Source organism: Haliaeetus leucocephalus, unplaced genomic scaffold (genome assembly GCF_000737465.1).
Source record: "Haliaeetus leucocephalus isolate CR32 unplaced genomic scaffold, Haliaeetus_leucocephalus-4.0 Scaffold251, whole genome shotgun sequence".
NCBI lineage: Eukaryota > Metazoa > Chordata > Aves > Accipitriformes > Accipitridae > Haliaeetus > Haliaeetus leucocephalus.
Genome location: NW_010972687.1, coordinates 5,685,864 through 5,830,042, shown reverse-complemented (window position 1 = coordinate 5,830,042; position 144,179 = coordinate 5,685,864). Strand labels below are relative to the sequence as shown.

The following is a 144,179-nucleotide window of genomic DNA, read 5'->3' as shown; positions in this document are numbered from 1 at the left end:
AGGTACAAATCGCCTGTTACTTTTCATCCATCTTGGTCTGTGTGGTTTGGAGTTTTGGTGAAGTGTTTGGCAGTCAGAGCACAGCAGTAGTTGGTGAAAAATTAAACAGGGGTAATACAAATGTTTAGCTGGACTGAGCAGTAGTGGAGTTCAGGTTTACTGGTTTACAATATGGGTTTGAAAATGCCTGAATAGGGGCTGCAGTGACACACGGTCATAGTCAGGGCTGCTCCTGGGAGATGGGCTGGCTGATGCTGTCCGGTGCCTCAAGGAAATAAGAGATGCTTTCCATGACTTTTTGTGGTCACAGTGGGACCACTCATCCCCAAATGTCTATTTATAGTGTTCCTATGGGGCACACAGAGAGGTGTATATCTGGATTTTAAAAAGCTTCTGTTGGGAGAGAAGCTGTAATGGAAATTGTTGAATTTGCAGCACTTTATGAGTTCTGCAAGAATGACTACAAAATTCCCAGATCTGGGATAGAAACTCTAATGCTCTTGCCTTTGTACATGTAGATGCATTCATGTGGGAACATCATCCCTGAGATTCCTAAGCAGCATTTAGTTCCTCAGGTGACTGTGTGGGATGGAGTGTCTTGCACTGAACTGGAGCTTCTCTGCTGCGGAGCTCATGAATGAGAATGTGCTTTGCTATGTGTAGTGTGGAAAAAAGAATTCTCATTCATATTTATTGTCTGTCTCCTGGGCCTCTCCTGCTTTGCAGAGAGAGGAGATGGAGCTTGCATTGATCACAGGATAGCTGTAACGCTTCCCAGGTTTGCAGGGTCACTGTGTCTCTCCAAAGTGCTCTGGAGAGAAGTAGCCATCCAGGCTGTCTCTACATTGTTCCTACTCCAGAGCTAGAGCGGATTGATTGACAAATGTCTTTTTCTGCTGGGTGGCTTGGACATTGTGTTCCAGAGGGATGTTAAGTATTAAGCTTTCCTGTGTCTTGTGATTCTCACAAGCAGAGCTATGACCCTGTGCATGGCAGTGTTACTGCCGGACCTCAGGTACTCCTGGTCTTCTGAAGCATTATGTTTTTCTATATTGTTTACAAGATAACCATTCAGGAGTACAAATAGAGAACACAGCACAGGAAGCATTCCGAATTTCCAAAAATTACACCATATGCCTTTCAGAGGCTTATAATTTTGCGAAGGCAGAATCATGTTTCTTTCAGAGCCCATTGGTCTTCAGTGCTAGTGTTGTCACAGATTTTCAGTGTACGTTTTTCTGCTTTCTTGCAAAATGGACTGATAATTTTCCTCCATGCTAGTAATTTATTTTTCTCTACCATATTACCATTTTATTTTTGCAGGATTTGCCATTTTTAAATGATAAATATGTGTCTTACAAGTTTGGGTACTTTCATTAAGAATGTCTGCTATTTCATTTCTGTAATTTAAAAAAACCACACCAAACAACCAAAACTCAGATGCTTCAGTTGTCTTAGTATATCTAATGAATGCAAGGAGCGTAGAGCCAACATGCAAATGGCAGCTTGACACAGCGAATGGAACATGTAGTGTGCATTTCCATGGGTGGTGATAGCAGTGTTTACTGTGTTATCACAGTAACATCTCAGAGCCTAAGGTATGAATAAGGACCCCATCTTGCTATGCAAACTCAACGTAAGGTACACTTGCTAGTCATGTCTGAGGACACGGACACCCAGTGGAATAGTATGTTATATAAATAAAACAGCTTGCTGCCATGTAGATGAGAAGTCATACTTGAATCTGCATGTGCTCTTGGTTCATTGCAACCAGGAGTGAAAGCATAGCAGTCTGAAGCTTTTTTGCCAATACATTTTAATATGTTGCGGTTGGACAGTGTTCACCAAGGCAGGCAATAATCTATTAAATCTTCAAATGCAGCTGAGTTATAGTCTGTGCCCACATTCTTCAAATAAGACTGTTGCCTAGGTGGGCACAGGCAGACAAAGAAACAACAGTGGGCAGCATGATGTAGTGGTCCCTGCACACTGTCATATTTGCCAAGAAAAGAGGGGTTTAGAAGGTTATAATGGAGTGTATTTTGTGGTCCCTCCATCCTGACAGAAGGGCTGACTTGGAAGGAAATGTAGAGTTGCTTGTTTTGGAAGTTTAAGAAGTGGGCTGTGGGAGCTGAGAAGGGTGGGTGGTTGGTATCCTCTCTCACTCAGCTGGAGGGAGACGAGGAGGCATGATGGGATGGGGTCCTGATAGGCAGGGGTGAATTACAACTGGGAACAGAGAGATGAAGAGTAGCAGGTGGAGATGACACAATCGCTGGAGGGATGCACAAAGGGATATGCTGAAGCAGTAGACCAGGGAAAACATCTTTGCATCATTATTTGGAAAGATACCAGTGGAGCAAAATGGCATTGGCAGGCCAGAGGATATGATATTGGGATAATCATAAAGCATAATCATAAAATGATGGTAATGAAATAATGTGTTGTTTTATTATAGCCTTGTCTACTTAGGGGTTAGGAGGAGTAATGATTATTTGTGATAAGAATATGATTTTTGGAGACAAAATAGGTGTGTGTTAGGAGAAGAGCAGCGTTGTCATACTTCAAAATTAACCGAGCAAGTAAGAGCTTCTTAAAAGCCTTCTTCGACAGGCCATGGGCTGCAAAGCTGGTTGCACTATGTACTAGGTGTGCTTCCAAGAAGGTAATAAATGTCTGGACACCTAGCAGTAGAACCCCATTTTCAATTAATAACTGATATTTTAATACTTCTTTGTTTTGAATTTGGCATGGAGAATCCTGAATGACATGCTAGTACCCAGTTGTGTGCTGGCAGGGTCACAGTCTTCTGGATGAAACCATCTAGATTTAGACTTGCCCTGTTTTGGGATTGTCCCTAATGTTATCTACAGACTTGAAAGGCGAGTCTCAACTCTGCTGACCTCTTCAAAATTGCTGTACTTTTATTCAACAGATTATGTGCACTCTGACCTTGGGTGGTATGATTTTCAGTACAATAAGCATCCTTTAATGCTTCAAAGAATATTACACTCCTTAACAATAAAAAACAGCTGGCATCTCTAACATGAAGTTTTTAATGTGAAAAACTCAGAGGTTTTAACATTGCAGGGGGTAAAAGGTAACATTGCAGTAGAGTAGAAGTACTGGTGAGCTGCTTATTGTCTTCTGGTGTAGTTTGCTCTTTGGAGAAGAAAGTTGAGGCACTAGGGAAAGTGAAAATCCATTTAGAAAAAATAATGTAAATGTTTCTGTTGATTAGTATCAGGTATTTGACTAGATTAAATTGAATTAGACTAGATTAGTTTACTAAACTAGAATAGTTAAAATTAGACAGGCTTTTGGCATGAGGCAACCAGCTTAAATGTTAGTGCTGAAAGACTGCAATGTAGGGAATGTCTGTTAGAAAATTAATAAGTTAAAGAATTTAAATACTTTTTAATGAACATTTTTCACAGTTGGCTTTTAAAGGATTGTTTAATGTGATTAAGGATTGTGTGGTGAAGAATGCCAAAATACTCTGACTGTTCTCAATTCCTGACCAAAAATGTGAAGGGAAACCGGTTGCTTATTCCATTATTCATGGACTACTCAGAGATATTAAGCGTAAGGTTTAATATGGCACACCTGAATTATGGAAGTGCTTTTCTTATTTGCACAGATTTCCCCTTAACTTTATTGGATAATCAGAAGTGAATGCAAGTGTACATAGTGCTATCCTTACTGCTGATGCCAGAGATGTAGGAGTGGGAAAAGCAAATACATATACCTTCCATTACATCTAAATTTTAAGTACTTAAAATGGTTTTTTCATCAATTATAACTAGGCTATATGACAGATTACATATTTGTTAACTGCAAAAAATGCATTGAACTAATGCCTTTGAATATGAAGGGACAGAATTTGGGGTACTTTAAAAGGCATTAGTGCCAGTTATGTTAGCATGTAACTAACTGGATGGATCCATGCTTGTTCAACTCCTGGCAGAATGGATTTGGAGGGAAGTTAGAAGTTATGTGTACTGCTTTACAGCTCATTTATCTTACTGTGGGAATAGGGTTATAATTTACATCAGCTTTAGGCAAAACTGTACCATGAATAATACATAAAGCTTACACAATTTTTAAAAATTTATATTAAGGTGTGTACAACTTCTATTTGTTTAACCAGTTAGTGACATCAGTTAGAAACAGATCTTTAATGCAAAACGTCATGCAGGAAATGGCTCAGTTTTCAAGTGTAAAGCACTTCAAAAACTCAGGTTGGGAAACAAAGAAGTTTGTCTACAGAAATTTTATTTTCGAGAAACGGTTAGCTCTTTTTCAAAAAATCCTCCATTGTGCATTAAGGTGAGTGAAACCAACTGAGTGGTCCCAATGCAGTCAGTGGAATCAATACAGCTGAGGATATGTGGAAGGTACATGTGTTATACATGAGTCACCTTTATTTCCTGAATCAATGCTTGCAATCTGGAACTGCACATGCATAGTACATAAAACCAGTTGCTCTGAAATACATGTGCTTTCTTATAATTTTGTTATGCTTACATTGACCAGGGTAATTTTCTTGCAGGCATGACTTCATCTTGTTTTTTAAATATACTGTAAGCAGTTTCCCAGCTTGCTCTGTTGAAGTTAATAGAGAAGAGGAAGGGTTTGGAATATTATATCCAGCTCTGCTGGTATAGGCGTACTGACAGTCTTGGATTTGGGGCAAGAACATGTTACAGCTATTACCTTCAGTACTGTTTTTCCAAGAGACTGAGGATACACTACCAAAATCACATGAACATCACAATCAGCTTTGAAAGTTAATTTTATGTAACAGTTCTGAGGTTTTGTCAGACCAAATAAATAATTTGTATGAGGCTGTGTAGTTCTCATGAAGACAGTGTTTTGCAAGCACTCAGAATGCTGAGGTTGTTTGCTTTATGTACTACAATAAAGTTGATTTTATGCCTGATGCAAAGAGTAAATGAACTGGAGTTTGCTGTGGTGATATTGTTAGGTCTATCCATGATTTTTGGGTTGCAATCAAGGAAAAAGGAAAAGTTACAAACAATCCTATTGTCATAAGAAGCCACTAATCCATGTTCTGCTTCATTTTTTCTGCATAATATGTTAAGTATTAGATAATGTAATACCTAGTGGAATCTAAAATTTGACATGTTTAATGGAACCAAATAAAAAAAACTTTCCAAAATGACAAACTTTTATAAAGTTGACTTCTTTGTAATAGTATTTCTTTATCCATTATTTACAGCAATAGCTTTTCCTTGAACAATCATACAGATTGTTCAACTCAGTGACTTGTACAAGCTTCAGAAACTGATGAGGAGAACTGAAGAAAGAAGGCTTTTTTCCTCTTTAGCACTGTGAATGAATTGATAACAAAAAGATACAAGTTCAGAAACATACATGAAAGTAGTACTGTATACAGTCCGTATCTCCAAATGTACATATTGCTTTCCTTTTTTTGGTAAATTTTTCTTACATCTAAAACACTTAAGTCACTTGCTGGATTCTCTTCCAATCCATAGTTTAATTTTAAATAGTAGACATTTATTTTATTTACTTTTCAGTTGAATTCTAGTGCCCATCCCATTAGAAAAGGACAGAAAAGGACTGAACTCATGCTTGGCAATACTTAATTGCTTAAATAATTATGTGTGTGTACTGAATACAATGGCATAGTTATGTTGGATAACATTTTCAAGGATTATCAACTAAAGACAATTAATTTAAAGAAAAAGGTTCAAATATTAAAATGGAATTATTTATTTTGCATGTCAGTAGTTTCCTGGTTGCTATTGTAAATCCAGCATACTTGTGCAGCGGTTTTCAATGCCCACAATGGTTGCAGTGCTAGTTTGGCTTCAGGTTTTACTGGCAAAAATAAGCAAGAAAAAATCCTGACTAGTTTGGAGCTGAAGATCCTTACCTGCTGCTGTAAAGTGTGCCTGACGAGGCATTTTTCTAAACGTTTCCACCTTTGCAGTTTATCTTGTGAGCTGAATTCTGCCTCTAAATGCAAACTTCTGTTTGTCACTGATTGCGCAGCATGGAGTAAGTCAGGGCTGCGAACTGCTGGGCTCATGTACTGACTGTGCCGCTGTGTTGCTTTCTGTTCCTGGGCAGTCCCACTGCTGGTCTGTAAAACAAAGTGAATTATCAATTTAAAGGGAATTTACAAGGCTCTTTGTTGTTTCTTAAAATCATTGTGCTTAGGAGAAGACAAATATAAAGGTCTCAAATATTCACATTTACTGAAATAGATTTTTTCAGTGTAGGTAATTTTTCTTTGCAGAAGGGTCACAAATGTGTCAGTCCTAACTTTGTATTATTTCCTTTTTATCACACCAAAGTGATGTTTGAAAGCATTTTGCAGGAAAGAGACAGCATTAGGTTGAGAACTCCTTACAGCAATAAATAATGTTCTGGGAATAGGACATTAGTGTTTCTGGAGATACAAGTCTTACTCTGCTTATGAACTACCTGGTAAGAATCAAGCCCATTAAGGATATGAATTCTTATAATTATTTTAAGAGCAGATACCTAGCTTCTGACATTTTCAGTCACATAAGCCTGATTTATCCTGCATGAAACAGCTATGTAAAGTGTATTATTTAGGTGGGAGGCTGTAAACACACATATTTCAATTGAAGAGAGGGAAATTTGGGGGCATGCAATCTGTCGTGAAACATAATTTATAGGAGGGATTATTATGAAGTGTTTTCTGACTCCCGCTGAGTGCTTCACTGAATGCTACATAATAATACTAAAGATTGAATTACTGTTCACAGAGGATGTCCTTGTGTCAGCAAAGGTTTTTAGGTAAATAGGAATGAGTGCATTTTCTTAGTTAGCTGTAAAAACATGTATTTATTTGTTTATTTGTGCATTTATTTGTTTTTAATATAGTTTATTTATCTATCTATCTATCTATTTATTTATTTATTTTAAGGAAGGCATATGTGCCTGAGAGGAGAAAAGCAGAAGCAGCATCTGCATCACTTGTGGAGAATTTTTTATTTTGAATGGAACTCACCTTACATTGGGGAAGAAATCCTTCATCAAGCAGTGTTACACTGCATTACCCACATCCTAGGTGTATGGCAGTTCTGCGCTGAGGTCTCCCTCAGCCATATGTGGGAAGGACCTGTATTTTACTGTAATTTTTTTTTATGTTTAAGCTTGCTTTTTTTTTTTAAATACGTGCTTTTAGTTAATTTAGGGGTAGTGTATTCAGATTGTCCTGAAAATCCCTGAAGACTAGAAGCTGATATCATCATCATCATCATCATCATAAATTTTCAGCTCATTTGACTCCAGAACCAGCTGGTAGTTTAAAAAGGAAACCTTCCCTGCCAATTATCTTTTGATGTGTGCCTCGGGTCTCAGACATTTGACGTCTCTGGTCTTGAATTGGTTGTCTCTATCTGTGGTATTGCTGGGCAGTGTTTCAGAGAGTATTTTCATCTCTTTATGCGCACCCACACGCCCGCTCTTTACATGGAAGTCTTGCCTGCTGGGATGGGAGGCAGGACCCAGCTTCTGCCGGGGCTGAAGTTTTTAGTGGTGTAGTGTTAAGAATAGGAGCCTTGGCATTGCTGCAAGCGCTGCGCATGTCCCTTTGTGCCCCAGCACAGTGCGGTGTCTCAAAGCTGCTGTTTGGGAGATGCTGCTGTTTAGACAGCCAGTAAGCAGGCAACTCTTCTGCTTGCACAGCCCTCTGCAGGTGCAGGCGAGAAGGGGGATGAGGAGTAGCATCTGCTGGAAGGGTGACAGTGGTGGCCTCTGGCTGTGCCACCCCTTGGCGGCCTCTGCTATGGCTGCTTTGTTGCCTTGAGGCAGGGGAGGGTGCTTCGTCTTGGGGAAGGATGGGGTTGATTAGGAATGGTGCTGAGGGGTTATGTGGGATAGGGATAATTGGCTGCACACCTGTAGTAGGCAGTGGGGGTGTCCATGGGGGGAGGTTCGTTTGTGGTTGAGGCTCCCATATCTTGCTGGGTATAGGTCCATGAGGTGAGCAGCTGGGACCCCAAGGACTTGCTTTGTTGCTGCCGCACATGCAAAGAACAAGGACAAGATGATATTTTTTTTGTGTAGAAACCTTTGAGCTGTCTCTGACTCCTTCCTCTTTATGTGTTTCCTTATCAGCTTCATTGTATTGACTCTTTGGGACTACAAAATGCTGTGCATAAAGATTTTAGTCCCATTTATGCCATTTCTGACATTTCAAGCTGGCAGCAGTCCAGCTACAAAGTATAAACTTAATGTATTTCCATTCTGGTCACAATAGTGTGTCTCAAGGTGTAGTGGTAGCTTGAACATTAAGAGCTGTTTACATTTTTATTGTATATCTTGCAAGTTTTTCCACTCCAGTGTCAGTACTGTGTCTGGGGGATATATTTAGAGTATAAATGGGTCTTTACAAATGGGACAGTCCCATTGGTTTAAGCCGTACTGAATGCTTGAAACTTAACATGGTACAGGTGAAATTCAGCAAGTCTAAACTGGGCGTTTACCTCTTTGCTTTGTGGATAATTCTTGGGCCAGATCTTACTGAGTCTTGTTATATTAATCTCAGTTCTCTAATTTATTCCTAACTTGTATCATTTAGTAATCCAGAGGCATTTGCTTCTAAGCTTTTCCATTTTTTGGATACTCTCAGTTGTTGGTCTTTTTTAATTGCATGCTGAATATATCTTCACAAAAGGCAAAATATTCCTTTTCATGTAATATTGCAAGATCTGTATATTCCATTACAGTCAGTCTGTGGATAAAGAATCAAATCTTCCAGAATGCTTCCTGGGATGCCTTGGTTTGTGGTTGTTCAGAGTTTGATTTGTTCGGTTTAGGTTTTTGTTTTTTTTTCCCTTTTGCCTATGATTTAGTTTCAGAGTGCCTCAGAGACTTTGAATACCTTTGTAGCCTTAAACATGATTGAGCCTAATAGTCTAGCTTCTGTGTTTCTGAAAATCAGCAAATGAATAGGTAAATAGTATTCCACAGTATAATGAAATTAACTGAGCAAATCTGTTGTGGTTTCTTTCATTAACAGATTTTTACTGTTTGCCATCAGAAATTGAAGGGATCTTCAGTATTCACAGTTACAGTATATTGAGAGACCAGAGGGAAGCTAGAGTGGCTTTTTTCTGTTGGCCCAGCTGTGGGTGAATGAAATATTTAACTGCTTCTCTAGAACCAAGCTCAAAAGCTTGTTTCATTCTTCTGTGAGAGCATTTTATTTGTAGCATGCACTATTTGTTAATTAAGATAGAACTTGAATAAATTATCAAAATGCTGATTTTGCTGTGCTTAAAGCTGTGCTATTTTTGAAGGTCAGGTTTAATAATCTGTTTTGACTGATGTTTCTGATTAAAAAAAAATCTTATTTAAATATTTATATATTTGCTTTTATTTAAAATTTAACAAGAGCCTCCCTCTTTTCTGTGATCTGTATTAGAGAGGAATGATCAGGACTCCAGGTATACATTTATTATGAGGAGAAAATGTGTCTGAACAAAAGGCTGAATGGTGGTTTATATTTAACCACCTCTGATGTTAATTTTGGTGGAGTTAGTTTACTCTGTAACAGGTTTTTTCACTGGTAGCTGACAAGCCTCTGTTCTTTCAATTTACGGGATTTATATAGGCTCTTATAGAAACTGTTTGACCTCTGGATTTTTGAAGTTTGAAAACTTTCTTTGGAACATACTTTCTTCTGTGATGCAGCTATGACAAAACACTAAGTTGCAACTGCTGCATGATAACAGTGGCCTTTCTGTATTGGATACTATACTAATAGTTTATCATTATATAAGTGTGTGTGTATGTGTGTGTGTATAGTATCGGTTTATTATTATGATTATTGATCTATGTGTACCAGGAGAGGTTCCAGATACATGGAGCAGGTGAAGTAGAAATGTAGAGCTATTGGGTGCCAAGTTTGATATGCGCTGTGGATTTCGCACAGCTTGTGGAGCTTAGGTCAGAATATCTAATAGTAATGTTATTTCTTTCTTCCTTCTTGCTTATCTGATTTAAATAATGTGGTCCATGCTTACATAATCCTGGTTCTATATGAAATGTAAATACATTATTACGTAGTCTACTGAGAATCTCCTGCGGACAGTTCTGTAACCTGTGCTACTTTATTCTTCCCTTACCACGTCTGCTAAATGGTGCCTGTGGTGAGGATTTTCACTTAAATCTGTGTTTCTTGTATTCTACATTGCCCTTCAGCACATCCCTCTCCACAGCACCTGCTTTTCAAAGGAGTTGCATGGGGTGACATAATACCTGACTCAGTTGCAGAGACTAATGACATGTCTGGCTCAGTTTCAGAGCCTGGTATGATCCTGACTTTCCTTTTTGCAATTGCAAATATGTCTTCTCTCAGTTGCTGCTGCCTCATTCAGCATGTTATTGTGGCTTTTCAAGTTGGAGCCACTGATTGCACAATCTATCACTAGCTGGGCTTTTTTAACCTGTCCCACTCTTGCTCTTCTTCCAACCCATCTCTCCTCCTCCCTGCGTACAAACTCATTTGTAAAGCTTAGATGTTCTTCCCTAAAAAACTGAAGACATTATTTATTTTGATGCAAGTACTCCCAATAGATGATTGGTAGAGAGATGACAAGGTTTCTTTCATGAGGGCTAGATGCAGCACCTGAACTTCTTGCAAGGACCAACTTCCCAAACAAGCTACATTCACAGGCTTTTAGTGAAAATTTTGTGCCCTTTTGATGATCTGTAATTATTTTATGAATTACACTCATTTGGTCATTGAGAGGTTTACTCCATGAATATCATAGTTAACAAAAGGCTACATAATTAATTTGAGTCTACTGAAAGTAGACCTTGATTAATTCACTGTCCATGAGGTCAGGCATCAGGGAGTAGTTGCCCTGTGCTGACTCTAGCTCTGCAACGCCAAAAGGCATTGCGTGTTTTCAAGCAATTGGGAACCGGAGCAGCATGTTGCAGCTACTTCCTAAAGCCCTGGGAGAGCAGAGGAAGGATTTCCTGCCAGAATGTAAGAGGCATTGCATATCTGGGCCATTCGTGGAGCCTTGACAAAGTACAGAGCTGGCTGTGGACCAGAATCTGCCATTTAAAATCATTTTATGCCTGGTTTAACGTGTTAGAAGCCCATAAGCATTAGCAACTAGTAAGCAAATAGAATTGTTCAACATCAGCCACTGCTTTCAAAACACTGAAGAATTAATTTGAAAAAAACTCAAAATATATGTAGGTTCTTGTGCGTATAGCAGGTTTAGTTTTGTGTTTGCACTGCTTGGCAGATGCAGCTGTCATTTTACAACGTATTACAGCATTATAGTTAAAAAATTAACTACAGTATACTCTTGCTGCCAGTCACCTTCACTTCTCTTTTATTTCCTCCTTTATTTTTTCTGCTTCCTTTGTAGTGCCCTCTTTTAGTAATTCGTAATGATGCTTACTGATAAATCTTATTTGGAGGAGATGGAAATAAAAGGGGAAGATGACTGAGGTAAAACAAGAAAAGTAAGAAATTAAGGAGACTGGAGAATATACTGCTGTGGTCAGAGACTGGATTTAAAAAAAATTAACTACTTTTAAAGCTTTAAAGAAGCATAGCAGGTGGTCAGTTGCAATTCTTTATTGTTTTCCTCTTTAGCGTCTTTCAACTTATTCAGGATCATAAGGGTCACAATTAAGTCTGCTAGCTAAAAATAGTTTTACAAACATGCAAATTCCATGGTAAACCTGAGTGAATTAATGGGTTTTTTTTTTTTTTTTTTTTTTCTTTACAGAAGTGTGGAGGACAGCATATTTCAGCCTTGGGCTTAATAGCACCAATACAATTTCCTGGTGCTTTGACCCAGGACTGGGTTTGGGGTTAGGCTGAATTTCTCACTCTCCCAAACTCAGATGAGGTCTCTTCCCATTTCCTAATTGTTTGTCATAAATTTGGATATATTGACATATATGAATATATTAATACTACTGCTTTTGTTATCTTTCATTTCTGCCACTTGTACGCATGCATGCACACACATGCATGTTCATGTATGTACAAATTTATTTTTAAAAGTAGGTACAACTTCATCAGGGATGGGATAAATCTGATCTTCATAATGAGATGTATCCTAGATGAGCAAATAGAGAATTAGGATCTTCCGTTCTTGGGAAACAGTCTGATTCAGGTAAATGTGGACTTTCCCTAGGTCTTGTGAGTTTTCAGTGAATGGCCTCATGTGATGAGATGTCAGGATCTTCTGTCTGTTTTTGACAGAGAGTAAGTGTGTTAGTAACACTTTTCTCAAAGCTTCATATTTGATGAATTGACATTTTTAAAGGAAACTTAGTCTGTACAACTTACTTTGTCTGTGCAATTAAGAAAGAAATGGACCAGCTTTTTTTTACTAGAGAACTGTACATTTAAACAATTTCCTAAATTTACATGGCATGTTCATAAAGTTCAGATAGATAATATGGAAATTATCTTAGTGAGTTTGGATTTTTTATAATTATCTTTTTTAAATAGCTGGACTGTTGAGGTTTTCCATTCCCCTGTTGCATAGTAGGTGCTTTGTACACTATGAATTTTATTGTATGAACAGTTATGAGAGGACAGCATTTGTGGCATTTTCTGCATTTAATCATAGAATCATTTAGGTTGGAAAAGACCTTTAAGTTCATCAAGTCCAACTGTTAACCTAGCACTGCAAAGTCCACCACGAAACCATGTCCCTATGCACCACATCTACACGTCTTTTAAATACCTCCAGGGATGGTGACTCAACCACTTCTCTGGGCAGCCTGTTCCAATGCCTGACAGCCCTTTCAGTGAAGAAATTTTTCCTAATATCCAATCTAAAATAATGTTTTAGTGTTGGTTAGATGACTTGTATGAAGTTTCTTGTTTCCTGTTCTCGATAAGAAAAAAACCCTATCATTCCGGCATCATTTCCTACTGCTCTTTTTAATCAGTTGTCTGTTGGCAATATTGCCCTCTGTGCCACCTGAAGCCATCGAGTGTAGGATTTGAAAGGGACACATTGATGCTCATTTGCTAATGTGCAAGAGCTGCATTCTCCTTGGGATGGATTTTTCTTGCTTCACCTGTTCAGTTTCAGTTATCTGTTAGCATAGGTGTCAAAATGTACTACAGACGGTGTAGTCAGTTAGCTCTGAAGAATTTTGGTGATGTTCTTCAAAGGCTTTGGGGTCTATGCAAGCTGTAAGAGAGTGTACACCTGCCTGGGATGATACATAGTTGCAAAAATTCTATTGTCTTGCTGCTTCATGGGCAGAGCTAGAAAGTCTTATAACTGTTGTTAATCTTTTGAATGGGCTGTGGCCTTATAGACAAGTCATCTGTCTGAACAAGCAGGGGCTTGCAACTGAGACTACCAGCTCATCCTACTGTGCTTGGTGCATGCAACTTCCACTACCTTTTAGGATAAGTTCTTACAAAATGGTGAGTTATCTCTTGTTTTCTGTAAGTGGTTTCATGAAAGGGTGGGATTGGTGCAATTTATTGTACTATTTTCTTGTGTGGTCTCTTGAGTTGAAACGTATGTTAGGACCAGGGGGGAAAGGTCAATGGTTTTGAAATACATCAGTCCTCCGCTCTTTTTTGAAGAGGTAATTCACTTAGCTTCATGCATACCTGTTCCTCTCTGTGTGATCTGATCTACTACAGTAGTACATAAGTGAAAGTTGCATCTGCAAGTGGGGTGAGCTGTGAAAATGCCTGGCTGCGATTCACCTGCTACCTTCAGGGCAATTTTCAGAAGCCCATTTTCCCAGAGTCAATCTGACTCCTCTCTCATGTGAATGGGGCCTCTCTTTGTCATAGTGGGGAGCAGGGGATGATGGAAAGAGCCACTGGGGAGGGCAGATCTGCTGTCATGCAGGTCAAGTGTCTGTATTAGTCAGCCTCTCTCTTTAACAAAAACATAAAATAGAGCATATGGGGAACCATAGACATGACCAGCTGAACTGTGGCCAAGTTGCATGTTAGCAAAAGACAGCATCTGCTGTGTAATTCTTGTCAAAGGATAACACTAATCTCATTGAATCATTATTTCTCAAGAGATAATTTTCTCCTTTTGCTTAGCTCAATAGGCATGGCTAATAGTGTTTGCTAGGCAAGATATGTACTGCTAAGATTGACTGAAAGGCCTTGGTGTGGTGACCAGTTAAATCTGTGGAGAAGATGGTACCAGTTAACTATGGAGTCGTAACACAGCGATGCATACACTCGCTATTCAGGGCTTTTTAAATGAGGTACTGTAGCCCTAAAGAAAATTGAATTGAGTGATTTATCATGAAATGTGAGAAGCGGAAGGAAATAATTTGAATATTGAATGTCAGTTAAACCTGTGTTATAAAGATAAAGAAACCTGATAAAAACTAAAATGACAAGATGAAGTGTGTTTTGCTTTTCCAGTTGCAAACTCCACCTCACACTTAAAGTTTATATACTGCAAAAATGTTACACCGTTTAGTTCAGTATTTGCTGGTACTTGAATCTTCTTAGGCAGATGAGCAGTATAGCTAATTTTAAGCCAGTGGTAGAAACTTGGATTTGATCCAAGCAGTCCTTTGATTTCTGCCAGAAGAGTCCCATTCAAAGTTGCTGGGGTATCTTTACCTGGCACTGCATTGTGCTACTTCAACGTCTGCCAAATGTTGAGTCCCTTGCTGCTACTGCTAATGTAGCATGTGCTTTCCCTTCTGTGCATCTAAGAGAAGGAGAAGCTGCAGCTGCTAACAGGAGATGTTAGCAAAACCCGATTTCATTATCTTCCTTCTTAGCTCCAGTAATTTCCCTTTATACCTCCTCTTGACTGGAGAGACAGGAAATGTTGCTGATAAACTATCATGGTCTCAAGTGGCTATTGCATATTTTCTGAGAAATGGCATTGCACTTGTGACTTCCAGTGTTCCTAAAAGCAGCTGAGAAGATCTGTGAGAAGAATTCAATAATCAAAACATCAGAAAATAACTTATAAACACACTGGAAAATGCTCTTATTTCAAAATTGGTCAGTATGACTGCTACCTCATTTTTTGCCTTTGTAATTTCAACGTACATCTAGCTGATATTATTATCTGCATACAGTGAGTGGAGATTAACACTGCATTGTCATTTGAAAGCTGTGATTATAAGCTTCCAGCTGGAATGCACATTTGCTTTAGTTCCATTAATTCTACAAGTACAGCCTCATGAAATAATGTTGAGGGTAGGAGGAAAAGAAAATAGAATTGAAAATAAGAAATCTTATGTTGTTAAGTCCATTGGCTAACAGATATTTCTAAGACTAATTGTCAACCTAGTATTCCAGGAAACTATTAAAATTCTTAGGAATTACAGGGGTTCCAGGTTAGTTTCTGTACTTAGAATCCTTAAGTCCATGCTGAAGATAAAAATGCTGACACCAAACAGCCCTGGGTAGGAAGCCTTACATTCTTAGTTTGTATTTTGTTTAGTCAGTTTACAGGCCACGCTCTCCGTAACTTCAGTTAGAGCTTTACCTCCAATTCTTTCCTTAGAAGTGGTCACTGCACTGATGCTTACCAGAGGTCCAAACAGCTGAGCATTTTTTAGAGACTATGAGAGACATGTATTGAGGAGGGTGGGGTTGCAAGGTAAAATCAACTGTCATGACACTTTAGGTGTTTATGCCAAAGTAAGAGCCAAAGAGAGACTTGCCTTTCCAGGTGGTCGCGCTTGATTCCTGAGAGAGAAAATTGCAGGAAGACAGCTAAGATTTCTGAATGCCCTGTATCAGGGCTTCCTAATCTCGTGGGTAGTCTTGAGAATGGTCAATTTGCTGCTTTTCTGTGGAAGAAACATAAGTAAAGATGAATTTGAGTGCTGAGTAGGGTGATTGTCCCAAAAGTCTTTTATAAAGTGGTAATTTAATAGATGATCAGACTCTAAAATACTGTTGCTGCTAGGGAGTTTTTCTTCTTTGTAACTCTAATATATTACACTCAAATGTATATAATGCTGTTAGTCTTGTATTTCAAACCATTTTCCACTTTCTTTGATTGCTCTGCCATATTTAGTAACATGCCACCAAAGAGGGCTCAAGATGTGACAGAGTGAGAGTGTGTCTGTGTCTGTGTGCATCTGTGTCTGTGTGTGGTGGGGGGGAGGAGGAGCAGATACAATTTTAAAGCTGGAAACAATTTCCAGACAGAGGCCTCTCTGTTGACATCAAAGAAAGGAAAATTTATACTATCGTAGCTGGATTGAGCTCCTGGTCTGTCTGGTTTATTGGAGATTCTGATGGTTCAGCCCTGTGAGGAGAAGCTGTCCTAAGTCAAGTGGATGCCAGACCATCTCTTTTGAAGCCGTCCAAGGAATCCTGTTCAAGAGCATTCAGTGTATGGCTGGCAGCATCGGTGGTGCAGCGAAGGCATGCCTCCTGAGGAGCTGCTTCTGCAGGCAGGCACAGTCTCCATTTCTGGGAGCAGTTATGGTCCCTGCACAGCCAGATGACAAGCTGACATGCAGATGATGCACAACAAGTAGAAAATTCTCCATGAACATGCAATGTTCCCATAGCTGCAGAAGGCCAGCACAGCTTGAGGGATCCCATGAAGATCGTCTGCCATAGGGTCTAACTGGGAACAAGACTTTTGTCTGTTCTTGGCCCACTAAGAAAAGCATTCTCTAGCAAGAAGTAGGTTCTCTTAAGAAAAAAAACTCGCAAAAGTATTTTTTGTAGTGGACAATGCTAGGGTGGGGTAAAAAGGGAAGGGAGGAGTAACGACAGACCAGACCAAATGACAATGTTTTATGATATCGGCATGTTCCTAGATCCAATGATAGATATCTAAAGCGACTCTAAAGGTGGGCTTCTAATCCAAGTCTATCCAGGATAATAAATTTCAAATAATAAGCATTAGCTGTTAGGATCAGATTTGTAAAATTTGGAAGCTCACAATACAATAAGAAAACGTGTCTGCATTTATTGCCCTTGTCCTGTCTGACTGCAAGTGGACTGTTGAGCTTCTAAGTATCAGCCTCTATACCTAATAACCATTGAGAAATACTGCTTACAATGACTTGTGGAAACTTGAATGCATACCTACATGCACCTTTTGTGGATGACTCTCAGACCTGCCATGTGAAGCTGTGGTATCTACATTGCTTTTAATGCTGAAAGGTCAGACAAGGGAGATGCACAGAGCCATCCAGCCTCTTGGCTTTGATCTGATTGCAGGTTCAGCAAGTATGGAGCTGAGGTCCTCTTCTGAAAAATACCTTAACAAGGCACTTCCTACAAATGTCAGCTCTCACCTAATAATGATGGTTTAATGAAGTGGCTAGGCTTGTCTTAGGGCAATTTCTGTCTCTAGCACATATGGTATCCCTCAGAAGCATCCTCACAGGAAGTCACTGCATTCCTGTGGTAGATGGCTTTGCAAATAATTGGGGTGTTAGAGTAAACAAAAGTCCTGGATTACTGAACAGGATCGCTTCAGACACAGTAGGGACATTTATGTGTTAGTGTAACTTCTTGAATGAAAAGGAAATGTCACCTATTTTGTCTGTTCAGACATTGTCTTTACTGTCTCATAATTAATTTTAGCCTTCTCCACTTGTTACTTGGCTGTGTGTAACTCTACTAAGCAGTTTGTTGAGGACAATATCCTGCATAACAGTCTTTGCAGAAGTAATGTAGTGGGTCTCTTCACTATTAGTAAAGAGAAAATCCATCTAGTTTTGCACAGGGGTTCCTCTTTTGAGCTTTTCTGGTCATGCTATATGCTAAACAAATACAATGTTCCCTGAATAAAGCTCTGCAGCAAAGACCCAACTACTTTAAGCTGCTGGGAGGCTTAAATAGTCCTAAGAGCAAAGCTGTCTTTGTGGTATTATTTTATTAAAGCGTGGATCTTTACCTGAGCTGGTGATACTTGTTTTTCTCAGGTAAATGCTTTTGAGGGCCAAGTAGAGAAAGTTTCCAAAGGCTTTAAATGTAGAAATGTGAGTGCAGCAATGAAATTGAAGCTGAGCTGTGAGCAGTTGTATTTCCCCTGTGTTTTAAGTTTGTACTCAGCTGTTTGATCATGGATGATTCCGACTCCATATATTTTACCCTAAGGATCTCAACTTCCAAGGACGAGATCCCTCTGTTTAATGATTTGAGGACACTGTGATGTCTGTTAATACTGATACCATGGCAATAATGAGTGGAACTGGTGAGATTTTTACTGTTAGCTTTGTTGTGTATCCTGTAACTGCTGTTCTTAGGAAATCAAGTGAAATACTTAACTTCTAGTTGCTTCCATTAGAAAGGAAGGGGGGGGGAAGGAAAAATAAACATAAATGATGTTGATTGTGAAAATGGATGTAGTGGTATCATCATATACTGCTTGCCCTTGAAAGTGCAGTACAGAAGGAATATTTAGTGTACTGCACATTCTGTTTTTCTGTAATCATATTAGTAGCGATATTTAGTAAATAATTGCTGGAGATGCTGCATATGAAGTCCTTTTAATATGGTAGATATCATTCATCCTGTAATCAAAATTAGCATGTGTTTTGGATGTACTGTGTGTTAACCTGTAACAGTGTCTCAAAATCTAAGAAGCTTCATGCTAGTATTTTTTTCCAGAAATCACCATTGACAGAAGCAAAGTTCTGTCTTTAAATAGATACTCATTTTTCTCTTTTCATAGCTAGACCTCATCCAGTATTTTGAAAACTATTTTTAGCGTTTGTAGGAGGAGTGTGCTACAATCATTCATCCTTTTGCCTCTGTCAGTTGTTAAATGTGCAAGTCAGGGGAACTCTGAATGCGACCGTGCTTCTCAGAGGATTGTTTATGCCTTAGGGTTTGTATACATGTGGGCTTCATCACATGTTTGCAAGGGATAAATATTTCCTGCGTTGATATTTACAAAGAGCTTTTTTGCATATAGTCATTTGTGACAGCTCCTGAGAATGTAAGTGGGAAGTTGGGGGGAGAAGATATGCCTCTTCGGCCTAATTATATTTCAAGTTTCTGTTTTGATGTATTTTTAATCTTGTTATTGGTTGATGTGGATTAGTGGTTTTGAGGCAGTATATCTCTTCAAAGACATTTCACAGGTTGACTCAGAAGTTGAACAGCTGTTTGCAGTGAGTTGCTGCTGGTGCACAGGAATTGGTTCAGGCATGTTAAACTTCTCAGAAAGAGATGTACTGATCAATATAGACAAAGTAGGCAACTAAACATAAAATACTGTCTTATAAAACACAATTGTGCCTTAAAGTGAAACTCAGGATTTAGTAACTTGTTTAAGAATTCTCGTTTGCCAAATATAGTAGTTTGAAAATGAACTATAAACTTGCTGCTGTGGAATCTGGAGTAGCTTTTAAGCCAAAAACCTACTGAAAAATACAGTAGAAACTGGAAATTAAATGGAGGGCAACAACTGGGATCTTATTAGTTTAGTGGTAGTCAGCTTCAGTCAACAGGGATGTACTTAATGTGGAGGATCTTCTGGCAGCAAAATTGTAATTGCATTCTGCAAAGGATGAAACTTTTTTTTTATAAACAGTTTTATATAGTTAGTTTTTAAGGAAATAGATAAAATTTTCATTAAGATCTTATTTTTAGAGTTGAACAGTAGCCTCAGTGTCAGTCTTATTAACTCATTTCATAAGTATGATGTTACTGAGATGATGAATTACCGCATCCAGGACTTTCCAATTAAAGGCTGTCCGACTTGTGCAGTTTTGACCTGGACTGATAGATTACACAGCAAAGAAGCAGATTTGCAGCTGCGCTCACTTTCATTTTACAGGGTGATTTGAGGACAGTAAGCAGTACACCATCTTGAACTAAAACCATAAAATATAAAAGAAATTGAAGCAAGAAATAACTGAGCTAATTCAGTGAGACATTTCTGTAGTTTATGTAGCTTTTACCTTGGTGGTAAAGGTAGATACCATGGATACTTGTGTTGCTGCAGGACATGAATATTTAGTCATTTTTTGATTTACAGCACTTCACAGTAGCAGCTTTTCTGTGCAAGGATTCATTCTGTTTCTCATGCTTTCTTTTTAATTGATAGCAAATCTGAAACTGCCTGCTATGTATGGTATTAATTATACACCTGTAATTTATTAACCCATTATATGATTGGATTAATCATTTCACCGTTATTCCCTGTGTTTTATTCTGCTTTTCTGTAGGTGTTGTTACCTACATAACATCTGAAATGTGAAATGTGCTAGAATTAGTGCACACCATGCTCTCAGCCTCTGATGGCTGGGATGGGGTTGTCTGCCTTCCTTGCAGATTTAATGCAACATCTAGTTTTGCACAGGGGTTCCTAAAAACTGTGAACAATTTACTTCAGACTCTTCTTTGGATAACATTTTGGACAAACTTTATTCCTGAAGTCCTTCTTTTCAGCCTGTGTTCTGATTTAAATGCTTTTCTTTTCTTGTCAAGGCCACAGAAATTGGGAAACTGCAATGAGCAAATAGGGAAGATGGTGCAGCTACAGCAGAGGCCTGAAGAGCTCAGGTTTTATCTGCCTCTTCTGCTGATTTCTTCCTTGTGTTCCCACAAATCTTGCAGCCTTTTTCTTCCTTAAAAGCAAAACAAAACAAAACCCAGAAAAACCCAACAGTGTCATGGTTTAACCCCAGCCAGCAACTAAGCACCACGCAGCTGCTCACTCACTCCCCCACCACCCAGTGGGATGGGGGAGAAAATCGATAAAAGAAACAAAACCCGTGGGTTGAGATAAGAACGGTTTAATAGAACAGAAAAGAAGAAACTAATAATGATAATGATAACACTAATGAAATGACAACAGCAATAATAAAAGGATTGGAATGTCCAAAGGATGCGCCGTGCAATTGCTCACCACCCGCCAACCGACACCCAGTCAGTCCCCCAGCAGCGATTCCCAGCCAAACTCCCCCCAGTTCCTATACTGGATGTGACGTCCCATGGTATGGAATACACTGTTGGTCAGTTTGGGTCAGGTGCCCTGGCTGTGTCCTGTGCCAGCTTCTTGTGCCCCTCCAGCTTTCTCGCTGGCTGGGCATGAGGAGCTGAAAAATCCTTGACTTTAGTCTAAACACTACTGAGCAACAACTGAAAACATCAGTGTTATCAACATTCTTCGCATACTGAACTCAAAATATAACACAGTACCAGCTACTAGGAAGACAATTAACTCTATCCCAGCTGAAACTAGGACAAACAGTAAGAAGTCATCTGATTGCAAGGAATCATCAAAACATAAATCTGGTATTTCACAAATGTTTTGTCCCTTATGCCATTAGATGTAGTTTACCTGGAAAAAATACTATGTTGTGTTTTCAAAGAAGGGAAGAGGAAGCCAACAAAGAAATAATTCCTTTATTGAAACCTTCAGTGTAGTGAGCTTACATTTTCATACCAGCTATTTACTATGCATTTTTGAACTTGCACCTTACTTCCTGTAGAAGTCTGCATACAACCACTTATCTTCTCTAGAGTGTATAAACCCTTGTTTAGGAGTAGAAAGAGGTAGTGTATATTTTTAATAGATAGTGATGCAATCCATCACAGTACTGCTGACTGAGAGAGATTAGCTTTAATCCTGTATATTTTACTTCTACATGCATTTCTCTCTTATCTTACTTGTATGTGTTACAAATAGGTGTACTTCCAACTGTATTCAGAATTTGGGGTTGGCGGCAGAAAAATAAGTATGAAGAGGTTGACAGCAATGGGTCTACAGCTAAAGAAAGTACCTGAGAGACACTTCTAATAAACCTTTAAGCAGTTGCCTGATTTTAAAGCATACCAATGCCTTGCTTAGAACTGGCATAGGTGAGATAGGTGAGTATCTTTCTCCCTCCAGTTTTGCACAAAAGCATAAATGGTTTGCATTTTCTCCAACAGTTGATCAAAAGGAAAATGTGCAAGTAGCAAAAGCCAAAGTTGTGGCTGTGCCACCTTGTCTTTGCTTCTGTTTTACACTTGTTTCTACCCATCTCTCACAAAAATTGATGTGGCTGCTCTTCTGTAGTAACCATCTTACAGATTTGGAATGGCTAAGTTTCTTATCTCCCTTCAGAAATTTTGATGGCTAGAACAATAGATTTGCAAATAAATGTAAAAATTTTAAAGAGCTATTTACAGACACTAGTGGATATGATTTTTTTTCTGAGAGAAAGGCAGGTAATTTAGACCCATTTTACAGGAGAGCAAAGACTCAGATCTTCAGAGATTTGTCCAGATTCACACAGACAGGGTAAGTGTCGGACTACAGAAGTTTTCTTTGGTAGTGGGAAGCTCAGACCCCAGTATTCCCATATGGTGAGAGAGACCCATATGGTTCAAAGACTCGAACAGACAGTAACATTTCTGGTGCAGCTTTTGGTAAGGTTTACACAGGTCTACTTGCAAGTGAAGTGAAAATGGATAAATTTCTTCAGCAGCAGTATCTTTGTATGTGCACCTTTTTCCTAAATTGGTAACATGACCATGCAGATCCTATCCACAGTGACACAAATCTGTAAGTGGTGTCCTGCAGTAGTGACTGCTTAGAAAATAATATCAGGGAATCTTCCATTTTTGGGAGTCTTGAAGCCTCTGGAATGGTTACATTAAGTTTTCAATGAGATTATTCTGGTGAACTTTAGATCTGTAAAAGTAGCACACCTGGGTTTTTGATATTTTGAGAAATTTTTACTTCTCAAAATGAAGTTTCTAGCTGCTACCAGGTGAAAGGAAAGTGAATTCCTTGCATGTCCCTTGTTTTCTTCCTCACGTGGGGCTGCACACCCCAGTTCTACCCCATGCTTCACACTAACTCCCACTGGAGTAATTGTAGAAGTGTGCACTTTTGCAAAATGTACAATAATCCTACTTTTGAAAGTAGTCTTTAAATTCCATAGTAGTGTTCTTTGAAAAAAGACTATTTGTGTGGAGTGAAAGCTAAATATTTTTAAATCTGTAGAGCATTCTCTGAGTTCTGATATACTGATGTCACAATGATATCACTGAACTTACCCTCATTAGGCACCAATATTTGTTTACTACAGGTTTTTTTAAGATAAATTTTAGGAATGCAATTAGTTTGCCTTTTTATATCAACATTTATACTAGTTTTCTTTGTGCTAAGGTCCTGTGTTAGTTAGTTATAAGAAGTTATCTTTTATTTTAAAAGAACCCGCAAAACTTGCATCAGTTTTGAAATTTACGTTTATCTGGAACAAAGTTGTTTATCTCCATGAATTGAATGGCATCTCTGTAGTACAGGGTCACAGGGGTTAACTTCTTGTGCTTACACATGAAAATTGGTATGCAAGTGGGAAGTTGAATGAATGGTGGGAGGCTTTTATCCCTTCTGCCCAAAACATTTTGGCAGAGCTTGTATGAGAGCAACAGGACACATGCCTCTATCGTCCTGTTGAAGAACAGTGGGCTTCTGTTGTATTCCTGTCAAATGCAACCTCTGTGGTATTTTTAACAGGGAGTAGATTCCTAGTTCATGCATGTTTCTGAAGAAAAATGACATGTAGATTAATAAAAGTCGCAGGCTGATGCTACATCACATATTTGCTAGCCAGGCTGGTGGGGAAACAGGTAGGATTGTCAGCTGGGGACACAAACTGGCATTTATGCAAAGTGCTATTCTGTTGGGGCTTCTTTTAAATAGTCTGAACAGCCATGGGGCACTGAGCTGGTAAGGTCCAAAGCTGGTATGGAGAAGGATGAGACTGAGGAAGTGAGCAGCAATTACAAAACTACACTGCCAAGCAGCAAATACTTGTCTGTGTTGGCATCCTATTGGAAACGTTTGTGTAGTTCACTGGGAACTGGTTTGTAGTGGCAACTGAAGAGGAGGAGGAAGGATTTATGAGTAAAGAGAGGATCTCTGCTAATTCACTTACATTAAGTTTAGCAAAGTGCCTCAGAGGGGAAAGAAACCCCAAAACCCAAAGCATTGTGGGTATGGTTTTCAAAACTGAAGAGTCCCAAATTCTCAGGGCATAAATGCACAGGGGTGAGTTGCCTGCAAAGTGCTGAACTTTCCTTCACCAGGGGCAAGTGAAATTCTCAATCATCTCAGCTTCTTAAACTCAGTTTCTCAAACTGTCTCAATCTGTTTCTTAAACTAGCCTCAAAGTGTCTGGTTTCCTGGCTGAAATAGGAAGCATGGTGCTACTTTCTATCACAAAGATGCCTCAAGAGAGATGGATCTGTTAATACTTAACTGGAAGTGTTATGTGATGGGGGCTTGTATTATGCTCTAAACTGAAGGATTACAGGACTTTCTGCATACATTTTTGCAATATTGCGATATATGGCCAATCTGGTAATGAAGTGGAGACCTTGGTTAACCTGGCTTCTGCAGCTCTGATGCATACAGATCTTGCAAAGGGATGCTGTCATACAGATTCTTTTTACCTGGGAAATTCATGGTTCTCGGTCTGCTGAAACTGAAGGCATATGCTGAACTCTTCATCTCTAAGGAAACCACTTTTATGTTTAAGAGGTGTGTATCAATGGTGTATATAAGGGCTGTTTCAACCATTTACTCTTCTCACATTCAATTTTTTAGTACTTGTCCATTCATATTATATCTCCATGTACTAAGTAATAATTTAAAAAAAGATAAACCTGTTTTCTGTGATGTTTTATTTCTAGTTATGTTTCTACTAGAGACTTATTCCATCAGCAGCAATGACTTCACCTTCTTACTTGTAAATCTGTGAGCTGTAGGACAGATTGATGGGAATCTAGTGCACGACTGGTAATTACAAAACCCTTTATTTTTATTTTTTGTTGCAGAAAATACTAAATCTCTCTGGACAGAAAAGCTTAGTATGGTGAATATACAAGTAGAGAGGAGGAGGGAACGTGGGGAGGGAGGAATACTCCCCCTCAGACAACCTTTGAGTTTCTCTGATGAACCAGAAGGGTGTTTAATTCAGGGTTTTTTTTTTCCTCTCTTGTTCATCTTACTTCCTTAAGGGAGCAGGCACTGAGAACTTTTTCCCCTTTCATTTTCTGTTGCTTTAGGCTTTCACTCCATTCCCATGGTGACTGCAATTTTCTGACAACTGGCCCAGAGCACAGTAAGCCATGATGGTATTTTCATCATATTCTGTACTGTATTGCTGCTGATACAGTGCTTACCACGGGGCTAAAAAGCCTGATGTAGAGACAAACTGACTGGAGAAAAATTACCTGTGTACCCAAGAGACAGTTCTTTTATGGCTAGGTTAGGCAACCAAGTCAACCTGGTAATACGTAGTTCTCCCCTCTTGAGTGAAATATTTCCTTACATGCCTGTAATGTTGCACAAGTCTGAGTTTCTAGAAGTCTGTGGCCTTTTTCTAGACAGTAGAAGAAACTTAGTTCAGATGAAGTAATGAAGATTTAAGTTGTGACTCAAGCCTTCCAGACTGTTTAAATGTTTTATGGTCTGAATATTTTAAACTGCTGGCTGTTTGTGAGGCTAATTTTTGTAGGTATTTTCAGAAGACAATGTTTTGCTTTACAAAAAGATGGAAAATAAATTGAGGATATCAGCTAATGTATAGACTTGTTGTAGCCCCTGTGTCTTAACCAGAACTAAAGGAAGAGAGTGGTAAGAAACTTGGTAGTGTATGTAGTTGTAGTACTACAAATAAGTCAAAACTAACCAGTGTATGAGCATGTGTATGTGCATCTGTGCAAGTAATGGTTTATGGCCATGTATCCTGCTTTCAGATAGAGGTACTTTTGTTAGCTCTAGAGGCAGAAGCTTGTATTTTTTTAACAGGAGACCCCAGCTGGCTATGATCCATGCTGTGCCTGCTGTGCTGAATGACCATTGGGTGCAGAATAGGTGACTGCTTGGAGCTTTGGGCAGAAGGTGATCTGCTTATTTATTGTATCCATTTATTTTGCACCACAAAAGCATGTTTTTGATGTTCATTCTATCCAGCTGCCCCTGCCCAGATCTCAACATGGGGCTTTTGTGCTGCCAACCCACCAGCACAGTGCAGGCACGGAGACTGTGGAGCAGCTCCTGGCTTGCTGTAGGGAGCTGAGCCTCATCCTGCACCTGGGCCAGGCTCCACTGGTCCCTGGGAAGAGAGCCTGAAGCACAATAGCATGTTGTCGTAGGCCTCCTTTAGGTGAAGCTTTATTACTCCTGTGCCTGCTAATGGAGAAATACAGAGTAGGAGGGAGAATGTTTGATGTTGCTCCTGCTTTCCCCAAGATTTTTGCATCTTGCTGCTTTCCTAGGTGTCAGAGCCCATTTTTAACTTGGCTTTAGGCGTGCACTGACCAAGAGGTATCACCATGTGAGACCAAAAGCAGCCAGGCTTAAAAGCTAAGAGGGGATTTGTTTAGGTAAATATAAAACCAAAATATAGAGAATAGCATGTGGCATGAAGTGTGATCATACAAGTTGTCAGCACTTTTCAATGCTAATAATCAGGTTTTTGGCTCTAATCCATTTCTTACTGAAATAACTTCCAACTGACTTCAAATACAGTTGGACTGAACAATTTGAGAAATCATTCTAAACCTCCCATATGCTTCTAGCGTATTATGTAGGAAAGGTCAGGTTTTTGATTTGAAACTGATGATCACTGAAGAGCCTATTGCCTGTGGGATTCCCAAGCAGATTCTTCAGGAATGGGTATTTATATTTTGTAGAGCCCTTCTGAAGCCAGTAGCATCTCCTGTTGGCTTCAGCATCTACTCCTCAAGGTAGCTTTGGAAATTCAGGACCTAGTGGTGTGCACTGGATTGAATGCTAGGTTTAATTTAACCCTTCTTTGGATGAGGGTGGAAAAGAAGAGATCAGGAAGGAAGTATTTTTTGTTGCTCTAAGAAAATTGCTCCTGAGAAAGAAAATTGCCCTTTCTTTCAGAAGGTAAATAAAAGCTCTGCACTGTTGATCACTGTGACAACTGAATGATAAAGGGAAGAGTCATGATGAACTTCCTTTCTAGTACCCCCGATAATTCATTTTGCTTTTTAAAGTTCACTTTCAATATGTATTCAATATGAGGTTTTTAAAATTGGAAAAATACCTATGATTACTTTTGCTTGTATAGTTTAGCATCATATTCTTTATTGAATATGGTTCTTTATTGAATATGATGCATATTATTTATTACAAAAGTTTCATTGATAGCTTCCCTTCAGTACCAATGTGATCTATAAAAATGGTCAGAACTGTCAGTACATATGAAAGGAACAAGAATTTCCAATCTGCTTTTGTAAACATATGCTGTAATTGGATATCCCTGGGTTTTTGTAAGTACAAGTGCTGTCAAGTCATCAGTGTTCAGTGCCAGTGTTCAGTAACAATACAGAGTGAAAATGTGGAAAGGGGCCATGCTGGCAGCAGTGCTGTCTGTTACAAGTTTTACCTAAAACAGCAGAGAAGATCTTACTGTTACAGCTCAGTGAACATGGGAAGAATGTGCTTGATGTTAGTAGCAGGCTCAATTCTCTTGCCTGTCCATAATGGTCACTCCTGCTATGAAAAGAGATCTTTTAAAATAGATCATGATCCAAGTAAAATTCTGGTGTTCACAGTATACTTGTGTGTTTTTTTATTTGATTGGTGATTGGTTTTAGTTTTAATTTTCCTGGCACCTTTTTCATATCAAGACCCAATTTTTGTTGGATTTTGTTGGGGTTTTTTTTGTTGCTTGTTTTTTTAAAGGTACTTACAAGCACCAAGTCTCCAGTGAAAGAAATGGGCATCTGCTCTTGAGATCAGAGTGAGGTCTGTAATTGCCATGAGCCGTGGAGGAGATGTTGTTCCACCTTGGCTCTTTGTGCAATGACACGCAGAGGAGAATTGAGGAAGAAATGGTGGTAAGTGGATCACTGAACTGCATGAAGCCATGGGGCAATTCCTGTTTGAGGCAGTGCACGGGAGGCATGGCTGCAGTAGTGCCCAGAATGTTACTTTGAACTGGAAAAGCGTTTCATTTCCTCATTTACTGCATAAATCATACATGTAAAACCCATTTGCTTCATCTTTGTGTACCAGCTGAAAAGATGACTCTAAATACTGGATTTTCCATTGGATGATTCCAAATGCTGGATTTTCTGTTTCCATTATTTTATTTAAATGGCTTTAAGCAACAATTGTTCAATAAATACTCAGTGATATATTAGTTAATTTTATTAAAGTGCTGACTACAAAAAGATTTTTTCCCTTTTAAATTTTTTTTTTAAAAAAAGAAGATCAATATCAAGTTCCTGTAGGTTGAGATTTTTGGAATGTGCACTTTCTCATTTGAAGTGTCTTTGGTAGCATTAGGTGTTCTAAAACATAAAGGGGAAAGACTGGCATTTCCTGGAAAGAAAGATCAAAGAGCATAAGGATTGTGCAAAATAGAGCTCAGTTGTATTACTCAGTTTCCTAGGGAATTTCAAAGAAAAGTAGCCCTGCTACTTTTAAAATAGTTAAGATTTACACAACTTACTTATTGGTCAGCTTACTTTTGAAGTAATGAACATAAAAGCAAAACTAATTAATTAGCTTTTTCATCTCTAGAAAACTTTAAAATTAATCATAATTAATGAAATTAATACACAGATGACTTTGGTTTACATGAAAGGAGAGTGAAGAACCGAGGCTACAACCTTCTGCTTCATTGCATAATTTACTCAATCCATTTGCCTTGAAGATGTTGTTCCTCTTGTTCTGCTGGTTCAAGTTCATACCTTCGCTGAACAATGCTCTGGTGTAATTTCCCATGACTGCACCAATTGATACTGGGAACAAACCTACTTATTCTATCTTCCTTTTGGAAATATAGTAAACTTTTCAGAGGCTCCTGCTGCAAGCAGGTTGAAGGGATCCAGCAATCTTGAGTCAGAAGCTGTTTCATCCTTGGTAGTTCCCACATGTATCTTGGGATGCTATGAAGGCTGCACCTTCACGCTTGTGCATTGTAACACTCTACTTAGTCACTGGTTAGCTGCTGGTAAAAAGCTGTATGCATTTGCCCTGTCTCTTTCAAGTGGATGCTTCTGGGCTATTGCTGAGTCTTGTGACTGCTGACAGTTTTCTGGTTTTCCCTGCCCTACACAGAGGACATGAAAGTGGACAGGGTAATCTAGGCCCACATCTTCTCTTCTGCAAATCTGTGGCTGGCCCTCCTTATACTTTTTCCTGAGAACACGATGCATGCATCTGATATTACCATGCATGTATTTCAGACCTTCAGAAATCTGTGTGATGTGCAGTGCTGCATGTTGCAATGTTAACACATTGAAAACAGAAAAAATTTGTCAAGGGTAAAGAAAATAGGTAAGCATGTTAATCCAAAGGCAAACACAAGAAAGGGTGACCCTGGCTTGCTCATGTTACATATACCTTGAATTTTATTGAGACCAAGACAAGAGGATTAAGCGATGAACCCTTTATTCCACTTTAGGAGTTGTGTACAAGTTTGAGCTCCATACATGAGCATGAAGAGGTCCTTTTGTGATGTGTGAATAGCAGCTTGCATTGTAGGCTGAGATGCTAGCCTGAGACTGCAAAATGCTGCGTGGTGTGTGCTTCTTTTTCTTTTTCTTTTTCCCTCCTCCTAGCTGTTAACTTATTCAGCCTCCATCAACTGTGAATTTAGTGAGGCATTTGATCCTTGCAGAATTAAGCTCTGAATTTTTAAAAATAAACAATTTTTAAAAAAAAAGATTTTTGAAAAAAAAGATTTTCAGAGTGAGGTCCAGGATGCATAATAAACAAATTAAAAATACAGTCTTTTGCAGGAGGGATCCCCTAAAATCAGCTTTTGAGCTACTATTTTCAAAATGCAATTTGAAAGTATATTGAACTATATTATTTACTCAGAAGGGTTTAATAAACTTCTCAAAATTCTTCTCACACACATGTTTTTGAACTCAATGAAAAATTTGTCATGGTAGCCTGAAAGTTTGTGTTGCTAGCCCAGAAGCTGGCGTTGCTGAGGTGGTAACAGTATGTTGTTTTATGCTGATTCTGCTGCCACTCTCACTGTTATGTACTTTAGGCATGGAATACCCTGAACTGAGTTAGTATTGAATGTTTGAGGGTTATCCTTGCTTTCCACCATCCCACTAGTAAAGCTGTTGTAGAACCAGCCTCAATAAACTCTGTCAAGACAAAGCTGAGTCTTTTGCTGTATGCATCCCATAGTGCCATTGTAATCTTTCCCTCCTCCATTATCTGGGATGGTTCTGCTTTCCTCTGCCCTGTATAATAGTGTCCTAGCAGTGGAGTCATCTGCTGTCCTGGGCTGTAACCCAAATGACTCGCTGGGGGATACAAATGTTGTCCCTGTTTCCTTTATGTGATCTTTAGGATATGTTGGACTGTGACTAATGGTGAGAATAAGACCTTGGATCTTCTGTGATCTTCTCTGAGAAGCCAGTATAGGCAAGAAAGTTTGCAGTTTGCCTTTTTATTTGGTCTGTGGCACTTTGGGTGGGGGTGGGTTTAGGCTTTTTCTTAGCTTAGGACGCATGTAGGAAAGAGTTAGTGTACTTCCATAGTTATGTTTCTGAGGGGAGATATGCTCTGGCACTCTGCTGCTCTTGGCCATTTTATTCTCTTTATGAGTAAATAAATTTGCTCTTGGAAAGAAAAGAAATATGTAACTTTATTACTGTTCTTGTAAGTAGACAAATTTCCTGGTCCACCCTTAATGCAGCTCCTTTCCGGAGGAGTTAGGTTATATAATACCTATGTTTTTTTGCATCACCAGGAGAAAATATTAACGTCTCTTATTAAGATGAAAAGTTAATAAGAATCTACCCTCTGCAGTAGGGCTGATTCATTGTTCAGGCTAGTCTGGAGCAAGACTGTCTTCCTGACTGAAATACTGGCATTAAGTGGATGGAGCGGATGGATGATTAGATTATCAAGCTACATAATACAACTAAGCCCCCAGATGTTTTTCTTGCTGTATTTTAGGGTGTTCAATGCTAGAAGAATGTAACAGAAAAGGGTTTGGAAGTTCATTGTTCCTCACTATACCAAAACAGGCATCAAAACACGAGGAAGTGGAATACAGCTTTTTTTGCACATGAAGAAAGAAATTGAGGAAAGCAAGCAGTGAGGCAGAAAACAGTCAAAACATTATTCATTAAATCTAGGTAATTTGTCACTAAACTTTTTTATTACCAATCACTAACATGTACGAAATGGAAAAGATTATCAGGTGTTTATCATAGATTATCAGAATAAAGGTAATTTATATACTTGGTGTAGCATTCAGACAGGAGATATTTTTCTGTGTTGTCTTGCTGCTGCAGTTGAAAGCCATGTTGATATTCACAGCAAAACAGTTTTTTTGGAGTTTATATTTTATTGTTCGAACCCATTAAGTCATCTCAATAAAATGTGGTGTACTTATTCCTAGATCAGATGTAATGCTGCTATAAATGTATTCATTTTTTCATTTAAAATTTAAAATCTGTGATGCAAATGACCTTTAGATGTTTACTTTTTCACAGTCTAGGCAGAAGAGTATTGCATTAGGAAAGCTGAAACATTGTCCTTGACATAGATTAATATCTCTGTGTTCAGGAGGAAAGCTGAGTTGAGTCTAATTTATGTAGTCCTGGCAGGATGCTGTTGAAGGCTAAATGTTTATTGATACTGTTTTTGTTGCACTAGTTCATTTGCTGTGTGTCATACAGCATATTTGCTATTCTTTGCAATACTGCCAATAGTAAGCATATGAAAATCACCTCCAAAATTGCAAGATTGGCTTATAAGAAAAGCAAACTGTATTTACACAACACAGTTTGCCTCTTTTTTTTCACTTTCTGGTGTTTTGAGGGGGTGGGTGGGTTTTCTTTAGCTTAGGGCACATGTTTTCCTTGTTACTTTTTTTAAGATCATCCGGAGATTCTTGTCCAGTTTTATGGCAGCTGAAGCTTTCAGAAATAGATCAAATATCACAACAATTCTAATGCAATAATGGGAGCTGTCATCCTCAGTCCCCTAGTATCACCCCTAACACTGGGTGATGTGCAACAGGAGGTAGATGTTGCTGTAGAGAAGGGTAGGATGGCTGCTACATGATTGTGCAGTTGAGAGGTTGATACCTGCTCCTGTTGTACCACTTGTTTTGGAATATCATGATTTTTCTGTTGGTGATCAGAGAAAGAACCTGAAAAAAGTATGTGAATTTTTAAGTTAAGCTGTCAGAGTCTTTTTTCAGTGTACAATGTAGTTACCCGATAATATTTTTGAAAGTAGAAAAATCTTTATTTTAGCTTTCTGGTAATTTCAAAGCTTTCTGGCAGAGTCCATAGTTCAGAGCAGCAGATGAGGGAGGGTGAAGTAAACTGGGGAATGTTCTAATTAAAACAGAGAAGAGTCTGAAGTGGCCATACAGGCTCTAAAGTGGGTGGAATTGTCACCTGCTGTAGGAGGGATCTGTTTTCTGTGTCTGTTTCTTTCTTAGCTGAGCTTTTTTTAGGGAACTTGACAAATATAAAATTCAGAGGAAGCTTTCAGTGCGTGGCTCTGAGGGTTTCCCTTGTTTCTGCCAGGAGGAAGGAGCCATGCTTATTTTCCCCCCTGATGTATGGTAACATTAGAAAGTTGTGCCACAGTGAGGCAGGAGCCGTGACTGTCACACAGCTGGGGCTGACATCTGGTCCCCTGTGATTTCAGGGGCAGGAGCGTGCAATTTCATCCCAGGGCAAGCTGCCTGCCTGCCTTCTGTTTCACTAATCTGTCACGAATTCATTGGAAATGGGTGGGTTTGGTGCCAATACAAAAGGGATATCCATACCCTGTATTCCTTCCTTGGTGGTAGCTCTGCATCAGCTATTGGAGGGCAGGGGCAGTAGGCATCAGTGCAGGAAAATTGCTACGCTTTGGGAGCTTAAGTGCAACTGTGCATATTGTTGCTTGAGGTCTGTGGCGTATGTGCAGCCTGCACGAGTCAGTGCAGAGGTGCTTTTGGGGTGGGGAGAGTGCCCAAAATGCATGGGGACAAGATCTGTACTTGAGCAAGGGGCTGAAAACCCACTGGAGTCAGGAGAGCTGCTCTCACATCAAATAATGGCTTTGTGCCACAATTATAAGAAACTGCAAGCCTGTAACTCTCACCTAAAATGATGTATACAGCAAGTTCACTGCTTTCAGCATAAATTAGGCAGCTGAACTGACTACCATATGGAATTTTCCTAATGTTAGAATGCTTTGTTGTTCATTTCATACTTTTTGGAGAAAGGATACCCTAACTTCACAGCTGTTCAAAATATCAGAAGCTGTTGGGATGGTGAAGTTTTAAATTATTTTAAAGGATGATCCTGAAAAAACAAGGTAGATCTTTTAAATAGATTCTTGTGTATGTATATTGTAAGACTGTAGTTTGGTTGGTCTGTAAAAAGTTTCACCCAATAGGGTACTTCAAGTTGACTGTTCAGAGCTGTCCCCCCTGTTTTAGGGACTTAGTAAAATAAGAATGAGACTATATTTTAAAACTTTTTGCAAAAAGCTGTGCTTAAAACTTTGGAATGTATTCTGGTTTGTGGGAAAGTGGATATTATTAAATATGACACCATACATATATTTAAAAATAACAGGTTTTGAATGCTTTCAAATAGATCATGAGTTCTTCATTAAATCCATTTGATCAAAGGAGATTGTTCTAGATAGACAGCTCTTTTTTTTTTTTTAGTATTTTTATTTTAGTAACAGTTTTCGTAGTGAATTATGGTGCTCCATGGTGCTATGCTGACAGTTTAACTGAAGCATGATTTTTTCCAAGTTTGTTTTGTAAAGCTTGTAATGCAGTAGAATAAACCAGCAACAGAATCTGCAGATTTTCAACCTCTTTTTTTTTAAGCTTTAAATCAAGATTGACTGCCTCGGCTGAAGACATGCTGTAGAAAAAATGTAATTATTGAGCTTGACAAAAGATAAAGCTGGCTAGTATGAGACATAAATTGGATAAAATTGTATTCCAAATTATACAGACAGCCAAATGATCTAAAGGCCTTCTCTAATTTTAGAATCTTTTAGTCCTTTATCTTGACATCTTTCTTATATATTTATATATAAAGTGTGTATGTTTATGTGTCTGTATAGACACATATGCATAAAAAAAGTCTGGTGTGTGTATGTGTGAGAGGTATTGAAGATGCATTATAAGCTAGAAAAGGAAGAACGTTTTGTGAGCTGAATACATGATGACAGTCAGCATTTTTGACCTATCGGCCATTGCTATTATAGGTTCTTAAATTAATATTTAAAGACTAATTAATATGTGCTGCTCTCCAAGATGGCTATGTGTGAGTATGTACTGCAGGGACTCAGTGGGGTCACTTTTTAAATAGGTAGTCATATGTAGAAATAAATATTGGCATTTAATTATTGCAACGCCTTTCAACCACACTGTGAAGTTGTGTCCTTCAGTAGTTCCTTGCTTTCTCACAGTTGTGCCCTGCTAACCACTTATGCCTGCTTTCATGCCTTTCCTGTAACTCGGTGTACCTTACAGTCAAATGCTCAGAGCTTGCAAGCTGGTGTTCATCTACTTCTGGGTTTCTGTTTTCTGTTGAGAGAAGGTGGCAAAGACAAAGCTTCAGAGCATACTGGCTGTTGGGTGTCTCGATGTGCTCTTCCCATCCACATGGTCTGAGGCTGGCCACCCGCTGTTGCGTGGCAAAGAGGAAGATGGACAGGACTGGGGAGGGTTAGAGAAGACCAGGTGGTGGGACAGGGCAGCACAAGAGTGGGGTGTCACTCCTGCACTAAGGTTTAAATGCCTTGGAAAAAAGGGGATCTTCCACCTTATCTAGAAGAATATATCCTGGTTTACTGGGTCTTACATATCTTTGATATGGTTATGCTTAATTCTGGTACTTTCTCAGCTGATCTGGGAGCCCAGTCCTTTCCCTAAGGCTCTTTGGAGAACACGTGAAGATGGGTGGGTTTGGGTTACTGACAGAAGTGCACTTGGTGGTGAAGTCTTCCCCTGCTTCTCTGCCTTCCTTTTGCTTTTTGCTCAAGGTTGTACTTAGGGCACACAGTTAGGGATGGTTGCTGCATCCCACAGGAAGGGTGCAAGGGCACTGAAATGTCTGCTTGCTCTCTGGCCAATTCCCATGCTGGCTTGTTTCTCACTTTATTTCCCAAAAGTCCTTTTTGCTTTGCTGTGTTAGGCAGAAAGAGAAATCCAAAAAGTTGTCTTGTGCTGTAAAACAAAGGCACCTTTTCCTCTTTGGTGTCATCTGCTCATTTATGTAACTTCTTCAGTTTTGAAAAAAAGAATCATTAAATAATTGCATCCTGAGGTTTTGCAGTCAGTTTTGGCACAGCAGGTATGAAGCTGTCAGAGCTTTGCTTGTTATAATCTGCATGTCAGCCTTGTGCTGGCTCTAGCTCTTTCTTAAGAGACTGTTTAAGAGATTTTTTTTTTTTTTTTTTTTTTTTTTACATAAGCCTGTAGCAGCCATAGATGATCTGAGTGAAGAGAAAGGAAAATGTAGCCTTAGTCTACTCCCAATTACAGGAGGTTCAGCACAGATCTGTCAAGACTCAGAGGGGAGAAGAAGAAACCTTACTTAACTTTTTATTTTGAGATAATATTCAAGGCTGTTCACTACTTTGTCAAGTTCCTCAGTTTTCATCCTGATGTTTGCTGTGGTTCTGCTTTTACTCTAAATGTGACAGGAAGGTAAAGAGAGAACTTTATGATGCAACTGGTGACCTAGGAACCAGCTGTACAATATATTTATGAATGTTACTGTATGTTATAATTTTTGACAGGTCTTCCCCCACTCCCTTAACCACCTGTGTGAGAACAGGACTTCATTTCCAAAAATTTGCTTAAATACCTGCAAACAAAGCACTTTTACATTTATTTTTTTTAATGTTCCATGTTAGAATTTGACTTCTTTGAAGAAACTTGGTTGGGAGAACTATGTACTGCTTAACTGCATACAGAATGTAGTTTTCAGTGTATAGCTTTCTTATCCACCACTACAAATAGTAAAATGAATACAGGTGATCTTGTTCAGTATCTTCCTCTGGTCTTTCCTTGTTTTAATGAGTTTTGTGTTCAATTGCAATAGGCAATGTGGGTAGCTGAGGGAAACTGGCTAGCATGCGTAAATATCCTCCACATCATACGCAAGAAACTGAGTGACTTTACAATGCTTTTCTTAAATGCCAGCTGCTGTGGAACATAGCAGACCTCTCCCAGTGCTTAAACATACATTCTGAAGTTTTGGGGTTTTTTTTTTGTTTTGTTTTGTTTTTCTTCAGTTTCAGCAGAGAGCTAAAAATGTTACAAATACCAAAGGCAGCAAATTGAGTCCTCAACAGACATATACAGTGTTTCTGTGAGGTCAGGGTTTGAACTGGGAAAAGTGACTTGTCATTTAGTATCTAGTTCAGGGCTTTGCTTTCCAGTTACTAGATAGAAGAAATGTTTGCAGTGCCCTAGGACTTAATTTGGGGGTGAGGATCTTAAGACCGACATGAGAGTAACTATTGCTGAGAAGAATCAAGCGTGATGAGTTCCCAACTTAGTCAAAAAGGATGCATTTTAATAGCGTGTCGATATGTTCCATGACTCAAAGATGTAGAAAACAGACCAATTACGGAAACAGTAAAAAGCTGGGTCAGTTTGCCTTTGACCTCTGCTAAGTGTGTGGGAACAGGTCAGAAAGATGAAAATGAATCTGGCAGAGTAAAGGAAAAAAGTGGACTCTAGTAAGGGAGAAACAATTAATTTATTATGGACCTGTAAAATGTATTGCTTTATTATCTTCTTTTTTGCACCCGTGGTTAATGGAACAAGCCTGTGGAACCCTCAGTTTGGATTGTTGCAAGCCATTATTTAAAATGTGTTGTGTCTTTTGTGGTGATATTTGAAAGAAATTCAGAATTTTTGTTTTAAATCTGCAGTATATTTAATTGTTCTTAAAATAGTAAAAAAACCCCCCAACTTTCCATGGTTGTAATTTTGTGAGGTGATGATTACAAATGCAAGGGGAGTTCTGGCTGTGCTATCAAATGGAGGTCTTATTTTAGGTAGTGCTAATGAGGCAGTTCGTGTGGCTTTCAAGGACTGAATGACCTCCAGAAAGAGAGAAAGAAAGAAAGAAAAAAATCAATCCAGCTCCTCCTTATACAAAAATTTGCAAACTGGGAACTTTTTTCTGGCATAGAGAGAGAAGCTTGTATAACACAGAGAATGAGTTCCTCCTCTGATGCCATTAGCTGTTTTTTATTAAATACCATTGGGGTGCATTGGTGTAGGCACTATGTCCAAAGAATGCTTCTGGAGGACTCTTTTCTCCAGTGTTTTCAATCTACCATAAATTTGCTTTTCTGAAGATTGGATGTCTAATCTCACAAATTCAATGTTGTTTGTTTTCCTTCACAACAAGCATTTAATAGCTGGGATTATTACCAGGTGGGGAAAAGTATTGATAAAAGGTTCTTTTCTGTGTAATTATTTCTGACAGGAAAATATATTTATGCATGTGTGTCTATAAAGCACTAGCTGAGCACTTTGGAAATAGTTTTTAATGGTAAAATTATTCTTTCAGTTCTCCCAAGGAAAGTAAAGGAATAAAACACTTTGTCAAGTTGGAAATGACCCAATATGATCCTTTAAGTTACAAAATTTCTCCAGTTGAAACACATGGGAAAAGTGAGAGAGCATAATGCAATATTACTAAAGACTGAATAGTTTTCTCAGAAAGGAGTTACCTACCTTGGGCAGGTGAGCAAGATAAGTATTTGAAAGAAAATTGCGTTGATGGATTCTAAGTTAGTAAAAGGTGGGAGAGCTTTTTGTGCAACCTCACCCTCTTGTAATCCATAAAAACCTTTCTGGATATCCTCAGAAAGTATTATGACAAGTGTCCTCTGAGCCATTAATGATATGATTATACAGTATGACTATCGGACAGTTCAAGTGCATAGCATGGTGAGGATTCCTGTTAGCCAAAAGTTTTTGTTTAGGCCCTATTCATATCAGATTAGTGTATGACTTACACTTTCAGCTGGTTCACTGGGAGCTGTTGACTTCTTCACTGTAGTTGAGTGTCTTGTCTGTCAGGAGACATTATCTGTGATTTGCAGCACTTGTAGATATTCAGCATGCTTCACAGTTGGTACTGCCAGACCACTGACTACACAGCTGGGCTTGTGATTCTGGAGTAATCCACATAACGATGGATCAAATTTACATTATATCTAGTCATATATTCTGTTCTTTATGTAAGCTCTTAGCCTCCCACATCACTCTAATAGCCTTTCAAATGGGCATTAATTCAGCAGTTAGGAAATCTCTTCCTTTAGGGATTATGTTCCATGATCTTCCTTTCCTTTCTCCTTCCCTCCCACCCAGTGCATGCACATCCCATGTCATGCTTGCAAACATTCATGCTGTATTTCCCCATGAGAGGAGAGGAGCATGAGGCTAACCCCAAGCTGGGGGGGCAAGGTAGACCAGCTGAGGTGCCATTACCAGTGCTTACAGGGACACCATATGCCCTATGGCAACAGCAGCTCCCCTGCTCTGCTAATCTCTTCTTCCAACTCGCCCTTCTCTGCTGTGGTCATACTTTCCCACTTGGTGTGGAAACAATGGTGTGGCTGTTCCTGCATGACCCTCACCATGGTTGGGGTTCCATACATTCTGCTAAGGCCTGAAATGTAGCTGTGAAGGGGCATTCGTGCCCCTCATCAGTTGATTGTTTTTCTGTGAGCAGCTTAACTAAGCTGTGTCACACCATTCTGAATCTGTCTTCTGCCTATGCTCAGGGAAGTTTCTTGTTTGGCTAGAAGTATTTTTGGCTGCTTTTCTTTTTTAAAGTACTTCTTTTTGTGTAAAAAGGGCACACTGCTCTGTATCTGTTAGAGAAGGTATAGTTAGAGAACGGTACTTGGAGCAGAATATGGGGGAGGTCTCATTTTCCAAGAAGATTCAGTATTGCACGGGGCCAAGAAAGGATTGTTGACCACCATGTGTACTGGGGGACATTAGGTAATTTTGTCAAAATCTTGATTTGGCTTTTAGATTGTTTTGTAGGTAGGGACTGAGAACATATTCTTGAAATCTCTCATCTGCTTTTCTAGATGTGTTATGATGGTGTGTTCTAGCTGTATATTCCAAATTAGTTTTGATGTCAAGGATGCAAGAGAGAAAGAGTAGTTAGCTTTGCTGAATGATGCTTGGTATTGAATAAAATGATAGATTTGTTGACAGAAGCACTCAGTTCCTTTTAAGAAATCAATAGTGCTTCAGATGGCATCACGAATGTTGCGCTAATGGAAGCTGTTACCAGAAGTGAGCAGTTAATGCTGCAAGCCTTCTGTGTGGCCATCACTTCAGGGACATAAAACCTAAATGGCCAAGTGTTGCCCATGTGCAGAGGGACAGAAAATGATGATGAGGCCTCTAATGAATGTTGCATTTGTGGTTTCTTCAGTGCTTGCCTGCCTGGCTGGCGGTGACTTTTGAGAACTGAACCATGTGCACTATAAATATTTCTTTTATTCATTTATAATTTACTCATGGGCCAGAGTAATTTACTTGCAGAATAGCACTGAGGTTGAGAGCTGATTGTGTGAAAGCTGTTATCTGTGTTCACTCCTGCTTTCCAGGTTTTACTGTGTAGTAGAATACAATTTTCATTTTCCATACAATTTTGTATTTATGATAGTTTCCATTGCATGAGACTGGACTTGTGTAATTTTTCCGTGGTACAATTATTTCTGTTTCACCTTCATCTTTTATGATTTGACCACTATCATCCTACAATAACTTCTAATTCAAGAGAGGGCAAAAATATGCTGTCATATGGACAAAACTGTCCATCTGTTGCAAATGAATAGTGCAAAACTAAAGAAAAGTAAGTAAGCTCGAATAACCCTCTTCATTTCCCAACCAAGGTAGCACACAAGAGGAATCATCTTTGACAAATATATTTCTGATCTCAGTGCAACAGATATTTCTGGGTAAATTTTCAATGCTGTGTACATTTAGCCATGCAGTTTCATTTAAGATTAATAGAGCTTCCACAGCTGCATTCACACATACAGCCTTGGAATTGCTCTCCACTTTTCTTTTCTTTTCAGGATAGACATTATTCTCCTTTTTTCTTTGCAATATATTTGTGTATTTGTTGCCCAAATGAAACAGTAGGAAGAGGATGGTTTGTGTTTTTGTGATTTTCTTTTTCTTTTCTTTTTTTTTGGTCTTTTTTTCTTTCTTTTTTTTTTTTTTTTTTTTTTTTTTTTTAATTTAGTTCTATTCATTAATATATAGCACTTGGAGCTTAACTGATAGTTAGGAATTGGAGTTTAAAGACTGGTATCTTTGTAAAAATGATGTTCTTCAAGACCCTTTACAGGTTAGCAAATGAGTTCTAAAACCAGAGCAGTATGGATAGTTTGTGTCTCAGGCATGAAGTGTTCTTGCGGGCAAAGGTTATTGTTACTGGCTACTAAATTCCCTATAAGATTAAATGGGCATTAATCCTCTAATGCTTTCACTCATGTATTCACATCCTTCTCCCTCCCTACCCCCCCGAAAGTCTTTCTCGCTTCAAATGAGGGTAAAATAAGTTGGTAATTCAAATCTGAAATTTTACTTCCATTAGTTTGAGTGAGTTGGTGTTGTTGCATCACTATGCATTTCTACAGTATACATGTCTGCAAAGCTCTGTGCAGAAATTATGTTGCGAAAGCATTGCAACAAAGGGAAACATATTCTGGTTGCTTGTCTCATTAGGGGGCTTAATAGGAAGAGATGCCTCTTCCATGAGTTTTATTCAGGAAGCGAGTAGATAAATAAAAGCAAGTATAGCTCTTCTGCCAATATGTTTGCATATCATAAGGTGTATTTCTGCTTTGTGCATTACTGTGTTGGGTTGTCACTTTCCTCCCTAGAGGAGGATTTTCCTGTATATCCCTCCATTCTTCCCATTTCTTGAGCCTGTGTCTTTTCAGTGAGGTCCACCTGGAAGGTGTTTCTAAGTGGATGGTGTTGGGGCTGGATTTCCAGCAATGTAGTAGGGTGCCACTTTTTCCCTTCGGTTAAACAAAGATAATGAAAACTTGGCTACTGAGAGCACATTCTTTGATTTATTTCTGCTGGATTGAGTGAGTGGTGGAGTTGCTTAGAAAGATCTGGACATATGCATGTAAAACCTTTTTACAAAAGCTAATTTAATAACATTGTGTAGTGAAATAAGGGAATTTATACATAACAACATGTATTAAGAAACACAGATTAAAATATCCATCCTCCCCTACATTCTAGAATTAGAAATGTTGATACAGATTATGGTTAGGTAATTGACTGTAGTGAACAGAGTGAAGTATATAATTTGCAAGAGGTAATTCATACAAATAATGTATGGAAGAGGACTCTTGTAATTAAGTAAATGCCTACTGCTTTATTGCAATGTCATTTTTTGTGTTTTTCATTAAAAATTATTAGCACTGATTTTTCCCCTTTGTTTCAGGTTTGTGGAAACATGATTAATTCCTCACTGTAAAGAAAAGAAAATTATGTGATAAATACTTTGCATCTAAGATAAAATCTGCCAGTTCCAAATTAGGTTTTTATTGTCAAAAGTTTGTTGTCTTTTTTATTTTGAAACTTTAACAACAACAACAAAGTAAATTACAGCTGGCCCTTCTTACAATTGAGAAAATTTTCCAGTTAAATGCTGTATAATAGACTTCCAGTGTATTTTCAAGTAGTTTAAAATACCAGAGGGTGCTGATTATAAGCAGGAAGGAAATTCTTTTGAAGGGTTGTAGCATTTTACTTGAGAAATGAAACAGGCAAGGTTTTAATTGTTCTTTACATTTTGAAGGCATTATACAATGTCCTGTTCTTGTGAAACATCTACAGAAGGGTATTCCTATCACTGTTTCCAAAGATGGAACAAAAAAGAAAAGAGGTTCTCTGTGTATCCATCTTGTGAGTAGTTACTGTCATTTGTAATCTGAGTGAATCCATAAATCCAAAGAGCCGTAAGAAATTTGCCCAGGGCATTGGAGGTTGTCAGGATTAGGGCTGGCCCGACATTGCCAGCTTGGAGCTGAGCCTGTTCCACCTCGCCGCCTTTGGTTGCTGCAGAATGAGGATTCTGCTCCTGATGTTGCTGACTTAAAAATTCCTCTAAAAGATAGATATTGTGAAATTCAGGCATGCCAGGTTGCCTTCCTTCTCTGTGCCTTCAGCCCTTCTCCCTATTCTGCTCTGAAGGGTTGATATTAAATCAGTTCCATTCCCATAGCATGTGCCCCAGTCCAAAGATGATGCTTAGTGAACTCTTTTCCCGTGGCACAGGAAACAAAAGCAAATGTGATGACTGCTGTCCCAAAACCAACGTGAACAGAGAATTGCTCCGAGGTGTCCTTTTACAGCCACACTTCTGTGCATGAGAGCAGGCCCCAATACTGAACTATAGAATAATTGTCGATGCAGTGGAAGATGTGTGCCTGTTGAGATTCAAAGTATTTCTCTCATGAAAAGCATAGAAGTATGATCTCATCACTGGAAGAGGATGTCTGAAGAGAAGTCAGAAATGTGAGAGGTGGCAGTCGAGGAGGCAGTGTAGCTCTGTAAATCTCAGTTGCTTTTTATAATTTTTGTCAAGAATTGTCAACAGAACTATACTATTTCAGTTTTCAATAGGTAAAGCTGCTTTTTGAATTACGTTTTTGCCTTAGAGGAACTTCATGTGTTTGTCCATTTTTCTGACCTGGTTAGGTTTTATTCTATGGTGGTGTTATGATTATGCTTGAATTTTTATATTTAAGTTTTTTTTTCATCCATAGAACTTCAAAATATGTTACACACTAAAGGAAACAAGCATACAAAATCAGACATTTTTCTTGCTTTGCCCGAGAGCCTGGACTTTCCATTTATTTAAACAGAAATACTGGTTTAATTGTGGGTTTAATTTACCTTTTTTTTTTTTTTGAGTGGATTTACACTTAAATAAGCACTTAAGTATGTGAGCAGCTTTACACAGATGGTCACTGTTGGGAACTGTTCGCACGAGTAAAGACACTTGTGGGATGAGGATTGAAATCCCTGGTACAAATAAACACGGTGTTTATGACTCTGCACTGCTTCTTAGTAATGTCAGTGGCTTCCTGACAGAGATAAGCACAGCTGGCAGGACTTCAGTGGTTAGGTAATAGAGCAGAAGCGTTGTGTTTAATCTGCTTGTGACTCTTGCTCTTCCTTGTGACGACATTCAGATAAATAGACACAGAACTCCACAGTGAAGCAGATGCAAATAGGGAATACATTTCACTGAATGCAAGATCTTAAACTGCTATAAATGGTTTTCCTCTCACTTTCAGAATTGTGAAACAGTCACAAATGTTTTGCAGTCTCATGTCATCAGAGAAGGGTTAAATTGGCAGAACAAGATGTACTCTCCCTTACTTTTTAACTTGCACAAAGAAACTAGGAATAAAAAAAGAACATAAATCCCCAAAGCAAGCATGAGTTTGGGATGTTGTGTTAGACTGAAACTGCTCAAGAGCCATGGAGATCTTTGTTTGGATTGGTTTCTGCATAACAGAGGAGTTACCAAGAAATCGGTTTACTCAGTCATAAATTTGCAGAGTTGCAGAAATGGAAGCTATAATGATGGCATCTGGTAGTGAAAATGAAGCATATCTGCAATGTCTTACTTTGTTCCTAGAGCTAAGGAAGAAACTCAGGTTGTCCTGTGAGTCCGTCAATGGAGGACTCTGTATGATCATGTTATCATGTTTTGTTTGAGTGGAGAATGTCCCTTGTTGTGCTTAATTCTTTTACAACAGCTGCTAGTTTAACTTGATGCATACTTCTTTCAATAGAAAATAAAACTTTTGCTCCACCTTAAAAAGTAGAGTTTAACAGTTATTTGCAAGCTGACCTTCTGTGATCAGGGATTCTGTCATTTACATGGCATTATATCCCTTGCATGTGTGTTGGGTTTTGCTGTGGGATTTTTGTGGTATTAAGGTCAGATACTCAAATGCAGCCTTAGGAAAAACATACCCATCTTGTCTGTGCCAATTTATCTAAGCAAATCAGAGAGTCGTTCCTCAGATTATTTATAGGAATCTACAAAAACCTATTTTTGTGTGAGTGTGTGGAATGTGTACGTTATAGGACTTTGTTTAAGGCCATTTTAAAGAATACTTTTCATAGAGTATGGGTTACAAAAATCTGAAAGAAAATACATCTCAATTGGGATAGCCAGATGTTGTATTTGAATTAATGGACTTAGGGGAAAAAAAAAAAAAAGGCTTGCTTAACTTGGTATTCGTTCATTGAAAACAATGTATTGATTACAATCTAGTACATTTTGGTTCCCTTGCTTACACTTTTGTAACTCTTGTTTCGGCCTGGGTTGGTCTTTATTACTTGCAAATAGTTGATGACTTCTGGGTGAACTGTGGTATAATTATCAAAGATTTCAGCTGTGAAGCCTTTAAAAGTCTGACTTGATTTTTGTTCTCAGATTCTTGTGGTCTGTTGCTGACATATTTCAGCAGTGTTTCAAATAATGGCTTTTTTGTGGTGTCATTTTTTCATGTTCTGACAAATATGCTGAAATGTAGCATAAAGATTTTTTTCTGAATTGCTGCAAAGTACTTTATTGGTATAGCAGGGTTTGGGGTTTGTTTTTGTTTGTTTGTTTTTTTTTTTTACTTGGTTTGTTTTTTGGTTTTTGGTTTTGTTTTTGGTTTTTTTTCCTAAGGATCACTTAATTGGAAAGCTATATGGCAACTATCTGAAATTTCAGGCAATGTTTTATATTCATTATTCTGTGACCCAAATCCATTCCTGTGCTCTGGTGTGGATGACTGGCAGTTCCTAATTTAATTTACCCGTATTCTTTCACAAATGAGAATAAACTTTGGATTTAATATATTCTTTTGTACTATAATATGTAATAAGTGTATCAAAGAACACAGGACATGAGAAAGATCATCAGATTCTAAAGCTCAGGAGAATTTGGAGCATTATTAGAGAAAAGTAGAAAATGTTCATGGGTGCTGTTTGCAGAAAACAAAATGAACAACCATTGCCCATCCTTCTTGCCACACTACCTATTATGAATCCATACTCGAGGTGCTCTGTGCCACATCAGATATTTTCCTCTGTGTATCAATTATGATCTGAATTTTTTCAAATTTCAGGTATTTAAAAAGCATAATAGTGGAACATTTACAACAGTATTTCTTAGGAGAACACTCATTCCATTATGTGTGTGCTATTTAGACACTTTTATACTCTTCAATCTTTTTTAATATCTGGTAATGAATCATGTGGAACTTGAAGACTGACTGAGTAGCACTATTAACTGAAGTGTATACTAACCAAGGGTGAGGTTATTAACTAGTCCCTTTATATATCTGTGGAGGGCTTAAGGATTCCTAGACCATGAATTTAGCTCAGAGGCTTTTGTTTGTTTGCTCTTTTTTGTTTGGTTCATTTCCATCATCTATCTTTCAAGCAAGAAAACTAGGGCATCAATTCGTTTTAGAAGGAGAATGTTGTTACTGGATTGGAAAACACCGTATGTGCCCTAGCCTTTTATCAGATTCCTCAAGAACTCAAAAAAAATTTGTGATTATCTAGGTGGGTGAAGCAAAGGGCGCTTAAAATGAATGGATTAGAATGTAAATCTATAGAAGTTATTACATTTACTGACTTTTCTTCCAGTAACACCCTCTAATGTTGTCAGATGAAAAATATGACTAGTCTGGTTTCCTCATTTCCAGTGTTTTAAAAATTGGATTTCTTTTGTACATTCTTGTCAGTAAAATCTATTTTCATGTTTGACTGTACCTGAGTCACCTAATAGATGTTATTCTGCAGTTCTATTTAGTTCATTGTAGATTCATCTTAAAACTGTGTGCAACTTGAATTTCACATCTGTGTTCAAATTTTTTCCTACTGCCTTTGTATTGAAATGTCACTGTGCAATTTTGTCTTAATATTTTGATGGCCTTGCTTATCACATAGTCAGGAAAGTTTGCAGACACTTCTAAGATTTTAAGCCAGAAAATACTTCATTGAGATATGACTGTATAAGTGTAGACCTTTTTTTGTCAGTCACAGGGAGAGTGGCAGTTTTCTTGTTGTACTTTTCAATCTTTGATACTGGCTCTGCCTTTTGAGGAAAGTTGTCTCTATGCTGTCACTAGCATGCCCATACATATAACTGGGTACAGTATAGAAAAATGTCAGCGTATGTGTTAACCACTCATAACAGCAAACATGTTGGTTTTTAAATGTCCTGGGGCTGGAAAGAAACAATTACAGAAGGAAACCTGTTGCAGCAATGTTACAGGGAAAAAGGTAGCAGTGAAAGGGCACAAAGCATGAGGTTGAGTGAACATGTACAGAAAACAGACAAATTGGGTTAACATCCTTTGACACTGGCTGTTTAAAAATAGGAAAACAAAGTACAGAAATACCATGGCGCAGACAAGGCAGTAATATCCTCAAGGCAAGTAGCAGCAAATGGAAGAGTAAAGGACACATAGTGAGGTGTAAATACATAGGAGATAGAAGGTGAAGGAAGAAAGGAGCAGTGGAAGTAGATGGCTTTCACGGCAGGAAGAGCAGCAGAGCCCCCTGCATCAAGGAAAAAGAAAACTGTAGAGAAATTAGCAATTCACTTGTGGCTGGAAGTGGATTCAGGAGGAGAGAAGGTCCATGTGGCAGGGAAGAGGATGGCTGCAGGAGCTCTGGCACACTGGAAGGACCATAGCTCTCTGTTGGTGCCTGAACTGAGGGTGGTTTTTTATTTAGTCAGTCTATTTGTTCAGTGATGGGAGTGAAAGGATGAGCAACTGTATCCACATCAGAATTCCTTATTAATTGTAAAAATAAGAAGATAGAGCATAGTTCACAGATTGTATTATTTTCTAACAGTCCAGTCTTGAAGCATGTCTCATTTTTATGTCGGGAAGCAGTAGGTCCCACTGGACAGTGGTGGTCCTGAGGCCATTGCTTCCTCTGCCCTTTAGAGTATGACCTTGGGCAGGTCACGGCACTGTTTTTGCCTTAGCTGCTTCTATGTGAAATGCAGATGATAGCAATGTCCAATATTGTAAAGCACCTTGAGAAATGCAGGAGCTATCTGTTCATTTTTGCCTAGCCATGCTTTTTAATGGTTTAAATTGCCTGTTAGCTTCTTAAAGAAAGGTTGAATAAGGCATAGCATTAAAGTTTTCATGGAGACATTTGGAGGAACAATTAAGTAATTCTTTTATATAATGTGATTGCATATCCTGTGTAGTTTCTATTTTGTAAACATTAAAGAGCTAAGTTCAAGTTGTTTCACGTCAACAAAGCATAGAGTCTTGCAAACTTGCTGCCTCTGCAAACAGCAGAGGTGTCTCAGTGCAGGACCGGGGTAGCCAGATAGAGGGAAAGAAATGCAGAGACCTGACCCTGCGACGTAGTGAAGCGCCTTTGTCTGCTGTGGACTGTTTAGGGGAACAGCTTTAGCCCAGTGTTAATATTCATACACATCACAATTCAGGAAAAAAAAAAATCACCTTAGCTGGATCAGAAGAAATGTGAAAATTTATGTAGAGTCTCCATATCAGGAGTAGATTAAGGAAAAATGAAACAGAGTATTGAGATTGAAGAAAGCAGAAATAGAGAATGAGATTGTTAACTAAACATCATGTGTATAGTAAGTTTCCTTAAGGCTATAGTTACCCAGTGATAGTGCAAAGATTAAAACTTCTCTTTCAGTCATTTGGGCATTTCTTCCTTGTACTGTAGTGCTGCCTGGAACTAAGGATTAGGTCTCTCTTGCTGTGGGCATTGCGTAAAGATCCAGTATGGTACTCACTGCCAAAACTGCTTGCAAACTTGGGGGATACAAATAATCACACACTGGTTTGAAATTCCATATGTAAATGGGTATCTGTTATGCCATTACAGCATCAGGTGGAAATGTGGTTACTAGCAATGTATTAAATGTTATAAATGGGTAGCTATTAGAGTAGCATGAGTTTTCCTGAGGCAGAAGGAGTGATATTTTCTTAACGAATCAATTTGTGAATGTGCAGGGAGTACATTGATCACTAATCTCCTCCATCTTTTAGAGGTGAATGCTGAAATTCTTGTCTTCACCTGAATAACAACAAATTTCATGTGCCATGTTCCTTGACACTTTGATTACATTTTTTTAATATTTATAGACAGCAAGTTCAGAATACTTAGAATAATATATCAATTCTTTCTCTTTTTACAGAGAGAAACTAAAGGTCAGTTTCTCATAGATCACATCTGCAACTATTACAGCTTGCTGGAAAAAGACTATTTTGGCGTTCGATATGTTGACCCTGAGAAGCAGAGGGTATGTATATGAACTCTGACTACATTTGCTTTTAAGTAATGCTGAATTGATTTTTTTCCAATAAACAGGCAAGTTCTAATGCAAAGTTATGTATCTCTGAGGGTTTATTCTCTGGCCATAATCCATAGAGTTCCTAAAGTGGCATTATTAAATTAATTTTCCCCTTAGTTCATGTATATAGTTTCAAGTTAATTGATGTATTCTGATTTGTGTAGTTCTCCTGGGCACTGAGGATAGAAAAGATCTATAGGCATGACTCAGAGATAGCACAGGGTAGCCCTAGGCTCTGGCAGTGCACTGGAATTTGGGATTTCTATTTTTCTATAGAGTATGCTTCTTGGGAGATGTAGGCAGGAATCCTATTAACAGCTAAAAGCAGTCATTCTATTCCACTTTTCACAGGGCGCATGGACTTAGATATCTGTAATACATAAAATAGGTATGATTTGTCAGGTTGGGAGGGGGTTTCTTCAGGTTAGTTCTCCCTATGAGCATCTTTACATTTGTGCAATAATATTTACAGGCCTGTACTCTAGGCATTTGTGTAGACAGTGATTAGTCATCTCTCTTAGGTGGAAGGTGGTCCTGCAGGTTGTATTCTGTAGGTGATTTGCTACTGCTACTCCCTGTTTGGTTTCAGATGATTATTACTGTTTAAGCGTAGGAAAGGATGGTCAACACAGGAAGCAGAAGTCCTCAGGTAGTGAAATTGAGAACTGCTTCTTCACTCTGTGGTCCTGCTGGTCTCAAGGTTAAGACTTAGATATGACTTTAAATATCATGGGGGACATATACTGGCAGTTAAACTCTGGAAATGTTCACCAGTTTGAAACTGCTATGATTCAGGAGGAGAAAAACATTTTGCTGGCTATCTCTTGCTACACCCTAATAAGTTTTGTCAAAAGTCACTGGAATTAGGGCATCACCCCCTGCTCAAACTTATAGAATTGCAATAGCTTTGCAAAGCTGCAGCAGGTCATTTCCATTGCATTCTCCTTTTAAAATTAAAATAAGTAGCAGAATACTTAGCAGTTACTATGGCCAGTGTACTTAACTCTTCACAATCATTAAAATTATAGAGGTGTTCACCTGGTTGGAATTGATAGGAGAAGTAGGTGGAGTGCTGCATTAGACTGTAATTAGGTAGGACTTAATGAATACTTGCTTTTGTTGGCCCTTTCTCTGACAGTTACTGAAAAATTGCTATAGAAAAGTTGTTTTACTTAACAGCAATCAAGAGGTTCTTTTAGTAAAAACTTTAATTTTTTTGGCAGAATACTTTAAAAAAGTGATGCTTCAGAAAAACCTCTAAAAATCCCATTGGGATGCCTGTTAAATCATACCTTATGTGGTTCCCATGTTTGAAAGAGCTGTTAACTATATTGACAAATTTGCTGCAGTATCTTATTCTTGTTGGCTATACAGTTGTTCTTTTACATCTTGTAGTATAGCTAATTCTGTGTTTTGTTTATGGGAGATTATAAATTACACTGAATCTTAAGTTTTCTCTTGGTAAATAGTAAAAGACAATCTGAGAAAACATTTATAGTCTTACCTAAAAAATCTTAGGTCTTCATTTCTCTTTATATCTAACAAACAAGAATACTGTGGCCATCCTGTGTAGGTAGGATGGCTTATATCAACTGGCCCAGTCTTCAGTGGGATTTAGTTAAGCAAACTTCTCAAGCTTACATTTTCCATACATGCATTTTTAAATGCTGATTTATAGTCACTCTCACTTTTTAAGCATATGGATAATTTCTCTAATTGGGTATTAGTTCTTGATTTTAAACTCTCTCATGAATTAGGACATGAATTATAAGGGACATTTCTTTATACCGACTTAAGTGCTCTGGCTGATGAGTTGAAAGCAACATACATTTTTCTTTTAGGCTTATTACAATTCATCAAAATAAGCCATTTTTACATGCAGTGTCTTCTATTGTCCCTTTGTCCTGTTCTGTTCTGTTGGGGTTCCTCCCCCCTTTTTTTTTTAAGATTACACTTCTAAATATTTATACATGAAATGCTTTCCCTCGGAGTGGATATTTCCTCTGCAACAAAACCTGTCCTAAGGACTAAACTGCAGACAAATATTATAATAAAGAAATACTGGGTTTATGACATCTGGCTCTTTTGAATCTCTGATCTTGTAGAGGTTCGCTTATCTGAGTCTTACGTCTGTATTGAATACAGATGCATGAATACCTCCCAGTCAGTTACAGGAAGACTCTGAAACTGTAATTACAATTCTTCTCCAATCAGCAGAAGACTGTTCTGATCTTTTTCTGGTCTTAAAGAAGCGTACTAACCAATGATTTCCTAGTAGTATAATAAGCATGGGACTTTATGAGTAATTGTGCTGGGGCCCAGGCATTGTAGCTGGATAAAGTTCATCAGTAAATGGCTCAGTAGAAAAATAGAGGAAATCATGATTTTGCAATGATTGGGTAGGTGATGGATCTTCCCACGGTTTTGTATTTTAGCAGTTGTGAGCTTAGCTGCCTGAAATTCATGTTAATAAAACCCCCTGAGATTACAGGGGAGTAGCTGTTCAGGAATGTGGTTATAGAGATAAGCTGTAGCAAGTATAAGGTGTAGTGGGGTCACAGGAGGAATGCCACATTGTTGTAGCCACCTTACAAGAAAGAGTACTTAGAGCTCTGTAGAAGAGAATTCCAAAGCTCCATGGAATTCTTGCAGGTCCCACCAAGGAAAAAGGGAGAGAGATTTCCTGCAGTACATTCTTAGAGTTGGTCAGACGTATTACAAAACAGAAGCAGTAGCTCAGTAAAGGTCTGTAGGTGGAATTCACCAAGAGCTTCTTTCTAAACTTAAATCTGGTGATTTGACTGAGAAAATTGCTTTGAAGGGAAGTGATAATTCATCCTAAACCAGTTCAATGATGTGTGTGACAAAGTCCTTCGGTGCCCTGTAGGCAAATAAAGACATGCGGGACAATGAATAAAATGAATATTGCCTGGTCTGGGTTTGGCAGTAAGCCACCGGCATGATGTGACATGATAAAAGAAGACACTTTGTTTCGCCCTTTTTAGGATTGTATTTTCAGGAAAGTATTAATGTCATTACACCCTAATGAGACCTCAGCTATTCTGATCTAGATGTCTGCATTTAAGAAAGATAAATTTAACTGAATGAGGAGAAGGAGTATTAGAAAGATAAAGAGAAAGGAGAGCTTGTTTTTGAGACAATGTTAAGAAGGGCATAACCCATTTAGTGCAGCAAAAAGAAGGATAAGGATATGGTTAAAAGAATGGTAGAATATGGTAGAAAGAAAAAGAAAGTTTAAGCAAGAGAGGTGGTTTCTTAATTAAGCCAACGAGAGCTGCAGCATCTGGAACAGCCATAATGGAGGCAATGGGGCAAAATTCTTAACTAGATTTGTAAAGAACTTTAAGAGAGATCTCTATAATTTTTTGGAAGGGGTTTATACTAAAAGTTGACAGAGATAGAGACTAGGTACCATCTTCTGAAGTTTCTTTCAAAGAATATGTAATAAAAGCTGAAACAAGAAAGCATAACCTTTTTTTTAGGAGAGTTATTATTGATTCTGGTGCAGGTAGCGTACAATTCATGTTGCTTTGCCTGTTTTCTTGGAAGTGTTGAATGCCTCTGTTGTAGTTTATATTCCACTGCATAATCTCTGTCTTTGAACAGAAAGGACTCTATCTGTGGTTCCAAATCAAACTGCCAAAATCATGCATTTAATTCTGGCTTTTAGTGAATTATTCTTGATTGGCTCTTTGAATTGTTAAGCTATATGACATCATAGTATATTATTGTGTACACACATACATATATATATATATACACATAAATAGTATGCAGAATTACTCCTGCTGGTGTTTAGTCTACCAGTGATGCTTGCCTCCCTTTTATTTGTATGTAATTTTTTGTGTGAAGGTTGTGGAGTTGCTCCAAAAGCTAATTTGCAGTCTGTTTGTTTTGTAATCTATTGAGGGAGTTCAAGCAGGAAAAAATACCAGCTTTAATTCATCCTAAATGTCTTCTTTCACACTATGCTACCAAAATGTAGCATTTTGACTTTGGAGTGTTGAAACACTTGACTGAGTTTGAGAATTTTAAAAATCTACTGTTTCAATATTTCAGATGTTTCAAATGAAATGTTTCAATATTTGTGTTTAGAACATTCAGAACTTCTGACTTTGTGAAAAAGTAGATAATTGAGCTAATTGTCTTAGGTTGGAACAATAAATTTGAAATGTGGGAAAACTGTGATGAGAAACAGCTGTTAGTTTTATAGGTTATTTTTCAAGTAACTTTTAATGTATACTCTTTCCTCCCTCCAGCCCCCTTTTATGATAATCCTTTCCTTCTGCATAAGTAAACATGTGGATATTTTAGGCATACTTAAATTTTGTAAAATTTTCTATAGTTTTCCATTTTCTATTCCACACCCAAAAAAGAAACTCTGGAAGACACTCTTAACAGAAGGCAGCATGGTAGCTTTTTTAATATCTTCGGGTATACAGGAGAGAAACAATGCCAATGACGTCAAATTGAACTAGCAGTTAAAGACTCTAGGTGCTACACCATATCTACTGCTTTATCTTCTAGCATCAGATATGGATGTTCCTTTGGGGAAACTGTGCCTTAGGGTAGCTTCAGAAAAGCCATGTTTGTACTAAAAGTATGCAGTAAATTGCAGCATGACATTTTATGTCTAATGGTGCTATGCTGGGAACAAATGACTTCCTAGTGTTCATATATTAACTGTTGAATTTTTTGCTTAGATTTCTGAGAAAACTAAGTATATGGGATCACATTGTCTTTCTCCCTGACTCTCAACTGTAGTAACTTTTGAAGCCAGTTCTGGTCAAATTTGGCTGGGGATATAGGTCTCAAACATTAAGTTCCTGTAATATTTCATGAAGATAAGCTGCCACATCAGTGGGTAAAACCTGATTATGCTTCTCACTGAAGAAAGCACTGTAGGGCAAACCCACTCCATAGGCAATCTAGAGAAAGCTGACAGACATTTTAAGAACCCAGAAACTATCACTTGGAGCTTGTGTTTTTTCAAAGTAAGTAGTTTCAAGTAGGAGACATACCTGGAGGAGGTGTTACTGATTCTGCTACTCAAGGTACTACCTATTGGTACATTTTTCATGTACTAGGTGATATATTGAGGCCAATTATCACACTCTTGCCCTTGAGGAAATGCAGCATGGCTAATTCTGTGCAAGATACCCTGGGTTGACTGAGCACCTTTATTTTGTGGGGTTTTTTTTAGGCTGGTAGGAGATGGGAATAGGATGAAATAATGCAGCTACTGTTTTGCATCTCTCACTAGAGGGGATCCCTTGTTGAGAGAGGCCACTGGTATTGAGGGCAATGGAGGATGGGGCTGAAGGAAGATGGTAGTGTGGTGAAATTTATTCTTTAAGTCCCTTCAGGAGGGCATCTGAGTGGTGATTTAAAGTTGTAAATACTTGTTTCCTTTTTTTTTACCCCCAGTGGGTGAATTTGAGCACATGCTTGTGATTATGTTTTTGAATGTGAAAGTATAAGGTGGTAGTTAGCCAGAAATAACCTGGAGCTACCCAAGGGGTAGGTTGGAAGCGTTAGGTGTTATGAAAAAGCTTTGTAGAACCCTGAAGCAACTGTGAAGTCTTACCAGACTCTGTAGAAATGTTTGAGATTATAGTAATCACTCTGAAGCATTAAGATGCTTTGTCATTTGGATGTGCTGCAGGGTTGTCTGGGAACAGCACATCAGTGCAGTGGTTTTAGGTCTGTGCATGTATGCCTGGCCATATGAAAACAAAGCTTTCAAATCAGTGAAGCTGCTGTATGAACACATTCCCACTATGCAGCTTTATCTTTAATGGTGGCTGTGAGAACGCTAGGATTTTCTGACTTCCCCAGTGTCGTGGTTTAAGCCCAGCTGGCAACTAAGCACCACATGGCTGCTTGCTCACTGCTCCCCTGCCCTGGTGGGACAGGGGGGAGTACTGGAAGAAAAAGTAAAGCCTCAAGGGCTGAGATAAGTACAGTTTAATAGGATAACACAAGGAGAGAAGAAGTAATAATAACATTAATACTAGTAAAAGAACATATAAAGCAAGTGATGCACAATGCAATTGCTCACCATCCAGAGCCCGATGCTCAGCCCGTTCCTGAGCTGCAATGCCTCCTCCTGCTGGCCAGGTCCCCCAGCTACATACTGAGCATGATGTCATATGTTATTGAATATCCCCTTGGCTAGTTCGCATCAGGTCCCAGCTTCTTCTGAAAATTAACTCTATCTCAGCCGAACCCAGGACATTATCCACCCCTTATTCTATACCAGCTATGTCATGCCCAGATCCTACAGTTTCCAATTAATCACCACCACTTTCCCTGTCTTTGACATATATGTGTATATATATATATACACAAACAGGTATCATTCCCTTAGTCTTTGGGCCATCCCTCTAATGTGTCCGCTGAGTTCATTTAATCCATGACTTTGGGACTCCATCTGTTTTAACAGTCTTTCAGTGTAGGAGAGATGGTGTGTGGTGTTGGACTGTTGCATGCTGCATCTGGAGCTCGCAGATGGTGTGTTTTTTGCGGCCCGTGCCAACAGTCTGCGGGTTGAAGATGTTTATCTTGAGGAAGTTGCTAGGTGCCAGTTGCTGTAGCCAGTTCAAGTTCCATCACTGCTGCACTTCGCTCAGTTTCATCGAAGTCCATCCTTCAGTGATTTGGGTGCTTCTCACTGTAATACCATTGATATAGCACATAGCAACTGTAGTAATGATGACATACACTAGCAGGGTTATTTAGCAATTAACTTCATACAACTTAATTCATTGGATATTCTGACCCAACATCAAATCCCCTTGAGATACGCATCAAACTTCCCTATCCTTCTTCATCACCCACCAAATGCACCCAGGTCCTTGAGCAAAAGCAATCCCACAGATGGGTTTGCCTTTGCCTGAGGCAGGACTAACCCAGACTGTCTTCCCTAACATACTCTTCATGCACACTAAGGGGACTTTATCCCCTTCTATAGTATGTGTAAGTTTTGATTGGGCAGGGCCAGGTCAATTGGTAGACCTCTAGTTCTTAACTAACCAGGTGGCTTTTGCTAAATGTGTATCCCAATGTTTGAAGATCCCGCCCCCCATTGCTCTCAATGTAGTTTTTAGCAGTCCATCGTATTGTTTGATTTTCTCAGAGGCTGGTGTGTGATAGGGAATGTGATATACCCATCAATGCCATGCTCTTTGGCCCAGCTGTCTATGAGGTTGTTTCAGAAATGAGTCTCATTGTCTGACTCAATTCTTTCTGGGGAGCCATGTAACCATAAGACTTCTTTTTCAAGGGCCAGGATAGTGTTCCAGGCAGTGGCATGGGGCACAGGATATGTTTCCAGACATCTGGTGGTTGCTTCCACCATTGTAAGCACATGGTGCTTGCCTTGGCAAGCTTGTGGGAGTGTGATATAGTCAATCTGCCAGACCTCCCCATATTTATATTTCAGCCATCATCCTCCATACCACAGGAGCTTCAACCATTTGGCTTGCTTGATTGCAGCACACGTTACACATTCATGGATAACCTGTGCGATAGTGTCCATGGTCAAGTCCAACCTTTGATCACGAGCCCATCTATATGTTGCATCTCTTCTTTGATGGCCTGAGGTTGTGGGCCCACTGAGCTATAATTGTCAGACCAGATCCACCTAAGCCACTTCAATCTTAGAAGCCTGATCCACCTGCTGGTTGTTTTGATGTTCTTCAGTGGCTCTACTCTTAGATGTGTGGGCATCTATGTGACGTACTTTTACAACCACATGGTCTAGCTGGGCAGCAATATCTTGCCGCAATGGGGCAGCCCAGATGGGTTTGCCTCTGTGCTACCAGTTGCTCTGCTTCCATTGCTGCAACTACCCCCACAGGGCATTTGCCACTGTCCATGAGTCTAGAGATAGTGGACTGGCCACTTTTCTCAGTCAGCATTATCTAAAGCCAGCTGGAATGCTTTCACCTCTGCAAACTGACTCGATTCACCTTCTCCTTCAGCAGTTTCTGTGACTAGTCGTGTAGGACTCCATACAGTAGCCTTCCACCTCTGATGCTTTCCCGCAGTGCGACAGGACCCATCAGTGAACAGGGCATATTGCCTCTCATTTTCTGGCAGTTTATTATACAGTGGGGCCTCTTCAGCCCATGTCACCTCCTCCTCTGGTGATATTCCAAAATCTTTGCCTTCTGGCCAGTCCGTGATCACTTGTAAAATTCATGGGAAACTGGGGTTTCCTCTGCAAGCCCATTGTGTGATCAGTGCAACCCACTTACTCCATGTGGCATCAGTTGCGTGATGTGTAGAGGAGCCCCTCCCTTTGAACATCCAGCCCAGCACCGGCAGTCAGGGTGCTAAGAGGAGCTGTGCTTCAGTACCAGCCACATCTGAGGCAGTTCGAACTCCTTCATATGCTGCCAATATCTCTTTTTCAGTTGCATTATAATGAGTCTCGGATCCTCTGTATCCCCGACTCCAAAACTCCAGGGGTCAATCTCGGGTCCCCCCAGGTGCTTTCTGCCAGAGGCTCCAGGTAGGGCCATTCTCCCTGGCTGTGGTATAGAGCACATTTTTAACATCTTGTCCTGCCTGGACTGGCCTGAGGGCTACTGCATGAACTATTTCCTGTTCAATTTGTTCAAAGGCTTGTCGTTGCTCAGGGCCCAATTTAAAATCATTCTTCTTCCAAGTTACTTGATAGAGAGGGCTTACAATCAGACTGTAATTTGGAATATGCATCCTCCAAAAAACCACAACACCTAAAAAAGCCTGGGTTTCCTTTTTATTAGTCGGTGGAGGAATAGTTGCTATTTTGTTGATCACATCCATTGGGATGTGATGATATCCATCTTGCCATTTTATTCCTAAAAACTGGATCTCCTGTGCAGGTCACTTGACCTTACTTTGTTTTATGTCAAAACTGGCCGTCAGAAGGATTTGAACATTTTTCTTCCCTTTCTCAAAAACTTCTGCTGTGTTGCCCCATATGATGATGCCATCAATGTATTGGAGGTGTTCTGGAGCTTCACCCTGTTCCAGTGCAGCCTGGATCAGTCCATGGCAAATGGTGGGGCTGTGTTTCCACTCCTGGGGCAGTCGATTCCAGGTGTACTGGACACCCCCCACCAAGCGAAAGCAAACTGTGGCCAGCACTCTGCTGCCAAAGGGATTGAGAAAAACCCATTAGTGATATGAATTGTGGAGTAGTTGGCTGCCTTTGACTCAAGTTTGTGTTGAAGTTCTAGCATATCTGGCATGGCAGCACTCAGCAGCGGCATGACTTCATTCAGCCCACAACAGTCTACTGTTAGTCTCCACTCTCCATTAGATTTCCGCACTGCCCATATGGGACTATTAAAGGGTGAACGAGTTTTGTTGATCATCCCTTGGATCTCCAGTCGATGAATCAGCTTATGGATGGGAATCGGAGAGTCTTGGTTCATGCAATATTGCCACCAGTGCACCATTGTGGAAGCAATTGGCACTTGTTGTTCTTCAACCCTCAGCAACCCCACAACACAAGGGTCCTTGGAGAGACCAGGCAAAGTGGACAGCTGTTCAATTTCCTCTGTCTCCAAAAGCTCACTGGTACCCTTTTGGGTCCTTGAAATACTCTCTCCTGAGATAGTCTATGCCAAGGATGCACAGGGCCTCTGGGACAGTCACAATGGGGTGTTTATGCCACTCATTCTCAGTCAGACTCACTTCAGCCTCCCATACAGTTAGCTGTTGGGATCCTCCTGTCACTCCAGAAATACAGATGGGTTTCACCCCTTTATAGCTTGGTGCCAGTAGGGTACGCTGTGCACCGGTGTCCACTAGAGCCTTATACCCCTGTGGGTCTGATGCACCAGGCCATTGAATCTACACAGTCCAACAAACCTGGTTGTCCCTTTTCTCCACCTGGCTGGAGGTTGGACACCTCTAATCCTAGTCATAGTATTAGTTACTCACTTTTTGTAAACTTGAATCAGAAGTCCCTTCAGGAGGATCAGAAGTGAGATCAACCCTTCTACTCTGTCTGGGGAACTGCCCACTGGAAACTTGAGTGGCATTTTTCCATGAAGAATCCCCTTTTGTGATTGTTTTTCCTTGCAACTCATGTATCTGTGCCTCTAGGGTCAAGGCAGGTTTTCCATCCCACTTCCTCATGTTGTCTCCTTGTTATTGCAGGTAAAACCACAGGGTACCCCATGGTGCATACCTTCTATGTCTTCTGTCTTGAGCAGAGGGACGCCTGTTCCTAAGAGCTGAGATTCGGGCCTGCACAGGTGGGGAGTAGGACATGCACTCTTTGAATTGCTGGAACTCCTGGGACAGTTTCTCCAGAACTAAGAAGCAGGCCCATAGGGAGGAAGAGAGACTTCCTTTCTATTGCCAGAGTCGGCCAGCCATTTCATCCACCGTTGTCCCTTGCCTTCTTTCCAGGACATTACTGCCAATGATACTACGACGGTAGTGCACTTTGTAGAAACTTCCCCACATGGGTTGTGTGCATTGGAATTCATCTAGATCTGTGGGTAACTGCTTGTTATCCAGATCATTATAAATCCCCTCCAGCACAGCTAATTCCCTCAGGTACTGGATACCTCTCTCCATGGTGTTCCACTTGCCTGAGCGACATGTGACATCTTCCTTGAAAGAGTATCTTTTCTTCACACCTGTCAGAAGTCACCTTCAGAGGCTGAGGGCTTCTTTTTTCCAATTGCCTTGTCAATGCCCCTTTCCCTAGACATGGATCCCAGCTGCTTGGCTTCCCTACTTTCTAATTCCAAACTTCTGGCCCCAGGAGCTGCCAGGTAACAATGTGCTTGCCTGGGTGGCAGCTGAAATCCTTTCACATATCTCACAGCTCACTCAGGGATAGGGATCAGGTATTATCTCTGGTTCTGCCTCTTCCTCCTGTTCTCGTGATGACCCTGGTTCATCTTCATCCTTTACTAACTGAACTGATTTCTCTGTGTATTTCTTCTTCTGTATGGGGGTGACTGGTACCGGCACAGGCTGGTTCTCTGGTTCAGCTGCAATGCCTGTTGCTGGGGTTGGAGTAGCTGCAGTGCTTGTCACAGGGGTTGGAATAGCTGCAGTGCCTGTCGGTATGTTTTCGTTCCCTTCCCCCTGAGGGTGCTGCATAATATCGAGCAGTGTTTGGTAGATACTGGCCAGGGCCCAGCAGAGTGCGGTAAGCTGTGCCACTCTGGAATAGCCACAGCGTTTTCCTTTTAAATATTCTATCACTTTATCAGGATCCTGTAGTTGTTTGGGAGTGAAGTTCCAAACCATTGGAGGTGAGTTCTCTAGATACCTGACCATGTTCTCCCACATGCCATGCCACCCATGACTATCCAGCCTTGGGGCAGATCTCTCGGTGGTATTCTTAAAAAAAATTTTTTAACCCTAAACAAGACCTGAGACACATTCAGGAAACAGCAATAATAGCATGCTGGCTTGAACATCCCAAGGATATTCAAAATTCTCAAAAGCTGTTGTAGTTAACCTAAAGGAGAAAGGGCAACTGAAAGAGCAAGACAAAGTATCACTCCATCTTCCCCATAAATGGGGTGCAATTACTAATAAATTCCAAAAGAAGGCACCTGAGGTGTGGGCATGGCAACAATGCTGCATATAGGTACCAGATTAACCTCATGACCAGTGATGTAATCATATCATAAGTTGACATTAGTCAGTACAGCAAAACGATAGTCCTGATACCTCTCCCAGAGGTGATAAACATCACTGCAGGGAATACATAGTGCATATAAGAACTTACATAACACCACCATGTGAACAAATAAACCAACATTGTGACCAGCGACTATATAACAAATTTTTTTTAACATGCTTTGGTCAGGTCTGTTGTTGTCTCAACCCTTCGTGCCCCACATTGGGTACCAAAAAGGAGTGTCATGCTTTAAGCCCAGCTGGCAACTAAGCACCATGTGACTGCTTGCTCACTCCTCCCCTCCTCCCTGGTGGGATGGGGAGGCAAATCGGAAGAAAAAGGTAAAACCTCCTGGGTGGAGATAAGGACAGTTTAATAGGGCAACACAAGGAGAGAAGAAGTAGTAATAACAGTAATACTAATAAAAGAATGTATCAAGCAAATGATGCACAATGCAATTGCTCACCACCCGGAACCTGATGCTCAGTCTGCTCCTGAGCTGCGATCCCTCCTCCTGCCGGCCAGCTCCCCCAGTTATATACTAAGAATGACATTCTGTGGTATGGAATATGCCCTTGGCTAGCTCGGGTCAGGTGTCCTGGCTGTGCTGCCTCCCAGCTTCTTCTGAAAATTACCTCTATCCCAGCCAAACCCAGGACATGTAGAGCACAGAGCCTGGCTCTGTGCATTGTTAGGAAGATGACATTGTGTGCTATGGATTTGCTGGTACTCCTGCCAGTCTTCCCCTAGAGAACTATCGCAAATACAATTCTCATTTTGATTTCAAGCTTAGACACAATGAAAACTGGTAGGCATCTCTACACACAAGTAGTTTTTTGTTGGATTACATGTTTATTTCACTAGTAAGGCTGCTGGGGAGTCCCATTTTTGTTCTAGAGTACATCACTTCTAATGGACTTGGGCAGAGTATTTGTTTAATCCTATAACCTAAGTTGTTCAGCATTGTCCCAGTAGTTACTAGGGAAGGAAGTTAGAGCTTCTGGTCTGTGAATAATGAATTTCTTTATTATGAAGTAGCAGTTCTGTTTTTAATGGGACATGTAGACAAAATGTACAGCAGTTCCTCATCAGAGAGACCTTTTGGAAGGGTCAGCAAGTCTTGGGTGCAGCTGATCTCTGCTTTAGCAACAAAAGCTATTTAATACATGTTCTTAAAAATGTGCACTTAGTCCCATGTGAGGGCAGTGAAGGTTGGTAGAAAGAGACAACAGATAATTTGCAACCTCAGTTTAACAAAGCTCGGTCTTTGTATAATGACTCATAAAGCTCCATACAGCTATGTAAAGAGATCTATCTGGGACCTCTCCAGTCTCTTTGAAGGCGTAGAGCAGAAGTATTATAGGATGAACACCAGAGTGACTGAGCCATAGGTTAATTAAAATTTTAATGCTTCACCGTTCATATGTATCTCTCCTCCTGGACAGAGTTATCACAAAACCTATGTGTTTTTGCATGAAGTCTTGCTGTGACCCTGCTTGGTGTGTGCAGTTCATTTCATGCTGTTTCAAAAAAATATAGTAGAACTAGAAAAGGAACAAAGGCAGCCATAAGAATGATACCAAGGAGTGGATTTCATATGAAGAGAGATGGATTAGACTAGAATAATTCAGCCAGAAAATGAGGTGAGTGAGAAAGAATGAGTGAGACAGAGAACAAGAGAATGAGCAAGAAAGAATGAGAGAGAAAGATGTGATGTAAAATGGCTTGGATAAAGATTGTCAGGGAAAGATTGCCCTGTAATTCTTATAGCAGAACTAAAAAGTGCTTAAGGAAATTACAAAGCAATTGATATTGAGAAATAGTTTTTAAAATACCATACCTAGTCATAAAATTCATTGTTGTAGCTGCCAAAAATGTAAAAAAAAGTGTTAAAAAATAAGTGTATAGGCAAATTGGTGAAAGTCTACAAAGACATACAAACAAATTGTCATGGAGGCTGGTGAAAAAAATCCAGTGAACACAATGGGAGCTATTACTTTTGTTATTTTTCTAAGTGTTTGCTTCAGGCCATTTTCAGGGACAAAGTGCTGAGTTAAAAGGATACTTACTTTTACCAGTAGAGGTGCATTTATGTACTAAACAAAATCTTGGCACAAATGTATAGCAGTGTGAATATACATACATACTTAATTCAGCAGTAATGCTACTAACTGAAATATCTTGTGTGAAGATTAGTAACTTTGTAAACCAAATCATTCTGCAGGCTATTTTAATAAGAATAAAGATGGGTTTTCCATCAATCGTGAACCTGTTGTCTGTGAACACGTGGTGGCTCATGCATATACCAATATATGCAGATTTTATGGCCAGATGTCCAGCTGATGTAGAGGTTATGGATCGGTTGAGCTACTCCAACTTACAGCATTGGAGTTTTTCTGAATATCTTAGTGTAATAGGAATAACAGAGGGAGAATTTGGAAATTTGTTTAGTTTCAGCTCAGAATCATATAAATGGTGATTCTGTTCTAATGTATGGTACTATTTCTGGACGAGATTAATTTTTGTCATAGTTATGTACATTGTTTCTTCCTGCTTGGCATACCACTAACCAGAGTCAATGCTCTGATTTTGGGAACAGTACAGCTCCTTTGCTGCAATAGAACAATATTAATATTCTTGGTATAGAGGTTCTTGAAGCCATGAAAAAATGATATAAGCCTCAGGTCATGAAGAAGGAGACATACAGGGTGCCCTGGGTCATTTGGCATCTGTTACGCCGGTATAGAGTTGGCACCCAATTAATTCCTATGTCTGACCTGCCATTAGCTTTGGATACTGTTATGATTTTTTTTTTGAGACTAACTTTTGGCAGGCGGTGACCTGGTGCAAGTCACTGCCTTGAGGCTAAAGCAAATTGATTTTGATTTGCTTTTCATTTCATTCAAGAAAAAGGTTAGGTATTTGTTTTCAAGATTAATATAGGGTTGAGGTTTAAATAAAATTATTTTTATTACTTTTCTAGCAGTGTTTCAGCGTGTATCTCCATTCTCCTGGTCTCTTCTGTCCATTAAACAAAGTCTTCAAATCCAGTCCTTGCCTAGCTAGAATGTTCTTGTGACATCTGCAGGTTCTTCTGATTCTCTTTTACTGTATGCACATCTGAGCACTTGACTGAGTATTGCTTGCTGAGGGGGATTTAAGTATTCATGGCATTTGGCCACTTTTGGTTGCCCCTTCATTACTGCTCCTCTTGCAAACACAGGGACTGAATCAAAAGCCTCTTGTGTTGGAGAAGGGGAAAGAGTTTTCACTGAATTCATTGGACTTCTGGTTGATCAGGTCCCAAGCTCCTGCTTTTGGCTTGGCAGATTTTTAGGAGATGGTCTTTGGTTTATGCCAGTCTTATGCAGGAGTCCATAGGAAGAGGGGAGTGGAGCACACATCTTTGCACTGTGGAGTGGCTGTTGCAATATAGAGGAAGAACAGTGTGGGGATTTTAATAACACCTGACCCCTTACAAGGGCTGTAAAAGTAGATGTGGTACATTGTGTCCTCTTTTCTCCCTGCTTCTTATTCTAAAACCCTTAACCCTGTGCTATACTGAGACCAAGCTCAGTCCTGCCTGAGCTTCTCAGTAAATGACTTCATTTGAAACAGGTTGTTGTCTGAAGCATCTTTACTAAAAGCACATCAGTGTTTGAAGAGTTAAAATGACTTTCTAGAATGGTGCTTTTATCCTTGCATGGTGTCCTTGCTCAACCTGAGTTTTTGCTGTGGAAGGTGGTAGCACATCAGCTGTTCAGCATTTGTGGGTAAGCAAGAGCACACCTGGCCTCGCTAATGACTACTCAGTGCCACTTAAAGGCTGATCAGAGGTGAGGACTGTATTTACAAAGTAAAAATTGCACTAGATTGAAACACAGCATGCAGTTGCAACGAAACCTTATTCAGAAGGCAATTCTCAGCATATTTTAGGATCCCAGGACCAGAAGTGATATCCGTAATAGTTTGCTTAGTCACCACTGGCACTTGAAGCACCAAGACTCATTAGCTATCCCATGACTGACCTTCAAGATCTCTAAGCAACTTTCTCTCTACCTTCTGCTTCTGTGAGGATGTCTGTCTGACCATCTAGATACACAGCTGCTACTCAAAACTCTTTCAGCAGAAGAGAGTAGAAATTGTCAGTACTGAACTCACACCTTATTCACCTCCTTGGTAATAGGTTTTAGCTGGATTAGGATCAAAGTCTTTTCTTCTCCATTGGGCAACAACCATGTTGCTAACACACCATCAAGGAAATGGGAGGCTCAGCCTCTGCAGGAATGATTTCTGTTGAACATTAAGTACTATGGCTTATAAAGCCAAGCTGGTTTGAGGGTGTAGGCCATCATCCGATTAAAGCAGCCTTTATGGACAACAGTGTGAAATACATGAGGCAAAAATGAAACTGTATAAGGTTGTTGGGTCTTTTTTCTCCCACTAGTTTGCATATTTTAGTGCAAGGAGAGAAAGTAAAGATTCTTGTCTCTGGTTCCAAGTTTACATCTGACGTGTTTTGTTTGTCTGTTTTTTTTTGTCTTATGAGGTGTTAGCCTTACAAGAAAGAATTGGAAACACCTAAGGTCTGTTCCCGCCAGGCAGTGTGGCATACAGTACTAATGACAAATTTTTGCAGTAGAAGATTTAAAATGCTTTTAAAATTTGGCCTGACAAGCTAACTCGAAATGCTATATTCTTCTTTCCTTCAAGGATTTTTTCTTCTTTTTCAGCAAAATTGTTAAAAAAAAAGATGGATACATTGAAAAAGCATTTTGCAAAGCCAGATGATTTTCATTTGAAAATTCCTGCAGAAACTCTTTGATGAATTTATAGGAACCTTAATCTGGTCCTAGCTATAACAGCTAATTAATCTTGGAATAAATATAGCATGAATACTCTGTAGTAGAGATGAGGCACAGTTATTAATTATTAACAGTCAATGCTGTAAGGCTAGAAGATAAGTACTCAGGGGAAAATCTTTCCTAAAACTCAAATTGAAATATGCAAACAAATATAGGGGTGGCTATTTTCAGATAGCAATGACTGGGTGTTTATCTTCCCCTGGCACTCAGAAAGCATTAAGCACCTAATTGCTGTGTCTTTGAAAATCTCCACAAATTATAAAGTAACTGCTCAGTTTTCTGGAAGATTCAGCTGAATTGCCTACACGTTTGCAATCTTCCACCAACAGAAGGTCACCACAGAAATCTGAGCTTCTAAAAACTGCCTGGCAGTTCCTTGACCTCCAAGTGAAAGTCTAGACTGCTTAATTGCTTGGTGTCTTTTCAATCCATTTTTAACCCATGAAAGTCAGGTCTTAGTGAAACATGTTTGCTTTTGGACATGTTAGCTACATCTGCGTTCCTGGGGATTTGGTGCGCTGCATGAGGAATTTCATCCATGTTTCCCCTTTTTCATTATTCACATGGTGAATTATGAGGGTTTCATATTTACAAATTGGGCTTTACCTCTGACTTGTTGTAAGAATAGGTAATGGACTTTTTCAAACAGCTGTAAATGCTGACCTAGTCTATGCTAATACTTCAGCCTGGCCTTTTCAAAAAGAATTATCAAACAAATTGTGTTGTGCTCCTGCCAGATAAAAATAGTGAGACATTTCTTAACATTCAGTTCCCTGGGAACAGTATAGCATGGCTCACTGTCCAAGTTCATCTTTGCTGTCTGAATCTTCAGCTAGGACTGCCTAGATCCTGGTGGAGGTGGAGTGTGTCTGTGAAGAGATTAAGGAAAGTAAATTTGTTTATCTGTGTGTCTTGACTGGTTTCCTACCTGTGACTTCATTCTGTATTATGTATCTATAAAGTACTGCAGACAGTAGCAAATCTCTTAAATTGCCTTACCTTTTTATGAACACCCTCCCCTCCCCCCATTATTCAGAACAAAATGTATAAATAATGTATCTGTGTGATTTAAAAAAGAATGAAATGAGCTAGATATTTCTGGTAAGTTGGTGAAACAGCTATTTCTTTCTCAATTCTGTTTCTTTCTCCTTTTCCCCCCAAAAGAGAGTTACTGGGGAGAGAGAAGAGGTAAAGAAATGTTGTGGGGTTGTTTGTTGTTGTTTGAAGTTTGGGGTGGCTGTTTTTTTGTTTTGTGTGTCTTTTGAGTACTAGCGTTCTATATCAGTCTCTCAGCGATAAGTGAGCTTCAAACAGAAGTACATAGTAGTCCTTATCTCCAATATTGCTGTAAACTATATGCAGGAGTTTCTGAGCAGCCATTGCATATAAGCTGCAGATATTTGAAAATGCTCTTTCCAAGGTTTTTTTTTTGTCAGAAATTATGTTCCAGAAAACTAATTTACAGTTACCCATGATTTTGACTGAATTCTTGAGATGTCATGATTTTTTACATAATAATTTTCTGTCACCTATTAACAATTCCTATAAAATATCTTCCCCTGGCCTTTCTCTGTAGTAGAATTACTCTAATTTATGAGGAAAAATAGTAGTTGATGTAGGATATTTTAAGTACTACATATGGTTTAAAAAATGCTAGGTTTTCTTTTTGCAGTAGACCATAGGGATTTAGAGCTAGAATGAAAAGGGTTAAAAAAGAAACCCCTTAGTGCAAGGCCTTCCAGTGTTGATTATGCTTATTAAAGTTGAATACTTTGCTTTTTGATGAGCTGCTTCTGCAGCACAAATCTCATTTTAGTGTGGAGATTTTTTGCTTGCAGGAAAAATCCTAGTACAAACGCTGTTGGCTGTGGTCAGAACTGGCACTTGTTCTTTTGTCAATCAAAACATCCTCCTGAAGAGTTCAGCTAGTGTTAGCAGGGGTTGTGCTAAGGCTCTTAACTAAAATGTGAGCCTAGCTTTTCATCACAGAAGCTCCTGAGTTTACTTTCCAGGAAAATAAAAAAATGAAAGTTTTCCTGCCATTGCAGTCTTTCCCTGGAAAGTTCTACACCAACTGGTAGGCTTCCATACCTCTCTGTTGTGCATTGACTATCCGTAGCGTAAACATTTAATGGAAAAATACACTTTTTCCCTTCAGATTTTTAGTTCTTGCTAGAAGAGAACAATAGCTTGTGTTCCGAGGGTGCTGACTGAGAATACAGTATTTACACATGCTTTAGTTATAAGAACTATAGAAGACAGCGTTAATGAACAGATGATGTTAATGTTTCTGAATAGTCTGTCCTCCTGTCCAGTATGATCATTCTTCTGGAAAAAAATGGTTGAAAGTGTAAGACTGAGATGTCTGCTGCAAACTAATCACTAGAGCCTCTCTACTTTAAATTTGTCTTTGAAATATTTGTCTTATTTTTGTCTCAACGACATCTTATAAGCACTGGTAACATCAAGTATGCTTATACGGTGCAATTCCAGTATTACAACAGTAGGGAGGTGCTTTTTCCTGTGTCTGTATGTTTCATTGAAACCAAAATCCTACTTCCTATTTTTGGTACCACATACATCTACAACGATGTTGCTGTCTGCTGTGGTCTGTATTAACCTCTGCTCTCTGCTTTGCCTTTCCAGCACTGGCTTGAGCCCAACAAGTCCATCTTCAAGCAAATGAAATGTAAGTGTTGAGAGCTCACGTTTTTAAACTGCTTTTGAAATGCCCAGAGGTTTTCCTGTGCTTCCATGCAGTAGTTTAGAATATGCTTCATTTTCTTCTGGTGCAAATAGGGCCTTCATGTCCTATCTGGACTCCTAAAAGCTCCATGCCACCCCAATTTCACTGTCTTACAGTGCTCTGCACATCAAGAGCTCTTCCTCACTGCTCAAGGCTAGAGCCAGAGGCCAGCTGTTGTGTGTGGGGTCGCAGATCCGGTGCAAAGACTTTTATGTTCTGGCTCTCGTTTTCAGTCAGACATAATTACCCACTGGGAGATGGCAATAAAATATGGACCGTGGCAATCTGCTTCTGGGTCTTTCTAGTTTGCTTTCTTTCCATTTCCCCCTTGCTTCCTGGCAATGGAGACCATTGGTTTGAGATCATTGTTACAGTCCAGCAAACTCAAGTGCTATGGGTTAAGTGGTGACCTCCTGCCTCAGACAAGTGGAAAATTACAGTCGTTATTTAAAAAAGACTCCTCAAAATAGGAATGTATTATTTTAATTATCTTTTTGAACTGTTATGGTCTGGCTCATCCTTTCTATTAAATGGATCAACTGTGAAGATTTCTTCAGGAAACAAAACTGCTTTGATACTCAGAAGTTTATTTCCAGCAGTGGAAGACAGTGTTTATTTGGCAGTTCTGGAGACTTGATTTAGGTCATTGGGAGTTGTGTCTTGTTTAATAAAAGCTGTTGTCTATCTCTATATTTAGTTTATGAAATGAAGGAGAATTTTACTCACATACCCTTTGTATGCAGCTGTTTTCTGTTTTAAGCATAAATAAAATGTGTCTTTTGTGTGGGAGATAACAAATATGTTTTAAAATGTGATGAGGCTTAAGAGGTTGTCTAATATGTAAAAACAGTTAATCCTGAGTGTTGGCTGGACTACATGGAATGCTTCAAGAAATTCTTCCATTAATGCAGCAATAGTGTATCTTGCAATATGTGTGTACATATGTACATGAGCATGCACACATATACCTAGCATATTCAGTGTGAACTGTTTATATCTAGTGTTTAGGTCGTTGGAGTGTTATCTAGTAAAAGAATGTCAAGCTAAAACTAAGTTGTGCTCCTCTGCAATGCTAGTGAAGGAAGAAAAGAGGGACTGTAATAATTACAAATTATCACTTTCTTCCTTCCGTTGTGTTACCAAAAGTAGAACTGAATTTCCTCAAAGTATCCTCTCATCTGCATTTGTATCACTGCTTTTACCCAACAAAGCATATGGGCTCATGAGTCTTGTTGCACTTTGCATAGCAACACATTCAGGAACTCTGCCAACAGATGCACCAAGAGTGTTTTGATTTATTCAGAACAACTCTACCTGCACATAGATGTTGCCTAGATGTGATCAATGGTACTCTATAAATTCCATAGATGTACTGATGTCACGGTCTCATCAGAGGACTTGTGTGGCTTTTGGGGTAGAATCCTAATCAAAACTGAATGCTGGAAAATGAATGCATAGAAAAAAATAAAATAAAATGCAGCTAGTATGAGGTTATTTATCATGGTGAAAAGGTCTCAACAACAACAACAAAAAAGAATGAGATGCTAATAAAGGTGTTTTGTTATCAGCCTTAGATTTAGGACACAGAAGTAGAATTAACTATGTGATGGGCTTTTCATGAGCAACTTCAGTTTAATACTGGTGTAACCTAACTTTATCTTTTGTCTCAGATGAAGAACTTCAGTTGCTACTATAACCCTTTAAAGAAACAAAACAAGGAGATATATGTATATATTTTATATATATGTGTAGAATCCATGTACATTATGCATAAATATATTTTTTGCTCCCAGAGGTTTCAAGGATGTTTTTGTAAGCATTTCACATCAGGAACCTCTTGATTTATTTTTCTAAAAATATGCTATGTTAATGTAGAACACTAAACAATTTCTAGAGGCACACAAGGTTAATTTGTATTTTATCTAAAAATATTCAGTCTACTGTGAAAAGATTTAGACTCAGAAGAAGAAATTACCAATATTAATTTGAAAAACATCACAGTCTCAGGTGACACAAGTGAGGACTGAAATTAGTAGCAGGTGGAAAGTGTAAAAACTGAAGGTTTCCTTTTCTTTCTCTGCCATTAAGGAATTCAGAAAACAGTGAAATGATCTGTTTTGTAAGAATGGACTTTCATTTCCTCTGATGCAAGAGTAGGTTGTATTAACACTAATGATTCAAAATATTCGAAATTCAGGTGAATGCTCAGTTTACATAGGATTACAGAGCACCTGCATATGTGCAGCAGAAATTGAAAAATGCTGCATGCTTGATCTCAGCTACCATTTATGGGGAACTTCATTGCCCCCCTGCACAGCAACAAGGTTTTCAGTGTATTTATTCGTGCAGCTCAGTAATGACAAATATTTTGAGCAGAAAAGGTATGACTGGGACGCCTGTTCTAATACAAATTTCAGTAGGTACTAGATTTCATGGGCCTCAGTAGTACATGAATCACTTAGGCATAATCCCTCTATATAGTCAGGTTGTACAGAAATCACAATTTGGCAGCTATAAATTTCTGTCAGTGGGATAGAATGTTGTGTGTTTGAAGCTCTGAAGTCTGCATAGGTTTTTGTGTGATGCGCTACCATTTTAATTTATTTAGCTTTGGCAAAAATTGCTTTAAGTTCACGTTTAGTAATACTGCAATAAGATGGAGTCTTCCAAAATATTTTTTATTTTGTCTTGTCACATATGAAACCATATTTAAATGTGTCCTGATGCAACACAAGAAGAATGAAGGCATGACATCTTTTTTTGTCTCAGCACCTACCTTTGCATTTTCCATCTTCACGGAAATGTTTGTATCATAACATGTTGTGTAAAGTCTAGGTCTGTGCCTCAGCCATCTTTACCACTAATTTTGACTGAAAGGGGAAATTTTAGTCTCTCAGAAATGCCCTGAACAACTGCCAGTCTTGTTTGTACTGGTTGAAGCCAATTGGTGGCTGGTGATCTGTAGCTGTGAGCACCATGCTTCCAACAGTGTGTTGAAAAACTCTCGGGAAGGTTGCCTAAGGTAGCTGCATCTTTGTGGTTCTAGATAAAGTCCTTTTAAAACCAGTTTTTCTGTTCTGTTGCATGTTATTCTCTCCCAGATGCTGACAGTAAAGTTCTCCATTTGTCCATCTTACATTTTTTTACGTATTTTTCTGTCTAGGAATGTCTTGGTGTAAATCCTACTGGTCACATCAGCACTAATGTTTAACTAAAGAACAAAGTTTTCCCATGCACTTTCCCTCTCTCTTTTTTCATTAATTTTAAAGGTTATTCTGTATAATAAGTATGCAGCTATCCTGTCATGTGCTTTATGGGAAATATCTGACTACATGGGTTTTGTTCTTGATGACAGTGGAACAGAATCAATTCTGTTGCTCTGATGTGCAAGTTCAAAATTTACATGTTTTTCTTGCTGCCGTGCGTGTCAGATGATCTGGGAGAGTAAAGCAAAAAGGATGTTCTCCTGTGACAGGCCATTGGAATTTGTTAAGTTAATTTCCTTATCTCTAATCCTGTCATAAAATGTGAAAGGAGATGGAATGAACCAGGGGAAGCAAGTACCGAGATGCAGAGATGGGTTGTGCAAAACTTTCTAAAGATTCTTAAATCTCAACAAACGTATCAGTTTTCATGTCTCAGTACGAATCTGAAAAAGGGTTTAATCAAATATGAGGCTTATAGATCCATGCACAGTGAAAACAGGAAGTTTTGTGTGATTCTTCAGGCATTAATCTGGATGCTGTATATTCTTTACCTATGATCCTCATGAAGATTTAATAACATGCTTTAAAGCATTGTTATAACTGGTTGATGAAAATCCACCTTGCCCTGTGTTGTCCCATAACTAATTGAGTGCAATGAAGAAGACCCCACAATTTGAGGTTTATGATCGATCAGGTATTTCTTATGCATAAAATAAAAACACTGAGTAGTGTTCTGTCTTAAACATGCTGAGCAAGTGGTATGGATGAACCGCTGATTCATTTGGTAGGGGAAGAGGTATATGGGAACAACAGCATATGTCTTAGGGTTCCCCAGAGATCCTTCTGCAGCATCAGTGAACATGAAGACTGTTTGAGTGAATGTTTTTGGTTTTTTTTAAATGATAACTAACTTTTGGTAGGGTAGTGTAGTTTGGAGAATATGTAACATCAAGGAGAGATGTAGGAATTTTTGTGCAGTGTTGCATTCTCAGGGCTATTAAGATAAGTTAAACATCCACATTTGGCTTTCAGTATCCATCTGTACTCCGTGTTTAATCAAAAAAACCAACACTGCCAGTACAGCTCATTACAGAAGCTAGTATTTGTGCTGGATGAAAAGCAGGTTGTTAAAAACAAACAGGAAACCTTCCCAAAAGTTGCAACTGAGAATCTTCCCTCCTTCTCCCTCTTTGGTTCGCACTTCTAAAACTTCAGTGAAGTTTTTCACTAGCTTTAAAAAAAAATTTTTGGCTTCCATAAATATAAATACATAAATATAAATACATGAATTGTTTCTTTTTCCAATTGTCTTTCCATGAAGAAAATGTTAATATGAATGTGTAGTTTTTCTTAGGCTTATCATTCCCTATAAGCTCTTAATCTACACAGAAGACAAATGGTGGGCTTTTCTTAAAAATGAATGCATGTAGGATTCAGTCCCTTACACATAGGTATCTGTGCCAAGGGGTGCAGCTCCCATATCCCTCTTTGTTCTAGTCAGGATGTTAGAGCTTTGATTTTTTAGTTAGGAGATCCTTACTGTTTCAGGTACACTGAATAGTTTGTCTTAGTTAAATGCAACTTAAATAAACCTTAAAAACATACAATCATTTGCCTGGAAACCTTCCATCTGTGTGTGTAGTTCCTTCATGAGGGTCTAGATCATGACTGGTTTCAGCATTTGATATAATTTAAATGGTTTTATTTGTTCTTTTGCCTTCATCCCTTATGTGCTGTTAGCACATAAACTGGCAAATTAATTGCCCTATTGCAATGGAATTCTCAGTCAATACTATTTTCCATGCTAAAGTCCTTTGAAATTATTGTAATTATGAATCTTTTTTAGTGAGAAAGCAAAGCCTGTGATGGTAGGAAATTCTGACAAAGCCTTGGGCATTTTGCTATACTAGCTGCTCCTTATCTGACAGATAAAGGACCACTCTGAAAGAAAAGGCTTATAGCTATTATAAAACTGATTATATTGAGACTAGTTCTGTGTTGAAGAAATGTTCTTCTACAAACTGAGTTCTGTTTTGGGAAGGTTTGTGGTTAATGTTTCCACTTTAATGTGTGAGTAAGTGGTAGAAAGTAATTTTGCTTTCAAGGAATTGAGGAATTGTCTGGTTTGACGATCTCATCTCTTGAGCTGATACAATTCGCTGCCTATCTTGCTTTCCACTACAAGAATATAGTGAATGAGAGAATATGAGGGTCTCATGTGTGTTTCTCCAGTGCTGTAAAATCTGTAAGATGAAGGCCTTACTAAATGTTTACATATCATCAAACGCATTTTTGGAGGAACCTTAGGCTCATGATCCATTTTAAAATTAAGATGGAGAGGAAAGTGGATAGCTGTGGGGGTTCCCTCCTTCTCCTTTCAAGTATTCATTGTTTGTGGCTGGTTTGCTAACTGGGAAGATGAACAGAAAAAGAGGATCCTGTTTCCTTCTGTAATTGCAGGATGCCTTCTTATTTCATCTCCAGAGATGAACTGGATGGAGGGGATCATATTCTTTTTAACATTTCAAATTGCAGGTTGGGATTGTGCTATTCTTGCAGGTGTTGCTGAGAAAGGACCTCTGTTTAGCAGGCTGCAGCAGCCTTGTTTTGTATTGCTTGCTGCACTGCTGAGGAGTAATATTGTTATAGAAGCTTGAGTCTAGGAAAAGGTTTGCTAAAAGTAGGCTGCAAACTGCCTTGCCAAACCTCCTGTGTATTCTTTGCATTGGTTGTAGGTGTATACTTCTGTCACATACTGTCCTTTTGCTGCAAGGAAAACATTTCATACCATAACCTTTGCTATTAAGTGAATCTGGGCTGTTTTTTAGTGCAGTGTATGCTGTCCTTTCCTTGCTATGATACTCTTTGCATATGGGGCAGCTGTAGCTTTTCTGTGGTTACCATATACTGCCAGAGTGTGGCTCTTCTACTGTAACTCTTTTTGTTGTTTTTTTTTTCTTTCTTTCTTTTTTCCACAGCCAAAGTTTAAATCCTTCCACTGACATCCAAAAATCTGGGTAAAATTCAGTACATTTTTAGGATCTTGCAGTAGGCTTGTACTAGCTAGGGCCTTGCAGAGCCATGCACGAGCTGTTCTTATTTCTGCATCCCTTTTTCAAGCACAAACTACTTCTAAATCTGTCAGGACATTTAAAAGTTCTTTCTTGCTGAGGAGGAGCTCTAGCACGTTTAATACAGGTTGGGTCTTCTATCCTGGGTCTTACATTTTGTAAGTGGTACTGTATTCTGGAAGTGCAAGTTTTTCTCCCTTGCTTAGTTTTAAGAAGGCTATTGGGAAGAGACAGAACCATTTAAGATGACTTATGTTATCTTTCGCCTTCTCCAGGCAACATGACTCCATGCATTTCTGGATGGGTGTTCCCCTTTCTGGGACACTGAACTCAGTTTACGTTCTACTTTGCCTTTACAGGGCAGGGAGGACTTAACAGCGTCCTCTGTTTTGCAGCCTATTTCCAGTCACTGTAAGACAATGCTGCCATCGCATCTAAGATACTGAAGCCCACAGAAAGTAGTCTGAGTGTTTCTCTTGCCTTCAGAGGGCTTGTACAGATTTGATTAGCTTGAACGTTCAAACCATCCCTAGCAAACGCTTAAGGCTTTTTTGTCTTTCTCCATTTCCTCTTGTTTGTTTCTGTTTGTTATTGTTTCTTTGCTTTCTTTTCTTCTGTATTTTTAATCTCTCCATTCCCATGTCTTCTGACATTCCTCCTTGTGTCTTAAATGAGTAGTTACTTAAACAAGTAAAAAAATGTGAGTCAGCAGATTTTGTTGAGGCTGACCTTTTTTTAAAAACATGCAATGTGAGGTCTTGAAAGGGGAAAATATTCCTTCATCTCCAGAAGGAGTTGAACCCACCAAAAGATACCAACCATAACTAAAGATGTAATGCATTTTTATTTTCTGTTGCTTTTGTACATCACATGGAACTATGTGATATCCAGAGATGTGTTTGTGGAAAACTGCAGCATACAGGTAAACACTGCGGTCAAAGTAGCTTGAAAAGTATGATGATTGTTGAACTAATTTCCACATGCAGTTTATACAAGCCAGTGAGCTAGTAAGCTCGAGGAGATGGTACAGTAAAATGTTCTGGTAGCTTAGTGATTACTGTTATAGATTACAACAACTAATTCTCTGTTTCACCTGTTCTATTCCTTCACTTTCCCTCTAATTTTCTTTGCTCTCATCTTCTACCTTCCCTTATTTTCCTCCTGTAAAAGCACCATCTCTTCAAGATTTAGGAAAGTTAGATTGTCTGTGTGCATTGAGTATACATTAAGACTAAGGGACTTTTAAAACTAACTAGAATATTATAGATCTGCCCTTTACTATGAAATAAAAGTTGCATACAAAACAAAGCAGAACCCCCAAGCCCCAACCTGTGAAAAGTAAGGGTCTATAAAAGTTGAGTACTAGTGTAAATATGCAGAAAGTTAATTCCATAGTTAAATATTTTAATAAAAGGATTATAATTCTGCACTCAGGTCTGTAGGACACTCCCAAATGAGCACAGTGATCACATATTCCCATTTTGTTTGAAGCCTCAGCTTTCCCTCTACTTATGTCCATCTAGAAATGACCGTGCTGGTAAACATTTTGGTAAAGAGGACCCCTGCATGGCTTACTGTGCTGAGGCCCTTGCTGCTTGGACAGCAGTTGTGCCTTGGTGCTCGCTCTAACCCCATGCTTTCTCTTGCTCTTAGCAGCGGGCCAGCCAGTTACCATGGCTTGTGTAATATAGGTGGTTTTCTTCCCCACACCATTTACCTTTTGAAGATGCACTATTTTCCTTCTTACTTCGAACTGGAATTTAAAACAAGAACATTACCTGGCTACATATAGCTCTGAGGGCTCTGCCTACCTGTGTATTGTGCCTGATGTGATATATTTAAGCCTTCTACTTGGTCTCCACATGTCTGTTATTCTAACATGATTGTCACAAGATGCCTCTTTGATTAGAATAATAGTCTTCAATTTGCTTTCTGTCCCTTCTGTAATCACTGAAAGATCAACTGGTTTAGGATTAGGTAGTATCTTGAATGCTATCAAAGATACAACAGTGGTATATAAAGCTGTGTTCATTAATGTAAAACTGAGAGACACTGATTGCAGAATTGAAATGATTCCTGTTACTCCAATTTTCTTTTTCTCTTTCTTTCTTTCTTTCTTTGTGTTGAGAAGTGAAAGTATTGTACTTAAGGCCTGGTATTTATACCATAGCTCAGGAGTAGGTGATGTAGTCTTATTAAATACAGGAAACAGAAACAGTTCTGTTGTCTCCAGCTTCATTAGCTAAATTTAATGAATTTTTTTTTCCATTTTGTAGTCTAGGCTTTATCATTATCAGGAATAACAAATATACATAACACCTTTGTATCTCATTGTGACAAGATGCAATTGGTTCCTGTTTATGAATTGCCAAAAAACAAAAAAAAGGAGCAGCCCAAATGCATTTTGTACTTCTTAGATCAAGCAATACGTCTTGTGAGATGCAAAACTGTTTATAAATTGATTTGCCTATGTTAGGTGTATTTTGCACGTGCTTTGGCCTTCTTTGTCATATGATCTATTCCTTTTATATGTATATATAATATTTATTGGTTTTGTTTGAATCCCTGCCTGATGCTTCAGAGCTAACCATCACACAGGCTACTTTTGTAAGACTCTCGGAGGCCACTCCTTCAGAGTGGCTGAGGCAATGTTTGTTTGCTACTGTTCTCATGCTTTTTCTTTATAATGTTTCAGCTCATCCACCATATACCATGTGCTTTAGAGTGAAATTCTACCCACATGAACCCTTGAAGATTAAAGAAGAGCTCACCAGGTATTTTTTTGTTTGTTTGTCTGTGCATTTAATGTATATCGTTAAGTTCAAAATAAGACAGTTTGTTGTGTAGGGTAGGGTTCTCACTATTTACGCTAAAATACTAGAGTAGACAGACATCTGCACTACTGATAGCTTTTTTATGTATTGTGATACCTATAGATTTTTAAAAGCAGTTTAAGGGGACTTTTCTATAACATACATAGAAGTAGTGATATTCTTGAAGAACTTTCAGAATGAGAAGCAGTGATCAAGTGGCTGGGCAAGGATTATCCTGACTCTTCCCCTGGCAAGGATTGTAGTCTTGAGTAAGTTTCTTTTGTGTCTTAGTTTTTCTTTTTTTACTGTGAAATAATCTGTGAAGTTTAATTCAGTAATGGCTCTAACTCTCTCAAAAGGAATGTGTATAGTCTCACTGAATTTTCTCTTGTGTGTGTCTTTAGGACCACAAACAAGATGATAGTATTTTTAAAGTACTGATAGACCTTTAGCAAACTGATGTAGATGCGCAATATATTTATGTTTTTAAAGGACAGCTACTCTGGAGGTTAAGATGTCTTGTTGATTATACTGGAGTTTTCCAGCTTATGCTGTGAAAACAGCTGTGCAACAGATCAGTCATACTTAATGAATGGGACTTTCATCCTTCCTCATAGCCATTCTGAATATTCTGTTGCTCTGGGTATTTTTCAAGGAACGTACTTGGGGGGAAAAATGTAGGAAAATAACAGCTCTTTTGACCTCTGCACCAGCTGTGCAGGACCATATGTACGCCTTACTATGTTGTAGTTAGCAGGTCACACCGCTGACTAATAGTTGCATGTTGCAGAAGCATGGAGCGCCTGAGCACTTGTTGCCTTGAGTTCTTCATTGATGCTTTCCCCAAGCCCTGAAAATTCTTGTGCTCACAAGTCACTTCATGAATGGGAGTGATCCCATTATCCCATGTCTCATACTGAAAGTTTCAGGAACAGCTTGCATTTGCTGAATGGTAAGTTTATAGTTTGTATAGAGCAGCTGGAACATACAGTTCATATTATAGCTGTTTATCTTGGGTGAAATATTGAAATTGTTTAGCTGAGTGAACAGGTTGTAAACCAGGAAGTCAAGGGATTTTCACTATTTGTTAGTGTTTGTCCTTGGATGAATGTTTTACTTTTTATGAGCCAGAGTATAAACTTTGTATAGACTTTCCTCACTCAAGAGCCTTAATTAATTGATTTTTTTTTAACTACTTGGAAACCCTCCCAGAAGAAGTGTTATCGAAATGCAAAGCACCTAGAATTAGCTCACTGAAGTGTATTGTGCTTTCAGTATGTTTTAGGCTTTGCTGGAACATTTCAAATAAATTTTTAAAGTCAAGCTACTGTATGAAAAATGTTTTATGGTCTTTTGTTAAAACTAATCCTATTAAGACCTTAAAAAGGAGTAATAATTTCTCTTTTCTTATGTCCACCTTGTGCACACGACACCTTTTTGTACTTGATCAGCTTTATAGTTTCCCAATGTTGCTATTTGGGAAGCTTTGCTTTGTCTCTGCCCAGGTCTCCTACACAATAACAAAGTATAGGAAATGCTCCTGAAATAAGCAAGTGAAGTGTAGTGTAACTCGCCTCTGAGAATTTGCTTTACTGTCTAAAGCGGAAGGTTAGCTTCAAGGTGATGCTCTGCATTGGCTTGAGTTGCTTTTTTTTTTCCTTGAATTGCAATGATTGGTGAAACTCAAGAAGAAAAATGTCCATTAGTATTTGACAGAGGGCAGTCATGAATCCTTGGTAGCTAGTTGGCTCTTTGGTAGGTTTTCTGTTGTTTGGTTGGTTTTTTTCGTTAGCTCTGCTCAGTCTGTTCACTGGACAATCACATTTGTAGCAGTGTGTGCATAAGATGATTTGAAAATGAAATAATATTGTCACCCTTTGACATAAAAGCCATCTGTACTTCATAGCTGTATATACAGTCAGCTGAGTCAGTAATGCTGCTTTGCATTTCTGCTACTCTGTGCCTAATGCATGTCACAGAGCTACTTTCTTGCTTCTTCGACTGGGTAGAGAAATCTGACAGGCGTCAGTAGTCCCCATTTAGGTAAATGAAATTAAGATACAGTAGGACACCCAGACACAATGTCACACTACTCTTTGGTTCAGAATATTAATTAACCCTGTCTAAATCCCCCATGTGGATTATTGTCGATGCAGTCTTTGTAAAAGCTTTATAGGAATAAATCTTTAATGAAGCACCTTAGAGACACCAAAGAGACATAAAGATGTTAAAAAGAGCTGGTTTTCCTGCTCTTCCACAGCAATATCTGATGTAAAAAAAAAGAAAAATCATCTGTTCAGTACATGAAGCTGTGTGTGTATGGGGTAAATTTTTTGATTTCATGAAAATAGTATAACATGGATAGAAATACTATTCAGGATTTAGATATCAATTGCAGGAAGAAAATTGAGTACTTGTCATCTCAGATCACTGCTGCTTCATTTCTATCCTACCTTTGGTAGAGGAGGCTGGACTGTTATCCTTGAGTTAGCCTGTGGTTTTACGGGCGGAACTATTTTCAGGAAATTAAGTTGGAGAATGACATAGCTGAAGTTATCCCTCTGTCTATGATATTATAGAAAATAACCCTTGTAAGAGCCTGAAAATGTGTGTACACCATGTGTTCAGAGGCCAGGAGTGCCTTGGGCAAAGGTTCAAGCCATGCGCTTGCCTGTCACTGCATTTCGTTCCACTGCTAAGGGCGCCTGTAAATATTGTCAGTCACATCGTACCATTCCAGCGGCTTACTTTCATCTTTTCTCATTTTAATTAACGATTGCTTCCACAGCTATTATTTTGAAATAAAATCAGTGCCTGCCTCTGGATGTTATGGCACTTCGAGATATTATTGCTAAATAAGAAATTCTATGGACTCAGAACAAAATTTCTGCCTCTCACCACAGCAGGAGGTGCTGTGTGGTCCATGATTATTGTTTCCTCTAGAGTCAGCTGGCATTAGGACTGTAATTCACAAGTTAACTTCAGTGGCCAGGGGATTGTTGCCTTGAGGTCTCTTGTTTCTGTAATAACAGACTACCTGAAACCCAACTTGTCAACAAAGCTCAAATCTTAATGCACTTCAATGCTTAACCTTAACTCAGCTCCTTAACTTGTGTCAACATGGATTTAGAAGATCTGTCCTTATTTTTGGAAATACTGCTTCCTCAGTGGGGCAGTGAGGCCATACATGTTTAAAATGTGTTTGAGAAAGATTAAAGACACACTTTTTCTTTTTTAATAGTTAAACTAATCAGGCATTTTTTCCAATGCCTTCTAAAAAATTCTGAGGGGAAAGTGGCAAGGATTTAACTTATTTTGCTCAAGCGGTTGGGCCTCTGAATTTATTTCAGGTGCACTGGAGGCTCAGCAGGTTGCAACACAAACTGAATATGGATTTTTGAACAGTTTGTGTAATCTTTTAAACAGAGGGAAGTGCTCAACCTTACTAGAAGAGTGATGTTCCTCTATAGTGTGGCCATCTCTGAGGGTTTGACTTCTGCTTCATGTGTAGTATGTGGAGGACATCAGGCTTTTCTGAATGGTACATCTGTGGCTTTCTAGATCTGATTGTCTAGCACTTATAGGTGACATGAAGTCAAAACAAAGAACTTCACTTTCAGAAAACAGTGTTTAACTGGCTTCACTGAGCATCCCTAATGGGAGTAATAACTACTAGTTTTTAATTAGGCAATAGCAACATGACAAGCAGGTTCTCACATCTCCCTTGTTCCCTGCCATGCATACCTGTAAAACATAATTTCAGTTTCTTTACTTGTTAAATCAGCATCTGCTCTGCAGCCTGTTTTCTGGCTGACACTACGCAGGATTGGGGTAGAGGCCTTGAATAAGTACATTTTCAGTTTTACTGCTGGTTTCCTTTTCTCCTAATTTTCTTTTTTTCCTATCTTTTTGGTGCCTTCCAGTTGTTTTTCCAGGTAGCATGACAGGCTTGATAGTGAGAGGGGGTTTTCTTTAGCTATGTGCATGGAATGACGTGCAGATAAAAGGATATTCCAGAGTTCACTACGATGGTCAAGATTATTCTGCTGGTGTGGCATGCAAAGATATATAATATATATTATTGCCATAAAGGAAGTTGTAATGACAGAGGTCATTCAATCCGCAGTACACACAGCATCCCACTACACTGTCTGGAAAGCACAGATATTTTTGCTCTGTGCCTCTCTTCACTGTTCTTTGATCACAGGTCAGAGCCCTGCGAGGGCCCAGAGCTGACAAAGCCTGAGATGCTGCATGTGAACAGAATGGGAACAATCAAGGGACTGTGAACAGATGGATCCAAAGACCAGTCATACTTGAGCACAGATTTTTACTATGTTATTTCTTTTCAGTGTTCTTGTCTAGGTAGTAAATAAATCAGTATTTGTTCTTTCTTATGTAATAAAGCAGTCCCAGGCCTCATGCCGTCTTATCTCCAAATCCCTACATTATACTGTGTATGTATAATTAAAATGAGAGAATATAAAGTCCTCTGAGGTCCCAAAGAAATGATCTAAAATGCTACAGATAATACTGTATCAGCAGTAATCCATGATTATTGTAGAAAAAACAAACCTGGAAGAGGGCACGAGTGAGTAGCTGGCAGAATTAACCAAAGATGGATTATTTCAACTAGCTTTCATCATGTCTTTTTCCTAATCCATATTTCCTAATCCAAGAAGCAGTTCTTCAGTCACTAGGCTGTCATAAAACAGTGTAATGAGTACTTTCATACAAGAAAAGCAGATAAAATTGTTTAACTGGAAGTCATATAAAATGACAAACTCTTGGGGTATGTAATCATGGCAAATTCAAGAGCCCTGAGTGAGCTAGATTGGGTGAGGAAGAACAATACAGCTGCATGCATGCAGTGCTTGACAAGTCCTGTCTCAAACAGCTGTACTTGATATTGCCTTGTACTGAAAAGCCTGGTGCTTTTCCCTCCAGAAGTAAGAGGCCAGTTGAGGCTGATTGGGCTCCAGCTGGTTGTTAATGCTTGAATATCAAACCATTTATTAGCAAGTTGAAAAGTCTTGCAATATGTTCATCCTTCCAAGGGTGGGCCAATATGAGGTGGGCCTGTGCTGCTGAAGCCTGTTCCAGGCATCATTTAGGAACACCTCTGCCTCTCTGGGTTCCCCGTCCTGCTTTTCTTGAGATGTGCAATGGTGGCTATGTTTTGATGCCTCTGCAAGTTCACTTGTCTGTTTTGGCTTTCTCAAGGCCATATTGGCAGTTGGCAAGTGAGTTTATAGTTCTAACAGTATTGGACTCACAATCAGATTGAATAGCATAGGTCTTAAACATGAATGAGAGTCGTTAGTAAGAGCACTTAGTGCTGGCAGGCTTGCAGATAACATTCAGGTCAGAGAAAAAAATTATCCAGGAGAGTCCTGGATATTTTGGTGGACCTTGTGCCTGTGGGAGAAGGAGACCTTACATGTTCAGAGGTTCTCGTGTGGTCCTCTGAGGGGAAGGCAGGAGGGCTGAGAAGATACAGTTCAGTTGTGGAAGTCTGCAGAGGAGAACCTATTCCTGTGCTGTGGTGGGGCTTTTATGTACCCAGTATCCAAAACAAAGCTTGTCCCTTACCACTCCCTTGTCCTCTTTATTCATTGATGAAATGAATTCTTGTGTAGCAATAAAGCTTTTTTTCCCCCTGTAGCCAGTACTGTCAAGCAGGTGGCTGGCATGGTAATTTTTCATGCTTTTCCCTTTTCCCAAGCAAAGACCGTACACTGTAATGCAGGCGCTGGCCAGCTCCGAAGCCAGGAGGACAAGCCTACATATTGCTAGATCTAAGTAGCAGTTATCATCCTGACCACAGATATGAGACATTTGAGATTACTGGAAAGCTGTTATTCAAGTGACCTTCCCACTCTCAACCCAGGCAGAAAATGGACAATTTCTTTCTGAAGGAATAGTTTTGGTGTTTTGGTTTGTTGTTTGTTTGTTTGTTTTGTTTGTTAATACTGTGGATACAGAGCTTCTCTGATGATTTTGGCAATCTAGGAGGGACATAGATTCGGGATGGAGTTATGGGGTGCTGTTACTTTCATGGTGTTTGAATCCTTAGCATTAGTACTTCTTTCTAGAAGGCATAGAACAAGGAGGGTGGTTCTTCCTACAGGTGCCTGTTAACACTAAAGACAGTAATGCAGTTTCACAAATATGTTAACAAAGTAGTTCCTACTACTTTTGGTGTTAGATATTTTAAGAGAAATAGATTTTTCTTTTTTTCTGTGTTTGAATGAAGATTATGTTTTGAAGTCATGATGGCTATGCCCCTAGTTCCTAATTCCTCTGCCAGAATTTGGCTTATGACTGATTAGATGGATTGATAGGGCAACTGCTATATTAATATCACTGCGGTGTGCTTATTGCCATGTGTATCTGTTTTACAAATGCTGTGATGGGTTTAAAGCCACGCTAGTGTGAACAAAACTTTCATATTGTTCCAGAAAAAAGAGAAAACAAATAGATTATCTCCCCCTCACCCAAATTCACTAAAAGGTTTCTTGAATTATTGTATTAGGAATTTTAATAATTACATACTGGCCTGTTCATTTTAGTAGTATTTGCTGGATCTGTTGCTCATGAATTTGTGCTTTTTTTGGACTTAGTAATACCATTTTTCTTCACAGCCTTCTGAGGTAGTTAGTTCACTACCTGCTGTGTAAGGTACTTTCTTTTGTCTACCTTAAGCAATTTCCTGATTTCACTGACTTCCCCCTAGGTCTAGTATTGCAGGATTCAGGGAATAGCAGTTCTGCGTTTGCCTTTCCCACTACCCTCAGGATTTCATAAGACTCACTCTTATTCCACCTCAGTCACCGTCTCCTTGTAAGGGCAGCTCTATCCTCTCACTCATTTTAGTTCTTCTCTGTGTCAAGCTCAGCTATGTCTTACTTAGGATGCAGAGGCTACTGCTAGGTAAAATGTTCAAGAAGTGATTACACCAAGGCTTTAAAGAGTGGCAAAATGCCCCTCTGTCTTGTTCACAATATCTTTCCTGATGATGCTGAACATTTTATTGGCTTTTTCGGCTGCTGCTGCACCCAGACTTGATGATTTCAGAGACCTGTCTGTGATGACCCCCAGATTTTTCTGTCAACTCTGTGTTTTATCAGTAGCTAATAGAGTGATGGCTTTTCTTTAAATTATAAGATATCAAAATACTTCTTAAATATTAGTAAATAGACAAACTATATTTTTAGAAAATATAATTATTTTTTCTATTAGCCTTTTTATCTAGTTGGCACTGTAAAGTATAGAAAAGTTGTTCTCTTAGTTGTGGTATTACATACTAGCATGTAGTAGTTAGTGTTTAGGTTAGAGTCATAGACTTTGGCAGGAAACTAGTGCTCCTGCAGTGTACTTGATGATATCTACAGTAAAGACAAGATGCGAAGTTAATGTCCAGAATAATATACATAAAGATCTCATAAATTCTACTGGGGGAGGAGGACACCCAATCCAGGAATATTGTAAACATGTTCATTTGCCCTCTGCTACTCTGCACCTGAGTATGCACAGTAGCATGGGAAAGAGCAGTTCAGTCAAAGTCAGACACCAAGCTGAGATAACAGTTTTTGAAACATTGCTGGATATCTCAAGGTGACCGTGTGTGTCAGCTGGAAAGGCTGCGACAACGCTGGGAGAAATGCATTACTGGAATAAAATGAGTGAAGTGACTTGAATACAAGGAAAAACCACTACATGGACAAACCACAAAGTTTGGCTGTGGGAAAGCTTTCCTGCCTCATCAAACATCTTAAAATAGATAAATAAATTGTTTGTTAAGCAGTTAGCAACATGGTCTCTGGGGGCCATGAAGCCTGCTTAAAAACAATAATAGATATTGCTGACCCTTCATCTGCAGTTGCGGGAACGGCTTGGCTAACCTGGAGTTGAGTCATCTGTATTGCAAACAGATAATAGATGGAAAAGAGTTTGTTCCAATGATAGACACTTATGAGCATAAGCGCTGAAGCATACATTTACTAGCTTGCTGGTAAGCCTGAGTACTTAGGGCTGTAAATCAGGCTATAAAGTTGTGCCAGGGCTTGGAAAGAACAGCTGTGGTAAAAGTACATGAGAAGCAACAAAATTAGATCTGATTTTGCAAGTTATTTCTGTAAGTATAGGCAATTTTCAGTACATGCTAAAACCTTACTGAATTCAGGAGTCAGGTACGCATTCATAGGTCTTTGCTGACCTGGGACAGAAAGTACTTTATCAGGATTATAGGAAGTGTCTGAGGTTGAGCCAAACTTTGTCAAAGCTTGCAATGTTGGCTTCTAGTGCAAAGTGCATATATCTCCTTCATTTAAAAAAAACTCCTTAACGTCTTAGTCTTGTTCCAGGCTGGCCTTCTTGCTTTGAAGATGAATAGCATCCTATGCAGCTTGCTGTGTGGGTGGTCTCTGAAAAACACATTCAGACTCTCTGGTTCTGCTCTGCATGGGTATTCCCCTGCCTTTCTTACGAGTGTAAGTGCTTCCCTTGTGTCCCAGCTAAGAATTTCTCGTCTCTACTGGGAACTGTGGTGTGTGCCTCTTTTCCCCTCTTGACTGCTGCCATCTGTCTTGGAGATGTTTCTTTTTTTCTTCTTTTTTTTTTTTTTCCTCTTTTTTTTTCTCAGAAATGAAATAATTCTTTAAAAGTGTGATTTTGAACTATTTGATTAAGGATTTCAATGGTCAAATGCATGCAGCAACTCAGTAGCACAGAACCTTAGTGACAGAAGAAATAAACTTCAGTATTTTTATTTTAAAAATTATTAGTGTAATAGAAAGGTACAGGAACAATTTAAGAGACACCCCCTTGCCCCCCAAACAGCCAATGAAACATTGCAACAACAAAGCCCTTCCACATAAGGGAGGAAAACCACAGCTTTTTCCTCAGACTAGCAAGTGCTAGGGATTATATATTTTAAAGCAAAGACAGATGAATAACATCTATGGCCCACGTTTGTGACAGAAGCTAGCCTACGTGATGGCTTGTGTTCAGCTCTGTCATCCCAGGATGATCACTGGGAAGAAATCATCTCTGAGGCACAAATGTTCTTTTCCCTAAAATTATGTCTTATGTGCTGTTTTTGTTACATATCCTCTGCTTACTCTTATTTATCTTCTGTTAACATACCTCTCAGCAAAAACTGAATATGTGTTTGTGTTTTCCCAATTGTTACAGAAAAGAAGTATTTCCTGGTGTGTTAGGGAGACAAGACAATGAAAAATGTGTTATCCTGAAGTTATGGAAAAATTGTGATAGAAATTTTCTGCAATTTTTTAATTCTGATTTTTTTTTTAAATTCTGAACAACTTGCAGAGCTAGTGATTTAGCTGGAGGGAATGGATAATAATACATTTTTATTAGCTTCATGTAATTGACAAAAGTGCATATATTGACAATTTAGATTGAAAGAGTATATTTATTTTTTATTGTAATGAAACTAACTTTGGGGGGTATTTTTTTGACAAATTTTGGTAGTTTCACATTGCAAACAGGCTTAAGCAAGAAACTAGTATAAAACCTATATTATTCCTGTTTGATTTTTTTCTGGGGAAAATAAACCCATGCATTTCTTGTTTAAGATTAGCTCAGATAACTGAGACTATTATGGATGCAGAAATTTAATAACGACATTGAGGATCTTTGTTCCTGGTCAGCAACAAACTATTTGCTTAGAAATGCCACAAGTATGCACACTTCCACCCAAACTCCCATGTTAATCTATATAGAATTTTAGTGGAATGTATAGAAATTAGTTTTTGCCCTCATCCTGGGGGATTTCTGTTGATGCTGCTGTTGTGTTTGATCCTAAGTGCCAGTGTAGTATCTTAGTGACCCATCACAAACTGTTGTATTTATGGCTGTCCCCCCGTATTAAAAAAACTGGTTTTGGATTCTACCGAATTCATGTATTTGTGTTTTCAGGTTTATTCTCACAAAATAACTGGATACTGGGCGGGGAGGGGGACTCCCTGCCATCTCACTTCAGGACTCTAACTTGTGATTTCTTTCATAGCATTTGAGAGAGAGAGAGAGGCTGCTTGACTCTTGAATAGGTGCTTTGAGTCAATTCTTGAAGATACTCCATGTTCCTTGGGCCCTGAAGATAATGGCTTGTAATAGATGGTCACAGTAGGCAGCATTGGCACCTAATCCTGTTACATGGGAAAGAATTTCCTGCAAAACTGTTTTTTCTTCTTGTAAATACCAAAATATTAATGGAAAAGTAACTGTTCATAGTGTTTGCTTCCATCTGTACAGCTGGAGAGTCAGACCTGGCACAGTCCTGACACTTCAGATTCTTAGTTCTCACCTCAGCCTCATGTCTGCAAATGTAGGTCAGGAGCAGTGGGTTAATATGCTTTTCTGGATGCCTATTTACTTTTGTATCTCATTATAGTAATTTTCAAACTCAGAAACTACCAATGTGCAGTGTGGTTGAAGATCTGTTGACCTTACAGCTCATCTAACAAGCCATGCTGTGAAATCTAGGGATGCCCTTTCATAGGTGGCTTTTTTTGGCACTTCTTAAAAGGTGAACTCAGTTTGGCCTCAAGCTAATGGTCACTCTGGAGAACCACAAGCCAATTTTTCACCCTGGAAAGATTTACCAAAGGTCTTAGGATGGGGACTGCTCATTTGCCCAAGTTACATATGGTATCTGCATCAATATACTGAGCTTTTTCCAGTAGGTTGTCATTGTGATTGAGAATTTTTACTGCATCTCACTGAGACCGTTGGTTCATCCTGATGCAGTTCTCCTCTGGGAACTACTTGTACTGTAGCAGTACCAAATTGTGGAAGTCAATTTGTGGGCTGTTACTGGACACTGATTACAGGGAAAAAAAAAGGGATTGCAAAATTAAAAAAAAGGCCTTGATGGGCAAAGTCCCTGTAGAAACTTATAATACTGTAATGCAGTGAAAGAATGTGTTCAAAATAAGAACAAATTGCTTTCTCAGTGGTAACTGTCTCCTATTTACATAGCATTTAGTAACAATCCAAGGAAAGGAAGAAAATTTCTCTTGCCCTTTAGATAATGCTTCCAATCTTGCTCAAATCCAGAACTCCCTGTAAGCTCCAGACAAGATACTTGGTGCAGGAGCTCACGGTACACACAGAACCAAGTAACTTGGGCAAAACATGTCTGACATCAGTGTTATTCATAGAGCACATTTTTATTGGCTACACTGCAGCTCAGGGTTGGAGAGGACTGGCAGCATCAGGCAATGTCCTGATGGTCTCCAGAAGCCACTCGGTCTGATAGCACCCTCCAGATAGTTGACTTTATCTGGCTAAAGCAATGCTTAAATGCTTTATTTTCCCAGAGGGGTGAAGCTGCTGAATGGTGCAGCTGTAACCAGCCAGGTGGCTGGGAAAGGAGCTGCCAGTGAGTCACTGGGCTGTGAGTTGGTCTGTCTCTGGGAGGATGCTCTCTGGGAGAGAAAGCAAAAGAGAAAGTGATGGCCTCGCAGCTGCATCTCTCCTCTTGCAATTAGAAATAATGCTGCTCTGTGGTAGAAGGTGGAGGGCAGATAGAAGGAGCCTTTTGTTTTCTTCTCCCCAGTTCTTCTGGAGGGAGAACAGAGGTCTGAGAGGAATGGGAGAGGTTCCCCCCAGGCAAGTCCCCTTTGCCTGCTGCCCCCCTAGGCCTCAGGGAGTTGCTTTCACCTCAAAGCTTCATCTAGGATGCTTCACAGATTAAAAAAAGAAGAGGAAAGAAATCCTCTCTGCTGTGGTCAATCTGCTATTTTGTCCACAGCAATAGAGAGGTTTCCTTGTGTAAACCTGTAATTAATGAGAGGCGGTGTGCTCAAACACACTGACATTACTCTAATTTATTTCACTTTACTAATGAGCATTGTAACAGCTGTACATTTTAAATAAATTACTCTCCATGCTATCTCTTAGTGGGTTTTGGTGTCATTGTTTCATTGTTACTGAGCAAAATCTCTTGTCTTACATCTAGTTTTTCCTGTGGTTGCACTTTGCCTCTTTTTCCTGTCGTTTAAGGTAGCAAGAGAGAGATCCAGAATAGTTGCACAGCTGGTTTCACACCGATAAGTTAAATCTGTTACAAAAAGATGCCACATAGTTTCCTGATTTTTTAAATTATATTTCAGATACCTCTTATATCTACAAATAAAAAGGGACATTTTCCATGGCCGTTTGCTGTGTTCTTTTTCTGATGCTGCCTACCTGGGTGCCTGTATTGTCCAAGGTAAGTACAAGCAGCAGGCTTTTTCAAATACTTAACTGATAGGTGTGTTCAGTATAAAAAGAAACTCAGAACTGTTGTGGGAGTATAGCTAGCAGTAAAGTACGGGGCTTTTTTAATTGTACTGTTTCCCCGCATTGACATGCACTATAAAGTGTTTTAAGTAATTCAGCCATTTAGCCAACTAAACCCAAACTGGAACTTAAAAAAAAAATTCAAAACAACGGGTTGTCTTAGCATTTATGTGAAAGCATCAATATTAGATTCCAGTTATAAACAAAGCAAAATTCTGTTCTGAATCCTGAATGTAAATGTAGCCTATTCCATTTGACCTAAGCAAGAAAAAGTGTCATTCAGTGCCCTTTCTTATGGTAAAGAAGACTTGTGTGATGACAGAATCTCTGGCAAAAATAGTAGATGTAATTCAAGGATAAAGGTGTGTCCTGTCTCCCTCCCCCTTTTTTTTTCTCATCCTCTCCCTCATTTCCTTAGGGCTAAATTCAGGTATAGGCCTTAGATTGCACACAGAGAAATAGTTAGCTAGATGTCTGATTAGCGATGTCATGTGTGGAAGTCCACTTCATTCTGCCTTAATGTGAATGAAACTCTTAATGCAATATAAGGGAGCATATCCAAACTAAGATTGAGTTTAGACCTTATTAAAAGAGACTTATTTGGAAAATTAAAACACCAAATGCCATGTTTGGGTGCCTAAGTGATGCATCTTTTAGAAGAGGAATCAAATACTGTGCGCCACCTTAAATAATGTTACAGCCTGTGTTTCCCTGCTAGAACAGAATTAAACCAGTCCATATCAGTGAGGATAAATTAGTGTAGAAAAGAGGAGAATCTGGAGTGCATTGTTTCAGTTCTGTCTGGTGCCAGAATGACAGGTACTCAAAGGGTGAACATTACTTACACCTCTGTTTTACAGAGCATGTTTCTGCCACAGAAAATAGTTTAGGATTGCTAATTACTGCTGCAGTTAATAAACCATGAACTTCCCTTGAAACTCATTAATTGAAGCTGCAGTTACAAGGATTTTGTTGTTCAGTTAACTATCAATTCTTCAAAGTAACGTTCTTGACAGATGCTGGATCCTTACCTATCATGGAAGTACCTTGAATTACACTGTATTTAGTGACTATTTCCTTATTAACTAATATTGCAATTGAATTTTTCTGTTTTGTTTTGTATTTTGGATCTGTTTAGCTGAGCTTGGTGATTATGATCCTGATGAACACCCAGAGAATTACATCAGCGACTTTAAGATTTTTCCCAAGCAGTCACAAAAGCTCGAGAAGAAAATAGCTGAAATGCACAAAAATGAACTCAGGTAATTTTGACTGCTGTTTGGTAAAAAGACAGCTAAGAAATACTTTTATCTGTTTCCAAATAGTGTATGTTAATTTAGGAGGGTTTGTTCCTTGGATTATAATAGATGCTCTACCAATATACTGTCTAATATGCTGTATTTGAAAATGCAGTTTCAGCTTAGTGGGTTTTCTCTTCCTGTAAACCTTCATTAATCATAGCTGATTCCTGCTTGTGTGCTGGTAATTTAGACTGCATTCGTTTGAAATGTAGGTCTGGTTAGAGGGAGCGGCTCACATCATGAGAGCTGCTCTGGTTGATTAGTGGAATGACATCTTTCATTTAGGGATGACACTTATGCCTTTCGCTGTGAAATTCCTGTATGTAGTGCAGTTATAAAATTCTTGATAGATATTGACCTGACTGAAACTGTAATTAAGTTATTGTATCTGTAGGTTGTTAACATAGTGGTGGATTGCACAGAAATGTATTTAAATAACTTCTTTGGAAGACTAAGGAGGTGAGATTCAGAACTCTGCGTGCTCTTTTTCTGTCCTAAACTTTTAATAGTGTGACAAAGGGGAATGGAGAAAGATAGGCTAATCAGTCTTTCGGTTTCAAAGTTGAATGTGTTCCTGAAGAACAGTGTTTCAGGAGAGAAGTAGCAGTGAGTTGTGCAACTCTACCCTCTTCAGGATTGTCAGCGAATGACATGCACAGTTGTCGTGACGGTAGCTTGCGTGATGCCCCAGTCATTTCGCTCAGTTGAGGATAGTCCTCGGAAAACTTGGAAAGGAATAAGATATGCAGAAAATCAAATGAAAGCTACATAAAGTAGAAGGACAATTTTTATTCAAAGATTACAAGTCTCTTTGCACTTGCTTAAACCCTCTGTGTTTTGTTTTCATATTGAAGTATATAAGTAAATGCTCCGCTTAAGAATATGAATAGTGTTTATACAAAAATTAGGCTGTGAGACACCAAATTCCTGGGGGAAAAATAAGAAAATGAAGAATTCCTTTTCAGAGGGATTAAAGCTTAAAACACTTCTTTTTTTTCAGAAGCCTATCAAATATGTTGTTCAACTGAAGTGCAACATTCATGACCATAATCTTGCCAATATTAATGCGTCTTCTCTTTTTTCCTTCATGAAACCTATATACTTTGTCTATATTTCTTTCAGTGAAACAATCTTTTAAATGGCACAGCTACATCTAATATTTTTAGAGCGGTCCAGGCTGCACTTTACACTGACCCATAGAAGCAGCCTTTTAAAAAAGAAAACAGAATTTCTCTTACTTTCAGTATTATCCTATACAGTGGCTGCAGATTTCCAAAGGATAAATTGAACCCTTTAAAAACAAGATCTTTCATCAATTCAGCCAAAGTGCAATTGGAAAGATTTTGATCAATTCAGTCTTTCAAGAACAGGCTAGTCCTTTATTTAAAGTTAGGAGAAGGGAAGGAAAGGTGGTTAGCCAAAGCTGATGGTTTTTGTATTTCATAGCCCTGGGAGAGAGGTATTTTTCTGTGTTGTTTTTTTTCCCTTGTGCATAATTCTGCCCATCCATTGTGAATTTAATCTGCTAGTTCCTTTATTGTGAATAACCAGACACATTTTTTTAGCTCCCCTCTCCTGTTGGTATAATGTTCCTGATCCTGTGACAGTAAATGTTACAAGCCTTCACACAGGTTCCTCTGGGATTCTCCTACCTGTGGATTCCCCCTATTAATGGCTGCTCAGTGTGTGAGGATGTCCCCTGAATTTCTTCAGTAGTCTTGGTGAGGGAGACTATTAATTATTGCCTTTTGGAAATCAGATGGTATCAACCCGACTTCTTTTGCCTGTGGATCTGCTGATTCCTGCAAAGAACTCCAGAAGGTGTTTGAGGTATAACTATAATTTATAGCAGAACTCTCCTAATATATCCCACTTACATGTATATGTACCTTAATCCGCTTTCTATTCTAGATTTTACCAATTTATATGTTATGAATGTTAGGTTCAGTGGCTTATAGCTTGTTGCAGCCCTCAGGAGGTGTTTTCTTGCTTTTCTGTTTTCTTTCGCTTATGTCAGAATCTGGTGTGCCTTACCTATTTGTCTGGTTACAAAGACAGTTTCAGAGCTGTCTGGATAGCTACTATCTGGCAATTTTCTACTGTAACTCTGTCTTCCCAAAATTGATCATCATATTACATTTTTTATATCAGGGAGCCACTAGTCACATAAGACTTTTACATTTTTCCAGATATTTAATTCCATGGATCTCTATTCTAGGAGTACAAATTAATAACATATATCTGTCATATAATGAACAATATGAGAGGCCCAATGCCAAACGATTGGATTTCCGTACCTAGCTGGAAAAAGATGATTAGAAAAAACACTAAGCTTAGAGGCTTCTGTCTGATATTGATCAGCACATCTGTTTCACTGCATTCGGCAAGTTGAATTTTCTGATAAGAATTAATGTTTTGCTTCTCAATTAGTATTTAAAAAAATGGTGCAAATGGTTCCCCTGAACTTTTTTTTAACAAGATACTTGAGTGGCATGTTAGCTGAGAGCTAACATGTGAGGAGAGCAGAAGAGGCTAAGAGCCATTTTAACCCAGCTGCCATTCTGCTACCTTCAGAAGAGTTACTTCTGAGTTTCAGCACTGCAAGTGCGTCTGGTTCTTTGTTTTCTTCACACGTGTAAATAAATAAAGATCATGGCATCTTTCTTCTGCAGCAGGCTCCCATTAACCGAAGCTCTTTGGCCTGGAAGAGGCCAGTTCTTCACAGAATCCTGTCTTGGCATTGTCAAGGTCTGTTCACTGGGCACATCTTTTCTTCTGCCCTACAGCATGACAGAAGATTTTGTGTTTTGAAAGATACATGAAGACTGTGAGGGGAGTGTCTGGGAAGCAGCAGTAGGGTACCGTGACAGCTGCCAGTGACTTACTGACTCATCTTGTGTCATTTAGAAGCCTTGTTCTCATTAATTAAAACTGATGTATGACATGGTGCCCTTATTTCTTATCCTTTGTGGCTGTGATAACATCACTGGATTTTAGCAAAATGTGACCTTTTATGTGACTTTCCACTGCACCTAATTGCAAAAATATAAACGTGACAGACAGAAATGCATGTCAGCTTTACTGAGCTGTGATTAATTATCTTGTGAATTTTAATTAATGATTTTTCCCTCATTGAGAAAGGGACAGGTACAGGAATAATTTCATTGAACCTTACCAGTGGTGGGGCAAACACGTGCCTTGATTTCATCACAATACATATTCTCATTTTCCTGTCATTCCAAGTAAGCCCTCTTTTGACACACCGTATGCTGCTGGGAAGCGAAGGGATAATGCTCTTATGACTCTAAAAACTTAGAATATGTGAGGATGCACTAGGAACTGACGAGACTTAGAGACTTGTTCTTAAAAGAATTCAAAATTGATTTGAATGTTATGGTTTTGGGTATGGTTACAACAAAGCATAGCTACTGAAGTAATAGCTACTTGCATTTCTGTTTCCCTGCCACTCTTAATGGATTGGAAAAGATTTGGGCAATGAAAATCTACATATTCTGTGAGTGTGTTCTGGTATACCTTCATCTCCAAGTGAAGTGAATGCTAAGGTCCGTCCCCAGGTTGCTCAGTTGCATGTCTCTTTTCCCTTTTAGTTAGATGTGTGCAAGTGTTTGTAACATTGCACTGTAAAACAAATCAGTGAAATGATGTAAGTTAAAAATAACTTACTTTTACTTGGCTTCCACAAAAGTACATGGAACCACACGTTCAGTTCTCACCTATTTTGGCAGTATTAAAGATGTTTAATACACTGTACTGTGTTCAGTGTATAAAGCCATAGTTCATTTTTATTTCTGGTGACCAAAAGCCCACAGCTTAACAAAAATATAGTGAAGAATTCTGTATAGATTTGGGGAAAACCAAATGAAAACTAACCCATCAAATGAGGTTACACAGAGTCATGTAATCTTCTAAGTAGAGGAGAGGAAAGCTGAGTGAAAGGTTAATTCTTCAAGCATAACAGCACGGACTACTAGGATTACTGGGCTTTTATGGGAAAGATCACTCAGGTGATCTTAATAATCTCTTTGGGATTTGAGGTTTTGTTTTGTTATGGTTTTTTTTAACACATTAGGAGTTTGCTCCTTTCAGACATTCTCAGTTGTAATTTTTCCATGGCAGAATTAGCACTGTTTGTTTGTTTGGGCAACCTGCATTAGTAGCTGGCCTAGTTTTGCTTCTAGCTGTTGCTGTTGGATTTTGTGGGCTTCTCTTACGAAAGAAGGGACTTTGTACATATGTATGCACCAGTGTCAGTACTACTTCCAAATTGACTTCTGTGCTGTTACAACTGTGGGGTTTGCTTCAGATGACCAAATAAAACATCAGATGTTTTTAGTGCAGTCACATTCCTTCCTTCTTATGAATTTATATAAAATCTTATGTCCTTTAACAGAACATTTGTTACTCAATAAAATTCTCTGGCTATTGAAAGACACCTGTCAGCCAGAGCTCCCTGAGGCCAGACACCTGAAAATACAGAGATTTCCAAAGAGAAGATCTACATAAATCCCTATCAAGGGAATTTATATTTGTAGGAATCATTTTTTTTCCCTTTTTTCTTTTTTGAAAGGGCTCAGTGGTCAAAAATAAAGATTACTTTTTTCTATCCCACCTGAAAAGTAATGATAAATTTTTACTTATTTCTGATATGAAATATTATGCCATGTAATTTACATGAAAGTGTTATGTAAAAAGCCATTAATTTATCTGAAAGCCAAATGCAAGCATTAACTTTGTGCAGTAAATTGTAGAGTTACACGACCTGTTCAAATGCCTGTTTCCCAGGCTGACCCTATATAGGTAAATGCAAGTTATTTATTGTTGCTTGGGATGGCCAGCGTGGATACAGGCTCAAGATGGTTGAGTGCTACTGAATTGGCTGTCATCTCCATTGTGTGTATCAAATAATCCAGCTTTTGCAAAAGTCATATGTAGAAGGACATCTTTTGGGAGGAGAATAAGTTTCCTCTGAGGGTGTGAAATCACTGCCTTGTTCTGCTATTAAAAATCTCAAAAGCAATTCAGACTTTTAAGCTAAAGGGTAGTATTTTCCTGAAAACTAGAGTAGCAAATTAATGCTTGTCTTTGATCCAAGCTAAATGAGAAGTGTTGTTTAAATTTGATTTGAAAGGCATATAACATTTTTATCCTTTGCTGCATTGTCTACCCTGTAACTACTTGGTGGGGATTTAAGCACTTTTAACTTTCCTTCGCTTCTCTAACTCTTACTGTATTCCCTTCACTGTACCATCAGTTACCATGGGTGCTCAGACTCTGGTGCCAGCAGGAGTACAGGATTTTCCAGTCTCTAATGATCTGGCTTTCCAGCTCGTGTGGAGATGGAGCTGTCAGTGGAGCCACTGGCAAGCATAACTACAAATGTTACTATCAGAGTATATTCTGGGAGGCTGTCCTAGAAGACTTGGCAAGAGTTGGTAGAAAATGCTTCTCTTTGTGGGTGTTAATATCATTTGATCCAAGATTAAAGCAACTTCTTGCATGCTGTTGAATATATTAAAAAGTGCTAAAACTAAATTCCCATTTAGCAAGTCCAGAATAATGTGGATCATGTATTTCATTTAAAAGCTTCTTGCGATTAAAACTACATATTACCTGCTTTTATGCATATAATGTTGGCAGCACACTCATCTACACTTTATATTTAGCTTCTCGTACTATACTAATCACATCAGTACCCAACGGCCTTGTATACACAAAGGGAATGCTATTGGAAGGACATATGGTATGCTCCAAAACTTGCAAGTCATGTTATAGGAGACAAAAGCCACTTTGCTAGTGACTGAGGATCTGTTGAGGTTTACATGGAGGGGAGGGGGTAGTTTGGAAAAGAGCAGGACTTGGGCTACAGCAGGGATAGCTGACTTCCAGGCCTAAGGACCCAAAGTCTTTGTAGTTCTCAGCTATACAAAGTATATCAAGAACTTTGGAGAGCTGCGGAGGACAATGATGTGTAGCGGGAGTGCACAGGCAGATAGTGGCAACAGCTGCTCAGGGTCCCACCTACGTGACAACCCTGGGCTGCACTGAATGTCCTCTTCACCTCAGCTTTGACAGCCCATGCTTGCTCATTTACAGTTTCCCAATGTAGGCATTTAGATTTATCCATCAGGCTATATGTTGGCACATGTCACTGCAACTTCAAAATTAGGTAATTCTTTCAATTTAGCAATCTGCTATTAGAATGCCATTGTGTTTGCTGTAATAGATGAATAATTTGTTTGTTTCTGTTCTGCTATATTTTCCTGGTGTATTCTTTCACTCCGTAATTCCTATCAGTTTTAATTTGACTGAATTAGAGAGATGGCTGGAATGTATATTTATTAGAAGTTTGAAATAACAGGTTCTCCGTGTCACCTACTTATTTCCCTGAAAAATGATGTGTGTGTTGCTTTCCTCAAAACTTTGTTCTTCTGAACCACTTTTTTCTTACAGAACTGTGCTCAAAACCATTTAAAATTAAGGAACCATATTTGTAATTCTGGATGCACTTAGTTGAATATGGTAGGAGTGAGATGCTGTTTTGTTGGATTGGTGTTTGCATGGCACAGACAGTATTCCCAGAAGCTTTAGGGTAAGAAGCAGCTTTAACTGAGCATGATTTTAATGGAAGATTATTGTTAATGGAAGATGCAGTTGTAGCAGCAATCTAGAGAAAGGAACTTCAGAGACAAAACAGGTGTCTTTCCCCTCCTCTTTTCCCAAAGGTCTACCTGATACAATGAAAACCTGAAAAGATATATCAATATATGTGACTTTTCTTTTAATGGGAATTCCAAGAAGTATTCAGTAGAAAGAATAATCTACTTGAATTGAGAAAGGTAGCTGGTTTTGTTGTAATATCGATCATTTTCTAGCTTTAGGAAAGTTTTATTTTTTGTGTGTGTGTATGTGCATGTGCTTCCCCCCTGCCCCTCCCCGGGAAGAGTGTTCATAATCATGATCCACAAATGTGTTCGGTTTCTTTACCAAGCTAGTTGTTGCCTGTCTCATAGTGAGGTTTGGATTCAGGTTCTGCATATTTAGCATACTGGTGAATTCAGATGTCTGTGTGAATTTCTAGAAGTCATTTCTTCATCAGCTGAAGGGACCTATTTCCTCTGCCCCTCTCCTCCCTCCCCACCTCTTCTTTATCTGGGAGAAAGCTTTGTAGGCTAGATGTGTGTGGACCAGAAGAATGAATCTACTGTGATATTAAAAACAGAGAGCTCAGTAGATGTCTCTGTATCATGGGAATAGATTTTAAATTAATGGTAAATTAAAACTGCATCTGCTCTGTAAATGTATTCTGTCTGTTGAATAAGCTTAAAGCTGTCTGCATCACTGCATCAGTTTATGAAGTGAAGTTGAAATACAGATACCTAAGCACAGACTTCAGAGATACCACCTCAGTCTGATCTCCAAAGGCACACAAGTAATTTGAAATGTTCTGGTAGAAGGAGTTATGTAAGTGACACATGTCATTACCGTGTGCATGGTGTAAAATTAAACACATAAGCATTTAATAGACTTGTAAAAGAGTTTGATTATTGTTTTAAAGTGATTATTCAGGTTTTTCTGATCCTAGGATTCTATCTGTCTGAGAGAAAAAACAATTTTGCAGTACAGGTTAAAATTGATATTTGAGTATTCTGCAGTTTTCTAAGTTTTACATGTTCCAGCAACATTTCAGCAATTCAGCTACTTGCCAGATGTTAAGGTCTCTTTTCATAGGCAGACCCATCTAAAGGCTTTTGCTCTCCTGAATGCTGGTGGCTCAGGCAGTTCTCAGGGGAGCAGCTCTGCTGCCTGGGCAATGTGCAAAGCCTGGCCTCACTATTCTGACAAACTGGGCCACAGCCTACAACGCAATTTCATTTACCAGTGTCTTAATTTAGTGCTTTTCTTTAGAATTATTACCACTGTTGTGCTGTTGTCCCCAGTACAACTAAAACACTGATAATTATAGCAGATTTGTGTTTCAATACCACATAGTCCTCTGTAGTACCTTCATTGTGACTAAAAGTACTAGCAGACAGACTATTTAAAAACATCCCCACTGTCTGCCAGAATCTCCTGAGCTTAAAGGAAAAGTAAAAACTACTGAAGACCTTTAATACTATAATTGTATAGCAATTGGAGTCTCAACCACCTGTAAAAAGATTTAAAGAAACAACAACAAAACCTCAGCCATGTGTAAGCAGTTCTGTGATCAGTAGATGGTGTAGCTAAATGTGTTGATTCTTTATGCAGAATTCTGGCTTTTTTTTAGGTTAAAAGGAAACCCAAGTAACCTTGTTCTGCTGAGGGATGTCCTGTACAAGATCAGGAATATAACAAGAATACTTCATAGGTGGAGATCCTTCTTGAAATAGTTACTGTGGTCTCTTCTGAGACTGCAGTGAGATATGTCCACAGTTGCAGGGCAGGGCAAAGGGTGTTTGACGGAGACTGAGCCTATGTTATTTAAAGCTTTATGGCTGATACTTTTCCCTGGTTTGCATGGAGGTGAATACATAATGCTTCTAGAGGCCAGATCATTATGTACATACTTATTATTCTTTGAATTAATTGCATTGAAATACCCTACAGACCATAAATAGCCAGAAATTAATTGTACATGGGGCATGCTCAAGTACAGTAACTTTTTTTGACATAGAGATGAGGCAAAAGGATGGACAATAATTATGTGTTTTATTATTATTATTATTATTAGTATGTTAATAGTAGTATCTCACAGCACTTCGTAAGTCAGTAAGGGAATCAGAGAGGACAGATGAAGTGACTTCACTAAGGTTATTCAGGAAGCAAGAAACCAAGAATAGTACTGAAAATGTTTTTTCTTTGCTGTTATTGCTATATAGTCTTCTCTGCTGAAAGGAATTAATACTCAATCCTGTGCTACCTCATCTTTGACTTTCACTAAGTTTCCCTACTTCAGTATGTAACAACAGATACATACCTCAAAGGAAAGGTATGAAGGGGAGAAAATTCTAGAGTGAATTGGTGTGGGCAGCCCGCAAAACAAGTAGATCATTGCTGTGGCACACCCTGGAGGTATTCCCTGCTGAGCTTCCTGGCCTTTGAAGTGCTTCAGAGTTGAGGGCCCTGTGGGGAATAAACAGAGCTTGTACATCCTCTAGTGTGTACTTTTCATGAGCCTAAAGGAAAAATCAGAGAGTAATGTAGACTTCTCAATCTTCTATTAAAGTCTTTGTTTCATTAAAATTTTATTAGGAACTTTTAGATTGATTGAATCCTAGTTTGAATTATTAATTCATAGCTAATAACTGTGGAGTTCTAATTTCACAAGTTATCCACATTTTATCATTTGTGTGGTGTACAGAAACTTTTCTGTGTAATGTTTTCTTTTACTGGTCCTGTTCAAAAACTTTGGCACACTGCAGCTGGGTGCTATAGTGGCTGCAGCATATAGAAAGAGAATACGTCTTCCATTTAATGCTGAATACATTCTGAAAAATTTGGGAAGTCATATAAGGTCAAAAGGAGTGAATGCACTGAGAGAGAGACCTGACATTACTGAGAGAACTGAGTTACAAAACAGCAAATATGCGTTGTCTAAATATTCCTTGTTTTTCCACCCTAAGAGGCGTTAGTTGAAACACTTGCATAAGTGAGGAAACTCTATATGTTTTTGCGTAAGGCTGTTTGTTGCATGTAGAAAGCTTAAAGGCTTTTAAACAAAGACAGTCAAAGGCATATCTAATATTAAATCAGTGACTGATAAAAAATGTTCACTTTACTGATACTATTTGCTATAGTTACATTTTTATTTAGTAATGAAAATTTAATTGCAAAGTTACAGTTGAAAAGTGTATTATCAAAGCTTGAATATTAATCCCTTGATAAGGGACGGATGAGGATTTTTTCATTTGTTATTGCCCTTGACTCTTCTGCTTTGTGATGTTCTTGTAAGGCTTTGCACAGTAGCCATTTGATTAGCCTGTAATCCGGTAAGATCAAACCTGTCCATGTCTTCTGCTTTTTTCCCCAAGTGCCACAGCTTGTTCTACGTGATGTGCACAAAGACAGCATATTTTCAGAGGCTATAGGTGAGGAGAGCATGCTAATTCTTTTTTAATGTGTCTTTTCAATAATAATTGCAATTTAATATTTTTTTCCCTTTTGGAAATGCCAAAACCCCCAAATCACATCACTCCAAAGTATTTGTCACTTTTTGGTCCTTTCAAACTATACGACTGACTACTTTCTTTTGTACTAGCAAAGGGAGGTGGGAAAAAGATGCATTACATAATCTTATTTTTCTGTAAGGCCCAATCTCCAATAAGCACTCAAACCATCTATGTGTTTTGCTGTTTTCACTATGCAACATAAGTGTTCTAAGTAATTTAGGTCAAGTTAGTTAATTACTTCTGTCCTGTGCAGTTGGTTAGTGCACAAAACAAACTTGTTGCCTTTTTAAGGCTCATTTTTCGGTCTTACAGTTGTGATTACACTTAAAGTTGTGATTTATTAATATTGAAAAGGGAGAAAAATGGTTTAGCAGAGCCATCAGAAAGTTGATTGGGCAAAATAAGCAGTTTTGTTTTGTTTGCTGCTTTCATGCTGTCTTCCCCTTAAATATTTAGCTGTGTAAATGCAAATTTGTAATTTTTGGTGTTCCACTTCGTACATGTTCTTCTCCATTGGAAGATGGTGAGAAAGAGACCAAAAAAGGAAGGAGAAAGAAGGGCACTTCTCTAATCTCACGTGGTTTTTTTTCTTTAAAGGCTAAACTTCAACAAAAATGTGGTCTGAGATGAAGTGCAAGGAGTATAGTATCAAAGAGGACCAAAAGACATATGGAAGAAGCTGAAGAAGTATCATGGGATTGACTGGGAGACAATAAGCAGGCACAGATTAAAACTTTGTAACAGAGAAGGTTATTGACACTTACATTACCACAGGGCATCAGCTTGCTAGGTTCAAAATAGGATTTGACATCCACAAGCATGCTAGCATTGTCTGAATTGTTAAACAGAACTTTGGGCTGGATACTGAATCTTTTATTTCAATGCTTGTTGGTTTCTAGCTACTGGGGGAAAACAGACTTACAGGGAAATTATTCCACACCAGTGTACAGAGCAGTTTTTAAATGCCGATTCCCGAGTGCCATTGGTCACAGTGTGAGACTGGACCCCAAAATGCAGGGGTAAGATAAAGTATTGCTGTGTTTCTTGAAGATTTGTCTAAGGCTCATTTTTTTGATATTTGCATAAGAAGCATTTATGAGGGCTGGCTTTCTAAAGGTCCTAAGCACCGCTCATTGTCACAAACCCATATTAACTATCAGACTCCTGTACTCTAGTCATGTAAATACATAAATAAAATAATACTAGGAACAGTTCACTGACAAAGAGGCACTGTAAATCTGTGTTAGAGCTTATTGTAATGTCAGGAGTGAGCAGAGCAAAAATCAAATAATGAAACTTACTCTAGAACTCAAGTCTTGCATGCCATGTTTCAGGCTTTAGTGTATATTCATGGTTGATTATAGACACCCTAAAAATAGGGGCATATAATGGAAAAGCTGGCAGATTATGAACTATCATGATGGTAGCAGGCACTGCTATAATTAGGCAAGCATCTGAGTAGACAGTGTAATATGATTGCCAAGTTTATACCCTGCACTGGAAAGAATGTTTGTTAATCTGCACAATCCTTTTAAATGAGTTGGGGAGCAAGAGTTTGTGGAAAAAGATGCTGAGGTTTATTTCATGTTCAGGCTGATGTGCATGTATAACAAAAGACAACAAATACTTGCAGGATAATGGATAGCTGTTTAACTGCATAACATGTTATTATCTCAGGATTGAGAAAAAAACATCAGAATTTACCTGAAAACATCAGGCACTGTGCAATTCAGCAGGAGAAAACATGTGAAAAGTTTTCTATCTTTACATTATAAACAGAACATGGTTGAAGTAGTTTGTATTTCAGTACAAACTTTTCTTTCCTTCTTTTTTAGGCATTTAAATGCTCCAGTCAAAAAGTCTTTTTCTCCTATTTTCTTTTTGGTGTCAAACTGCTGTTTCTTTTGTAATTTCAGAGGTCAGAGCCCAGCTGTTTCTGAATTTAACTTGCTCCTGAAAGCATATTCTTTGGAAACTTATGGTGTTGATCCTCATCCTTGCAAGGTAACAGTTTTTCTTTACTAACAGCTAATAAAATGTTCTTTTTACTAACATTTAGTAAAAAGCCATTAATTGAGTTGATTTAGCCCTGTTTTTTATCCAGGCACAAATAGGGAGTAATTTATAAAAGAACTTGCCCTGGAACTACATATTATGTTTAAGCCTTGGAAGAACATTGACTGATTGGCATTTCTACATTAGTCAAAGGAAAGGTCTCTCCAGAGGAAGCAGAACATTGTAGAAGAATGTGGTAGAGGGTCACGACAAAAGCTTTGCTTATACATCATAATTTCTTTGCATTTAATGCAAAGGTTTCTCTAAATATTCCAGGTGTGAAACACTTTGTGTTTGCCAAGATTTTCAGGATTCAGTGTTACTCTGTCCAGAAGATGCAACAACTGTTAGTCCTTGGCAGATTAGTTTTTCAAACACCATCAAAATACGCAAATCTTAGGAAGAACAGCAAACCAAATGTACAGAGGGGAGAACTGGGTATGCATTTGCATATTTGCATATTCCTCCACTTTGCTATTTTGTGGTTCTTTATGAGAAGGTGATTTTAGTTACCAGTTCTGATTATCCCTTATACCTGCATTTTTAATTACTTGTTTTTATCTGCATAATCTGCAGTGTTTGTTTTTAGTGTTACTTTCTTCATGTTTTAACTACTGCTTTTACTTTGGCTTGTATACCATCTCATTTGGTGGAACAGCAGTGCTGTCCAGTTAGCTGTTCTGGTGGTGAACGCCCTTAAACAGTCAGATCTGACATGAAGCTGCATCAGATTTCATATGTACTTTGCTAGGAATGGTGCTCCTGCGTGAAATACAGGGACTGGTTCAGAGCCCAGTGAGGTCAGTGACTTAGTAAACTTTAGTTCAAAACTATACTGCAGATTTTCACAGGGCATCTGAGAGACAGACTTATGTTGGCACTTAGGACAAAGTCAAATCTGGCTCAGAGTTTCCTCTTTACCTGTGTGGCAGGGCTTGTAGTGTGGGGGCATGCAGGTGTTCATGGCCCATGCCTAAGGAAAATTTTTCAGTCTTCTGGCAGTGAACTGCAAAGTAAGGTGCTTCCCTGGCTCCTTAGGACATGCTCCTTCCAATGCTGTGGCTGCTACTCCAGAGGCATTGCTGTTTCTGTTCCCTCTTATTTTATCTGTGGAACATAAGACACAATAAAGTTGACTAACTTTAGCAAGGTGAGGGTCTGGAACTTGGGATGGACAGGAAATCCAGTTAATACAAAATTCACTTGAATCATTGCTCAAAAACTATAAACCAGAACTTTTATTGTGGAATTAAAAATTTTAAAAATGGTCTTTCCTATTTGAAAGGCAAGTATCACCATATGTTCTGGTTTGTACTCAAGAGTACTTGCTTATTGTAGTAAATGCTGTATGTCAGCAGTACTTCCAACACAACATCTCACAGGGGAGCAACGTATTATGAAATCTAAAAAAATATCAGTGTTGAAGCAGATATGAATCCCTGGTTTGTAGTTAGTCAGCACGTTAAGAATAGCACATGCACAGAAGTATGTTTTTAACAAAATTAGTAAGTATACCTAAGGATTCGCTGCTGTCATCAGCTACAGGTGGATGGAAACAAAGCATAAGATGCTCTTACTCATTTAAATGCCTAGAAATAAATGAAGCCTGTATTGCCAAGAGCAGTCTTTGTTCTTTAGAAGTGTACAATTTGAAGGCAAAATTTATTTTGAAAAGGAAAACAAAATGGCGGTAATCTATAGTGGGGTAACAATTTATGCTATCAGTAAGAAATACCTCACTGGATGAGGGGAAAATTATGTTTCTTTTTTCTCTTTCAAGGACTCAACAGGGACGACTACATTTTTAGGATTCACAGCTGCAGGATTTGTAGTTTTCCAGGGGAATAAAAGAATTCATTTGTTAAAATGGTAAGCATGTGAAGTAAGAGTAGATTAATATACAAGAGTCTTTTCTCCTGTGTCTTCCCTTCTTCCTACTACCTTCACCTGCATTTGTTGTCTTTAAGGTGAACCAAGTGAATATTCCTTCTCTTGCCCCATTATATTTCTGTTTCAAAGGATCTTAGATGAGGAGTATAATAATAATGATTTGGTCTCATTCTTCCTCCAGTGAAAATTATTCCGCTGGGTGCATTAGTCAACATAATGCAAAAATGCTAAAATTGAGTAAGTTGATTTTTCAACTATGCTGTAAATCACCAGTGAGGCTTGTTGGCAGAGACATCTGGAAGAGTTTACAAGAGTCCACCTGCATCTTTATTTGACTCTTGGAAATGTTGCTATTTCCTCATTTAATAGCCTCAGTTTGAAAACTATAAAAGAACTTATTTGGTAAGCGGAGGAGGAGGTGAGAATGCCTTTGAATTTTTATTTTTTAGCCTCTTTTTTTAAAGAAGTGGACACTTACGCAATTGTCCTTGCTTTGTCTGGCTTTCCTTTTCTGCTTCTGCAAAACATTTGACTTAATTGGGCAGCCACAGCCACGTTTGAGGGAGCGGTAAAACTGAGATGCTGCTGGTACTGTAACAGTAGCTGGGCATGCCCTCAGCGGTGTGCTGCAGAATGAGCACAGTCATGCTCAGATGTCAATAAATCTCATTTTAGCCCTGCTGCTTAAGAGATGCCCACAGCAGTTACTTAGATGTGGCTGCTCCACCTCAGCGCTCCCAGCCTGTCTTGTGGGAACAAGATGGGCGGGAGGTGAAGAAATGAGGAGGTAGTTTTTTGTGTAGAGCTGGACTCTTTGCTGCATGTCCATAGAACTCCCCTTGATAGTTGACTAACCTGAAATCCTCAGAGGTGCAAAGTCAGTGTAGTCCTGTCTATACGATTCAGTTCCCCGTGGAGCTCTGCGGACATGTCTGTCAAATGCCATCCATTTGTGATCCTGGATTTGTACTGTAGTTTCCCTAGGGTTAATTTTGGTTAGCCCTTGTCACAGTGCTTCAGTGGTTTGTGCTTGTGACATAAGGACAATGTGACTGCAACGTCAGTCTACAGTGCAGGGAGGAGAGAATAACACTTGCCAAGGATGTATCCACCATACGGTGGGAAATTAGTTTCTCAGCGCTTAGTTTTTCATGTTAGTTAAGGATAATGTGTCCCTTCGGAGATATCTGTGTATTCATTTAGTTCATTGGCATGTAAACCAGGTACAAAATGCAATAGTGATGGAGGAAAAGCCATTAAGCTGTCTCAGTGTTACACTGGCCATTGGAAGTTTGATCTGGTTTATCTGAATTTATCTGAATGCCATGCACTGCTCCTTTCATTTCTGAGACCTAGAAGTGAGTGCTAGTAGTTTTAACTGATATTAGCTGAGATTTGCACTGCACAATAAAAATCTAAATTAATATTTGAGATTTTCTTTTCAATGAAAAAGCTTTCTCAACTGGAATGATTTTTAGTTGTTTAATGTTAAAGCAAAACTCTTTTTCTAAAGTTGCAGGGCTAGCATTGTCCTTGCCTCCAGAATCATTCCTATTTCAACCATCCGATATCCAAAATCTTTAGAGAAGTTTAGAAAAACTACAGTGTCTCCATTTTAGCTGTGGTAATGACAAAATTTCCATTACAATTTAAGCAGAGGCATCACATTGCCTTTATACAGTGCACTGCTATTCCATCTGTAGACTGTGCTTTCAGCCTTGGTTAAATTAAATTTTGACATAGGTTTGCAACTCACAAGGCCTCAGTAATATGTGCTGTCAAACATTTTCTTTTTCTTCCTGTTGTGTTCTGTCTGTAAGTAGCTAGTTACTAAAATGTGTGATATGAAACCACAAGTAAGTAAGGATAGAGATAAGAGTATTTTCTTTCCCTCAATTTAATTACATTAGATGTTCCAAGGTTTTAAGATAGAAGAGGAATTACAGGCTGTGTGATAAATAGAATGTAAACATCAGCTTCTGCCTACTTTTAATTTCCTCTTCATTTTCCAGCAGCCAAAGTTAATTCTTTGAAGGTGCATAGGGATGTAAAGAAATACTCTGGGCTTATGGTCTCTACTCTAAAGAACATTAGAATATTAAATGCTTTTATGCTAAAGGTTGTAAGACTTCTGTTGAGGCTCTTTGTCATTTGACAGCCTGCTTGACCTTGGTAATCAAGGAAACTTGCATACAAGTTTCTACATACCTGTAGAAATGGGTTCTACATACCTGTAGATCTATCCATTTTTCCTATACTTAAATGACTTTTCTCTTTCTAGGTGTGATGTCTATAAACTGAAATTTGAAGGGAAGACTTTTTATGTGTTTGGAGCTCAGAAAGAGGTCAGGTTTAATATTTTCACAGAACTTCTGTATATGATTTAGAATCAACTAAATTGTAACATCATTTTTTAACTAAACAAACTTCTAAACAATCAATAATTGTACTTCATATTGTAACTACAATATAGAATATGAGTGAACAAGAATATTGCTGTTGTCAAAAGAATGTCTAATTTGCAAAGGGTTGAGACATTTCTCACTTAACATTCATGCAGTGCTGTGTTGATTGCTCATGGTTTTGGTCATCTGTGTAGTCAAGTTTTAACAGATTTTAAAGCGCTAAAGCTGTACCTACCCACTCTAGAGCATGAGTGACATCTGTATATGATTGAAAATTCAGGTGAACATTGATACCTGGATCAATGTGAGGTATTTTCAGCTAATTACAATCATATCCTCAAATATTGGTCAGCTGAATAGGCTGAAGTCTCTCCTAGGCAGTCAGGAGTCCTGTCCTTAGGCTCTTGCCATTGAAATCATAGAGATTTTTGCCTACAGGATGCTATAATCAGTTCTGCCCCTAGGGCAGAGTGACAAAGCCCAAGGTTACAGCTTTGGATGCAGTCTAGGTGAGAAATAGAAAATGAAGGAAGGAAATAACGCCAGAGGTGTCTTGGGCTGTTTGTGTGGTTGCAAGGAGGATTTGATGGTAGGACATAGGGAACAGGGAGAAGCGGATGGTAAGTAGTGCAGCAACTGTGCAAGGTGAAATATTGAATATAGAGACTTCCACCTTTTGATTTTGGTGTGAATACAGTTGGTACAGGTTTATTCTACAAGCCACTTGTACATATGCTCTTGCCTGTCACCTCCAAGCATCCCCTTGTATTTCTGAAACAATTGCCTGGGCAGCTTGAATATCAGCTATGTATCGGTTGTACTTCTGTGGGTGAACCACAGAGCGAGGCTACTCAGGAAAACTTGGTCTTCAGTGTATCCGGTTCATGATGATACCATCAGGTACAGCTACTTCAGTCTTTGAGAATTCTACATTTTCATTACTTTTATTTGCCTTCTTTTCCTTTCACTTAGAAAAAGGCTGTGCTGTCATTCCATACCTCTACACCAGCAGCCTGCAAGCATCTTTGGAAGTGTGGGGTGGAGAACCAGGCTTTTTACAAGTATGTAAACCTGAAGTGATCATCTATACTAAAAGTAAAAAAGTGTGCATGTGAGTAGAAGGTTGTTTAACATGAAATGTTCCATTTAATTAACAGAATTCAAAATGCAAACAGAAAATACGCAAGCTAATGAGGAATATTATTTCATTTCAAGCCAGTATTGTAAATTGTTTAAAATCTGAATGAGGCAGGAGGGGTTTGGCAGTGAATAATTACACTTCTTCCAGCACACTGGTTTTGCTGCTCTGTAGTGTGATGTTGGATGGACATGGTACTGCACTTGTGTCTGGGAACATAGTTGTTAATCTTAGCCCTGCTGTTGAATACCTTGAGAATGAAGGAAACAATCTGTTATATTTGATTCTCTGGGCTCTTCTGCTGGTAGGTAATGTTCTCCCACTTGAAATCCAAGGTTTACTAAGAGTTGATTAAAAAAAAATTCTCTGAAATGATTTAAAAAAGAAAAGAAAATGTTCTTAGATACATTTTGTAAGTTGCCAGCCATCTCATTTGATTTTTTTTTAAAAACCTTTAAATTGTCAAGAAAAAAGGAGTGTCTTCCTCCCTATTCCCTAAAAGAGAACTTGAAAATAATTCCTCATTAAAAAGCTCTTATTGTGTTCTTTTTGCCCTCTGTTGACTTTGTTAGATCTGTTTATTGAGGCTTCCCTTTAGACATATCGCTTTTATTCTTGCTGCTTAGTCTCTCCTTACAGCATCTTGCATATTTTATAAAAATTATTGTTTCTGTGTTGGAGCTTAACAGCACCAGGGGGCTGCTGTAAGGGTGAATAATAACTAAGTGGGAAGAATGTGTCTTCTAACATGGATGTTAATGACCTGCTTTATTTTGGAGAAGATTCCTTGTTTCATTTCAACACTGGTACAATAACATATCAATATAATCTATTCAATTGATATACTCAGTGAAGAAACAGGAAATATGAGCTGGAACAATACAGCTGTTAATTCTCCATGTTAACATCTACTGTGTTTGAGACTGAATTAATAAAAAGATTATCAGGAGTGCTTTCCATTGGAAGTACACATAGTGCATGCTGTTTGAGCAGGTTTTTTTAATATTTCTAGAAATAATTAGAGGGAATAGGAAACAATTCCCACCCAAAGGAGAAAAATTAGTGCTCGAAGTAAAGATGTCTGAGGGAGACTTATAGGAATATCATCTCTCTGCTCTTATTGATAAATGGTTGTTATATTAACTGTTCGGGTTTTGGTCACAAATACATGGTTGTGGTGGGTTTGGCTTTGACTAGGTGCCAGATGCCTGCCTAGCTGCTTTCTCACTCCCTCCTCCACAGGTCAAGGGGAGAAAATAAGATGAAAGAGGTTATGGGTGGGGTTAAAGACAGAAAGATTGCTTACCAATTCCTGTCACGGGCAAACCAGGCTTGACTTGGAGAAGGTTAATTTAATTTGTTTCTCATCGTCTTGCTTTATTTTAAAGTGTCAATAAAGGCAAAACTAAAAACACCCCTTCCCTCTTTCTTCCCAGGCTCAACTTCACTCCTTCATTTCTGACTCCTCTATGTCCTCCTTGCCCCAAGCAGTGCAGGGAGATGGGGAATGGGGTCTGCAGTCAGTTCATAGCAGTTTCTGTCTGCTGCTCCTTCCTCCTCACACTTTTCCACTGCTCCAGTGCCCTTCAGAAACTGCTCCAGCACGGGTCCTTCCCATGGGCTCTATTCCTTCAGGATAAACCTGCTGCAGCATGGGTTCTGCTCTATGGGCCACAACTTCTGCCAGGAGCCAGCTTCTGTGTGGGCTCTCCATGGGCTGCATCTTCCCTCAGAACATGTCCATGTGCTATAGTGCAGGGTCCTCCATGGGCTGCAATGTGGATATCTCCTCTGTTGTGGACCTCCATGGGCTGCAGGAGGACAGCCTGCTTCCCCATGGTCTTTTCCATGAGCTGCAGGGGAATCTCTGCTCTGGTGCCTGGAGCACCTCCTCCCTCTCCTTCTTCACTGACCTTGGTGTCTGTGGGGCTGCTTCTCTCACCTTTTTTTCTACTTTCCAGATGTCTTCAGGCACTACTGTGGGGTTATTTCTTTAGCAGGATTGCTTAAAATTATGCTTGCCTGTTTCAATTCTGGTGGGTCTTAAAAGAGGACTACTTTAGTAAAATGAAGATTGGTAGTGACATTCAGTGGAGAGGAACCTGGCCAATAGATTGGAAAATAGTAATGGTTAATAAGCAGAGTGCAGAAAAATAACAACAATCCTCCAAACATGAAAATGAAGCCAAAGCAATCTGTAAATAAAGGCTTAGGATAGTAGTTTTGAAACAGCAAAAGTTTTCATACATTTCAGAGAAACTGAGTTGTACTGAGTGTGGACTGTTGGTTACTTAACAGCATTAGATAAATCCTGTTTATGTTCTGTATGATAGCAACAAGGTATTCCAATAAGATTAGAACAGAGGTAGCCAGGCTGTATAAATAATTCATGATAATGACACTTTGCTTTAGTTAGATTTCTTCCTCTCCTCTGCTTAGAAGAGCTTGAGACTTGGAATTTAAGATAAGGTCATGATTGCTTGGCATGTCTTGAAAAAACAACTTTAGTCCTGTCTTGATCCAGGCTCAGGGTTCACTGTTGTGATTATTATCAAGTAGATACAAATCATAGAAAATTGTTTACTAGGGTCTGGGAATGAGAGACTCTATATGAAATCAGTTTGCCATTTTGAAGGCAGAGAATATCAAGGAGATGGAGCGTCTGGGATACTCTTCCATGATCTTTGTGATAAAAGACTGTGATAAAATGTTGCTGTGTACTTTGTGATTAGAGAGAAGCAGTAGGATATGACATAGGCTACTAAGGAGTTGACTGTATAGAGACATTGGAAAAGCAACTATTCTTGGAGGCAAGTGTTACCACTTCTTTATTATTTCTTTGTTTTACTAGTGGGGAAGTGAAATAGCCATATCTTCCCACAAACAAGGTGGTGTTAGGGCAAACTTGTCCTAGGGGCTTTTGGTGTACCACAGTCTTTCCTTCATCCTGTGAATTAGAGTCCCTAGAGATGCAGCAAGTGTCTGCATTTAATTTTCTTGCTTTCCTATTCAGGTAATCACTTGTTTTATGTTCAGTTTTTCTGTGCTGTCTGAATTGTTTTATGTGTGCTTTATATTGTAATTTGTATAATGGCCTTAAAAAAAGTTGGAAAGGCCAATTACTGAGTATTACTTTGTGGTATAAAAATAACAAAGCTTGTAGTTTGCCTTGTTCGTTTTTGCTTATCGTGCTCCTTCTGTGCTGAAAATGTGACAGACTTGGTTCTTTTTCTTCAAGGTATGCAAAATCCAGTCAGATCAAGACCATGTCCAGCAGCAAGATATTTTTTAAAGGCAGTAGATTTCGATATAGGTGGGTGTTTGCTGTTTCTTTTTCATGGTAAACCATTTCAGAAAGTAAGAGAAAACATCAGTAATTACTTATGGCAAATTGAGGGATCTTCCTTCTTGATGACCTGTTCACACGTAATTCAGGTCAGGATTAGAAAGATTTTCTGTTGTCTCTTTAACATCCTGGAGGCTTCATGCAGACTTCTGTCGAAGACCAGTTTCATGAAACAGTGTTCCACTTTTGGTGCAGTTTCTGTAAAAACAACGATGCGTGGCCAGTGCAGAGACTGTATGCCCCCTGTAACTGGGCAGTTCTGGACCAGGGGTGCATTAGTGGGATAGTCCAGTCTCACTCCTAGCGTTCTACTACAAAAGGTTGCTTTTTCTTCAGTAGCTTTGCAGAGAAGTGGTCAGCAGAATTTTTAATCTGGGACACTATATACCCACTGCATAGGATTTTTTTTTCCCTTTTTTTCTTTTGAATGTAACTTAATTGTTCATTTATGTATAGTGTTTGGCATGTAATGAGCTCATCTTAGTATTTGCTTGAATATTTATTTCATGTTTTAATGCAGTGGAAAAGTAGCCAAAGAGGTGGTGGAGGCAAGCTCTAAAATCCAGAGGGAACCTCCTGAAGTTCACAGGTATGTCTTGACGTTCAATATTAAAGTTTAAGGACTAAGGAGGATTATTGTTCTCTACAGAGAAATTCTCTTTCCTTTACTGTGAGATGTAATGGATGTTGTTCTAAGATTCCACAATGAGGCATGCAAGTCTTGGGAAATATGTGTTGCCAGTGTTAAAAAATTCTGACAATGCTGTATTGTCTCCTGCACAAGGGAACTTAATCTGTGCTGCTTCGAAGCTGGGTTTAATCAATCAGTCAGATAAGTAGCTTATATTATTTTCTGTGTTATGACATAGACTGTTATTACATGATCCTGACAGAAAAGTACATTCTCATTTCATTCCTAGTTCTTGCCTGGTTTTGAAAGATTCTGTTTAGTGTAGGTACATGGGTATGTTTAACAGTATACTTGATAGTTTTTGCATAACGCAGTCAGATTAAAAAGCAGGAAGTTCATTCAGTAAAGAGAAAAAAGATCAGACAATCTTTTTTTTCAGAGAAAAATTTGGCTTGTTAGAAACAAGCAGCTAGATTTTAAAAGAAAACTAATGCTTTCTGGTCCTTATCACTCATTGTAGTGACAGTGAAAATTGGTAAGAACCTAATTAAAGTCCTTCAGAAAACAAGAAAGAGGCCAGCACAAAAAAGCTATTTAAAAACTTTTAAAAAGGTTACTGAACTTTGTGAACATTCTACAGCCATATCCTTATTTTTATTGTGATTTTTTTTCAGGGGTAGGATGTGTGTGTTTGGTTTATTTTTAATTGAATATGGCTATTCCATCTATATTTGAGAGAAAAGTGGATTGTCTTTACTAAAGGGTAGGAATATATTTGCAGCAAATATTTATAAATATGTTGTGCAGCCCTACTACGTAATTAATAGTAAGGCCATGCAGGGATGCTTTTGAACATGCTTTTACAGATTACACTTCAAAACGGGGTATGTGACAGTCTAGAATGTGTTGACTGAGAACATGGAAGACAGAATATAGGTCCATCATTGAGGCAGGGTAGAATACTTGGGCACACAAATGCATTTTAAATGAAAATAGTTACTCACATAAGGAAATAGCTTATTGCCTACTTCCCATAGTGTTTCTTTTTTCCAGAGTATAAGAAAGGGTTTTAATGTAAAATTATGTTTTATCTTGTATTTTGCTTTTCTTTGCTTTCACTATTTAGTGTATTTTAAGCATATTGTTTAAAACTCGTAGTGTACATGAAGAAACAGATCAGAGGGCAAATAAGTTTATAGAGCAACTTCATATGGATTTAACACCCATAAATAGTAATGTATATTTTTTATGATTAACCTTCTTAAAATGCTTGCATTTACAGTATAATGGTAGCTCCAAGTTTAGTTTCTTAGAAAGACCAAGAAAAAGTCTAATGATTTCAAGTGTTTTTATAGTGCAGGTTTTGAAATGGGAGACAGAGGTAGATAGCTTGTCCTTCTAATAGTACAAGTAGGCAAAAAGCAAATTTTCAGCTCAAAAAAAAGCAGGCTTCAGAAGCACGTTACTCTGTGAAAGAGGATTTCAGGGTGGGAAATGGTAGTTTTTCGGATGCAAAACTTTTAGAGGAAATTATATGATTGAAGGCAAATATACATATATATTTAAATATATATAAAGTTTTCTCTCCCTGTCCTCCCTTCCTCAAAGTCAATTCAGTGGTGACATGGCTGCATTGAGAAAGAAACATGCAGTTGTGAGGAGGTTACTGTTCAGTATCTTTGTGTTTGGACATTACACTTAAAGCACTAGGGACTGAAAATCTGTTGGAGCGTGTAGTCATATAGCATTAATGTGGTGGAGAGGTCTGACAAATGCACACTGAATGATTTAATATTTTGATTCCAGGGTATGCCTGAAGGAGACATCTTTGTAAATAAGCATGGAGTAGGAGCCTTATGTGTGCTCCTAGGCACTTCTATTTTGGGGGTTGCTTGATAGCTCTCTACAGCAAACACAAAGATCATGGGGTTGCATAACAAGCCTGTGGAGGTACTGCTGGGTTGCAGTGACTGTAATTACAGTAATCTGAGAGAAAAACTTCTTTGGAAGTGAAAATTTAAACTAAATAGCTATTACAGACTGCTCACAGAATGCAAATGAGGACATAAGTAGCTTTGGGCATATATTAATGAGCAAGGAATCATAGCAATTGAGCAAGAAAGCTTGTTTATCCCCACAGAATATTTAATGATATGTAATGTGACTTAGAGTAGGACATCTGTGTCCCAAGTTTACATAAATCCTCAGCAACACACAGTCCCTTCTTTTCACTTGCAACAGGTGCTTTGTTCAGTTTGTTTATCTATGTGGAATTGTAAGTTGAGTCTTTGTGCAAAGTTGAAATGCATTTTTTGAAACTTCCTCACTGTACCTATGTACCATTTGAAGTCAAGTAGAATCCTCTTCCTTTTCATCTTTGCTTCTGTCAAAAGTAAATATTTTATAATGTAATAGTTCAAATTTATTGCAGGACTCTTGCTTCAGGCCTGTAGCATGTAAGTCCTAGTTAACTTACTCTAAAGAGCCATTTTATATTCTCACTAATATGATTTTAGCTAATGAGCCTCATGACTGAAGCAAATCAACAGCATTCCTCAAACTTTCCTGAGAAAGTTCAACGCCTGCTACCAGGAAAGCCTGTTAGAGCCAAGTAAGACGAGAAAGAAAACCAGCCTGAGCACCTGGAAGCATGGTGTAGAGGCAGTATCTGGTGTGCGTGAGAATGAGCGCACTGTGTATCTGTTAACTGAAGGGATACGGTTGTTCCTGCTTTAGTCTTTAGTCTGCAGTGCTCAAACCATAACAAATCCTTTACCCAGTCCCAGAGGCAATGGAACAACATCAAGAAAATTATTTGTATCCTCTCTACCTTCCCCTTCCAAGAAGCCAAATACTGATGTGTGCTGTGCAGTGTGGAAGGAACAACACACTGAAATCCTGCATAAGATGAAAAGGAGTCAGGCTGCGTAAAGAGAAGTAAACCAGCACAAAACTTTCTCTTGCACTTCAGATATTGAAAGGTCTATATCTGCTGAGGGTGCAACATAACACATAAGCAGCGTTCAAGTGCAGAACTTGTTATGATAGCTCAAGGCCTAGTGTAATTTATGCAAAACAATTCTGAGATGAGATGTATTGAACTGCAGTTGTTTCCTTGTGAATAAACTGATGCTGTTTTCCCCCTTCTTTTAGAACCAGCATTACCCAGAGTCGCAGCTCTCCCTCCTTGAACAAGCAACTCATAATCAACATGGAACCTCTACAGCCCCTCCTTCCTTCTCCCTGTGAGGAGGAGGAGGTTCCTTTAGACAAAGGTGAGTCACTTACCCAATTCCTGCCAAACACTACCAATATTTATTCTAAAACATATGGAAAAAGCTATGTTACTGACTCAGCGATATGGAAGAAATCTAGTAATTTCCATTAGAAGTACACCACTAATCCTCTGCATGTCATGCTGAGAAATGATCACTAGCTCAAGGAACAAACCTCATCTGAGATACATAGTGAGGAACGTTACTGCTGTTGAGCTTTCTGTTTCAAAAATCTTTTTTTAGATTGTCAGGTGAAAGGAATTTAACAGGAAATAAATAATCTCAACATAGCACCATTTAACTAAATAGTAACTGCAGTTACTCAGGAGTGAAACCCAGCAATTTACAGCTAGGTATGTTGTTTTTCTTCCTTCCCTTTACTTTTATATTTCTTTCTTTCTGTTCTAATGTTAGGAAAAACTCTCTGCTAATTTAATTCCATTGACAAAAAGAGACATTATTTGAAGCTCAGCTAGGAAAGATTCTATGCTAATTTAATCCCACGGACAAAAAGGGATGTTATTGAAGATCAGTTTGAATGCATTTTGTAGAACAAGGTTTTCCATTTATTTGTTTCTTCCTTGATATTTTAAAAATCGTATTCAACACCTATCTTTTGAGATCCAGTCATTACGAAGAATGGTATGAACATCTTAGCCATCTTAAATGAGGGTAACTGCATTCTTCCTAAGAAGAAAGGAAGCCAACTGAACAAAACTTAACAGTAGTTCTTACTTGAGATGTAGTGAGCTAATTGTTTCAGAAGTTGGGAAATATGACCTCTGCTGTTGCTTTGTTGTGTTCAGTTAATGGGAAGCAGAAAACAGCTGAGCAAATATGTTCATTTTCATGGGAGTACTTCCGTACTTCATAATTTCATTTCATAGGAGTGATATGAACAGGTTTTGTTCATTCTTCGGGGTTTCAACACTGAATGTAGTAAGAACAGGGTGAATTAGATTATCTGTGTACTTAGCTTATTATAATAAGTAGCAGTAGCTACATGACAGGTAGTTAATTTTAACAATTACGTTTACCTCTGCTGTGAAATACCTGCATCTGAGAATTCACTTTCTGGCAGCCAAGTACCAACACTGTGCTCCTGCCAGGCAGTTCCGATCACTGCAGAGTAATAACAGCTTGCTGCTTGTAAGGCTGCTGTGCCACACTTACAACTCTAAGCAATGAAATCCATTTCTGGAAACTGCTGACTTATTATTGCTATATGATCACCAGAGAGTGATAGTTTCAAATGTATGTATTACATAAGTTTGAAAGTCATGTTTCCTTTTAGTTAGACAGCTTGTTGTTTCTACTACAATTTAATAGAAATATTTGCTGGTGGGTTTCCTGTAGAATATGTTATGCACAGTTAAATACCACCAGCTGCTAAGTTAATAGTATTTAGCTCTTTTACAGTATTTTTATGTGGCGAACTTGGCTATATTATAAAATTGCAGCTTGAATTGATCTCACAGCTCTCTGACGCTGATGCTGGCTCTCTTCCCCATGTGCACTCAATCCAATTCTGTGGATTCCCATCTTCTTGCACCAGCACTAATCACCCCAGAGTGAACTGGGAGAAGGAGTTAAAAAAAAATAAATTACCCCTTGACCCAGAAAAACCACCCACCCAACCACAATCCCCTAACTGTACAGTGTCCCACTACTGCCTGGCTCAACCCTTAAGTGGCTTATCAGAGAGGTTTGGGCAAGGTCCTGTGCAAGGGCAAGGACAGAAGCAGGAGGTGGGGAGAGGGGAGGCAGCTAGTCCTGGGACTGACTCAACTGCATTGGGAAACTGCTTTTAGTGTGCTACACGTGTGAAACAGCCTTGGCATCTCTCTAAATGTCGAGGCCTGAGGTGGGGGTGGACACCCTGGGGTGCTTTCCAAAGAGCCTGCAGATGTTGTTGAGAGCACGGTGCAGCCCTGCCTAGGTCAGATGTCCCTTTGCTGCATGGGTTGGCTAATGCAGCTTCCAGCACCCATGCTCGTATTTCTGCAAGGTGCTGCCGTATGCATATGGATGTTCCAGCTGCTGATGGCTGAGACTTTCACACTGTGCTGCACTGTGCTGTGTAGATCAGCCCAACCAACCTGCTGGTAGATCTGGCTATAATAGGGCTGTCAGCTGTGCATACCTTGCACAGACTCAGGAGAGTGCACACCTTTGTCTTTTAACTGAGCAAAATGTACTTCTTAATTTTAAATTGGCTTTATATATTATGAGCAAAACACATGGCCAAAAATAAGGTGGCCTCAGTGTCTTGAGTAAATACTTCTGCTTCCTGAAAATTCTGGAGAGACGAACTCTTGAGTTGGCTAAGCCTGGGTGGCATGAAACTGAACTAACAGAAACTGGCAGGTGAGAGGGAAGATTTTGTGTCAATTACTTGGTAGTTGCTAGGGGACAAAGCCACCAGAGATGGTGATAGCAGAGTCTGCAGGCGATTTTGAGCAGCTTCAGCTTGCCTTGTTGTCCTTAAGATAATCCTTTCAGATGGAAAATAAAAACACAATGCAATCAAATATTGAAAAACAACTAAAGCCCAGCCATTCCCCTGCATGAAATTTCATCTTACAAATGTACTCTGGCTGTCATGCTGAAGTGAAGCTGTCCTCCAAAAAGCCTGAATTGTCCAGTGGTTTTGCAAGACGTGTAAGAAAGGGTGTGCTGACTGAACATGGTCATAAATGACCACTGTTTGTGGGAAGAAAGATAGTGTATGCCCATGATATCACTCTAATAGTTACTTTAGCAGCTGAGACTTATGCAAGACGATTTGAAAACAAGTAATAGCATTTTATTTTGTATTAGAATGGCAAGCAAAAATATCCTGAATTTGTCTATTGGTATCTCATTCTTCAAGACACAATTCTTAAGTCTGCACTTAGAGGCCATATACAACTGTCCAATTACTAATTTAAGCACCTAGATTTGAATTGGTATTCTTACTTAAATGTGCTTTTATTCCTATTTTAAATTATAGTTATGTAAGTGACTTACCTAAGAGATTGGCCATGAGCCAATACATATTTTATCAAATTAAAAAACTAATCCCAAGCCCTCATGCCTTAGGTTTTGCTGGTCATCTGTCGGTGCTTTGTTGCTACTGCTTAAGATTTTTCAGGCTTTCACATTCCTTGTTGCTGACTCTTGTTTTGCACCAATGTCCTTTCTGTCTCAGGAGGAGGAAAGAGGCATGGTAGTGTAAAGATGCAACCATAAAATTACTGTCGTGCGTAGAAGGTTATCACATGGAATTAGATTTTACATGTTTGAGTGTCAGGTACGCTTGGAGAGATCATTTGAACCTAAAAGACATTCTTCAAAAGGCACCTAGCTACAAAAGTTTGAAGTGTATCCAGAAGTGTGATTGCAAAATTCATCTTCATCACAGATGGCCAAATTAGGTCCTTCTGAATGGTCCTGTTATGTCCTTTCTGTGGTCCTTGTTCCATGTACAGTTGAACAAATTATATTTCTTTTGGTATTGCTATAGGAATTGTGTGGCTGCCTTCTTTCACTGTCTGATTTGGTGGGACAGATTATTGCCTGTCCTGATCACTTGGCAATTATTTTGCAGATAGTAGATCATTGTCTTTGGATTTCCAAGCACCAAATGCTATCAGGGCTTCACTTATTTGCATAGTCCAATTAAAAAAAAAAAAAAAAGCAAAACCATGCCTCTAAATCATATGGTATTAATGTGGTTTTGACAAAGTAATAAAAACTTCTTTTAAGTCACATGATACTTGTGTGCTCAGGTTTCATACATGAATTATTTTCCTGGTGACATTGACTCTTGCTTTTGGAGCAACTAAAGTGAAAGTAGCGTGCTTCAGTCATTCTGTTGATTGATCTACCTTGTACTTTATTTTAGAAAAGAGAGAGTTGATGGCACAGACTCACTCTGAATTTCTCCTCTTTGAAGTCCATGTTCCTCAATTTTTTCCTTCCCAGATTTACACATTTTTTAGATGTCCTCATTGATCTTTTCAGGTTTTTTTTGTTATGAAGTTGTATGCCTGTGCATCTGAGTTGTGTATGGAGAGCTCTTATCCTTTAGCTAACTTATTTTTGTGTGTCACTCAAGTCTAAGAAATATTGCATTAATGGCAATTAATTGGTGTGAATGATATCTTTACTTATCTTTACTTTATAATGTGGAGTCTTTATTGCATCTTACATGCATGTATGGGAATGAGCACACACCAGCTACTACCAGTCTAGTTGTCTGTGTGTGTGGGTTCTCATCTGTGTAAGCTTTTGTTGTAGAACAAAGGCATATGGAGCTTTTGTGGGTACAGCTTAGGCAACAACGCATGAGAAATTGGCCACTTATGAATAGTAGTATGAATAAATATTAAAAATATGCTAGTAAAATATGAAATAATGTAAAGTATCTGTTTACATGTTACACTTGTACAGCAAGAACACTGTAACAGGTAATCTAGTCCACTTTTTTCCTTGGGCACAGCTCAGTGTTGTTACTTTTAATTTTTATTGGAAAAAAAATTACTGGGTTATTGCTAACTGTTTCTCTGGGTAGAACTAATACACAGCTTGTCAACAGTTGTATTTTTAAAATCATACCTGCTGTACATGAGACACAATTTATCTTAATACATCAGAGAGAATCATGAAATGTCTTGTGTCATATAGCATCAAACAGCTTTTCCCTGTGAAATCAGCAGAAGCAATACTCCTGTTAGCTTATTGTACCTGCTCTGTGTGTGGGTATATGATATAAAAAATTGTAATATGTAGGAGTTCATCAGATTTCTTGACAGCTTTTCTAAATAAAATAGCAGTTCTATTTTTAGATTCTTGTGGTCTGCAGAGATAATGAAGTTCTTCTAATATTCCATTAAACTTCGTGGAGGCCAAAGTGAGCATCCTTAGTTCAGGTTATATGTAATGGAATTTTCTACCAGTTTTTTGGTAGTTTTTTAGCATTGAGGTAGTTCTCTCATTTATGGAATAAAGTCTGGTCATCTTAAGTTTCTCCCATTACTGCGCACTTTGTCTTGCAAGTTTCTGGCAGTGTCCCAAAGAGTGTTCTGGCCTCAGGAGATCTTAACATCACTGCATGCGTCATTGTGTCTGTGTTCAAAAAACTAACTTGGATTTACAGTCCTCTAACCATGTAATTGAGCCCTACAAGGTCTGAGAACAACTTGTTTACAAGCAAACCTTTCGCTTAAAGATAACAATACCAAATGCTAACAAGAATTAGCTCTGCTAGCTTTCCTTCATGACTTATTTACAAATTCTCAGATTTCCAGGTGTTTACCATCCCATGTGTCTATGAAATAAGATCACTACTTTTGTTACAAACTAAACAACATTTCCCCCATCACCATAATAAGGTACCTCTAAAACCTGAAGACAGGTGATATACTTCCTTTTCACAAATATGTTAAAATTGTTATGCTTGAATAGATATTTCCTGTTCACTATTTTCACCGGCTGAGGAAGGATATTAGTTTTGAAGAGTGTTTTATTAGTTTTAGTTTTCTGGTTTTGAGAGGGGATTGTTTTTGCTTTTGTAAACCATACTTTCTGATTTTAAGAGAAGTTATGTAACCATCCGCTGTTTTCTGCCTCCTCTGTAATGGGGCATGAATGCTAAGGGTCTCTGTCACAGTTCCGACCAGTCATTAGTCTTTCAGCTGTGTAATAACTAGATTAGCAATTTAGGAAGGAGGAGAGTGACAAGAGCTGCAAAACCAATTAGTTACTGAGAGTAGACCCGTCGCCTTTCTGGCCCTCTTCTGCACACAGAGTCCCAGGCAGCTCTGCAGGAGAGAAGCAGACTCCTTGTCTGGAAAATCCTCCCTGAAAAACATCTTGCGTCTGAAGTGGTGACAGCATGGAGATAGGAAGCAAAGGGGCACTTGATCTTTCCTCAGACCCACAAGGAAGTGCTTGCAGAGAAGGGAGGGAAGAGAAGAGTGTTTGCCCTGCAGGAGGAAGGAGCAAAAAGGAGCACTGCTGGATATTCATACTATGTGGGCGAGGCAGGCAGGGGAAAGGAGCCACCGTAAAGATGCTTTCAAAAGCTCCACTGAAGCAGATGTCTTTCATGAGAGATATCACTTGGTGTAAAACACACATTTGCAGGACTCTCTCCCCTGCCCCCTTCTTTCCCACATATTTGCATGCACATCATTGACATTATGGTGCAGAGGGAACAGGGACATCAGATAATGAAGACTCAGATGGCACAACATGTTGTAAACATTAAAGGTAAGTATTCTGGGAAGTGAGAGACTACATCCCCACCAGTACACTCCTTCCGGTTTATCTCCTCTCTGTGGTTTCAGTGGACCCAGTAAGAGCTCCTCTTCCACTAGGACAGTGTGATGCTGTGCATGTGGTTGCATTCCAGCTGGAGCAAGCTATCAGCAGCCAGCATATGTGCGTCATGCCTTTTTTAGGAGCCTGCATATCTCTGTTGGACGTGGATGGGGAAGCGCCTAGCCTTTTGAAGCAACACTTCTTTCTGGTGGATATGAGTGTGTCCAATAGTTGTCCACAAATGGGAACTGGAGTACATATGCAAAGAGAGACATTTTTCCCAAACTTAGGAAATTTCTCTTCTTGTTTATACACAGGCAGGTCAGCTTTGATTCTAGTCTTGAAATGAAAGCATTTTCATCTCATTGGCTTGCCTTGTGACTAAGGTTTGTAACCACAGCATAGGATTTTTACTTTTGTATCTATACATTTTCTGCAAATATTTCCCAGGTAGTGGTAGGGAACTGACATCAGTGGCCAAATTGAAGCTCTCCAGAAAAATAATGGTGTGTCATTTTGTTCTGTGAAAAGCAGACGCTTAATGCTTGCCTTTTGTTTCACTGCACTACATTTTGATGCCTTGGATATTTTTATGCTTGTGTGTGTGGTTCAGCTGTTATGCTAGCAACTGCTAACTGAGATGGATGCTGTGGAAGTTTGTATTGTACGTTATGAGGCATTTGGAAATGTTTAAAAATAACCTCTCGTTCTGTTCCCTACTGGGATATTTTTGTTGGCTACGTTAGAAGCTTGTCATTTGATTCATTGAGAGTGACTTGTGTTAGTCTCTTAAAACTCAGTGGGAACTCAATAAAAGGTCAAAGCTGGTATGGGTTGAGCCTTTACAAGACTTTGAGAAGAGGAACTAATAGTCAAAATGGTGAAATGTCTTGTAAAAATCCAAACCAAGAGAAGCATTCATTTGCGGATGGTTAACCACTGCAACAAGGAAGTATGCATTCGATTACTTCGGCATGGCTCCAAGATCACAGCCAGAAGGGCTGGTAAATTTACATTTCTTTTACCTAAACCTCCCCCCCTCCCCCAGTTTGTTATGCTAATAGTGGTCTCTTGGAAAGGAACTGTACTGTGAAAGACATGTTACGACTAGTATAGCAGAGAATAAGGATGAATTACTGACAGGAGCAGAGTTGCAAATGGGGAATGAATGAGATTAAACTTAAACAGCATTTGTTGTAATATCTTACATAAATTGTGGATTTATTTGTTAACTGCTAACAAATGAATGACTGGAATTTTGCCCTTGTGATTTTCTTGGACTGTAAAGGAGAAATAATTTGCAACTATGATAACTTCTGACAAAACTAAATAGTTCTTAAATTAGCAGGTAGGTTGGTAACAAATTTTCAATGTCAGCTGAATAAAGCAGTGGATACAGTTTAGCGTTTTACTGCCACTGAGTGGGTTGGGTTGCCAGATCACAACTTTGTTGGCTTTATTTTTCTAGATACTGAACAATTCAACATACTGAATAATAGTACGGGGTGGTGTGGGGAAAGGAGTCTGATTCCGATCTCTTTTTCACTATGCGTAACAGGAGTGCAACCCAAGGAACAAAAAGTATTCAATACTGTTTTGGATAGCAACCAAAAGGAAGGTGGGTTTTTTTTCTTGTTTTTATACCAAAATCCCTTAGCCAAAGATGGGTTCTGTCAATCTATATGTCTCTGTTTCCTTAATATAGTTTGAGATTTCAGAATTTGTTTCTCCATGCTTTCTGTGGTACTGTTTACTTTTGGTATTTTTGCATATATAGGCTGACAGATTTCAGTTTCCATGCACCTATATAAAACTATGCCTTTGTATTGAATCTTCATTTCAGAAATGAGTATTTACAGAAGAATTAACTGAGAATGTTCTGGCAAAGACCAGAATATTCTCATACTTTTGGCATCTGAAAATCAGAAAGCAGTAAGCACAGAAGATATGGGAGAACTTGCTTCTTGCAGTGATTTGTCTCTGAGTAGCAACAGCTCCTGGCTGCCTTTGCTTCATGAATTCACCACTCAGGGGAAACTGTAGTGTCTATGACAATGCACCTAGCTCCCTTGATTCAAAAATAGGTACCAAAATTGAAAAAGCATTAGTATTTACAGGTATTTTTTATTCTTACACCTCAGAGGTTAAATGCTGGCTCCAAATAGGTACAAGCCATCTTGGTTTAACATGACACTAGTCTAGTAACAGAAGTGTGCACTGGGGCTACATTGGTTCTTAAAAACCTTGATTTTGCTGTACTGTTTATAGGATGTTATTCCTTTTGGTGTACATATGCATAAAACCTGTATATCAGCATATAAAACCTGTGTATCAGCATACAAAACCTGTATATCAGCATATGAAACCTAAGGACTGGAGTCAGCTTGTGCAAAACTCATGGCAGTGGGCAAAACTCGTTGGGAGAACCCCACTGAGATTGTGACTGCTTCAGAACAATGCTGCCTTGCGCCAGGAGGGCTCACCCAAGCTAAGCGGGCATGCTGAAATGTCCCGCTTGTCCTTTTCTCGGGTGCTAAGCTTTCACAGCAGTGCCCACCTCTTTTCAGAGGTGCTCCCTTTGGCCTGGTGCTAGACTCTGAGTCACTGCAGCCTCTTCACCAGCTTCTCCCCTTTCTCTGAGCTGCTGATGGACGTATCTTGCCTTCTCATCCCTGCTCCTATGATACGCAGTTCTCTTTCCCTGCTACTACCCTCAGCCTTTTCGCTGCTTAGTCCTGCTTCTGAAATGGGGTCAGCAGTGCTGGAATGGGCTCCTGCCAGGCCAGAGGGAGGGTAGAGACAGGCACCCCAGAATGCCCGCTGTGCTGCGTGCTTGGTTTTGTGTCTACCTCTGCGTTTTGGGTGCCCTTTGTGGGGTGTGAAAAGCAGGGTGGCAGTCTCCGGCTGCTGTGCTAGCTGTGACATTAGTTGAACACCGTGACCCACAACGCAGCTGGGAGGTGAGTTGTAATGCTGCAGAATCACAGCGCTTGCAACTGATATGAGCTGGCAACTGTCACAGGGCTTTGCTCCCTTCTAGAAGCTCCCGTAAGACTAAAACAAGTGGGAACGGCCACCAGGAAAGCCAGGTCACTGCCTAAAAAGAGGTTACTGTAAACTATCATCAATTTACTCCCCTTGCAAAGCTAGAACAGGTGTCTTCTATGGGCATAGGATGTGGGTAAGGTAGGGATCTATGGCCTCCTACTTCTGAGGGTTGGACATCTAGCTGTGATGCAGATCATGCTTTGATGCAGACCATGCTTTGATACAGATCCTGTGTAGGGCAATATTTGAGTTTAGTGCAATTCTAGATTCTGTTTCCCTTTCCTACATTTTCTTTGTGACATCCATGTACTTTGCTCATGTGAGAAAGCCACACTCTCCTTCCCTCTAAAAGGTCATTCTATTCATAGTACAAATAAATTTTGTTCACATTGAAAATAAACAAAGGAATACACAATATTTCTACAGGAAGCAGTAAAAGAGATAGGAAGGAACTGTCCTAATCGCAGCCTGGCTGGCCTTATTTGTTTACACACCTATATGTAGTATCCCCAGTGCTGCGCTTTCTGGACCATATCTAACTTTTCAGTTCTCTGTTTAAAAGAAGGAAATCTTCACACTTGTTCCTTTCTCCAATATACGAAGCCTTTACAGGTATGTAATTGTGTTTGCATGTCTGGTAAATAAAGTTGTGTGCAGTATATTCAGCCACCAGACGATGTGTGAATTGAATTTTTTAATAAGCAGAGGATACATTTTTCTGGGGTGCTGTATTTCCAGCAACTGCAGCTTCTTAAGAATGGTGGAGCTGGGACTGCACTTCATCCTGCTAATCCTCAGCTGCTGGTTTTGGCCCCTTTAGAAACACTAGCAGCTGACAACATTTATGTCAGACCTCTTGCACGTTCATGTTCGCAGCAGATGACCACTGTAAACTCATGTTTTATTCAGCTGTTCATATTCCTATCTGCTGTAGCAACTTAGAGGTTTGGAACAATCACAGTATTTAGTGGAAGGGTACTACTGAGTTATGGCTGGGCTAATGAGATCTCTCTGGCTCTATAAAATTTGTCCAGTTGCCAGAAAAGTGTGGCAAATTTTTGCTATAGATATATAAGAAATAAAATTGAGCTTATTTGCCTGATATTCCAGTAATATGTATTAAAAGATACTGGCCTATGAAATGTAAATTGAGGGTAAAAATATAAATTGAAGAATGGAAGGAAGAAGTTCTTCTGAAATGTAATTTAATACCAAGTCATAGTCCTTTAAATCTAAACACAGTATAAATTTCAACTATTACCGAAGAAACAGTAGACTTTTCAAAATCTAGGCCCCCAAATTATATAAAATTATAGCCTTATAAAGGTAGTAGCAAAATAATTGTTATGTAGTAATAGGAGCAAAGGATTTGCAGCAATGTTGTAGAGTAATTAAAGGATATTGGCTTCAGGCTTGCTTTAGCTTTTATATTCTCTTTTTCCATTGGAAGATTTTGAGGATTTCTTTTTCTTTTAACCTGGTTCTATTACTTCAGATAACTGACTCTCTTGAAGGCTAACCAAAAAGTAAATAATCCGAAAACTTGCTCCTTTCTTCAATTTGTGTCACTGGAATATTTATTATACTGTAGAATGATTTAGAATTTCGGTGCCTTAATGGGATATTCCTGTGCCTGCATAAGCATTTTAAATGATATATGCCATAATGAAGTTACACTTGTATCTTTTGACACTAACAAAATCTGAGTGGTCCAACATACTTATCTGTATATTGCAACATGACTGGAACTTTGCTGTGGGCTTACATTGACCATGGTTAATAGCTAATTGTTTCCTCAGTCCTTGACTTGGTAAATATTGTGGTGTTATAGGGAATAAGAAGGCACAAAAAGAACAGCTTCATATATTTTATTTTTTAAATATCAAATGAGCTTGCAACACCAGCAGTTAATGCCCATTCTAAATTTTCAATTTTTTATATTAAAACCTTATTTATTTACACTTATATTTGGCCGATGTAAAACACAGTTACTTTGATTTAGTATGTTTTAACAATACTTAAACAGTTGAAAATTCTTGTTATGCGCTCAAACTAAATGGTGGACTTTAAAGTTGATGTATGCTTTGGAAGTGTGACACATTCCAATTTTAATACAACCTCTTCAGAAAACACTGATCTGAAAAGGTTTCTCTACTGCCTTCTATCTACAGATTAATCACAAAATCAGAAATTTGCCACTTATTTGAAAAAAATACAGTTTTAATGAAAGTTGATATGACCTTTCTTGTTTATGTTCACTATGTATGTTATGCACACTGGAATTTACTCTGGGGAAGGAGAGAAGGCTCAAGAATCATAAATTGGGGTGACCTTTCTTTGCAGTAGCTGCAGCTGTCCTCTCTGTGATGAGAAACATGATGAAGATATATTACTGACCTAAGCAGGTATAGAGAAGCCTATGGCCAGGATTCTCAAATTTGGGAGGTTAAAATTAGGTCCTTTAATCCATATTAAGGTACCCAAGTAAGTGGCTCAACTTACCTTTACTCCTATTAAAAGAAAGTGAAAAGCACATTTTAAAATCAAATTGTTGTACTTGTGTATCTAAAGATATGTGCAGATGCTTAGTGTTGGGCTCCAGAGTTTAAAAATTTTGGCATTTATGTTTTAAGATATCATGAGTGCAACTCTCAAGTGACTCAGAGAATTGTTGATGATCCATAATTACCTGCTGTTACAGTATGCTTTGGAGAGAGATCCCCCAAATCTGTTCTCATCTCTTAGTGTTCGTACGGAAGTGGTGGAGTCACCATCCCTGGAGGTGTTTAAAAACATGTACATGTGGGGCTTCAGGACATGGTTTAGTGGGCATGGTGGTGTTAGTTGATGGTTGGACTTGATGATCTTAAAGCTCTTTTCCAACCTAAACAATTCTATGATTCTGTGATTCTATATCCTGTTATGTCTAGTTTCAATCAGTTTGTATCCTCCTCTTGACTGTGGCAAGTATATTTGTTAGTACAAAGAATGGTGTAGACAATAAGTTCCAGCACAAAATATGTTTCATGCTGAAATGTGATGAATTTCTAAAATGGCTGTGATAGGAGAGCACAGATTAGTTGAGGCAATGAATTATTAGCTAGGCAATCAAATTTAGCTAATGAGGAGACATCTGCATTTTCTTTTTTGAGGACAACGTTTCATTTCTGTGCATATCTGCTGGCTAGGTGCTGGTGAAAGGAGCACTCCTGCTCTCTCTCTGTCCCTGGTAATGTGCTGCGCTTGTGACAAGCCAGTTCAGGAAGAAAAACCATCAGAGAACTAATCCAGTTAGAAAACAGTTATTTTCCTAAGTTATCTTTAAAAGCTGGCTTGCTCAGGGATGAAATGAGAGGAAGCAGACATGGTCTTTTTGGTTGATTTAGCCAGAAGATGAAACCTCACCTAGAGGCATGGCCAGTGTATCTCCTAGAGAGCAGGAAAAGAGAACAAATTACAGGGGGAGAGATCTGTCTGGGCCATTTTTAAGACTTAAAAGGGGAAATGAATTTTAGTAGCTAATGTGCTCTACTGAAGGGTGGGATGCTTCCTGAGGACGGTGTTCTGTAGTGAAGAGGTTTTCTGTAATGAATGTAACATGACACATAAAAACATGAACTAAGAAGAGGATTCAGAAAGTTGTCAGGTAAGGAGCAAGCTAGCTTGTTCAAGGAGTGATTTAATGTAAGTAGGTTTAAAGTGCAGGTTTTCTGTCATTTCTTATATCTTTTAGAAATATTTGTACTATGTTATATATTTTATGTTGCATTTATTGGCATTTCATCTCAATTGATATTAAGTTCAGTATAATTTTAAAGTTGCCAGATATTAACAAGCCATCGCTCACCCAGTTTTTGGATAGTCTATAAACTGGGGTAACTTAGCACGTACCTTACTTACTCTTTTGACTGTCTGGAGGATGTGCTAACAATGCTGCAGAGGTCGCATGGAGGATTTTGTGGTAACAGTCAGGCACTCTGGCATACAGCAGGGTCCTATGGAAGATATTTCCATGTGGAAGTGTTGTAACAAGCTTTAAGATTCCTAACGCAGCTCTAAGATTCTGTCTCGCAAAATATTAATCTGCTTGTTTAGTTTAATTTACAAAATTTTAACAGGTTAACTTTATATTGGCAATTTTTTCTGCAAATAATGAGTATTTTGGGCTCTGGCAGAATGTGGTAATGTTCCTGTATCTGGCTCAGGGCAGGTTTATTGCTGAGTGACCTGATAGTGCAAAAATCTGGTATCAGTTATGAAACTGAGATTTTTGTGGATATGTCCCATTCTGAGCACGGTAGTCATGACAGATGTCAAAGGAAAAAAAAAAGAAAATAGAGATTCTAAGAACTTGTCATTCAAGAAATGCAAAATTTGTAACAATGAGAAAGTCTAGAGTGAACCACGTTGCTGAAATGTAGTTATGCCTACTGCTAGTTTAATGATCAGTAGCCAATGGTGTAAGAATATTCTTTTGCTATCTAGAGAAATAGAAGGAAAGTAGGTTTCAGAAGCAAAGTTAATAATTTCAGTACAGTGAATGGTGTTTACAGTTCTTAGGACTAATAATGTAAAAAAAAATCAGTCACATTTTCAAGAAAAAACATGAGAAGGCTTCTGATTGTAAAGTGAGATTCTTCGCAGAATTTTTGGTCAATTATTGTTGTTACTATTTAAAATTTTAGCTTAGAATTGTGATTCAAAATGCATCTAAGCTGTTTATCTTCCTAAATTGTAGATGTCTTTATGATTGGGATTTTTGCTTTTCAATTTTTGTCCTGTATCATATGTTTACAGAGCAGTAATTAATCTCTTCCGTGTTCAGGCCATGCTTTATTTCACTCATCTCAAAATGATCACAATGGGCCTTTTGTTTAGCTTAATTTTTTTATATGTTTGCCATCCTTTAATAGAAAACTTCAGTAAAGCTTGCTGAGACCCTTTTACTTCACACTGAAACCCATTATATATCTAGCATAATTAGCACTGGAGATGTACCACTTTTTCTGATTACTTTTTTTTTTTTTGTAATAATACATTTTCTTTTATACCACATTGTTTTAAAGTCTCTGAACCTTAACCTTTACTGCACTAAAACTGGAATGAATCTTTGATGATGTCAGTTTGCTATCTTTTACAGAGATCTTTTGCTGAAATCAAAGAATTGGGCCAATTTGAATTTTACATAGTACTTTGACATGAACTTCCTGAGTTACTTGTTGGACAAGTCATGTAACCTTGTATTGGTTTTACCTGCTATGTCCTTACCTATATGTTGTATTTGGATTAGTCTTTAGTAAAGAATGGAGCGGTGCTTAACATCACAAACCAAGAAGTACTAAGTATTGTTATATATTACTGTTGCTTACAGACTGTACTGTGTATGGTCTATTCCTTTTGCACATAAATGGCATCTGATGATGGTAATGAGTGTTGGACGTGGGACAAATTTAAAACTGTTTTCTGATCACTTTGTCTGAGCTCTGTGCCCAACTCTCCTCCCTTCCACTCCTGCAAATGACGACTAAGAGCAGTCACTCCAGTGTTGATGTAGCTGTGAAACAGCTAGACTTTTTTGCAGACTTACTGCTGTTAGTGTAGACTGGAAAAAAGGGAGTAAATTTTGAAGAGGAGAGAGCTTGGGCAGAGAGTGGGGTCACAAGAAACAAGCATGCCAGTAAGGCTAAGAAAGAATCCTCTGTAAGGGGGAGAGAGAAATTTAAAGGAGAGGGAGAAAAGAGACTGTGAGTATAAAGAGCAGAGACGTGACTGGAAGAAAAATGAGACATGAGGAGAGGGACCTTTTTTAAGAGGTGAGGCATTTTCATTCCGTTTCAATGATACCTAATCCTCATACTGTATGTCAACCTTCCTTTCCTTTTATTCTCTCTACCATTAACGTGAATTTATCATGATAATCTATTGTCTCTTTTTAATATCATGCTCTATTAAAAATTCTCAACCTCAGCCATTATCTTATCACTTTCCCTTCATTCATCTCCAAGAAATAAAGGTGAGTTGTTGTTGTTGTAGTTGTTATTATTATATTAGACACCAAATAGCACCAATTCACATATGTACTAGGTATTCATTTATATCAGAATTCTGATTGCCAGTAGACAATGAGCTGTTCTGTTTTCTGTTTTGCATTACATCATTATTAGTAGTAGCTGCATCAGACAAAGTTAAGTAGATCTGGTGTACTACAGTGTTGTAAAAGATGTTGCCCTCTTCTGGAGCTTTTCAAAAAGCTTTTCCAGTTTTTGCTAATTGTGTATGGTCAGGTTTCCATATACAAAGTCATTGCAGAATCTTCTTTCCAGCCTCTGGTAGATACCATTGGAAGGTTGAGTTTTGCTACCAGGAAGGCAGAAATTTAGGATCACTATTTTCATCCCATTTTTTCAGGTATCCAACTGCCAAAGGAAGATGAGATTTCAGTACCTGTGACTTCAAGCTCCCCAGTTAAGGACATTGGAGAGAATGTTGATCTTGCCATTGAACACAAAGAGAAGATGAAAGAGGAACCTTTAACCATCTCAGAACTGGTATACAATCCTAGTGCCAGCTTGCTGCCCACTCCTGTTGATGATGAGATTGACATGCTCTTTGATACCTGTCCAAGAGTAGAGAATGAGAAAGATGATACAGATTCATTTGAGGAACTCGAAGCAGATGAAAATGCATTTTTGATTGCAGAGGAGGAAGAACTAAAAGAAGCTCGGAGAGCACTTAGGTGGAGCTATGACTTTCTAATGGGCAACATAGAGGTGAATGCCTTTGTGAAGAGTTTCTCCAGACTTCTGCTTGTAGGCCTTGGACTGTTGTTGTTTGTGTTCCCTCTTCTCCTTGTTCTCTTGGAGTCGGACCTTCAAATCTCTTTTCTCCATGAAATCCGTCAAACACCGGAGTTTCAGCAGTTTCATATTGAATATTACTGCCCCCTTAGGCAGTGGGTGGCTTGCAAAATAAACTTCATTCGTGACATGCTGGGCAGCTTTTAATTTTTAAATAAATATGATACAACTAAGGGCTATATTCAAAATTTCAGTTAGTGCCAGCTTTCCATAATGCCCTGGGGCCATCAGTCAGTAGCTGTCTTCATATCCAGTTCATTACAGACTCTTCGGGTTGTTAAGTTCCCTTTACATACTTAAATTGCCCCTTTACTTACAGGCTGATACAGTCACTTTTCAATAACCAAGAAGAAGCTTTATTTTAATTGCATTTCAGACTCCCTGCTCATCTATTACATCATATAAGATGGGGTCACAATAAGTTTCATTGTCCTTAACCTTTCAATCCATGACACTAAATCCAATGACACTGGAAGAAAAACTTTTTTGAATATATTCCTTAGTGCAGCAATCTCTTCTAACCAATGCCTATACAAGCAATGTTTATGCTGGGTTTTTGTTTGTGGTTTGGTTTTCTGTTTGTTTGGTTTTTTACATTTTTATGTGTTTAAAATATTTTGGTAAATTTTTAGCAAAAGACAACTTCTGATGTTATTTAAATGTACAAAATGGTAAGAATAATGCACAAGGGCATGTAGGGTGTTTCTAGTGTTTTAGCAATGATTTGTTTTTAAACTACTGGCTGGAGAATGAATGAGTTTAATATAGCTCTATACAGAGGGACCGTGGTTTGGGAAATACATAGAAAGTTTACTCAGGTTCAGTAGGGGCTGCCTGGGGGAGGTGAAAGGACACGAAGTATGCAGAAGAATTTCTGAAAGACACAGTTGTAAAGCTTGGGGAGGTAAGCAGAACTGAACGTAATGATCCTTCCTCTAACCTGTCAGGTTGTCTTATACTTTATAAGTGCTGTAGAAAGTCCCTACAAGATAGTCCAAGTACGTTTGGGAAGCGAATGAGTCTTCAGTCTAAATGTAGATTATTGTACATAACATGGAAAAAGATAATAGTAAGTAGCAAAAAAAAAAAAAAGGGAAAAAAAAAAAAAGCTAAAACCCTAGCTAAATCAGTAGGTGAGTGACCAACTTTTAAAAATGATAGAGAAGAAAAATTTATTCCTTTTTAAAAGCAAAGTGTTAGGCTGTGCAGTTGACATAAAAGTATTCTAGTGACTCACAGTTAAAGGCTTAAACACTTTAAGAGATGCATCTTCATCTTTGATGCCCGTTATTAATAATCTGTAAGACAACATATTTTTTGTGCATACTAATATGCTTCTTTTCACATGTAGCAGCATACTTACCCTTTTTCCCTGTTATTACAAGCCCAGTTACATGATCTAATGCTGTTTCATGTAACACAGATTTATATATCTAAAGTTATTCCAATATAGCTTAGACAATATGCTTAAGTAAAATCTTGTCTATGATGAGAACATTTCAAGTCCCTCAAATGTACCACAGAGGTTGTATTTGAAAGGAGAAAGTTTTTATTCTTCACCCTGCCCCAATCTTAGTGCAGATGTGTTTTGTATTTAAACTAGGGAACTCTGATTTTGGCCTCAAGAATCTTTCTCCTGCTTAGACATTTATGAATTGGAGACATATTTAAGGCTGTTTTATTAGATGTGCATTTAACACATTTTAAACACATCTCTAATTCCTACTGAATAAATTCGTTTAGTTTCAATATCAGAGAATTGGTTTTGCTTGGTTTTCTCATGTAAGCCTTTGCAAATGTCTAGTTTGAAAACAGCAATTTCCTTAGAGGATTTCTCCTTCCCTTCTAATCTTCTCCAGTTTTTAAAGGAAAAAATAGTTACAGGGCTTAGGAGTTCCTTTTCTCAGTTGAGAACTTTTGGATTGCTATTCATTTCCCAACCAACAAATGCTAAATTAAACAACTACCTTGTTTTCTCTTGTCTTTGTTTTTCATTGCCAATCTGTTCCTCAGAAGAATCATTATTGATTAGTTACTTGATGTGTATTTCTTCTTGTGCTACTTGCAGCTAAATGATCCTATCCCATGAGGTAATAATCATTCAGCCTAATAGAAATGGAGAATGAACTGAAGTAGACATTTGGCCTTAACAGGAAATTATTCACTTGCATTGTTTCTAAACAAAGGTGTCAGAAAAGGTGTTTTGAGTGGTGAAGACTGTGAGACCTGGCATCCTGCTGGACTATGGAGACATGGTTCTGTACAGGCTCCTATATAAGTCTGATAATTATTTTTTAAAAAAAAGTTAGATCCCATGCTCTAAAATGTAGTCTTGTCCCTGTAAATTACAGCACTCCAGAAGTAGGAGTATTGTTATGCTTGATTTAACTCTATCGGAAAATAGCTAAGTTGCATGAGAACATAATCTCAGAAAATGTGCAGTGCAGTGAGGTTTTATGTAGGGTTAAATGCAAGTGTGTGTGTGTGCACATGTGCCTGCCTTTACTAACCATGTGCATATATTCAGGCCTGGCCTTTTAAAATTCTTCCCTTCCTTCCTGATATTCTCTGGTCTATCAAAGTAATTTAACTGAAAGTCGTGAGAGTCCTGTAACTTAAAGGCCAGGGCCAGATAATACACACAGAAGGATATGGTTGGGCATATTCAGAGAGAGTAGCAGTCTAGTATATTATTGGTGAGGATGACAGACTTGGATTATGAAGCATCTATAGGTACAATATTTTGTATTTCTGTCTGTGCTTGGATTATATTGTAAAATGTTATGTACTTGAAATCTATTTTGTGGTTTGTCTAACATTTATAAACACAACTCTGGGAAGAATTAAAAATGGTTTTATTTCATGGAGACTAAGGGGAAAATATACCTGTAACTTGAGCCTTATCTTTGTACAGTGAATTTCACATTTCTATATGTCAACATCCTGATTGTTTTGTATGTTGATATGATGGCAGGAATCCCTAATAAAAATACACTGGAGAAAAGCTTTCTGCAGTTATGACAGTTCTTATGGTGAAAGATGTTTTGTAAATAATAGTTTTTGTTGAGAATTAGTTGGTACATGATATAGTACAGATTGCTTAGGACTCTTACAATTGTTTTTACATACTTTTTTTTTTATTCACCAGCTGGAGAGATGCTAAGAAAGTGCTTTAAAATAAGATGTTATTAACATGGCTTCAGATGCACTAACCAAGGGCCTAATGGTTTGCCCAGTTACCATATAAGAGTTAGTCACTTGAATTTGCCCCAAAATAAAACTACTACACACAATACAATTTGAGAAGTCTGATTTTAAAGTCAGGCCCTGGCTGTAGACATATGGCTGCAACTTTTTGCTAGGCAGATCTGGCTAGAGTGTTATGCAAGCAAAGCTGTGCAGCTTTTGGATGAAGCTTGCTTACATTAAGTTGGTTTAGAGCTCAGGCAGTACAAAAGCATCTGGTAAGAAACATGCAGTCTGCAAAGAGGCAATCGAACATCATTTTGGGAAGTTAAGTCAGAGAAACGGAGGCTACTTCTTGAGCACATCATAAAACATTTAGATGCAGACATGTCTGTACTGTATAGAAAGTACCAAAATCTAAATGGACTCTGCTAATCTGAAATGTGAAGGGCCAGGATTATATAACAGAAGTAGACATATTTATTCAGTTAAAATCATATAGGTTATAATGCTGCCTTCTTGCATTCCTTCTTTAACATAAGAATACAGTATATCCTCCTCAACATTGTTTTCATTCTAAGTACTTACCACAATTTATGAAAATAGTATATGTACTTTTGGTAGAAATTCAACATTTGTCACAGACTCTTTCTGAACAATAGCACTTAAAAGTCTCTAAAATTACAGCTCACTGAAATGTATGCCAAATGTGCATTTGAAGAAATCATGCTACATTAATCGGTGCTAATGGTTGCTGTAGGTCACTGTTAGAACTTGACAACAGCCATGTTGGCCAAACTGGAGATGACAAGCACTGGAAGGCAAGAAACTTCATCTGGTAATCGAAGTACGTTTCTCAATTTTTTGTTTTGCTGTTTTTTGGCTTGTTTAAATCCCAAAGGAAGCAATTGTCTCTTCTGTTTGTATGGATTTGCTGTAGGTTTTCTTACAGCTGTGTTTTATGTGGAAAAATGTCTCTGAGACACCTTGTGAAGTTCTCTACCATTACAGCTGTTACATGCCATGCTACAAGACTTTGATCCCATAGTCTTATGTCTTTCATTCTGCCCCTCTACAAAGGTGAATCCTTCACCAGCCTTACTTTCAGAAATTTGTAGGAGCTCTGATGTTTTGAAGCTGTCTTGCTTGCAGTTGCTTTCTTTTAAGGCAGGTTATTGCTGTTCATCTCAGCTAGATGAACTCCCTGGATTGATTCCATCTTACACTGTTACAAACGTTCACAGCTTGCCGTTTACATGTCTTGTAGCTCCGTCCTAGAAAACATGGGCACTATCTGTCCCTGTGAAGTGATGCTTAATGATGCAGTGGGAATTTAAAGCTGTGGCATAACTATTATCATAAAAGTTTTCCTGCTATAACCAACCACAGCTCAGTGCTTCTGCATTACAATGAAGAACAATAAGGCATTAATTTCTACTTTGCAAGCATGTAGTGGAGGAGTGCAAAAAATGGTTATAAAAACAAAACATGAGCATGAAAAATTACCTGCTCTATTTATTTCATTCTGACTTTCCCCATGTTAGCTTGCTTTTCATTTCAATGCAGATATGCTTGTTGAACTCACGAAATGGCAGATACTTCAGAGAAGCAAAGTGGCTCCTAGAATCTTCATCAGTGTCCTGAAGAACAAATACCACCTACTAGTTGCTAGCTGCAGAAAAAAGAAGAGATTAATTTGTTTAAATGGACTAGAAATTGAGGTGAAATCTGTTACATTTCTTTGATTGAAGATTAATTAAATATATTGATTGAATAGGGCATGTATTACTGGAAAGAGTTGTAGACAGAAGAACATGGAAAGCCTCTCAGCTGCAGTCCTATATATCCTATTTAGAATCTGTAATAAAAAGATCTCCTGCATGTAATGTCTTCTGAAACGTCTGTTTTTAAAACTACTTTAAAATATTTTCTGGTTTTCAGTATTAATGCACAGGAATAGTTTCCTAAGGAGAAGTCTTGAAAGGGCTGCAGGTATTTTTAAATTAACTCCTAGTACAATGAACCTGGCAATAAAAACTAAAGTGTCACCTAATGTGTCCCCTATTTTTCTCAGATCAAATCTTCAGATTCCTCTTCCCACAGATAGAGCTGGGTGGACATAATGAGATACACTTTAGGTGTGGGAAAAAATGACTTCCGCAAAGCCAAATCCAAAATGCATCTTAGCACAAAGTTTGCTTAATTGTTGTTCTTGGAATCTAAGTCAACAGCCCTAATTCTCAGTGGAAATGCCAAACTTAGTAGTACAGCTTCTCATGATCTCCTCATGATTACCACCATTCCTTTATTGGTTTTGCCTAGCTGATGGCATGTGCCATTTCAGTCTGAGATTCTGGTACATTCACAGGGAACTGTAACAACAAAGGTGATGTAAGGAGATGTCGGTTCTGTGCTAAACTGGCATAAAAACAAAATAAATGTCAACTGCTGGTGAAAAATAGATTGAGTCAGCTTTGCTTCATAGCTGCCTATCTGTTCTTGTTATTTCACCCTACTGTTTTTTTTTAATAAACCTACTGTTAAGCCAGAATAGCTGAGCTGTATTTTCTTTGAACAGCCCACCAAAAATATTACTAACTCTACTACCTTTGACACCATTATTCTATCCCCACAATTTTCTCCATCTCAGATGAGTGGGAAGTCCTCTTCCCTTTTCCCCCCTTGCCCTCTCCTCCCCATTGCTTTCCCCAAGTTATTCTGGAACCTCAGAAACAAGATAAAACATCATGTCTCTAAAGAGCTTGAGATGGTATGGGTACAGAGAGAAAGGACTGATCTCTTCTTTTAATATGTGAGCCGTGCCTTTGTCATTACAATAGCATAGCTGGCATGTTTGTGTGGGAAGGGAGCTCAGAGGCTGGAAACAAAGCGTTTCTATTGCCAACCATGGACTCATGACTTCCTCCTTCATTTTTATTGTCCTTCTGATTGAAGTCTCCTTTGCTGTTCTGATTTAGGCAACTATACTCCACAAAGCATGAAGCTCCTTCTGTTAAACTCCTCATTTCCTAAGCCCCTCTTCCTCCTTTGTCTCTCTTGGGCAAACTTAATACACACCACGGCCCTCCAAACCATTGCACTGAACTTCAGCATAGCCCACGGCTCTCTCCACCCTCTCTGTCCCCAATACACTCTCCATCCCCAGCTCCTTGCTGCTTCCCTTACACTGCACAGGACTGCACAGACCCCTGAACACTCAGTACCCAAAATACTTTGAGATCAGGTGGAGCCTGATCTGCCTCTGCAGCAATGGCTGCGCTTCCTAAAAGGCGTGCGCTGGTGCACTGGGGAGCTGTGCAGATATGTGCTGGGGCCAGGCCAAGAGCAGGGGCTTGCCAGGAATGTGAGTCACTGGCTGCAACCTCACCCCGCAGCCCCCTGCATTGGCCGCATGCGCCAAGGGCTGCAACGGCCACCTTTAAGCTACTTGCAAAGTGCAGTGTGGCCCTCCTGGATTATAGGAAAATGCAGCTGTAGCAGTGTTTGTCAACAACCAGGCAGGCTGAATCTTTGGTGATGCGTTAAAAAGGCTATTTCCTTTTCATTCATCTGGCTACTTACAAAAAGCGCAGGTAATAACATTATAGTGAGAAGCAGTTCTCAGTTTCTTTCCCATCCTTTTTAATTCAGTGCTACTTTGACTTGTAGTTCTCCTGAGCTGTAAAACATGTACAACTGATTCCTGTGTATTGTGTGCTGAACAGTTATTTCTTGTGACTTGCACTACAGCACTCACTGTCTTTACGTATTTGCTAAAAATCTACAATTGTAGCAAATTACGCTATGATCCAGCACTCTCATGATCTTTATAAAGGACAATAGCATCTGTTTCAAAGATTCTGTCTCTGTGGGTGTCTCTCCTCTCCTGCCTGTGAATAACACCTCTGAATTTATGGTTGTAAGCTGCATATTAACTTCTGGAGTTACCAGGACTCCCTTGGCAGGACACTGAGAAGAGCATTTAGCAAAAAGCAATCAGTGCAACTCTGAAATCAAAAGACATTTCCTCCCTCTAGGTGCTGGAGCTATTCATCACAAAATAACAACTTAGAAAAAGGAATACAGCAAATCTGAAATTTTGTAATCATTACTGACTATTAATAAAGCAGACCTCACATCTAGCTAAAACATTTTACAACTGCAAATGTATGCCATGAAGCCTTGCTAGTTATGAGGGTTTGACTCTCTCCAAAGATATACAAAGCAAGGAGTGTAATCCTATCTGCAGCTGCATTTAGCTAAGTGTTCAGGTCCCATATAGATTATAAGAGAAAAAGAAGAAAAGAGAAAAACTGCAGTAGTTCATATTATTATCAGCTATAAACTGGGTATGCTTCAGAAGTGTAAGCACCTCTGGTTGTTTTATTATGAGTTTCTTCATGTTTTCTTTATCCAAATCCTTCCTGGAAATGGTGACAGTGTGGTAGATTTAGCCTGTTGGAAATGGTGAGGTGGATCAGATAGGACGTAGTAATATGGGAAAAGGTGTTTGGATAGTATCACATCAGACTGAACAAAAATCAGCAAACAGATGTAAAAGACCTAAGTAACACTTTTCAGAATATCCCAGAGCTGGCCACACTGGTCAAGACAAAGGTAATCATTGTTTCCTTCATCCACTTAATTGCTGCTGTGATGAAAGCTAAATCTTAAAGTGTAGTTCCTCTCCTCCCTGCCCCAAACAACTAACCATTGTGATAAAGCTGTTAAAGTCCTATTCAGCTTGGGTAACAGTATCATTCAACTCCATGACAACTTTAAAATGAAGCTATGTATGAAACACATATAACCCAAATATTGCTAACATCACTGGCTATCTTATATTCTGTTGTTCCTAATCAGTTTGTTTTTAAGCTGTATGTATAAAGAAATGAATTCATCATTTAGCTAACTTTTTGTTGTTTTTCTTCTTCTTCAGGCCACAGAACTTGCTGCAAGTCATATAATAAGCAAAATGGAGGAAGATTCTACATCTGTTTGTTGTAAACACTTTTTCCACCAGAATGTACTATAAAGAAGCAAGATATTTTATGTATTTGTGTTCCTTTTGTTCCAAACTGATGACTGGGTTACATCAACTCAGGCGTTTTTAATGTATAATTCACATATTCTAATTACTTGCTTGTGTCTCTCTAGAAAACTTGCACCCAATGTCTCTACAATAATGATAAGGCAATGACATTGTAGTTACTTCAGTATTTTTAATACCACCACTAATTTTAAGAACCTAGTTTTATGTTTCTAGAAACGTAATTCCTAAGTAATTTTTTAAAAATATTATACATGCCTAGTTGCTTTGAGCAATTAAAGACAAGGTACATGAGTACTGGTACACTACACCTTTACAGATATGGAAGTAGCAAGTTTGTAACAACGTTGTAACTAAAGTGTAAAATATGTTACATGCTTTCAGAGAAAAAGTATGAGCACAGTATTAGAATAAGCTGCAAGAACCAAAGTTTACGCAATTTGTATAAAGGACCACAGCTGGCAGTTGAGCTAAAATTTTTAAAGCAGATATAATAACAAATTGCATTAGTTATTTACTACCTGAATTCTGAGCTTAAGCAAGATTTGGTGAATATGAAAAACTGTCCTTATCTTCTGTGTTGCTGGGGATCAGATATCTGTATTTACCACTGAATACAGAATGACTTGTAAAGTGCTGGTCCTCATTTAAAAAAGTGATTTAAGAGTGTCCTCTTGTGGCACTACAGAATAATCCATCAGAAGTTGTCTTGCACAGAAACACTTTTTAAAGAATTGGATTTTGGTATTGGTTGCTTTTTTTTTCTTTTGTTAGGTTTTTTTTTTGTTTGGGTTTTGGTTTTTTTTTTTAGTGTGGGGGGTTGGTTTGGTTGGTTGGTTTTTTAAATGGCACTAAAGAAATATTTGTAAACAGGTTTGAATTAGGCATTTATAGTTTTAAGCATAAGTATTTCAAATTTTGTTGTTCTGGGAATAAGCTTTTCCATTGGTTCAGGAAAACACAGTGCCAAAGGTCTCCAGTGGCACCCCTCCTCGCCACTCCGAGGGGCTGGGGCATTGGTGCAGCTGTGAGCGTGCAGCCATCCTGCTCAGAACGCTGCCATTGCCGGCGGCATCCCTGCAGGCGCATAAACACTTATATCTCCCTACATATGCATTATATATATAGTATACCCATAGTGTGGTGTCTGTGAGGGTTAGTGAAAGCAAGCCCTGTTTGAGTCCTTAGCTGGGCTCCTGTGGCTGTAATGACCCTCTCACTGGCACTGTTCATCCCTCGGCATGCCAATCTTGCTTCTCAACCCTGCTTGGAAATGACAAGCATTTATGATACGATCGTGTTTGGCTGATGGTACCATGAATACATGTGGCTAACCACAGCTTACACATTTCCAGTTTAGTCAAACAGGAGAACTTTAGTCACTTTCTCCCCTGCCCATCCTGTGCTTTTGAACTTACTTTGCACCAAACACAAAGTAATCACAGAAGATTTTCAATTTACTGGAGCATTGCTGTAGCTCAGGAGTCCCGGAAGTTAATGGAGACACTGGTGATGTTGTGCAGCATCACAGAAGGGAAAGCTGTTCATGCAGGATTGATGGCCTTTGCTGTCCATTCACCTCCTTAATTGCTCTAAAAGGTCCTAATGACACACAGTGCTGCATTTCTGTGTAGGCAGCTGCTCCTGAGCAGCATGTAGTAAGAAGAGAGACTGCAAGTATTTGGCAATTTGACTGTAGGTTAAGATGGTGCCAGAGAGTAGACATGTGGAAAAAGGGAACAGAAATGAAGACAATACAGCTATGTAGGTGATGGCGAGTAATGCCAAGCTGAAACATTTCATTTATAAAGGATTTTTTTTCTTTTTTCCCCTGAACAATCAATTATTTAAAAGAGAACAAGGTCTTGCAGTATTCTAGTGGAGCACTGTTTTCCACTGACAAGTTTGGTATGAAAAGTTCCGGTCAGTCCTGTTGATCTTCACATGGATGGTGCAAGTACTTTTCTCTGCTGCATTTCACCAAATGATCAAAACTGGAAATTATCACCTGCATCAATTTATGTGGCTGCTCTCTTGAATTTTATGGCAAAACTGTAGATGATAAAATTGTCTCGGTGTCCTGTTATTCTCTGAAAAAGCCTTTAGGTGATACAAAAGAAACAGTTCACTGAGAGAAAGTTGCCCAAAGGGCAGATAAGATCAGAATACTGTAGAAACTGTCCCTGGGAACAATAAAGGGTGCTGTTCCATACAACCTATACATGTGTACTAACACACAATTCACAGTTATGAGCTCCAGATAGTCTCCAAGCCTAAAGCACTGTATTGTTTGGATAACTGGTTTTCTCTCATTACCTATGTAGATCAGACTTGATTTTTTTCCTTTTTCTTTTAAAGGAGAAAAGAACAGGGGAAGAATAGGATGCACTGGTAAAAAATAAGTGAGTTTGATCTGAGCCAGAGAGCTTTGGTTTTAAACTTCTTTTCAGGAGGAAAAAAAAAATACCAAAAAAATATTTCAGAATTATCCTTAGAGAAGGCAAGCAAGCAAAAGCATGTGGGAGAGGCTTGCTTTGAAAATTGCTGTGGGTTGATAACCTGAAAACCAGGTTTCTGAGAACAGTTATTATAAAACCATAGTACAATTTTCTTACTTGTTCAGATAATGTTTGCAAGATGGTTAGCTTCCATGTTCCTGGGTTTTGTTTCTGTGCCTATATTATTTGTAAACTATTTGTGAATGCTAGTTATTTGTTTTATTTTGCTTTTTTTCAAACCTAGAAGAGTCTGGGTTGCATTTCTTGCTAGTGCCAGTTAAGATTTTGAGTTGTTTTTCTTACCTCTAGCAACTGAGAAAATGAGCCCTAAAGGTAATGTTTAAAAGGTAGAAATACACAAAGTTATTATTACCCTTGTGGTCTAAATTAGAAGTGAAGAGTAGTGAGCAGTTGAAGACTTTAGAAATAAAAAGAGTTAGAAATAAGCCCTTGATATGTACAGGGTATGTCAAGTCTTTGGGTCTTAAAAGGGCTATGTGGGAAGGAAACTTAGGCTGTGAAATAATAAGTATTTTCTTGGAAAGAACTTCAAGTAAGTTATTGAACAAGAAGACTGGTTCTTCTGCACTGTCTTCCGTCTCTTATTTCATGCTGTATCTTACTTACATAGCTTACTTATGGCCATAGGTATCAACCATCAACTCTGCTGTATTTTACAAAATCATATGATAACATTTAATTTATTAAGCAGTTCATTTGGTGCCTATTTTGTTATAGATGTCATTCACTCTGCATCAATATTAGAGGAATTTTGCATGTGTAACAGATGGGTGCCATTTCGATTTGACTGTCCTGACTTTCTTGTAGTGCCTCATGCTGCCTGCTCTGCTAGAATCAGATGGGCTGTGTAGACTGCTTGGATACACTCCAGTGGCTTTGCTGATGTGGATGTTGTTCCTGAGGCCAGCAGGTATGCAAGAATCCTTTGTTAGAGCAGAGACTGGATGGAATTTTTTTTTTTTTTCTTGATTGCTTTGATACCTGAGCCCATGTGTCCTCTGCTCCATGAGCAGAGTAGCCAAAGGGGGAGGAGGTGGAAAATCTATGTCAGTAGTAAAGTCAATCTAAACTGTCTTGAAACTGAGGAATGATATCATACGATGACTGAGTTCTGACTTATTTGTTATTTGCTTAATATGAGTCAGCCTGCTTAGGTGAGTTACTTGAGCAAGGGACTAAGATCAGGGTGGGAACAGAAGTCCAAGAATATGCAGTGTTTCACTTAAATTCTTGATCGTCTGTATCAGTTCACCTTAGTGGCTTTAAGCCTAGTGGAATCATCAGATTTTAAGGAACCTGTCCTGCCTTGAAAGTATCTGTTGTCAGTTTTGCTTGGGACAATTTATCCTAACAGCAGCCTGTGAATGAATTTATTTTATTGATTATATTAACTTGGAGAATTGATCTTTGGAAACAAAGTCAGTCTTAGCTGTGGTCTCAATTCAATTACTTCACTGCTCCCTTTTTACTTATCATTAAAAGTGTGATTGATTATCTTGTAGTGTATTTTATTACCTTGTTTCCTAAAATAAAAAAGTAGCCATATGAATCTGAGGCTCAAATACTGAAGGAAAAAACTTAAAAATAGCCAGTGTCTACTCTCAAATGAGTTCTTCAGCCTGAAAGAGACATTACTGAAGTTCCTTCATATTAATGCAAATTCATGACTATGGAGGCGACTCCTGAAAAAATGCTGTTGAGAGTAAGCCTTACCCAGGTTTTATTAATATACTTAGTCACATGCAGGATCATGTGGTCAATATTTCCTTGTTTGCATGGTCACTCTGGAAGACAAATGTTGGTGTTAAGTTGTAAGAGAGAGAAAAGGACATTTTCCTGTAAACTAGGATACCTATATGCTTGAAGTTAATGTCGTGGTTTAACCCCAGCCACCAACTAAACACCACGCAACCGCTCACTCACTCCCCTCCCCT

The 144,179-nt window shown here is 38.7% G+C and overlaps 1 protein-coding gene across 1 annotated transcript; it reads left to right on the top strand.

Annotated features, from left to right (window-relative positions):
• The first annotated feature begins 48,235 nt into the window (after nt 1-48,235).
• Nucleotides 48,236-131,637, top strand: FRMD3 (FERM domain containing 3). Its single transcript, XM_010568632.1, has 13 exons — nt 48,236-48,340; nt 67,571-67,613; nt 76,643-76,721; nt 88,901-88,998; nt 90,208-90,331; nt 102,456-102,543; nt 104,375-104,463; nt 106,766-106,829; nt 107,862-107,950; nt 111,266-111,340; nt 111,894-111,962; nt 115,158-115,279; nt 131,042-131,637. Exons 2-13 carry the CDS (start codon nt 67,607-67,609, stop codon nt 131,635-131,637), a joined length of 1,500 nt encoding a protein of 499 aa, XP_010566934.1. The 5' UTR covers nt 48,236-48,340; nt 67,571-67,606.
• The last annotated feature ends 12,542 nt before the right edge of the window (nt 131,638-144,179 follow it).

Bases quoted from the DNA above. Each gene is read 5' to 3' on its own strand.
- FRMD3 (XM_010568632.1), top strand. The intron at 76,722-88,900 runs GTATTTTTTTGT...ATTATATTTCAG, and splicing joins ATTAAAGAAGAGCTCACCAG to ATACCTCTTATATCTACAAA. The intron at 104,464-106,765 runs GTAAGCATGTGA...TTCTCTTTCTAG, and splicing joins AGAATTCATTTGTTAAAATG to GTGTGATGTCTATAAACTGA.